Below are 144,179 nucleotides of genomic sequence, written 5' to 3'. Positions count from 1 at the left end.
GGGTCCCATTGCCCCAGACTCCCCCTCCTTCTCTGAAGGAGGATCAATGGTCAATGAGCCCAGCTGTGATGATCTTTTGCAGGCACAGATGATCCGGTGAAGGTAGCGGTAGCTTGGCTCATAGGATTTGTCTAGTACCCGTTTTTGATGCTTCAATGTTTTGGTGCCCCGAAAGGCATGGTATGAGCACAGAGAAGTAAAAGGTGTCCTGTCTCTACAGTACCATTCAGCTACACGTGTAACTGGTTTTCTGTCTGAAAAACAGGGTCTCCTCAGGTATTTGCTTTCCTCTCAGTTGATTGGCTTGCAGCAACATATGCAATGTTTATACCTGTTTTCATCATTCTGACATTTAACATATATGTACTCATACGTATTTTGAGACAGGGTTTCACCATAAAAAGCCAATTTTGCCTCAAATGCATGATCCTCTTTCCTCAGCCTGTTCTGATCCTCCTGTTCTGGAGTTGCACAGTCCCTTTCTTACCCTGTCCTATTTCAAACCACAGCACTTCTCACAGGAGCACCTGCCCATTCTCTCTCAGGTTTCTGTGGAGGAGGCTCTCTGCACCTGCCTCCAAGCCCCCCCCCCGTCCCACACCCCACCCGACCTGTGCCACCCTTTGGTAAACATGGGCTCTGCTAGGCTGTGGTCACCAAGGTTCTGGTTTCACTGTTACTGCGTCTCTAGTGCCAGCGTTAAGGGCAGTGAACTTTCAGAACGACCTTCCCTTTCTTCCAGGATGTGGTGGAAAGACAAAGCCTGAGCAGGAACCAGTCGAGTGGAAGGCAGCCAGGCCAAGTCAAACACCACCACACTGGATGTTCTAATGGTTTCAGTTCCCAGAGTTTCCTGAGAGGGGGTAGTCCATGGGGAAAGCTCTTGAGAGCACCTTGTGGAGGGCGCTGCTTCACAGAACAAGACACCACAAGGAAGGGAACGTGAAAAGGATGGGGGATCTCTTTTATGTAGCTGCCTCTGTCCACTGCCCACCCCAGATTTCAAAAAGAATCCCCAAGAGGCATTGTAATTGCTACAGTAATCCCAGTACTTGGGAGGCTGAGGCAGGAGGATTATACTTGAGCCCAGGAATTTGTGGCCAATTTAGGAATCACAGCAAGGTCTGTCCCCTTCTTATTCAAAGAAAGAAACGAGGGGGTTCTAAGAGCCAGGCCTTAGCATGGTCCTTTGTGCTGTGTGTGTGTGGTGGGGGGGCTACAGTGCCCCATGTGAAACTGGAGAACATTTGCTTGGGAGATAACACTAAATGTAAAACGCTTCATTGGACTCATGGGGAAACTGAGGCCCAGATAGCAGACAAAGCTTTGGCCAAGACAACCTGGGAAGCTGGTGACAGAACACAGGGTCCCCAAAGAAACAAAAACGAGTTCAGAGTCACCGTGTCTCTCTTAGCTTCCTCTCTACTCACACTTGCCCAGCGTGGTGAGGCCTCCCACGTTGGTTGTTGTTAGCTAACTCTAGCCAGCTGTTAGCTTTTGCTGTTTTTGTGTTGGGTTCTCATGTCGTCTAGGCTGACCTGGCACTTACTACGTAGCAGCCTTGAATTCCTGAACCTCCTACCTCTGCTTCCTGAGGGCCACCACGCTCCACCCAAAGTGTGACCTTGACCTCCTCCAAGTAGGAGCTCTCCTAGCTTTTCATGTTTCCATCCAAAGCCTTTATTACTTAGGAAGACTGGGGATCTAAGAGGCACGATAAATTATTCTCGGGGTGAGCGCTTATGTGTGGGTGCACATGAGTTAAGTGTCATAGTGATTTTGTCCCTGCCTCTGCCCTCTCTCCAGTCTGGGAGACAGCTAACATAGTGTTTGTGGGAGCTGTTGCCACATCACCATATGGCCCTCAGAAGTTGAAGGCTTCCTTGTATGTTATCTCATTCCATGCGGTTTGAATAATGTCTCCCAAGGTCCAAGCGTTAAAGGCCAGTATACAACAGGGAGTGGTAGAATCCTCTCGAGGTGAGGCCTAGAGGGAGGTCCACTAGTCACTCAAGGGGACACTGGGCCTCTTCCCGGAGATGAGTGGTTTGTACTGTCTGTGCTCCCCCTGTAGGGAGTTGCCACAAACCCAAAGCATTGGGGCCAATCGCTGCTGAACTGACACCTCTAAAATTGTGAAACAGAATGAAACTTTTCTATCTGTAAGTTATTGCAAGTGTTTTTATGGTGAAGGAAAGCTGAGAAACACATCTCATTCACCCCTCCGAAAGTTCGATAAGCCTTTCCCGCCCCTGTTATAAATAAAGAATGGGGGCACATAGTAGGTAAGTAATATATCTAAGATCACAAAGCAAGCACAAAGCTAACTTGAGATTTTAATTATATTAATTAATTAAGTGTGTGTGTGTGTATGTATGCATGCACACATGGGTGTGTGTGGCAATCAGATGATAACTCGTGGGAATCGAATCCCTCCTTCTGCGCGGTGCTGGTGGCACACACCTTTAATGCCAGCACTCCCAGAACTCCCCGAGGAGTGAGTGAGCTCTGATACTCCGCTTTCCATCACCACAAAAGCACTTGAGATAAGTCAACTCATGGATAGAAAAGGTTCATTTTGACTCACAATTTTGGAGGTGTCAGTTCAGTAGCAATTGGTCAGAGGCAGGTGGAGTTCTGTGAGTTCGAGACTAGCCTGGTCTACAGAATTAGTTCTAGGACAGCCTAGGCTACATAAAGAAACCATGACTCAAAAAACAAAACAAAACAAAAATCCTTTCTTTTTCCACCACCACAGGTGTGCTGCAGATGGCCTTCAGGCTTTAACAGCAAGCACCTTTACTGGTGAGCCATCTCATTGACCCCATAAGTGGGCTTATAAAATTTCTACATAGTATTATTGTGTCTCTCTGTGTCTAGTGGTCAGATGACAACTCTTTTCTTCCACCCTAACTGGATTCCAGAGATTGTACTCAGGGTGCCAGGCTGTGGAGAAGATCCCTTTACCCACTGACCAGGTTTGTTGCCAGCTCAGAATCAGGATTTGAAAATGTCAGTTGTGAGGTCAGTGAAAGATTAGACAGAGAAGGAAAGAAGCCACTCCACACAGTGCGGGGTCAATTCTGGAAAGAGCAGAGAAGAGGAGATCTAACTCAAGATCTAACTCAAGTGAGCTCAGAGTCGGCTTACAGACTGCCGTAGCCAGCACAGGAGAAGTGGGCAGGAAAGGGAATGAAAAGTATCCTTTTTCAGCCTAGGTTGACCTTTGCTAAGGTTAATGGGGGACTGTTGAGTTAGGAATGTCAGATGATTATTAAACATCTCGGGTGACTGGTCATTCCTGAGAGGGTGATAGGACAGGGAGGGCAAAATCTAGAAAAACACGTTACTTAAGTTTCAGAAACCAAATTGCCCTTCCTTCCTTCCTTCCTTCCTTCCTTCCTTCCTTCCTTCCTTCCTTCCTTCCTTCCTTCCTTCCTTCCTTTCCTTCCTTTCTTTCCTTGAGACAGGATTGTGAAGCTCTGGCTGTCCTGGTACTACTCTGTAGACCAGGCTGGCCTCAACTCAGAGATCTGCCTGTCTCTGCCTCCCGAGTGCTGGGATTAAAGGCGTGCGCCACCACCGCCCCAAACTACTTTCTTTCTGGGAATCAGCATCATTAACCCAGCTTGGAGGCCTTGAATGAGACGGCGGGTCCTGACTGACGCCAAGTTCCATGGCCGAGCTCTGACTTTCCCACAGATCTTTTCTCTGAAGCGCTCCATCACTGTGTCCTCTGCTTTGCTGGTCAGAGCTCAGATTCCTAGTTTGGCAGGAAGGACTGAATGTCATGGCTCTCTCTACCCTGCAGGTAAGTTAATTAACCTTGTGGTGTCTCGATTTCCTCATCTATTAGTCAAGAATGACAGTTAAAACTGCAGCCACTTCATGGGACTGTCTGGAGGAAGAGGAGGAGGAGGACTACAATGTTACCCAAGCCAAACTTGGCTCAGATCCCAGAGGGAATCAAGAGCAGATCTCTGTAAAATGTCACTTAGTTACCTTTGGACATTGCTCTTTGCAATTTCCTTGTAGGTCTCCTTTGACCAGGATGTTGCCACAGATAAACAACACTCATTGAGGAACTGAGGACACATTCCCTTCCTAGGACGTGCCCCACTCCCGAATGCCACCCTCTCCAGATGCCCCCCTTCTCCAAATATCCTTCATATCCTTCTTTGGTGGTTGTTACCCACAAACTTCATGCACTTATTCCCACCATATCTATTTCTTCATGTGTTTGTGTAACCCTTTGGGTTTTTTTTTTTTTGTGTTTGTTTTGCTTTGGCTTTTTAAGAAAAGCTATTTACCCTGCAGCCCGGGCTGGGCTAGAACTGCCTGGCAATCCTCCCTGCTCTGCCTGCTCAGGACTGGGTTTACAGGCATGTGCTACCAACCACACCTGGATGTTTGATCATTTGTTAAATATTTATCAAGAGCCTTCTCTCATAACAATGACTATGTTTGAACTTGTCCTTTACAAAGGGTGTTGTGACACCTCTGTAAATGCTCACAAAGCCTGGGGAAGGGGTCCCGTGTCCCCCTATTCTAGTCCTGCTAGAGTGTCAGTGCTGGATTATTCAGGGTGTATGGGTTGAAGTAGACAGCATCCCTGACTTCAGGATGCATATAACCTTATACGTTATATGCAAGATCTCTCTCTCTCTCCACTTGGGGACAATCCAAGGCAGGCTGAGTAGAAGCAGTAGCAGAGATGGTGCCCTTGGTTTATAGGCCCAAGGCTGTAAACTGAACGGACAGAGTTTCAGGCTGCAGGCATTGTGAGCAGCAAATGGGCCACCTTTGCTACTGGGAGATATTCAGACAAAAACTGCCGGTTCTGCTGAGCAGGCCCTCCAGATTGCCCACATCATCTGAAACAGAGCACAGTGCCAATCAGAGAGGGAATTGTTACCTCTCCAAGGAGAGGAGGGGTTCCCTCTGTCTTGGAGTGTCTCTTCCAATTGTAGGGCTGTCTCTTGGGCTGAAATCCAACTGCAATAAATTGCTTCCTATTTCCCACATGTGGTAGTTTAAATGTAATGGGCCCCCATTATCTCATTATCTCATAAGGAGTGGCACATAGGGAGGTGTGGCTTTGTTGAAGTGGGTATGGCCTTGTTGGAGGAAGTGTGTCACTGTTGGGGCCAGGCTTTGAGGTTTCCTATGCTCAGGATACCTAGTGTCTCAGTCAACTTCCTGTTGCCTGTAAGATGTAGAACTCTTGGCTACTCCTTCAGCACCACATCTGCTTGCATGCTGCCATCTTCTCCACCACGATGATAATAATTTAAACCTCTAAAACTGTAAGCGAGTCTCCTCAATTAAATGTTTTCCTTATAAGAGATGCCATGGTCAATAGAAACCCTAAGACACCACTCAACTGTAATTTAAGGGACTGAGTTCTGTTTTACTTACCTTTACCTGCAATCCACAAAAGACAGTGAGTCCCATGAGCCATACACTCAGGGTAGGACAAACTATCCTTAGGAGAGATTCTCTAATGCCAGCAGTGTCTAAAGAAACCACATGTCCAGGTAGATTCCTCTTATAGAGGCTGACGTCAACCCTTCTCAGCTTCTTGCTCCTGAACCCCTCGTTTTCTGCAGTATGTAATGTGCTATGTAGTACATTTATGTGATGTAATGTCGTATGTAAAATACATGGATGTAATTCATTATATAACAGAAAGTAACTTTCTTTCTTTCTTTCTTTCTTTCTTTCTTTCTTTCTTTCTTTCTTTTGGTTTTTAGAGACAGGGTTTCTCTGTAGCTATGGAGCCTGTCCTGGAACTAGCTCTTGTAGACCAGGCTCACAAACTCACAAAGATCCGACTGCCTCTGCCTCCGAGTGCTGGGAATAAAGGCATGTGCCACCACTGCCTGGCAGAAAGTAAGTTTCTTGGGAAATGTATGTGGCAATATTGAACAATGCATTTATATCTTCTTGGCCACACAGGGAGTTCAAAGCTAGGTTAGGACAGATGAGCCCCATCTCATACGTATATATCTCATTATTGTATATATTTGTACTGGTTGGTTTTGTATGTCAACTTGACACAAGTTAGAGTCATCAGAGAGGAAGGAGCCTAAGTTGAAGAAATGCCTTCATGAAATCCATTTTAAGTATTTTCTCATTTAGTGATCACTGAGGGAGGGCCCAGCCCATAGTGGGTGGTACCAGTCCTGGGTTCTATAAGAAGTTGGGCTGAGCAGGCTAGGGGAAGCAAGTCAGTAAGCATCTTCCCTCCATGGCCTCTGCATCAGCGCCTGCCTCTGGGATCCTGCCTTGTTTGAGTTCCTGTTCTGTGATGAACAGCAATGCTGAAGTGTAAGCCAAATAAACCCTGTCCTCCCCAACTTGCCTTTTTGGTCATGGTGTTTTGTCACAGCAATAGAAACCTTAAAACAGTATCAACACAACACACACATACACACACACGCACACCTATTAGTTTACAGAAAATAGCAATTCAAATGCTAACTTACAGGGAACATGATGACAATGCCAACAGATGCAACCACCAAAATTAAGAGCATGAGAAAGTCCATGAGATGAGCTACTCAGTTTCTTCACCAAATACATCACAAGGAGGAAGATCCTGCCAAGCAAAAGAGACTGACTTGTTCTCCTGAGATCTCTGTGAACGAAATGATATGACATGACTCCCTTACAGAATAATCCAGGGAGCGGTTAGTGCTAAAGATTGACAAAAAGAGCTGAGTGTAGTAGCTAGCCTGGTCTACAGAGTGAGTTCCAGGACAGCCAGGAAAGCACAGAAAAACCCCATCCCCCGAACACAAAACAAAAACAAAAAAGATTCACAAGAACACTGATTTTATTTTATAAAAAACAATTAGTTAGGCTGGGTGGTGGTGTCGCACGCCTTTAATCCCAGCACTTGGGAGGCAGAGGCAGGCGGATCTATGTGAGTTCGAGGCCAGCCTGGTCTACAGAGTGAATTCCAGGACAGCCAAGGCTATACAGAGAAACCCTGTCTCAAAAAAAAAAAAAAAAACAACAACAACAACAAAAGATTAATGGGGTCTGGAGAGATGGGTCATCCGTTAAGAGCACTGGCTGGCTTTCCACAGGACCATGGTTCAATTCCCAGCACCCACATGGCAGCTCACAACTGTCTGTAACTCCAGTTCCAGGGAATCTGACACTCTTACACCACTGCATGTTAAAAAGTTATTTAAAAAGAAAAGAAGATTAGCAGTGAGTTGCTGTTATTGTTATTTTATTGTTGTTGAGACAGGGTCTCAAGATGTAGCACTGGCTGCTCTGGAACTCTCTTACAGACCAGGTTATCCCTGAACTCACAGAGCTCTGTCTGCTTCTGCTGGGATTAAAGGTTTACACTTAAAAGTTTAATCCCACTGACACCCCATCTGGTCCATGTCGTTAATTACTGAAGCTGGTGCATTCGTTACTTTTCTCCTTGCTACAAGACATTACCTGACAAAAGCATTTTAAGAAAGGAAGGGTTTGGTGTGGTTCACAGTTTGAGTGGAAAGGTCCATCATAGCAGGGAATGCATGGCAACCGGAGTGTGGGGCAGCTGGTCACATCGTATCTACAGTCACTAACAGAGACGTGAAGGCTGGTGCTCAGCTCGCTTTCAAGTTTGTGTGTGTGTGTACATGTTTAGACAGGTGTGTGCATGAGTGCATATGTGTGGAGGCCACAGGTTGAAGGTAGATGTGTCTCCCTTTATCTCTTTAGACTTCATTCTTTGAGACAAGGTCTCTCACTACATCTGGACTTTGTAGAAGTGATGAGGTATGAGAGCCAGACTTCCATTTAGCTAGCTGGCCAATGAGCTTCAAGGATCCCCTTGTCTCCACCTGCATAGTGCTGGGATTACAAACACATGCTACTTACCAATCTCGGGGTGATGGGGAGCCAAACTCAGGTCCTTAAGTTTACTTTTCCTTTCCTTTCTTTTTGTTTGTTCATATTTTTTTTTCCAGGCCTGGTTTCTCTGTGTAGCTCTGGTTGTCCTGGAACTTGCTCTGTAGACCAGGCTGGCCTGGAACTCAGAGATCCAGCAGACTGCTGCCCAAATGCAAGGATTAAAGGCGTGCACCACCACACCCAGCTTGGTCCTGAAGTTTCCACAGCAGGCATTTTTACCAACTGAGCTGTTGTGGGGGATTCACCAGAGAAGGCTGCTCAGACCTGTGTTTAAGCCAATCGAAAGTCTTTATTAGTCAGCCAGTGTGTGGGTGTCCGGGATCTTGATGTATTAGAAATTTTCCACAGTAGCCAGGCATGGTGGTACATACTTGTGATCTGAGGCAGAAGAGTTACGTGACTCAGAGGCCAGCTTGGGCTACTACAAAGTGAGATCTTGGTTCAGAAAACAAAGAAAACCACAGAAACAAAAGAACAACAAAGAAAATGAAAGAACTGAAAAGAGAAAAAAATGATGTCAGGAAATAGCTGGACAGTAGCAAAAAATGATGTCAGGAAATAGCTGGGCAGTAGCAAAGTGGACGGCGTTTTCTAAGACAGCGTCCTGTGACATTGCCTCTGGTGTGTGACAGGACACAGGTTCTGTCTTCCACAACCACCCTTGTGGTTGGTTTTGGCTGAGAGGGATGCAAGCCTGTGCACGCACACACAGAGACACACACACACACAGACACACACACACACATACACACACACGCACATCATATGGGTACTGATCCGTCCCTGGAATCTGCCTAAAGATGGGTGAATGCACTCTAAAGGATGCTGGGACAGTTTTTCAAGGAGTTTGATCTTTTCTCTTTTTTCCATCTATTTACTGAACAAGTTTGAAATTTCTACAATGGATTGTGGATTTTCTTTTCTTTTTGTTCTTTTTTTTGTTGTTGTTGTTGTTGTTTTTTTTTTTTTAGCATACTGTACAAAATCACCAGGCATGCAAAGACACTATGTAGAACATAAAACAGAAGGAAAAGCTAAAGTCCGCATTCCCAACAGCTCTGGCTGTGTGGGTAGAGACAGGCTCAGAGACAGCCCCGCTCAGCTTTCTCAGCAAGGTGTTGGTAATTCTATTCACCAGCACCTGCTGGTGGTTGGCGTTAGAGATAACAGTTGACAGGGCTTGGTGGAGTTCTGGGCACATAGTGACCGCTTCTGTTTATCCCTGAAGGGGTGTGTGTGTGTACATACTTTGTCCTTTCTTGGGAACACCTGACACAGAGCCCAGGTGGTAAGACAGCTGGAGGCGGGTAGGGGGCCGGGAACTCGCTCTTCCTGTGTCAACAGGAATAAAAAGAGTCTCACCTGCCCTTCCTCCCACCTGCCTTTCATTTCTTTTCATTTATTTATTTACTTGTTACTTTTTAACACAGGCTCTTGCCTGGCCTGGAATCAGGGTAACCTTGCATTCACAGATCCTCTTAGGTCTGTCTACAGGGTACTGAGGTTAAAGGCTTGCGCCACCATGCCCGGCCCAGTCTCCTATTTTATTCTTCCCATTGGTACTATTCAAAAAATTCATAAATTCCCAATTGAAATTTATTTCATGCCTCCTCTCCCTTTCCTTCAATGACGTAGATGCGATAGGATTTTGTCCTAATTTCCCGTTGGCCTATGGACAGCACTTGTCTACTTGACAATAGGGACAGGGGTTCTCAAGCTAGGATGTACACATTTCAGTAGTCTGTGAACTGCTGAAGTTGGTTGAAGAACCGTAGATGGTGCTTGTGTGCATGTATTCTCAGATGAGATGCTGATCGTGACCTAAAGCAGGTGCTCATGGGTCCCTGACCTAATGGAGAAAAGCTAACTGCATTTGCTAGAAGAGATACAGAAATGAGAAATACTAAATGTTTGCTGAGAACACATTTAAAAGAAGCTGCAAGGAGCCAGGCAGTGGTGGGCACACTTTAATCCCAGCACTCAGGAGGCAGAGGCAGCTGGAGCTCGATGAGTTCAAGGCCTGCTGAGTCTCTCTGGTCCCTCATTTGTAGTTTTGGGACGGCTCCCAAATAGCCTAGGGCAGCCCTGAACTTGATATACAGCTGAAAATGCCCTAGAACTTTCGCTCCTCCTGCCCCCACTTCGCAAATGCTGGCAGTCCAGGTGTGTGCAACCACGCCGGTCCTTGATTGCCTTTACACAAGGCATATAAAAGATTTTCAAGGACACCATGCATGGTAGAAGTCGAGATAAAGTGAGTTTATGTAATCCTGAAAGAGAAGAACACTTTCTTATGGCATTAGCTTAAACTCTGCAGATTTGTTTGGACCTTTCGGTCAAGCTCTGGTTGCTTGCGAAACTCAGGTGTTTTCCAGACTTGCTTCTCTTTTGTTCCAGATTAACCTTCAGGCAGGTTCTCTTAAACACTTGTTGCGTGTTGAGTGAGGAAAGCAAAGTGACCCATTGTTCACAGAGGAGTGGAATTGGCTCTGTCGTGGCTTGAATGAGAGTCTCCTCTAGGTTCAGATATTTGGACACTTAGTCCCCAGCTGCTGGCATTGTTTGGGGGAGGTTTAGGAAGTAGGCCTTGCTGTGGGAAGTGTGTCACTGGGATGGGCTTTGGGCCCTACTGGCAGTTTGCTCTCTTTGTTCTGGAGACTGTGTGCTCTTAGCTGTGTGCTTCAGCCGCTTGCCTGCCCGACTGCCCCCGAACGCCTGCCTGCCTGCTGCAGTGCATTCCCAGCTTAATGGAGCCTTCCTTCTCTCTACGAAACCTCAAGTCAAAATACCCCCCTTCTTACATAGGTGCCTGGGTCACGGTATTGTAATCTCAGCAACACAAGAGTAACTAATACCGGTCCCTTCACATGTGGACTTTGTACACTTGCTGTGACCTAAATATGTCCCCCTAAAACTCACATGTTGGGAATTGAATTCCCAAAGTCACACTGTTGAGAGGAAGGGCTTAATGGAAGACTTGTAGGTTATGAGAACTCTGCCCTCGTGAGTGGAGTTAGGATGCTATTAAAATGGGTTGTGGGAGGGATGTAACCATTATTTTCTTATTGCTGTGAACAAAGTCACTACATAAGCAACTTAAGGAAGGAAGGGCTTATTAAGCTCACAGTTTGAGGTCACAGTCTGTCCTGGCTTGGAAAGTGAGGTGCCAGGAGCACAGAGCTGCCAGCTGGGTGGCATCACAGCAGGAGGCAGAGAGGGACGACGCTGTTGCTGGATCCCAAGACCCCACTCCATGGGATGCTGCCACCCACATTTAGCGTGTGCCTTCCCATCTGAATACCTTCTAGCGTTTCCGCCAGAGCATGCTAAGGCCTTTGTTTCCGTGGGGCTTCCAAATCCTGCCAATTTGACAAGCTTGATCACCACGAGGGGGATGCTCTCTGTTCTGCCTTTAAGGTGCGGGGTCCTTTCTTGCCCTTTGACAGTGTGAGGTCACAGCAAAAGGGAGACATTCTGTGACCAGAAACCAAACCTATCAGTGCTTTCCCTGCTTCCAGAACTTCAAAAACTAAGATTTTGGCCAGGTGGTGGTGGCACATGCCTTTAATTCCAGCACTTGGGAGGCAGAGGCAGGCAGATCACCGTGAGTTCAAGGCTACCCCCTTGAACTCTACAAAGTGAGTTCCAGGACAGCCAGGACTATTACACAGAGAAACCCTGTCTCAAAACAAAAGAAAACAAAACAAAACAAAACAAACAAACAAAAAAACCCTAAATTTTATTCATTACAAGATACCTAGTATCTTAGTCCATTTTGTGCTACCATTAACAGAATGTCTGAGATTGAATTGTTTGCTGTCTCTCTCCGTGTGTGTGTGTGTGTGTGTGTGTGTGTGTGTGTGTGTGTTGCTGGAGATCCCTACCTAGGACTTTACAAATGCTACGCAAACTCCTCCACTGAGCTACACACCCAGCTCACTTTCTTTTCATTGATTATATAATTACTGTGAGGTTTGAACTTCTCAGTGTGACCCACAGGTCCTACAGAATTGGCCTCCGCTATCCTCTTTGTTCCTGTCTTAGTCAGGGCTTCTACTGATGGGAAGAGACATCATGACCACAGCAACTCTTACAAAGAAAACATTTAATTGAGGTGGCTTATTTACCACTCAGAGGTTCAGTCCATTATCATCATGGTGGGGAGCATGACGGAGTACAGGCAGACATGGTGCTGGAGCTGAGAGACCTACATCTTTTAGGTGACAGGAAGTCAACTGTCTGTCACACTGAGCAAAGTTTGAGTAAAAGATACCTCAAAGCCTGCTCCCACAGTGACACACTTCCTCCAACAAGGACATACCTACTTCAGCAAGACCACACACTTCCTTTGGGGACCATTTTCTTTCAAACCACCACAGTCTCCATTTGCCTTCTTCCCTTTATATTTACAGCCTAACCACGCCCAGCAGGAAATACAAACAACCCAGCCATAGCATCTCAGACCGATTCCCTTTACCCGAACCTTCCAGTTTCTCCTTCCAGCCAGGTTAAATCTTAACCTTTGTTTTATTTTATTATTTGTTTGTTTGGTTGGTTTTTTTGAAACAGAGTTTCTCTGTGTAGCTCTGGCTGTCCTGGAACTCATTATGTAGGCCAGGCTAGCCTCGAGCTCACAGGGATCCACTTGCCTCTGCCTTGAGTGCTGGGACTCAAGGTACACGCTGCTACCACCCAGGAAATCTTAATCTTGGGATTTCAAGCCAAGCATTACTTGTTGATGAGGCGTCTTTCCCCTTGACTTCATTAGAAATGGTTAGTAATGTGTGGGCCAGCAAAGGGTGCGTGCGTGCGTGTGCCTGGGTGGCAGGTGGGTGTGAGAAACACCCATATCCATCCATTCGTGGGCCCTTTCTAACTTCGTTTCTAGTTGTCTCTGACTGCTCTCCCCTCTTCTGAAATCACACCTTGCTTCTACCTACCTGCCTCCTGCCTCTGTGCACTCTCCATTCCTCCAGGAATTCCATTTTCTTCATGCCCTTCCCCCACCTAGTAAACTGCTACTCATCTGTCAGCGCCCAAAGCAAAGCACCTATATAATGATAACAATAATAATGCCTTCTCCCCTGGAGGGCTAGTGTCGAACAGCGTGAGTTAACATATCTCCCTGGAATGCTCATGTTCCCGACAGCTTATTTTTACTGCTATCAATATATATATATATATATATATATATATATATATATATATATATAATTAATAAATATCAACACCATGTCTCATCATAAATGGAACAACACACACACACACACACACACACACACGGCATGCTATACTGGTACTCTACCCACCGAACCATACCCACAGCTCCACACATATAAGGATCTTGTAAATTTCACTATTTTATTCTGTTTCTAGTGGTGTTCGCATGCTTTTCTTCCACTATCCTCCGAGCTCCTTGTGGACCGAGTGATCATCAGATAACTAGGTTATTCATACAAGCCAGCAAAACATTAACAAGCAAAGTTGAAAGCTGCAGAAACTCTACAGAGAGCGGCGGAAAGAAAACACTGTCTGGATGAAAAGGCTTCAGGGGCGAGAACAAGTAAACAAGCTCACAGAGAACACTGGGGACCAACCCCAGGCCTCATCGCCAGAGGGGAGTCCAGTTGACGCGACCTAATTTTGTAGGGCAATTTGGTAGTTTGTTCTGAAATCTAAACACATGTAAATTTTGAAAGATCAAGCAAAAATCTGCTAGAATGGAGTCAACAAACCCTCCAGTACTCAAAGCTGTATGAAAAGGCTGAACATTACAATGTTAATGTCATGTTTAGTCTGAGACGGGGGTTGGTCTGAAACTTTTGGTCCTGCAGCCTCAGCTCCCTGAGTGTTGAGGTTATAGCTGAGCCCCACCCACACCTGGGGCCTGGAATGTTAGTTTTAAGAATTAAAAACAAAGGAAATAGGGGAACTTTTTATCAGAGGGGAACTACTGAGAAGTTGAGGGACCGTGGCAGGTCCAGGCAAGGAAACACAACGTAATTAGTAAAAAGGAGGTAGGGTTGCACATTCTGAAGCCAAAAGTTCAGAACATTCATTGGCTGAAAAGGCAAGTTGCAAAACAGCCTACGTTTATTAGGCCCATGTCTTGGCCAATTCAATGAGGTAGAATGTAAGGTCAAGAAGACTCACTGGCCGCTGGGTGTGTGGTGCAGGCCTGTGTTCCTAGCACCTGAGAGGCTGAGGTAGGAGGATCAGGAGTTCAGGGCCAGCTAGTGTGACCCTAAGTCACAAGACCATTCCATCATCACAGGCCACCCTTGTGCTGTTCTTTTCTGGTCACATTTACCTCCCTCTTCCCCTCCCCAGTCCCTTGTCAACACTAAGGTCTTCTTTATTTCTATGATTTTGTCATTTCAAGAATATTCTAGAGGGTAATATAGTTCTGTTGGTTGGGTGCTTGGCTAGCACTCACAAAGCCAGAGTTCTGTTCTAGCATCTTATAACCTGGTCCAGCCCTTGGAAGATGGAGGCAAGAGGACCAGAAGTTCAGGTCATTATCAGCTGCGTTTGAAATAGAAGGTTAGCCATGCCTAAGATCCTCTCCCCCCTCTCTCTCTCTCTCTCTCTCTCTCTCTCTCTGTGTGGTGTGTGTGTGTGTGTGTGAGAGAGAGAGAGAGAGAGAGAGAGAGAGAGAATGCTCAAAATATATCCTTTACTTGCATGAAAATAGTCTTATGCAACACTGTATAATGCATTTTTTTAGAATGAGTGCTACGCGAAGGAAACCAGGAAGCAGGCAATTAAAACCTGCTTTTGCTTAAAATGGTTGACTCATCGCTTGACCTCGTATGATGTTGATTTTGCCAACTTGAATGTATCAAGAAGCACCTCGGGCATTAATGAGGCACATCTTTGGGTGTGTCTGTCAGGGCTTTTCCAGAGAGGACTAATGGAGAAGAGAAATACCATTCAGAGGTGAGTGGCACCATCCCATAGCTATGTGGCCTTAGACTAACAAATGGAAGAAAGGAGACGTCAGAATATAATGTTGTGCACCTGTGATCCAAGCACTTGGAAGGCAGAGGCGGGAGAATCAGAGGAGTTCAAGGCCAGCTGCAGTTATTTAGTAGATTTGAGGCCAGCCGGAGTATACAAGGCCATACCTCAAGAGAGATATGGAGGGGACAGTGTTCAAGGAGGTGGCTCAGTGGGTAAAAGCAGCGGCCCTGCAAGCATCAGAACCTGACCTTGACTCTCCAGCATCCATGGAAAATGTTGAGCATGGCCGGGTGGTAGCAGTGTATATCAGGAGGCAGAGGCAGGCAGATCTCTGTGAGTTCGAGGCCAGCATGATCTACAAAGCTAGTTCCAGGGGCTACACAGAGAAAGCCTGTCTCAAGAAGAAAACACTAAAACATTTGATGTGTACGGGTGTTTGGCGTACATGTTGTCTTTGCACCAGGTGTGTGCCCTGTGCCTGCAGAGGGCAAAGAGGGCATCACATACCCTGGAACTGCAGTTTCAGCTGGTTGTGGACTACCTGGTAGGTGATGGAACGCTCACCTGGGCCCTACGGAAAAGCAGCCAGTGTTCTTATGGGCCGTCTCTCTAGCCCTGCCTCCACTCTCTGTCTAGTTTCTTTAAGTTTTGTTGTCAAGTGAGATCCACTGGACATAACAGTTACCTTCATCACAGCAGCCATGCCTTCTTGCAAAAGGCCCTTGAAATCCAGCACATTACCTGCTGACATTCCCTCATAGAAGGAGGAGATGAGGAGGATTATCCCCGATGCTCATCTGAGATTCCCGCAACTTCCTGCTGTACCTCCCAGCCAGGTGTGTGCAATTCTGCCCCAAGTGCATGATCTCATGCTATATAGTCTATAAGTATATAGAATATAGAGAGAGGATAGAAGGTTAACTAAGCATAATGACATCTTACTGATGTCATTATGGGGGAGGACTCTATCTGTGCTACAATGTGGAGGGAGGACTTCATTGATGCAGCTATTGGGGGAGATTTTATCACTGTAGCTATGGGGAGGACTCCGCCTGTGCTACTATGGGGAGGACTCCACCTGTGCTGCTATGGGGAGGACTCCTCCAGTGCTGCTATGGGGATGACTCCGCCTGTGCTGTTATGGGGGAGGACTCTGCCTGTGCTGATATGGGGGGAGGACTCCACCTGTGCTGCTATGGGGGAGGACTCCGCCTGTGCTGCTATGGGGGGAGGACTCCTGTGCTGCTATGGGGATGACTCCACCTGTGCTGCTATGGGGGAGGACCTCATCTACGTCACTGTGGAAAAGTTGTCATCCATGCTGTGGTGAGCCTTGTTGGTGATGCAGCTGTTTTAGGGGGTTATCCATGTTTCTGTAAGCTACCCCTTAGTCATACTCAGTGAGTAAGACTATTACACTCTTTGACTTCCCACGTTGGCCTTCAGTAGACTCGTGCTTTGGTCTGTCATTGGAGCCCTTACATATTTGTTTCCAGCTCTCTCAGGAAAGAGGTTACCTAACAGGCATCTTAATGGCAGCCTTTATGATGTCATAGTCTAGACCCCCCAAAGATACCTGAAGGTCTCCAGTCCTTCTCTCAACCTGCAATCACTCTGGATTTCAGGGACTAATCACTAACATCTTTGCCATAAGCCAGATATGGTAGTAAATCTGTTTCCCAAGCTTGTGGGCAGCTGAGGCGGATGATGACTGCAAACTTGACGTCAGCTTGGACTACACAGTGGACAGAAGGCCAGCCTGGGTTATGTGGGCAGTGGGCACAGCCATGTCAAGGACACCCTGCTGTGGACTCAGGAATGGCAAGGCCTTCCCCTGGTCTGAGTAAGAACGCTGACCAACAGTTGACCCTCAACTAGAAATAGCATGTGGAAACGTGTCAACCACAGCCGTCCCTGAGGACTGCCTGATCACCCCTCCCCCACCCCAACATGCTCCCCAACATCATGCATATCACGCACCCCAGTTACTCCCTCCCCAGTCCTCCCAAGACCATCCTCCCTACTCTTGTGATTCTCCCCTCCAAAAAAGGAACAAAAATACATATCCAATTTGTGTTGCCCAAACACTTACTGGAGCATGGCCAGACTCCCAGTGGCCAGCCCCTGAAAGAAAACTGACTCCTTCATCCACTGAAGGATGCACTGCTGACAGTCACACTTCAGCATCCTTATCATAATTTTAAAGAGTCTAGGCTGCTGCTTTTTGGCGTGGGGGTGGGGGTGGGGTCATCACAGAAGCCTTCTATGCACTTCTTTCTAAATGGTGTTTGTGATGTCACTGCAAAAGTCGCTTCCTCGCCCTTTACAGTCAGCAGGAGCACAGATCACGGACTTCCACATGACTTCTGATGGCAGCGTGGACAACTGACATCCACGTGGTCTCCAGTGTCAGCATGAGCCACAGACCTCAGCATGGTCTCCCGTGGCAGTACAGAACACAGACACCAACACCGCTCCCTGCCACAGAACAGGCCACGGACACCATCCCAACCCTCAGCAGCAGCATGGACCACACAGACATCTACAGGGCCCTTGGTGGTAAAACAGGCCATGGATATCCACACTCTCCCTGGCTGCAGTAAGAGGGACCATGGACCCAGACATGGCCCTGGATGGCAACGTGGCCTTAGGGGGCTGCATAGGCCACTCACATCAGTGTGGCCCCAGTGGCTACTCTGCTTTTTATCATACTGTATATAATAAATGTACTGAGTATCTGGGCTGCCTCCATCCAATTGCAAGACCACCTGATCCCATCTTTATTTTATTCCTGTCTGTCTTTCTGAATCTTCCAATCAGGTTTCTAAGACCATCCACCCAGGCTGTGGAAGAGCTACACAGCAAGTGCCTGCCTCAAACACTCTGTAAAGCAAAACACAACAATGATAAGGAACCAAGCCCCAAACCCCCAAATGGGTAGTTTACAATGGAGGGCAATCATTCATGATCATGATGTTGTATTCTGGAGTAGGAATAATCTTATTGGAGCCAGGTAGTCCTTCAAAGAAGACAGATATAACAGTATCTACCACCACCTGTGGAACCAGAACAGAGATAATGGTCAAACCACATCACACCTTCACCCAAACCTCTTGGTCCCTGCCCCATTCCTTTCTTAGCCGCATCTAGACTTAAAGCTTATGTCAGTTCCCTGAACATGGACTTGAGGTGCATTTTTCTTTGTTCCTCCCAGTGTGCCTCATCAACCGGATCTCTTTTCAAGGTGTTCACTCTAATTAGCATATTGAGGTAGGTGACGAAGTCTTATGAACACAGTCTGCCTCAAGTTCACAGATACATTATTGTCTTTCTACAGTGTTAGAATTTATTGACTAACATAAATCCACAAGCTGTATCGGTTCTCAGGCCAGAACTGAACAAATTACCCTGATCTCTATTGGTATTGTGGCTATTGGCAATGGCAGGTTCTTTCATATTTATCTTAATTGCTAGTACTAACTTGCATCATTACACCCAACATAAAGATATGTAGGTTACTGAATAGCTATGACGGAAGCCTCTCTGGAGGCCTAGGCAGGGAGCCAATGCAGTCATATACACTGCCAATGATAGGACAAACTCACTCTGTTGTAGGTGGATAGAGCTAGTTCAAGGCAAAGTCTAAGGTTGATTGGGGAATAGGCTCTGGTCTGACCAATGACAATGAGCAGGTCCTGTCAGTGTTGCAGCTCTGATAGAAAGGCATCCCAGCAGTTGGAAGCCAAGGCATACCACCAAGTCACTGCAAGTGTTGCAGTTTACTGCTCTGCTGCAGGGAAAGGCTTCCCCAGTGCAAGTGTAACAACCCTGCAGGGGGCGATTTCCCCACTGAAGTTGGCACAGCTCTACTGTGCATTTCCAGCGAAAGCGGGTACAGCTCTCCTCAGCTTCGGGCTCCGTTCTAGTGAAAGTGTCACACCTCACAACAAACCTCACTCAAGACATCTATTGGGAGGGGAAAAAATCCAGGAGAGTGGCCGACTCTGCTAGGGTGAAGAGAAGCAGCAAACTAAACAGAATACAGGATGTGTATAGGGTTTCTTGGGGGTGGGGTGGCCCTTTCTAGAGTGGAGACTTCCAGGTTGGGGGGATGGTGGGATTTCAAGTCTGAGCTTAGTGGGATTCTGGGGCCAGACTCTGGGACAATCTCAGGGACTGGTTGGAGTTTGGTGAGATTTCAAATCCTTGGCCCAGGTCTCGGGTCAAGTCAGGGGCAGGGTGTTCTTTCCTTGACCCTTTTTACCCTACAGGCCCCATCAAGCAGGGAGCCTCCGCAGAGTTGAAGCTCTGAGAATTCATTGCCTGTTGATCCTGTAACACCTGCACTGTGTGGCTGAATGACAGATGGCAGACCCATATGGCACACATGTGGTGCACAGACATACATGCAGACAAAAACACTCCCACGGATGCCAGAAGAGGGCATTAGGTCCCTCTGAAACTGGAGATACAGATGGTTATGAACTACCATGTGGGTGCTGGGACCCAAATCCTGGTCCTTTGCAAGAGCACCAAGTGCTCTTAACCACTGAAACATCTATGCAGCCCCTTATTTTATTTTCAAAGTGTGGTCTTACTATGCAGCCTCGGCTGACCCAGGAACTTAGTATGTAGCCCAGGCTGTCCTTGAACACACGGATGTCTGCTTGCCTCTTTCTACCAAGTGCTCGGATACAGGCATGCTCTACCACATCTGGCGGGACCTGACTTTCATAGGGCCTAGGTGAGGGGGTTTCGTTTTTTCATTGAGCTGATGTGTTAGATGAGTTCACAGGGAGCTCCTGACCTATTTCAATAGATTCCTAGGTGGTAATGTTTTTATGAGTGAGTTGCATACCAGTATGCACCTCATGGCTTGTAATAGACAGGTAGGAGTTATTTACTCACGGAGAGTAAAAGGCAGAACATTTCTGCCTCACCAGCTGCTCTACTGCAGAGCAAACTGCTGCCTTCCAAAACGGAATCGAATCATTCCTGGTGAGGCCCAACCCCCGAACTACCATTTTGTACCAGAAAGATAGCCTGACCCCCTCCCTGCCCCACCCACATCAACCCTAGTCTATTGGAATTCCAGGAACCAGGATTTTTGTTCTAAAATGTTAGTACCAATCATATGCTATGTAATTTGGAGAAATTAGCTTTACCACTCAGCGTAATTCCATGGAGATGGATTTGTATTTAAATTACATATCTCAATACTTTTGTCGCTCCACTTCCTTCCTGTATAAACTGAGGACCTGATGGCTCTAAGGTATGTTGCAGGAGGAGGGTTTTATTGTAGACACGAGGGAGAGTGTGGCCAGAGGGATCTGAAAGAATCCAGAGCAGAGAGAGAAAGAAGTACACTGAAAATGGCCAGCAGGCTGGGCCATGAGAGGAGAGATCCAGGGAAGAGGGGGAGAGAAAAGACAGAGTGGGCAAAGGAGAGGGGGCGAGAGAGAAGAGGCAATAGAGGAAGACAAAAGAGAGAGATGATAGCCAAAGTACCAGGATTTTAAGGCAATGAGAAACTGAGGCGGGATGCCTATGTGCTGGAGTCCTTTAGAGTAGAGGGCAGGGAGCCCCAGGTTCTTGTACTGAGAGAGCCTGAAGTCCAGCTTGCGCTTTGGTAAGCTAATAGGCACCACAGGTAACCCTTATTTGAGACCTATCTCCCTCTATCTCCCCCCCCCAGGTCTTGTGTAACCCAAGTTGACTCTGAACTTTCTGTGTAGTCATGGCAGGCCTTGGATTGCTGATCCTCATTCTTCTGTGTCCCAAGCTCTAGGGTCACAGGCATGTGCCGCCATGCCCAGGTTGGAAATCAGACTCAGGATGAGACTCTATTTCAAAAAGAAAAAAGGTGAAGAACAATTGAGGGAGATATATGGGGAGATAACTTGAGTCATTCACATGTACAGCACACATGTACACACACAAAACCATGCCCCCCCAGAGAGAGAGAGAGAGAGAGAGAGAGAGAGAGAGAGAGAGAGAGAGAGAGAGAGAGAGAGAGAGAGAGGCTGGACATGCCCCTTCTGTGGCCATCTAAATTCAGTTGGTGTTGCCAGAAGCCCTGCAGAGTGAAGGTACCTACTGGTAGGTAGGTCATTATAACACCTATGTACAGACATAAGATACTAGTAAGAAGCTGGGTCGTGGTGGCGCACACCTTTAATCCCAGCACTCGGGAGGCAGAGGCAGGCGGATCTCTGTGAGTTCAAGACCAGCCTGGTCTACAAGAGCTAGTTCCAGGACAGGCTCCAAAGCTACAGAGAAACCCTGTCTCGAAAAACCAAAAAAAAAAAAAAAAAAAAAGATACTAGTAAGAAATGTGACGGAGTAAAAAGCACAAGCCTGCATTATGCAAATTATGCAAATGAGTCCCAAAGCCTATGCCAATCCTTGTGTAGTTCTGCATTCTAAGTCAGGAAACTGGTTTCCTAGGCTCCAGCTGGGGGGGGGGGGAGGTGGGGGGGGCTCTGCCTACATGGTACTCTCTTAATAAACTGACCCCGCCTCTACTGCTAGCTGTGTCCCCGTCCGGTTCCTTGTTTCAGGACACGCGAACCTGGATCTGCTCTGAGGGTGCCTACCGAACCCTAACATCCCCCAACATCATTAGGGCCGAAAGGACTGCATCTGAGGTACTCCTACTGCAGGCTGAGGTGCATTTGTTTATACACCCACCCCTCCTACGCAGGAGCAGAGGAGTGTCACGCTCTCCTCAAACAGCTTCCTGTCTGTAAGGAGGGCTCAGTGTCCCAGTCACAAGGAACAGTCCTCGTGAGACTGATGCATTCCAGACACCACCCAAAACTATGGGGTTTTCCAGAACCAACCTCAGATTTGATTCTCTGCTGGAATGACCTACAGGACTTAGTGGAGAGCTGTTCTTACTGTTGTACTTTAATTATAGCAGAGGGATCTGGTTAGACCCACGCGGAAATAGACATAGAGCAAATCCTGGCCATGTGACAGTGAGCCAGAGAGCCTAAACAGTTAGACTTTGTCTAGGAAACCTCATGACGAGGGTGAGGACAGCCTGAAGCCCTGGCGTCAGAGGAAGAATCCCTGAAGGCACAAGCGCCAGAGGAGGAGCCATTTCCCGGGAAGAGGTCGTCCTCACCATTCTGATGATGTGCTCCACAGCTACAGCTACGCACGCATCTTTCTTGGCTTTTCTTTTTTCTTTTTTTTTTTTCGAGACAAGATTTTTCTGTAGCTTTGGTGCCTGTCCTGGAACTAGCTCTTGTAGACCACGCTGGCCTCAAACTCACAAAGATCCGCCTGCCTCTGTCTGCCTCCCGAGTGCTGGCATTGAAGGCATGTACCACCACCGCCCGGTTTATTTATTCTTTTCTAGAAACTGTGAGGCTGCTATAGTCAAGGTGGAGTCAAGCAGAAGTCTTTCTCTCCCCAGTTTTGGACAAAATTGTAAATAAGCTTCATTTCCTTTTATGTCTCCTGCTTGCTTTTGTTTTGTTTTGTTTTGTTTTGTTTTGTTTGTTTGTGTAAGGCTGGGAGCGTAGTAAAGACCTCAGATTCAAGCGGCAGGAGAGTTGCCAATGTGCCACTTCCGTTGCCTTCAGAAACGTGTCTTCCAGCCAATGTTAATATGGAAGACAGTCACAGAATACTGACCACCAGGAAAACCAAAGTTTTGGTGTCCAGGGATTTTATGGCGTATACATTTTTTTAAATACAGGCAAGGTTGATTGAATCATTTCCCCCATGAAGATGAAATCAATCTTCAGTCCCTCCTCCCAGGAATTTAGGCTGGTATTGATGAGAACAGAAACTAGTTAGGCAGTTTAGGGGCAGGGACCCAGGAAGTAAGTGGTTCTAGTTTTTGTTCTGCGCCAGAAACAGGAAATGTCCTTGGTTTTATCCTGGCCTGAAGCGAAGAATTCCAGAAAGGAGCTCCAATTTCTCCACCCTCCCTGTAGGTTAATGCATAGGACTGTGACTGCACCCCTAAACTACCACTCAGCCTCTTCTAGGGAGCAGCTCCGGAATGGGGGCTCTGGATTTGCAAGGTAGAAACAGGTTCTATACATCCACAGTTTCAGCCTGTCTCCTCCCTCTTTCTGGTAGCTGCCAAGATTGACAGCTTGCCTCACCTGTAATTTTCTCTCAAACACTATTAAAATCATTCTTAAGCCTCTTCCTGCATCCATGTTAAAGTTCTTTTACTAATGAGACTAAGAACCTACAAAAGGCAATCCCGATTTTTCTGGTGACACAGGGCACTCAATTTGCAGCACCCCAGTTTTTTGCTAAAATCTTTTTTTTTTTTTTTTTTTTTTTTTTTGGTTTTTCGAGACAGGGTTTCTCTGCAGCTTTTTTAGAGCCTGTCCTGGAACTAGCTCTTGGAGACCAGGCTGGCCTCGAACTCACAGAGATCCGCCTGCCTCTGCCTCCCGAGTGCTGGGATTAAAGGCGTGCGCCACCACCACCCGGCTGCTAAAATCTTGTGAACCCAAACCCCAACCTTCCCATCTCTTTTGGTCTTCATGCCACTGCCAGCCCCGACCCAGAGACATTTCATTAGTGCAAATTATCAGGTGTAGTTCCAGTGGTACAACATGAGCTACAAAGACAGCCCTTCAACCAGGAAATTACAAAGTGCTATGGTTTGGATATCTGATGGCTCCCACAGGGTCATATGTTTGAACTCTTAGTGCCCAGCAAGGTCTGTTTTAGGATGTTTTAAAACCAATAGGAGGTATTCTAAAAGGTTTCATAGTAGGGGCTCAAGAAGGGAACACTGTATAAAATTATCTTTTGGGTAAAAGACAGATTGAAAGAGTTATTAAGCCATGGACAGAGAGCATCATATGAAGAGTATTTGGGCCCATGATTCAAAGTAGTGGTCCCTTCTTTATAGGTCTCATAGGAAGGGGATGTTTCAAGCCATGAGTTGTTGGTAGTAGTTCATAACATAGCACGGCAGTCAGTGGTCACTGATTCCTGGGTGGTGGTAGCAGATCCTACATCTGCAGAAGGAATGTGTGGCTCCAAGGCTGTGGAGGAAGTAGGCAGGGTTGTGGGTGAGCATAGTTAAGGTGTACTCTTTGCATCAATAGCCCTCTGATGTCATGGAGTCTGTAAACTTCCTTACAGAATGAGAACAGTGCCTGCCAATCTCCTGAAATCTGGACCTTTGGGAAACCCATTATTGGGCTCAAGATTTGTGAACAGGCTGCATTTCCTTCACAGCAGATGTGAGAGAGCTTTGGCTGCAGCCCAGAAAAGGAACACGTGGTCTCCTGGTTTTGCGTGGTCTCCCCTGCTCTCTCCTCCTCACCATGCTTTCCTTGTGCCACCCCAGAGCGCTGCAGTAAACATGGACATCTTTTATTCGGTCTAATTTGGTCTGATTGGAATTTATTTGCATTGGCGGTGAGGCTCGTCTTAAGAAATATACCTAACACAAACAAAAAAAAATGCCTAGACCTTTTTTGGGAGGCCACTTTCCTCTCAACACAGCATCTTTCCAGAAAATAATTGTATAATTTGACTGGCTGGGTGTAGCAACTCGTGCCTATAATTGGTGGAGATGGTGGCTCACGCCTGTAATGCCAGCACCTGGGAGACTGAGGGGAGAAGGGCTGCCTTGAGTTTAAGGTCAGCTGGGCCATTGAGCAACTTTCACGTTAGCCTGGGCTAAAGTAAGACCTTTCTTTCTTTCTTTCTTTCTTTTCCTTCTTCCTTTCTTCCTTTCCTTCTTTCTTCCTTCCTTCCTTCCTTCCTTCCTTCCTTCCTTCCTTCCTTCCTTCCTTCCTTTCTTTGTTGGCTTTTTTTTTTTTAAAGATTTATTTATTATGTATACAACATTCTGCCTCTATGTATGACCACACGCCAGAGGAGGGCGCCAGATCTCAGTACAGATGGTTGTGAGCCACCATGTGGTTGCTGGGAATTGAACTCAGGACCTCCGGAAGTGCAGCGAGTGCTCTTAACCTCTGAGCCATCTCTCCAGCCCTTTTGTTGGCTTTTTGAGACAGGGCTTTCCTGTGTCGCTCTGGCTATCCTGGAACTCACTGTGTAGACCAGGCTAGCCTCAGACTCACAGAGATCCACCTACCTCTGTCTCCCAAGTGCTGGGATTAAAGAGATGCACCACCACCACCTGGCTTAAATCCTTGTTTTAATTAATTTTTTTTTGTTTTAGATTTATTTATTTACTTACTTATTTTGGGTTTTCGAGATAGGATTTCTTTGTGTAGCATTGGATATCCTGGAACTAGTTCTATAGACCAAGATGGTCTTGAATTTGCTGAGATCCGCCTGCCTCTGCTGGGGTTAAAGGTGTGCACCACCACCACCTGACCAGATTTATTTATTTTTATTTTGTATGTATGAATGAACTTTTTTTGGTTGGATCCCTTTTTTGTTGGATTTGCTGGAACTGTGGTTACAGACAGTTGTGAGCCACCATATGGGTTCTAGGAATCAATCCTGAGTCCTCTGCAAGTTGCTTCTAACCAAGCTGCCCCTCCATCCCAAAACCTTGTTTTAAAACAACGTATAAACAAATTGGTTTATACACAAAGAATTGGGCTAACTATCTGTTTCTAGACTTGCTGTTCTGTTCTTTTTGTTTATCATTTTGTTTTGAGACAGTAGGTGCTATGCAGTCCAGGCAGGACTTGAGTTCATGCCAATCCTCCAGCATCATTCTCCCAAGTGCTAGAGTGTTTTATTCTGTCCCATGAGCTACCAAATGGAATATTCTATCCATTTTCTGGTACTTCACCTTAAAATAATGTACATGTGATAGATATATTTGTGGTAAGAAAAACTGGTAATTAAAAAAAAGCGCCTGAAACTGAAAAGCTTCTGTAAAGCAAAGGACACGGTCAACAAGACAAAACGACAGCCTACAGAATGGAAAAAGATCTTCACCAACCCACAGCAGACAGAGGTCTGATCTCCAAAATATACAAAGAACTCAAGAAATTGGACACCAAAAGAACACATAATCCAATAATAAAAATGGAGTACAGACCTAAACAGAGAACTCTCAACAGAGGAATCTAAAATGGCTGAAAGACACTTAAGGAAATGTTCAACATCTTAGTCATCAGAGAAATGCAAATCAAAACAACTCTGAGATTCCATCTTACACCTGTAAGAATGGCCAAGATCAAAAACACTGATGAAGCCGGGCGGTGGTGGCGCACTTCTTTAATCCCAGCACTTGGGAGGCAGAGGCAGGTGGATCTCTGAGTTCGAGGCCAGCCTGGTCTACAAGAGCTAGTTCCAGGACAGGCTCTAGAAACTACAGGAAAACCCTGTCTCGAAAAACCAAACCAAACCAAACCAAAACAAACCAAAACAAACCAAAACAAACCAAAACAAAAATCACTGATGACAACTTATGCTGGAGAGGTTGTGGGGTAAAGGGAACACTTCTGCATTGCTGGTGGGAATACAAGCTGGTACAACCCCTTTGGATGTCAGTGTAGCGATTTCTCAGAAAATTAGGAAACAACCTTCCTCAAGACCCAGAAATACTACTTTTGGGTATATATCCAAAGGATGCTCAATTGTGCCACAAGAACATGTGCTCAACTATGTTCATAGCAGCTTTGTTTGTCATAGCCAGAACCTGGAAACAACCTAAATGTCCCTCAATTGAAATAACTGGATAAGAAAAATGTGGCACATTTATACAATGGAGTACTACACAGCAGAAAAAAACTGACATCTTGAATTTTGCAGGAAAATGGATAGAGCTAGAAAACATTATTTTGAGTGAGGTAACCCAGACACAGAAAGACAGTTATCACATGTATTCACTCATAGGTGGTTTTTAAACATAAAGCAAAGAAAGCCAGCCTACAAACCACAATCCCAGAGAACTTAGACAACAATGAGGACACTAAGAGAGACTTACATAGACCTAATCTACATGGGAAGTAGAAAATATAAAAAGACAAGATATCCTGAGTAAATTGGGAGCATGGGGACCTTGGGGGAGGTTTGAAGAGGGGAGGGGAGAGGTAGGGAGGGGAGCAGAGAAAAATGTAGAGCTCAATAAGTATCAATAAAATAAAATACAATTTAAAAAAGGCAGCGCAAGAGAGAAAGATGCAATGAGACAGAGCTCACGTGGAGAGGGAAGCTAAAAAGGGGGAGGGGAGACTGGCCTCTGGGGACAGGAACAGCCCTCTTAAAAGGGAAGGTAGTGAATATGCACAGAGGTGCTCTTAGTGTCTAGAGCTGAGGAGGTATCATGTCAGGACCCCAAGGGCAAGCCAGCACAGATGCCTGAATACTAACAGTATGTACATCTAGAAAGAAAATCTTCCTCCTAGACAGAAATAAAAACCTTGACACAATAATTAGACTACAACATCAGGACAATTTCCCAGAAAACACTGTAAGAAAAGACAAAAGACAAATAGAAGAGAACGACCAGGCAGGCAAGATGCCATGGCCCTGTAGCCACAGCCACACTGGAGGCTGAGTCAGAAATCCTTGAGGCTGTGGTTTTGAGGGTATCCTGGGCACCATTGGGAAACTTTTATAAGTGGGGGTGGGTGACCGGGCGATGACTCAGTGTTTAGGTAAAGGTGTTTACCACAAAGCCTGGCAACCAAATTCAATCCCTGAGACCCACGTGGCAGGAAGATAGAACTGATTCCTGCAATTTTTCTGCGTGTACATCACGGCATATGCACAAACACACAAAACCACATGTTCTCTCTGTCTCCTGTCTGTCTGTCTCTAACAATCTGTCTCTGACCCCCCCCACACACACACACAGAGGAAAATTTCCACAGATGGGGGACATCTCAGAAGAGATGGAAAGAATGTAAGAGTTGGAGTATGGGGGGGGAGCACTGTGAACCGCTGACGTGACAGGCTGTTGCGCTCATGAACTTCTTGCAGCTACAGTTACCCGCACAAGGCCAAGTCAGTAAGACCCATCAAAATCCCAGCAGGCAGCACTGGTTGGACCCGGAAGATTACAGACAAAAAAAGGGGGGGGGGGGCTTGAGGGTAGGAGATGTGGGGGGGACGTCCACGAAGAGAAGGAATGAGAAATTATCAAAATGCATTGTGTATATGTCTGAAAGTGTCTGGAGACCTTAAAATGTGCTGGGCAGAGGTGGTGCACACCTTTGATCGCAGCACTCAGGAGGGAGGGGCAAGTGATCTCTGAGTTTGAGGCCAGCCTGGTCTACAGAATGAGTTCCAGGGCTGCTCGGAGGAACCTTGTCTCAAAAACAAACAGACAACAAGACTTTTAAAAAGTAATAAATAATTCAAAGAGAGAATGGAAAAAAATTGGTCTAGTTTTACATTTGGATAGCAATGCTACCAGGAAAAGAAAGAAGTAAAGGAAAGACACAAAAATGCAAGGTGGAAATTTTCACTCGCTAGCATTAGCGGAGGGCATTTATTTCAAATAAGTCACAATTTCTGAAGCCGACTTCTCCTGGGAGCTGGGCATTGGCTCTGGAAACCTGGAAGAAGAAAATATAAAGCACCTCCCTCCCTCTGACTCCTCTGCTATAGAATATTCAGTGTCTGTGCAGACTGTGGTCAATCAATTGCTAGGCCACGGGCCTCATGGCTAAAGACACTGTTACCTGTGAAACTTAGTCCCTTGGCCATATCGTATGCCCCTTCCAAAAGTCCTGTTCTTACAGCGTTGACTTTTAGAACAAAAGGGTTGTCACTGGATGTGTTAGCTTTTGTCAAAATCGTAGTTTATCAGGACATCAGAAAAAAAATGTTTGCTGTTGTTCAGGCAGTGGCTCATTCTGTGGCCCAGGCTAGCCTCAAACTCACAGCAACCACAGCAGCGCTCCTATCTCCACCTTTCAGGCATGCCTAGCCTAAAGGGGTCTTCCTAAAGGGTCCTCTAATTTGAATGATCTTTAACCAGCTCTGTCTTACCTGTAGCTTTGCCCTCTGCATTCCTCAGAAGAACTCTTTGTTTTTTAATCAGACTCTCACAGCCAGGTGTGGAGGCACACACCTTTACTCTCAGCCCTCTGGAGATAAAAACAGGTGGACTGTTGTGAGTTCAAGGCCACCCTGGCCTACGTAGTGAGTCTCAGGACAGTCAGGGCTGTGTAGAGACCCTGTCTCAAAATAAATAAACAAACAAATTAATTAATTTAATTTAGGGTCTTGCTATGTAATCCAGGCTGGCCTTGAACCTGCAATCCCTCTTCTTCCCCGTGCTAGGATTATAGACATGCGTCACCATGGCTGTCCCAGATGAGATGTTTGAAAGCGTGGCAACGTGGCTACTGCACTCTGCTCCAGAAACTCGATTCAGCTTGTGCTCCTGGGAATCTCATTCACTGCTGAGATAGCACTCTTTTTACTGTCTTTGGGCATTGGTGGGTGACAGGCAGATGTTCCGTTATTCGTCTTTGTAAATATGACATGTTTCATCATTTTGGTAGTCAGGGAGCTTTCTAAAGGAAATGCCTCCTTTCATGGTTCTGAGCTGCAGACAGGGAGAGTATGTGCAGAGCCATTGTCAACAGCAAGTTAAACAGGAACGGAGACTGAATCTAACACACGAACAAACCTGTGCCTGGCCAGAAGGGACATAGGCATGGCAATCCTGCCTACTGACTGCAGGGAAAGGCTAAAGTCCAGCTGCCCTTATGGGCACTTCTGCACACGGCACCTTGCACTAGCCAAAAAGCGCTGTTAACAGTCTGGTCCTCACCAGGCAGGTGGTGGCGCACAGCAGTGTTCGGGAGGCAGAGGCAGGCGGATCTCTGTGAGTTCAAGGCCAATCTGGTCTACAAGAACTAGTTCCAGGACAGGCTCCAAGAGTCTGGTCCTCAAACTGCAATGCCCAGACACTTAGATTTAGTCTCTTCCCTGAGACTTCTTAAACTCAGAAAATTTCTCTCTCTCTCTCTCTCTCTCTCTCTCTCTCTCTCTCTCTCTCTCTCTCTCTCTCTCTCTCTCTCTCCATCTATCATCTAGTATTTATATATTATTTATCTATCTGTCATCTATCAATCATTTATCTGTCTATCTCCATCCACCTATCTTCAGGGTCTATGCCTTGAACTCAACATCCTCCTGCCTCAGTCTCAGGACTGCCACCACACCCAAATGAAATCATGTGAACTCCTTGATGGTAGGATTCTAGTTTTATCCCTCTCCAAATTCCCATATCCCAAGAAAGCACAGAAATAAAAACCTCAACACAATAGCTGGATTACAACATCAGGCTCATTTCCCAGGAAATGGAGCAAAAAGACAGACCAAGCCCAGATAACTCTTGAGTCATTTCACCAGGAAGAGCCATTCTGCAGATCCAAGTGCTAGCTGGCTGTGGGACAAGCAGGAGACTGCATCCTATGTTGAAGGATGTAGTGACATCATCCTCCCCCATGACCAAAGCTTGCTTCCTGCCATAGCAAGGAGGTGAGTCTTCTCATTGGCCTTCAGATAAGGCTCACAACTATGTAGCTCCCAAAATGCCTTATTAGCTCAGCTGGCCTGTTTAAAGGGTGACCATGATTACCCCTTCCTGGTCGTCCCCTCCCCTCTCACTCGGCATATTTATTTTATGTTTATGAGTGTTTTGTTTGCATGTATATATATATGTATATATATATGTATGTATGTATATATATATATATTTATGCGCACTACATATGTGCCTTGTATCCTCAGAGCTCCAAAGAGGATTCCCCATCTGGGAGCTGGAACAGGGTATTCTACCCAGGTCTTCTGCAAAAGCAACAAATATTCTTTACTGCTGAGTCATCTTTCCCTGCCTCTCTGTACCCCCCACCTGGTTCGTTCGTTCTTTCTTTCTTTCTTTCTTTCTTTCTTTCTTTCTTTCTTTCTTTCTTCCTTCCTTCCTTCCTTCCTTTCCTTCTTTCTTCCTTCCTTCCTCCCTCCCCCCCTTCCTCCCTCCATCCCTCCTCCCTCCCTCCCTTCCTCCCTCCCTCCTTCCTTCCTTTCTTTGTTTTTTTAAAAACAGGGCTTCTCTGTATAACAGTCCTAACTGTCCTTAACTGTCCTGGAACTAGCTCTTGTAAACGAGGATGGCCTCGAACTCCTAGATATTCGCCTGCCTTTGACACTCAAGTGTTGGGATTAAAGGCATGTGTGCCACCACCCGGCTCTGGGTTCTCTTTATAATTTGACAAGTTGTGGGGGGTAGGAATTCCAATTTGTCATCTATTCTGTTTATATATGTATAACGAGCTCTCAACCTTTTAGGAAACACTAGGAATTAATTAGAACCTGTAATAGCCAAACCTGGTTGTGTGGAATATTCTCACACCCACAATAAACAGTAAGGTTTGTTTTTTAGCAACTGGTGCCCCTGGAGGCCTTGAACCCTTTCCAGAACAAGGTGCTGTAGGCACAGCAGATGAATATGTTATCCATGTCCCACTTTAGGAATTGATGTCTTATTGCCAAGGGGATTGGCATCATGTCTCTGCCACTGATGTGCTTTGATACAGGGTTGAGGCGACAGGAAGGGAATCTTGGACATCCCTTTCAGAAGGAGTGAGACAGAGCGTGCTTTAGTCATTAAGATTGTCTGAGTCCCTTTCATGTGCAAGACTCTGAATGGGGGAGTGACAGAGCACTTGGAAGCCCGCCACTCTACACCTGGCTGCTGGCAGGTAGCAAGCACCCTGGCAGCCTCAACTCCTGGCTTTCCTTCAAAGGATTCCCACTAATTTGCTGTCTGACTTCAGGCAAACTGCTTCTCTTTTCTGGGCTTCAGTATCGTCACCTAGAACATCTGAATCCCCCGCCCCCTATGGCTCAGATCCCAAATCTTCTCACTCTTAACAAAAAGCTAGTTCTAATTTAGAAACCCTGATAGAATTGCCTCAGCCTTTAACTACGCCATCTGCATGCAGGCCTGTCCCAGTCCCATGAGTACCAGTTGGAATCTTCCTTTCTTAGGTACTCAAAATGGGACATGCTGGGGTGAAGCTCAGGGGGAGGGCACCGATAAGCAGTCATGAAATCCTAGGGTTCAGTGCCCAGAGCGGCTAGTGTAAGAAGCATTAAGTCTTCTTTATTTACATACCTATGTAATCTACTGCAATGCTTGTGTTGACAAGGGCATCAAATCTTTTTATTCCCCCATCTTGTAAGACTTATATATGAATGTTTTAATCCTCCTCATCCAATAAAACCTTTGTTTTAAAAAAAGTGCTATATTCACCAATTAAAGTGGCCAGCTTTTTCTCACTTTATTTTTCTTTGCCCTGATTCTTTTATTTATTTATTTTATTTTTTTGTTTGTCGAGACAGGGTTTCTCTGTAGCTTTGGAGCCTGTCCTGGAACTCACTTTGTAGACCTGGCTGGCTTTGAACTCATGGAGATCCGCCTATCTCTGCCTCCCAAGTGCTGGAATTATCACCACCTGGCTGCCCTGATTCTTTTAAAACTAGGTAATCTTTTGTTTGTTTTTCAAGACAGGCTGTCTCTGTATAGCCCTAATTGTCCAGGAACTCATTGGTAGACCAGGTTGGCTTCAAACTCATAGAGATCTGTCTGCCTCTGCCTCCCAATGTTGTTGGAATTAAAGGTATGCACCACTACCTCCCAGCTAAAACTAGCCAGTCTTTCACCAAAGACTGAACTCCAACCACAGTCACGATCTGCATTAGACAAAAGAGAAACAAACAAACAAACAAACAAACAAAACCCAGTGCACTGTTAATTCCCAACCCAAATTTTGAACAAATTAAAGCAAGCTTTATTCGTGTACAAGGGCTGTCTCCCTCTAAAATAGGGTTCGAGGAATCGGTCCTGGACATAGGGAAGAAAAGGTTTTTATAGCTCAGGAGTATGGGTTTCCAAATGAGGGGTTTGGCAGGTAAATAAGTGGGGTTAGAGAGCCAGAACATAGGCATAACAAGTCAGTCATAGCGACCTCCCAAAGCAAAGGCATGGCTGCCATTTCCTGGAATAGGCATTACAGAAACATTTGTAGTTAAGGTTACAGGTGGGACTTAGCTTCATCCTTGAAAAATAGAGATTTATGCTGGGCGGTGGTGGCCCACGCCTTTAATCCCAGCACCCTGGAGGCAGACGCAGGCGGATCTCTGTGAGTTCGAGGCCAGCTTGGTCTACAAGAGCTAGTTCCAGGACATGCTCGCTTCAAAGCTACAGAGAAACACTGTCTCGAAAAAGAACAAAAAAAGAGATTTAATCATAAACGCTGGGGGCTGTTCACGTGTTTTTGCTTCTATAAACAGACTTGGTTGCCCCCACTGCACAGGATGTACTTGAGTCCACGTCCTGCGTAGGCGGGAGGTGTGGCAGGACGTATGCTTGCCCCTGATTGGAAGAAGGTGGTAAGAATGTGGCCTTCTGGGCTTTGACTTTACATGTCTCTGACTAATGTAATTCGCAGCCATGCTCTGGCAATCCGGGTATGGACCTGACCAGTGCCCATAGTCCTGCCAGTATGTAATAAAAGCTTGCTTCAGATTTGGCTCCAAAGCTTTGGTAGTGGGCTTACTCTCACCCGGGAGGATTAACACCTTCCATTCTCCTGTGGGTGTGAGGGCAGGAAAGAGTCTAGAGGTCAGAGCACAATTTTCTGGAGTTCGTCCTCTTCTCTCCTGTTGAGGCCAGGTCTCCCCTGTTGTTTCTGCCTTGCTCAAGCCACATATTCAGGAGCTTCCGTGTCTGTGGGGGTGCTGGAATTACAGACGTGTACCCCACATTATGTGTGTGTCCAGATCTGCGATAGAGTCTTCCTGCCTGCACTTCTCAAAGGCCCGAACCTTGCGCTCTAGTCTTTCTGCCCTCCCCAGCCTCCCACCCGCCTCCCACCCCTCACTGCCTTGACAAGCACACAATAGCGTCCTGCTTCCAAAGGCCTTGAATGCCCGTCTTCCTCTCTTTCACTCCCTCACTGTCTTAGTTAGGGTTTCTATTGCTGTGAAGAGACACATGGCCATGGCAACTCTTTTTATTTATTTATTTATTTATTGGTTTTCGAGACAGAGTTTCTCTGTGGCTTTGGGAGCCTGTCCTGGAACTAGCTCTTGTAGACCAGGCTGGCCTCGAACTCACAGAGATCCGTCTGCCTCTGCCTCCCGAGTGCTGGGATTAAGGCGTGCGCCACCACCCGCCCGGCCCATGGCAACTCTTATAAAGAAAAACATTTAATTGGGGCTGGCTTAGTGTTTCAAGAGGTTTAGTCCATTATCATCAGGGTGGGAAGCATGGCAGTGTGCAGGCAGACATGGTGCTGGAGAGGTAGCTAACAGTTCTACATTGGGGATCAGCAGACAGTGGGAAGAGAAGAGAGGCTCTAGGACTGGCGTGAGTGTCTGAGTCCTCAAAACTCGCCCAAGTGACACACTTCCTCCAAGGCCACACCCACTCAAGCAAGTCCACACCCACCTCCAATAAGGCCACACCTACTTCGAAAAAGCCACACCTACTTAACAAGGCCACACCTCCTAATAGTGTCATTCAAAACCCCTGAGTGTAAGGGGACCGCTCTTATTCAAATCACCACACCCACCTTCAGTTATTCGTAGCCACCGCCAACCTGTCTCCTTCCTACCTTCCCTTTTTCTCACAAAAGCACTATAGCTAGGTTTGTTAAGGTCACCAAGGACTTCCGTGACCTCAGGGACACAGCACACACACCCTCCTTGTTTGCTTAAGCAGAGCACCAAGCTCAGCTGCCACTTCCCTTTCTTGTTTTGAAACCCTGTACTCTCAGTCTGCTCTTGGGCCATTATCAGCCCAGTCGTTTCTCTGTGTCTGATATTAAAAGTGGAAGACCAATAGACTCGGTCTTCACCTGTTTCTCTTCTGCTACATTTTCTCTGTGAGCACCCTTATTTATCTGAGTTTTGGGTGGAGGGCACAGCCATTGCTCAGCGTTTCATGGGTCTTTATTGAGCGGCTGTAATGAACAGGTGTGTGGCTAGTGTAAGGAAGTACCTGGCCTTTTCCAGATAGAGAATCTGTTTTTATTTGCATGTTAAAAAAGATCTATTCTCAGCCGGGCGGTGGTGGCGCACGCCTTTAATCCCAGCACTCGGGAGGCAGAGGCAGGGCGGATCTCTGTGAGTTCGAGGCCAAGGCCAGCCTGGTCTACAAGAGCCAGGGACAGGCTCTAAAAAAGCTGCAGAGAAACCCTGTCTCGAAAAACCAAAAAAAAAAAAAAAGATCTATTCTCATTTATGTGTATGTGCTGTCCTTACCGAATTGTAGTTACAATATAGGGCTTCTTACTCTGTATCCAGGACTATCATATCAGCTCTATAAATACCAAGTTATTGGGGATGGACAGATGGCTCAGTGGTTAAGAGCAATGACTGTTCTTCAAGAGGACCTGGGTTCAACTCCTAGCACAACCATCTTGCTATTCCAGGGAAACTGACACTGTCTTCTGGCCTCCATGGGCACCAAGCACATATATAGCACATGGACATAATGTAAACAAGTATAAGCACTCATATATGTAAAATAAAATTATTTCTTTGTTTGTTTTTCAAGACAGGATTTCTCTGTGTAACAGAGCCCTGGATGTTCTGGAAACTTGCTTTATAGAACAGGCTGACCTTGAACTCACAAAGATCTGCCTGTCTCTGGCCTCCCAAGGGCTGGACTAAAGGCATATGCCACCATGCCTGGCTTAAAATAATTTTTAAAGTATTATAAACCAATTTATTTTACTCTCATCTAAGATAAACACTTCTTATGTGCTATATTGTTTTAAAAATTTTGACGTGTGTGTATACATGTATATGCCATGGCATACACGTGGAGTCAGAGCACACTTTTCTGGAGTCTATTCTTTCCTTCCATGAGGACCAAACTTAAGTCATCTGGCTTATCAACAAGTCTTTACCATCTTGCTAGTCTGATTGTATTGTTTCCTAGGACAGGTTTTAGCTTTAAATTGAGTTAAAAGTACAAAGAGTTCCCGTGTGCTTCTTTCCGCCCGTCACAGCACCCCCCATTACACCTTCACATACCACAGTGATTTGGGGTTTACAATCTGTGAGGATGTAATGACATATCATGTCCTCTGAAGGCTTTCATTTGTATTAGGGGTCATCTTGATGTTAGATATTTTTATCCATTCTCAGCACTCTTAGTAAGTGACCTGGCTCCCAGCTTCACAAAGAAAATAGAAATCTCTGTATCATACACAGCAGTTTCACTTCCCTAGAACCCACGGGTGCCGCGCCTGTTCCCCCGCCCACCCCAGTAACTCCTGGAAACCACGGCTCTGTTTATTGTCCCACAGTTAAGACTTTTCTGAATGTCATAACGGACCATACAGGACAGACTGTGTGACTTGGTTTCTTCCTGCTAATAATGCGTATTTAAGTATTGTTGGTTTTTTTTTGTTTTGTTTTTTGGTTTTTTTTCTTTTGTTTTTCGAGACAGGGTTTCCCTGTGTAACAATCCTAGCTGTCCTGGAACTAGCACTTGTAGACCAGGCTGGCCTCAAACTCAGAGGGATTTACCTGCCTCTGCCTCCCGAGTGCTGGGATTAAAGGCGTGTGCCACCACGGCCCAGCCCATATTTAAGTTTTCTATATGTTTTCTCATGTCTTGCTAGCTCATTTCTTACTAGTGTAATTACCTTCTGAAGGGTATCTGTATCTCGATTCCTTCAAAGCTTCAGCTGGTTATGGATGAAATATCCATGCCTGCTTTAGCACAGGTGTACGTGCTTAGTTCACGTGAGCGGGTGCCCAGTAGCATGACTGCTGGATCAGACATGTATGAACCGACGGCTGTATTTTTCAAATTCACGTATTAAAAACATACCTGGTAGGGCTATATGTGGAGACTGACTCTCTAATGATGTGAAGGAAGGAAAGCTATTTCTCTATCCAGGACATTTCTCTCTCACACACACATGCACGCGCCCGCGCGCGCGCACACACACACACACACATGCACACACACACACACAACTTAGGTGACAAAAATTTATCTTGGCTGTAGTTCCAGGAGCAGGGGAGACAAGACAACAGGGATAGGAAGCTGGATTGTCACATTGCATTTGCACTCAGGAAACAGAAACAGAGAGTGGACAGAAGCAGGGTTATCACAAACCTGTGTGTTTGCTACCCCCAATAATCAATTTTTCAGACTCAATCTGGGTGACCATGGTTCGGTCCATTCCTAACTCTAACTACCCCTAGTTAGCATTAGATGGCCAGGTTACAGGGCTCAGTCCTATGAAAATGACTCGATTTAGAACCTAGTCACAAGCAACAGGATCCCAGAGACATGGAATTAAAGTCAGATTGACAATTTGGGTAATTTACTCAAATGACCCAGGAATTCAGGCAAATGCCTGGCATTTGTCAATTGATTATAAGGGTGTTGAAAGGACACTAACAATCTATCTGGGCCACTGTAACAAAGTAACATTAGTTGAGAGATGTGTAAGAAAGTGAATTTTATCTCGTGGTTCTGGAGGGTGGGAAATTGAAGATGGAGGTGTCGATTGAGATAGCGTTTGGTGAGGAGCTACATGACCACAAATGGCTGTCCCTCTCCAGAACCACCTATGAGGATGTAGAGATGAACAAATGCTTTGAAGTCTCTTTATAATCCCATTTTGAGAGTCTATCACCCAAGCTTATTCATTTCCTATAGGCCCCCACCTCATAATACCATCACCTTGAAGTAAGGATTTTACTGCATGAATTTTGAGATAATACAGACAGACATTCAGACCACAGGAGACACAAATGTCCAGGCAGATGGGAAGGTACACAGGATGTGTTGTTTGAATGTAATTGTCCCCATAATATTATGGAGAGTGGCACTATTGGGAGGTGTGGCCTTGTTGGAGGAGGTGTGTGTCACTGTGGGGGGCGGGCTTTGAGGGTTGCTATGCTCAGGATACTGCTCAGTGATCCAGTCTAGTTGCTGTTGCCTGCAAGCCCAAGATGTAGCCAGCACCATGTCTGCCTGCACCCCAGCAACCGCTCCCCGCCATGATGATAATGGACGGAACCTCTGAAGCTGTAGTCACCCCAATTAAATGTTTCCTTTATAAGAGCTGCCGTGGCCATGGTGTCTCCTCACAGCAATAGAAACCCTAACTAGGAGCCTGGGCAAGGTCCATAAGGGCCCCAAGCATGGGAGCTTCTATTCTCAGGGAAGTAAACTGCGTGAGCTTGTAGCTTTCACTAACTTTTCAAGCCCTGTAGTTTGGGGATTTTACAAGAGGCTTCAACACACAAGTAGGGTTAGTAACGCAATCGCCAGTCTTTAGGACAACTTGTTTATTTGAGAGAGGGTCTCATGCACCTAGGTAGCCCCACACTCCCTGTGCAGCCAAACTGAGCCTGAGTCTTTGACTCATTCTTCCAAGTGCTGGGACTAGAGGTTTGTGCCATGACATGCAGTCACCATGTCCTTAAACAGTCTCACTGCTCAGGAAATCCCCGGAGAATTTAGGGTCTCTGTGCAAGACCCTCCCATCACATCCACCTCTCAGGAACTTTTAGTTAGGGCTTAGGAGAGCTAAGCCAGGAGCTAAGGACACACTCAAAAGTACATTCTCACTGTGCCACAGGAAGTAATCAAGGTTGAATGGGCTGTAGGGTGTGGTCCTGATCCCTGGAATTACTGTCCTTGTACTGAAAGAAGCTTAACCACCAGTTTCTGGATGCTGCAAACAGCTGTCCTCCCCCATGTCTTTCTGCCATGGACATTTCTGCCTCCCTACAGTCCTTAAAGGCAACAAACCAGCCAACATAAATGAAAGGCTTCTCTGAAACTAGGAACCCAAATAAATCTGCCTCCTTTAAGCTGATTTCTCAAGTGTTTTGTCACTGTGATTTTTTAAAAAAAGTGACCCGTTTACTCATTGCACACACAAACATATCGAAGCCAGGCACGGTGGCCTGACCCAGCATCTGGAGATGGACCACAGGAGGACCAGGAATTCAAAGCCATTTTTGGCTACATAGCAAGTTTCAGGTCAGCCCTGGGATACATGAGACCCTGTCTCCAAAACAAAGCAGCACAGCACTCCAAAGGAATAAGTACAACCAAAGAAGAAAGGAACAGCACAAGTCTACTACTAACTGGCAACATTTTGACATATGCCCTTCCAGACTCTGTCCTTTGCCTATGTCTGTGGAAGGTGATTTTTGTTTGTTTGTTTGTTTCTTAACCTCACCATGTTGGAAAAATAGACACGGTTTGTCAGGATTTACACTAAATTCACAAATTGCAGCAGTTTCGTTAACAACAATATTCCAAATAGTCTCAGCTTCCCTTAATAGCTGGCTATTGCGGACACGGGTTTTTTTACTCCAGTTTCAATGGCTATTATTAACTCTCAGGTTACAGAGCAATTCTATCATCCATCTATCTGTCTGTCCATCCATCCACCCACCCACCACATATTACCTATGGGGTAACAGAATGGCTACAAGGGGTTAAGGAGTCCACAGCCAGCTCTCTTTACTGCAGGCTGTGGCAGGGGACTGAGAAAGGGGCTGTCTCCAATTCCAATCCCTGGAAGGTAAGAACTGAATCCTGCAAATCATCTGGTCACCGCATAAGCACTGTGACGTGTGCATGCCCTCATGCATGCTTGTATATTTGCATAAATCACACACAAGTGAAATAAAATGTATTAAGTTTGTGTGTGTGTGTGCGCGCGCGCGTGCTTGCAGTGGTGTTTGGCCTGCATGGCTCTGTGTGAGAGAATCAGATTCCCTGGAACTGGAGTTACAGACAGTTGTGAGCGGCCATGTGGGTGCTGAGAATTGAACCTGGGTCCTCTGGAAGAGGAGCCAGTGCTCTCAACCCCTGAGTGATCTCTCCAGCTCCATAAAATATAGTAAAATTTAAAATGCTTATTAGCAAAGCAAGTTTGGGAAACCACTGGAGGAGCTGAACCTAGCTGCAGGGACTAAAAGGATGAATTGAGCCTCTGTAACTTTTCAGGACTGGGTTTTTCTGATTTTGTTGTTGTTTGGTTTTGGTTTCCAAGACAGGGTTTCTCTGTGTAGCTCTGGCTGTCCTGGAACTCACTCTGTACACCAGACTGGCTTTGAACTCACAGAGATCCACATCCTTCTGCCTCCTGAGTGTTGGGATTAAAGACATGCACAACCATCGCCCTTTTCTGATATTTTTTAAGGATTATTTTTAACTATATATATGTGTGTGTATGTGTCTGAACGTGGGTTTTGTGCATTTAAATGTGGTGACACAGAGGCCGGAAGAAGGATCAAATCCCCTGGGGCTGGAGTTCCTGGGCACCATCCGACATGGGTACCAGGAACTGAACTTGGAGCCTCTACAAGAACAAGATGTCTCTCACCCCGGGGCTTCACCATCTCTCCAGCCCCTCTGGCAATGCTTTGATTCACACGTGTGTGTGTGTGTGTGTGTGGTGTGTGTGTGTGTGTGTGGTTTGCATCTACTTTAAGTTTGTAGGTGGAGGGTACCACTTTTACTTATAGAAGTAACTTACTGATCATTGGCCCCCATGAGTGGTGCTGGATGGCTGTTTATGGGTACAGAAAGGCACAAGAGTCACCCTGTGTTTGTATGGACGCTCAAAATGAAGTCAAAGGTTGCTTGCAAAATTGCATACTCAGGATACAGGCCAGCCTGAAAGGCAGTTTCCACATAATGTGAACTTAGCCTAGAACAGGCACAGCCTGATAGCAATGGCTTTTGGTACAAAGAATGGGAGGTGGTTCATCAGTTAAGAGTGCTGGCTGCCCTTCCAGAGGACCTGCATTTGACGCCCAGCGCCCACATGTTGGCTTACTGTTCCAGGAGATCTGACACCTTCTTTTGTTCTCTGTGGGGTACCAGGCATGCAAGTGGTGCTCAGACAAACATGTAGGCAAAACATTCATACACATAACAATTTTTAAAATTTGGGAATAAGTATAAACATATCATCTGAATTTTCTCACTCGACATTAAATCCTGAACATGTTTCCACGTTGATAAACATTAACAAACATTTTCCATGCTGATAAACATATCACCCTTAGAACATAATTTTTTATTGGCTAGAGTATACCCTCACACAGACATAACACAGGCTTTAGGTCTGTCCCTTCTGGTGGACATGTAATTTGTTTATAGTTTCCCTTTATGGTCAAACTTTTATCAGCACACTTAATTATTTCTTAGAATAAACTCCTAGCAGGGGAATTGGTGGGTCAAGGGGTGGGATTTTGTTTGTTTTTGTTGTTCTTAGCTTATTTCCCTCTGTAACTCAGGCTGGTTTGAAATCCAATACAGCTTCAGGCTGACTTTGAACTCACAGCAATCCTGCTAGCTCAGCCTCCCAGAGCAGTGATTATGAGGGTCCTTTTCTGAGTCAATGTTCAAAGGTCGTGTATATATCGGGCCCCCACCCTCTTAGAAGCACCCTGAAAGGGCATTCGGTATGTCGCAGGTCCCAGGTTATGTGGAACCTCTCTTACCTTCCCCTTTGTTTAGATTAATTCCTGTATGATACGTGTGGCTGTCTAGTGTGTGCATGAATGGAGGCCACAGAGGCTGGAAGAGAGTGCTGGACCCCCTGCCACTGGAATTACAGGGTGGTTGTGGTGCGAGCATGGATCTGGGGTCCTCCACAAGAGCGGTGCTCACTCCTAACCAAGGAGTCGTCTCTCCAGCTCTGCCCCTACACCTTGTTTGTTTTGAACACGTGAATTTTCACCGTTCTCTCAATCTTCATAGAGGAAATCAGAGAAGAGACCTCGGTGGATATGCTAGCTTGAGGGTCATTTTAATTTAGCAAAGGCAGTGACTGTAGGTAGCCACTTCTCCCCCGTCTCCCCACTTCTCTGCTTGCCTCTTTTCTGAGTCTCATGTAGCTCCCAGCTGGCCTCCAGTTCCCTTCATGGCTGGCCTCGAGTTCCTCATTTCTTTTCTTTCTACCTCCTAAATTATCTCCAAGTCCAGCTGGCAAAGGCTTCTCACATTTGATTCCGTGACGATACCTGACTCCCTGCCATGGACCCTCAGAGGAGCCCAGGTTGTCAAAGGCTGGTGGAAGATACTTAACCCAAGTGTGTGCATACACTTTCCTCTGAAAGTGCCCTGGCAGCTCTAAGCATAGTACAGTTCAGAGTTTAGATGGCTGCAAGGCACAGTGTTGGCTCTACGCTCTGTGGTGCTACGTCTGTAGCGCCCATGCCATTACAGGTAGGTAAGAGAACTGGGAACTGGGCCTGAAGACTTAAAAACACACGGCACAGAGACAGACAGAGAGAGACACGGATGCGGTCATCCTTGATACAAGAATTCCAACCTTATCTGTGCTCAGGGCAGGCTTATATATAGTGCTCTGGCCATGCCCCAGCTCTCCGGATCTTTCAGTTGCAGACTCATCAAAGCCCCCTCCACCATCAGGGTCTCGCGTTCAGAGCAGCTGCAGGCTGCTCAGAGCAGGGGAAAACAAGCTGTTTACAAGAAATTCAGGATCTGGGAATCCACGGCCCCCAACAGCTCCCAACAGATGGGTGATCTGAGAGACATGGAGGGAGCTGAAGAAACAATTAGAAATGTGGGAAGACTTGGGGGATCGCAACCTTGGGTCATGGCGCAGAAAGACTGTATGCGTGTCTGTGCGTGTGTAACCTTGTCTTTTCTTCCTGGCAATATTTAAGCTGATTTGGTTACTATTGTGGGAAGTCTAAATGGCGGGAGGTTTTGAGTGATGGGCCAGTAAGGTTAATCCCCATGCCATAACCAACCTTGGATATTACACAGCCTGAGCAGGGCAAGAGGAGGACCAAAGACAGGACAAGCCTATGAGTCAAGGGTGGGAGTGTATGCCTAGACTAGCACCTCAAATGTTGAGGCAGGAGGCTCACACATTGGAAACAGGTAGATTACATATCCAGGCATTGTCCCCAAAACAAAACAAAAACTGTCTAGTTCTCTGAGCAGTGGTGCACACCTTTAATCCCAGCACTCAGAAGGCAGAGGCAGGTGGATCTTTAATGAATTCAAGGCCAGCCTGGTCTACAGAGTGAGTTCCAGGACAGCTAGGGCTACACAGAGAAACCCTGTCTTGAAAACAAACAAACAACAAAAACAAAACAAAAAAAACAAACAACAACAACAACAAAACAAACAATCAAAAAAAAAACCCACGAAAAACTGTCCAGCTATCAGTTGCTTACGTTTCCTTTTCTCTCCCTTCCTCTTTCCCTCTGGCAGGATAAAGAGAGCAGAGCTGGGAAGGCAGACGCATTCTCAAGGCCCCCAAATGCTCATCAGATCTTTTACTTCTGCTTAATTCTAAACTCACCCAGCTCCACTTCTAAATTTGTTCAACCTGTCTGGCAGGGTAGTTGTTATACTGAGTTCAGGGCTCTAAGGAAAGGGTGGTGAAGAACGGGAGGGGCGAGGCTACAGGTCCACCAGTGCCCAAGGAGACGACAGTGTCAGAAGCAGCTATACCGAGTGGGACAGAAGGAAGGTTGGCAGTAGAGAGTAGTAACAGGGGTTGTTTAGGAGGTTTTCCTGGGGCACCCAAATTGCTAGTTCCTTTTGTAGCTGTTCCTAATATAGCAGCCTGCTGTTGTCCCCTCTCATCTCACTGTGGCTGCCACTACCTTCAACAAGGCTGGTGCCGCATCCAAACAGTGGGCATGGATTGCAGTGAAGGCCAGAACTGGCAAAAGGCATCTGGAGATGCCACCGTGATCTGCTAACATAACAGTTTAGAATCCATTTAAAAAGAAATAAGATTTTATTTATTTTTTTTATTGATCTCTACATTTTTCTCTGCTCCCCTCCCTACCTCTCACCTTCCCTCTTCAAACCTCCCCCAAGGTCCCCATGCTCCCAATTTACTCAGGAGATCTTGTCTTTCTCTACTTTCTACTTCCCATTTAGATTAAATCTATGTAAGTCTCTTTTAGTGTCCTCATTGTTGTCTAAGTTCTCTGGGATTGTGGTTTATAGGCTGGCTTTCTTTGCTTTATGTTTAAAAACCACTTATGAGTGAGTACATGTGATAATTGTCTTTCTGTGTCTGGGTTACCTCACTCAAAATGATGTTTTCTAGCTCCATCCATTTTCCTGCAAAATTCAAGATGTTATTTTTTTTCTGCTGTGTAAATTCCATTGCGTGTAAATGTACATTTCCCTTATCCATTCTTCGGTCAAGGGGCATTTAGGTTGTTTCCAGGTTCTGGCTATGATAAACAATGCTGTTATGAACATAGTTGAGCACATGTCCTTGTGGCACGATTGAGCATCCTTTGGATATATACCCAAAAGTGTTATTACTGGGTCTTGAGGATGGTTGTTTCCTAATTTTCTGAGAAATCACCATACTGACATCCAAAGGGGCTGTACCAGCTTGTATTCCCACCAGCAATGCAGAAGTGTTCCCTTTTCCCCACAACCTCTCCAGCATAAGCTGTCATCAGTGCTTTTGATCATGGCCATTCTGACAGGTGTAAGATGGAATCTCAGAGTTGTTTTGATTTGCATTTCTCTGATGACTAAGGATGTTGAACATTTCCTTAAGTGTCTTTCAGCCATTTTAGATTCCTCTGTTGAGAGTTCTCTGTTTAGGTCTGTACTCCATTTTTTTTATTGGATTATGTGATCTTTTGGTGTCCAATTTCTTGATTTCTTTGTATATTTTGGAGATCAGACCTCTGTCTGCTGTGGGTTAGTGAAGATCTTTTCCCATTCTGTAGGCTGTCATTTTTGTCTTGTTGACCATGTCCTTTGCTTTATAGAAGCTTTTCAGTTTCAGGAGGTCCCATTTATTAATTGTTTCTCTCAATGTCTATGCTGCTGGGGTTATATTTAGGAAGTGGTTCCCTGTGCCAATGCGTTCAAGTGTACTTCTTACTTTCTCTTCTATAAGGTTCAGTGTGGCTGGCTTTATGTTGAGGTTTTTGATACCATTTGGACTTGAGTTTTGTGCTTGGTGATAGATACGGGTCTATTTTCATTCTTCTACATGTTGATATCCAGTTATGCCAGCAACATTTGTTAAATATGCTTTCTTTTTTCCATTTGATATTTTTTGCTTCTTTGTCAAAAATCAGGTGTTCGAAGATGTGTGGATTGATGTCCAGGTCTTCTATTCAGTTCCATTTGTCCTCCTGTCTGTTTTTATGCCAATACTGGGCTGTTTTCAGGACTGTAGCTCTGTAGTAGAGTTTGAAGTCAGGGATTGTGATGCCTCCAGAAGTTCTTTTATTGTACAGGATTGTTTTGGCTATCCTGGGTGTTTTTGCTTTTCCATATGAAGTTGAGTACCATTCTTTCGAGGTCTTTGAAGAATTTTGCTGAGATTTTAATGGGCATTGTGTTGAATCTGTAAGAAATAAGTTTTAATAAGCCAAGGTTCTAATAAGTCAACTTGTTAACAGAATCTCAAAGCAAAAGTTCCGACTCCAGGAATCTCCATGTACTATGATATTAGGTTTAGTGAGCACCTTTGGAGGTGTTCCAGGTTCAGGGCGTAACCTCAACAGAGACTTGCAGTCACAGCAGAAGCAGGGATGACGTAAATAAGAGACAGTAGACTTTCAAGCGAAGAAGAGGCCAGAGTATAGAGAAAGACTAGCACTTCGGTGGCCCCAACCAAAAGGAGCTGGGATTGTTGTGCTACAGAGCTTGGACAAAACTCAGACTTTTGGGGTCATCTGAATGATATGGACATTTCTGCTCCTTGTCTGTTACATGTAGTTCTACATACAAGTTCATATGAAGAGTGCCGCTAGCATCTTAAATCCCCATCCAGAGGTGTACATTTTAGTATTATGAGCCATGGACCACCTTCCACCCTGAAGTGGCCCTGTGTTTTCTGGGGGTGGTAATGGTGAGTTTCCAACCTTCTTGATCAACTAGGTTTGTTTCATATGCAAATTTTGTACTGCTCTCCATAGGGTCTAATGTCCTGCCTCAGTCATTCATCCCAAGATCCAGCTAAAGAGAAGTGGAAAAGAGAGAGAGAGGGATCATCGGTAAGTACAGATAAAGGGTTCAGTGGCCTTCAAAGATGGCTTCAGGCACTGACATGAAGTTTGGGTTGAAATAAAGGACGATTTGAGGCAGGGGCAAAAGGAATGCATAATTACGAAGTCTTGTGCAAAGTGAAGTCTGATTAATCACGATCTCAGTTCTGTTGCACAAGCAAGTTTGAAGATGTCTTCCTGCTTTATAAGATATGAGGGGATAATGTATAGTGGTATATTACTTGTGTTTTAATAAATAAATTTGACTGAATATCAGTCACAGCAGCCAAACTAGTCAGCCATACAGGCCAGGAAGTGGTGGCAGTGGTGGCACATGCCTCTAATTCCAGCAGCCACGCTGGTTAGCCATAGAGGCCAGGCAATAGGGGTGCATGCCTTTAATCCCAGCACTAGAGAGGCATATACAACAGGAGGAGACAGGTCTCAGTCTCAGGATCACCCATTTTGGTCTGAGATAGAGGTCAGGGCCAGTGGCTGGCAGCTTTGCTTTTCTGACCTTCAACTTGAACCCCAATATCTGTCTCTGGGTTTTTATTGATTGTGCTACATCTGGTCAGTTGTATAACAACAACGAGAAGGGTGGTCCTGTTTGGGTAATCTCCTCATGGGACTATGTGTCTGTGCTTCTCTGCTGTTCCTAGATTCCTCAGTAACTGCAGATTTAGAGCAGACTGGAGATTTTTCAGGTGCTCGCTCTAATGACTAATCTTCATTGCCAACTTGACTAAGTTATAGTCACCATGGAAACACCTCTGGGTGTGTCCATGTGTCGTGTATCCAAAATGGTTTAAACTTGAGGAGGGAAGAACATTCTGAATGTGAATGATACCATCCCGTGGGGCAGGGATCTCAGAATGAAAGACAAGGAGAGCACAAAAGCTGGGCAGTGGTGGCACCCACCTTTAATACCCACCCTTGGGAGGCAGAGGGATCTTTGAGTTCAGGCAAGCCTGGTCTGTAGAGTGAGTTCCAAGACACCTAGGGCTCTGTAAAGAAACACTGTCTCCAGAAAAACAAACAAAGAATCTTTTTAAAATCTCCCCAACTCACTAGAATCTTTGTTTTCTGAAAGACCCTCTGCCCGCATTCTAGGAATTTGTGGCCTAGAGCGACGACCCTCCCTCCTTTGAATAGTGACCCTTTTCCGTTCCTTAATTTCTTAGCCCCAGTTTCTTTTCATTTTAGCCAATAAAACTGTGAGATTGGCCCCCCGTCACCCCCTGAATTAGAAAAAAACCAAATGCACTTCCTGTCTAGGTGTGTGTGTTCTTCCTGTCTAGGTGTGTGTGTTTTTCCTGTCTAGGTGTGTGTGTTCTTTCTGTCTAGGTGTGCGTGTTCTTCCTGTCTAGGTGTGCGTGTTTCTTTCTTGTCTAGGTGTGCGTGTTCTTCCTGTCTAGGTGTGCATGTTCTTACCTGTCTAGGTGTGTGTGTTCTTCCCGTGCATGCATTCCCTCTTGATCAAGAGTAGCCTGTCTGCCCAGACACTTAAGCTGAAATGGTGGTTTTGGTTTTTGCAAGCCCAAAGTTATTTCTGAAAGAACGCTTGAGCAGAATTTTATTAGCACTTAAGAGAAAAATGGATGGGCAGCAGGCAAGCGATAAGTCTTGGCAGCTGCCTGGAGGAGGGAGAGGGAGAAAGGGAAGAGAGAAAGCCATGGCCTTTTTTGAGCATCCACAGGCAGAGGGGAAATGCAGGCGGCAGTGATACAGTGCCAGAATAGGGGTCTTGACCGGATTCCTTTTCCCTGTCAGTTAAAGAACTAAAAGGCAGGAAAAAAAAATCCCCAGTGTGACAGGTGGCAGTGGAGAAATCTCAAATGCTGCAGACACCAACAGACAGAATCAATGGTTGAAAGGTGTTTATTGGGGTGAGCAAACACACATGCATCAGATATGCTGAGGAAAAGCCCCGCTGCTAAGCAGAGGGGGACTAATCTCTTCTCAAGGGCTGGGGATTTTAAAGACTTTTCTTCCCCTAATTTAGGGTTGGTCATTTTGAAGACAGATACTATGGTTGGTTGTCACGTGTCCTGAACTTGTTGAACCAGCCCATCAGTAGGGGCCTGCTTTAGCCAGAGAAAAAGCCCACAAGGCCTTTTCTTTAAGCTGTTGGGAATTTGTCTTGAGTCAGGAGGTGAGAAAGAACCCAGCCATGTTAGAAAAATGCCACCTTCATTACCTAGCCATGGCGCCTTTCCATTCATTTCTGTCTGCCTACCAGGGAGTCTGTCTGTCTCCTAGTCCGTCCACACCCTTGGTGAAAAGGAATGAGACAGGTAATGGTATCTAGGAAAGCATGCATAAACTTTGGTTAGTATTCAACAAGAAAGCAGACAAAGAAATTAAAGAGGAAGTTACACTTTTCTGAGCAGGTCACAGTGCTACCAAATGGGAGAACTGCAAACATTTGGCCCGAGGCAGAGGACTCTGGGAAGGACGGGTACATTATCCCTTTTCTCCTTAGCATGTCTTCAGGTGATTGCTGTGGCTGGGAGCTGGACTCCTGGCCAGGCGATTAGTATGCCCAGCTGGACTAACTATTATAAGGAGGACAGCAGCTGGGGCAGTGGTGGCAGAGGTAGGGCGGAGCTCTGTGAGTTCGAGGCCAGTCTGGTCTAGTTCCAGGTCAGCTAGGGCCGTTGCACAGAGAAACCCTGTCTCAAAAAACAAACAAACAAACAAAACAAAAAGAGGACAACTGTACGTGCTTTTATGGGCAGCAGAGAATGGCAGGCTTCCACACAAGACTGGAAGGAGAACTTGGATTGTCTTCTTTTGATGGTGAATTAGCAGCTTTGTCTTAAACTGGCCTGAACAAGTCCCAGATACTCACACCTTCTCTCTCTCTCCTCTTTTTTAAAAGATACATTATTATGTATACAGTGTTCTATATGCCTGCAGGCCAGAAGAGGACACCAGATCTCATCTTGGATGGTTGTGAGCCACCATGTGGTTGCTGGGAATTGAACTCAGGACCTTAGGAAGAGCAGCCAGTGCTCTTAACCTTTGAGCCATCTCTCCAGCCCCTCCTGCCTCTCATATGGTAATTTAAATCCTAAGGAATGGCAAAGCTGCTGTTGGCCTTTTTAGTGTCACTAGAAAGAGGGAGGTAAGGTCTAAGCCTTAGAAGTCCCTCATTGGTCCTAAGACGACTATAATAAGCTGACAGTGAGAAGCCTCTGCTACCTTCCCTCTCTGGGCCACAGTTTTTCTGACAGGGAATGAGATGGATGTGCTGTGCCAGTGTTTCAGGGTGGACACGAACAAGGGTTTATCCATTCCAGATAGGGGCATCGGTGATAGACAGCAGTACGATCCGCTATAGTCCACGCTAGTAACCAACGAGTGGACTGGGCTCACAACAACACAGAGATGAGATGTTATCTGACTGGAGTGTGGATATTCCCCAAACAGCATTATCACACAAAGCCCTCCTCACCATGGATGATGACCTCCTGGAGGCCCCTTTTCAGCTAACCTTCCACTTTTAAGTACTCTAGCATTTCCCAGTATCACTTGCAGCTGGGGAGGGCAGGAGACAAGAATGGCTGGACTCCCAGGTGAAGGCCTTGTGACCCCCCTCTTCCTTCTTTCTAGTAGGAAGTGTTTGAAGGGTCCCATTGCCATGACCATAGGCCCAGTTATCACTGTATTAATTCTGCTCAGTTTATTTGCCCGTTTCCTGGCCAAGTAGTCTCTACTCTAAGACAGTCATGGAGGAGCCATTCTATGCCCAGAGGGAAAAAAAAATCATACTACAACAATCGACCCCTTTTCCCAGCTCTTATTCTCTTCCCCTCCCTTGTAATGCTCTCTGAGACTTGGATGGAGTTGGTATGTTCTGTGGTTTTTGGGTCAAGCATTGGGCCTTCCCTCATTCTGTGAACTCAACAGTAAGTCGCTTGTTCTCATCAGTTGATTCAATGATGCGTCTCTAACTCAGCAACCCACGGGTGTGTGTAAGAAGTTCTACAACCAAGGCAGACAGTGACAGATCTACAGGCACAATAGTTAGATGGTTTGAGGCAGCAGAAGACACCAGAAAGAGTCTGGCCTTCAACTGCTGGGATTGTGCTTATTAGTGCACACAGTGAGGGGCGGCCTCTCCCCTGAGGGAAACTGAAGAGCCTGTGAGGGGGAAACTCACTGTGACTCTATCGGACAGGGTGTGGAGCCTACAAGTGGGGAAATGGTTTGCAGCCAGTCTCTCCTCTCAGAAACTGTCTGCTTAAGGCAAGACAGACTGTCTCGTGAGACAGGCTTGTCTCTGCAGGCATTTCTTCCTCTGCTAATCAATAAGGCTGAGGAGCTCACCGGTCATCCTCAGGAATTCTGCTGACCACCAAGTCCACTCTGGTCATATACGTACGGCCAGGCTGGCCTCAATCACACAGAGAATCCACCTGCCTCTGCCTCCGGCCATCCTGAGAGCTGGGATTAAAGGTGTGAGCCACCAAGCCAGGCCTTGGTTCAAGGTGTTTGTCACAACAATCAAAAGTGAACGAGAGCACCACTGTTTTACACAGTATGGTGTAACTCGGAGTGGGACACAGCGTGACCTCAATAGAGACACATTCTCTAACTTGTCGGTTTTCAAGAGTTAATTACTTTACTCTGTATATATACATGAGAGCCTGTGTGTGTGCCTGTCATCCTTGGAGACCAGAAGAGGGTGTTAGATACCTTGGAACTGGAGTTACAAACAGTTGAATGACCGACCGTGTGTGTGCTGGGAATCAAACCCAGGTCTAGAGCAATAAGTGCTCTTAGCTGCCATGCTATTTTGCCAATTCCCCATATTCCCTAACACGTTTAAGACATCTAAAGCCGGTGCTTAGAGACTGTGTTAGCAAAAGCTCCAACTCGTTGTTGTTAAGTCACAGACCCTCCAGCTTTTCCTGTCCTAATCATCAGGACATGTCACCCAGTGTCTCCCTAAGACAAAGGACCAGGGAGCCCCACAGAGCATGCAGGCTCTAATATGTTACTATATTTCTCTAAATGCTCCCCCACTTCAAGGCCCTACATACCTCCCATCCGTGGCCGTGGGACTCTTTCCTAAGAAACCCTGTTCTGAAGGATCCTTTCTTGAACCTGCCTCTCTAATTTACATTTCCTTCTCTAACACTCACTTGAGCCCACATGGTAACTAAAAGCAAAATAGAAGCCCGGCTTCTGTGTCTTCATTTTGTACTCAGGTCTTTCACTTTGTATCCGTCACCTGCTTAACTCTGCACTCCCTACAAAGGAGTCCAGATAGCTATTATCCCCCTGCTCCCATCCCCATGGCAGGGCTCCCCTGCTGCCATCCCCATTGGGAGGGCTCCCCTGCTGCCATTCCCACCGTCAGGGCTCCCCTGCTGCCATCCCTGGTGGCAGGACTCCTCTCTTAGGAATTGCTAGAGTATATATGAGGTACACCTGACATGACCAGAAGGAATTAGGTCACCCTGAAGAGACACTTATGACCCTCTCTTTGGCTATCAAACCATTGAAATAATGGACCCCAAGAAGTCAGAAATTCCAGCATGAGGGATGGCTCAGTAGTGAAGAGTATCCCAGTTTCTTGTACAGGACTTGGGTAGTTTAGTTCCCAGCATCCTCATTAGGTGGCTTCACTTCTCCAGTTCCAAGGGTCGGACGCACTCTGGCCGCTATGGCACCTGCATGCACACTGTGTGCACAAACTCACTCAGACACTCATAAATTTAAAAACAGAAATATATATATATATATATATATATATATATATATATATATATAGAGAGAGAGAGAGAGAGAGAGAGAGAGAGAGAGAGAGAGAGAGAGAAATGAAAAGAAATTAGACTTTTCTCAGGAATGTCCTGGGAGGAGAAAAGACCTGAAGTCTTGTGAGCCGCCAAAGGAGGAGCTTGTGTCCTGGAGAAAGCTTTGTGCATTTTTCAGACAACTCTGAAAGAGGCTGGACCTTGCAGAGACCAGAGCATCACAATGCTGGGAGAACCCAGAGTGATCTGCATGCCCCAGCTGGCAGAGGATAAAGAGGGATGGTCTTGTTGGAAGGTATGTCCTGGAGGGTAGGCTTTGAGGTTCCAAAACGCGCCATACCAACTTATCATGATGGAGGTACGCCTTTAATCCTAGCACTCTGGGGCAGGGGCATGTGGATCTCTGTGAGTTGAGGCCAGTCGGTCTACATAGTAAGTTCCAGGACAGCCTAGCTGTGTACAAACACCCAGAAAAAAAGCCTACACCAGGTTCAGTCTCCCTCCTCTGCTTTCTACCAATGGATTGTGATGTAAGCCCCTAACTTCTAGTTCCCATACCATGCCTGCCTGCCTGCTGTCATGCTCCCAGCCATGATGACTATGGACTAACCTTCTGAAACTGTAAGCAAGCCCCACATTTAATACTTCCTCTTGTAAGTTACCTTGGCCATGGTGCCTCTACACCAATGAAACAATAAGACAGGAACACAATTAAGTCAGAATTCTTGGGCACATTTTTTCTTGCTTTGATTTAAAACCTCACCTCAATAAATGTTTGTTCTCTTCTCTTCAAGCATAGTTAATGCAACAAACAGGCACCTGATCTTGGGATACAACAGAACAAAAGAGGAGTTTGGGTGGAGTAATTGCATGGCCCTTGCTTTGGATAGCAAGGCATGTAACTAAGGCTGAACCCTCCGAGGGTAGAGGATCTATAGGGACATTCCTGACATAGCCATCCCTACCCATGTGATGGCATAGGGACACCTGTAAACAGTTGAGAGCATGCACTGAAGTCCCTGGCAGCTGGACATGAGTCAAGATTGTGTAGCCACGGCTATGTATGACTAGACAGACAGCTGCCACCAAGATGGCTGTTGAGCAGAAACTAACTTGTGTATGGGAAGAAAAGAGACCTGTGAGGAGCGCCCGTTGTATTAGCCTCTGGTTTGGCATGAAAATTGGCTGAAAAGGGAGGAGACTGGGCACTGGGGAGAAACACACCCACTGAATCAGGAGTCTGTCAAAGCAGGAACTCGTTTAATGGTATCAAGCAGGGACTTACACAGGGTTGTGATGGGGGTGGAGAAGCTTGGGATGGGTTGAGGCAGGGTAAGGAACAAGGACCAATAATATTCTGCCATGCTAGAGGTGGCTGGGTGGAGGCAGACCTAGGTCGGGTAGCCAGAGACAGGTCTCCAAACTCGAGTTAGGCTCAGGAAGTTACACTAGGCCTCACCAAACTCAAGTTAGGCTTAAGAAGTTACACTGGGCCTCATGCCCAGGCCTCATGAGGCCCAACAGTAGATTACCAGTTGCTGAGAGCTCCATGAATATCATGGACTGAAAGACATTAGAAGAAGAACAGACATTATTGTCTTAGCTAACGTTCTGTTGCTGCAAAGAGACACCATGACTACAGAAACTCTCATAAAGGAAAGCATTTAACTAGCTTGCAGTTCAAAAGTTTAGTCCATTATCGAAACATGGCTGAATGTAGGAAGACATGATGCTGGAGAGGTAGCTGAGAATTCTACATATGGATCAGCAGCAGCAGGAAGAGGGAGAGAAAGACTGGGCCTGGTTGAGCATTCGAAACCCAAAGCTCATTCCCAGTGACATACTTCTCCAAGAAGACCACACCTCCTAATCCTTCTCAAGTGGTGCCACTCCTTAATAAGCATTAAAATGAGCCTATGGTGGGCATTTTTATTCAAACCACTACAGTGTGAGACAGATTATCTTTTTTTTCCTCTATTTTTCAGACAGGGTTTCTCTATGTAGCTTTGGTTGTCCTGGAACTCATTCTGTAGACCAGGTTGTCCTTGAACTCAGAGAACTGCCTTTGCCTCCTGAGTGTTGGGATTAAAGGTATGCACCACCATCCAGCAAGACAGGCTATCTTTGATGCCCAATTTGCTGGGCCAGATAGAATAGTGTTCTCTAGAAGTGAATTCGTCAGGCACCTTGAGACTTGGGGGTCTCTAAGGGGTTCTAATGGCTTGCTGAGCTCCTTGGTGGGAATGATATTTATGAGGTAGGAGAGGCTCTAGAAGACCTGATCCATTTAGGTCAGTATGCAAATCAAGCCTATGAAGTGGTAAAGCAGGATGGAGGAGGGAAGGGCAAAGCAGAGAAAAGGGGTCTTGTCGGGATCATTCAAAAGCAAATGTACTGAAATTTATGTTGAGCTGGAGTTCTTAATGAGGAGATTGACAGAAAGTCAAATTCTGTGCTAGTGAGGTTTGGGAAGGATTCAAAGCCTGAAGTCCAGTTGTTAGAAGATATAGATAATAAAACAGGTTAGATGAAAAAGAATAAGCTTGACCAAAGGGTTGACAGGTACACTTCACAGAGAAGCTATGGACCTTTCATTTTTGTAATAAGTATACTGGGGAGCTGGAGAGATGGCTCAGTGGTTAAGAGCACTGGCTGCTCTTCCAGAGGACCTGGATTAGGTTCTCATCACCCATAGGGCAGTTTACAAGCATCTGAAACTATAGTCCTAGGGGAAACAATGCCCTCTTCTGGCATCTGGAGGCATATGGTGCACAGTACTGCAGGTATAAAAACCATCCATATTGCACAAAATAATAAAAATAGCTATTTTAAGTGCGACAGTAGTGGCACACACCTTTAATTCCAGCACTTGAGGGAGAGGGAGGAGGATCTCTGAGTTTGAGGCCAGCCTGGTCTACAGGGTGAGTTCCAGGACAGCCAGGGTTACACAGAGAAACCCCATTTTGAAAAACAAAACAAGTTATTTTAAAAAGTACACTGGGAGTAGAGACTGATAAACTAGGTCGGGACTCTCTCAGCAACCAGGTAAGCAGGCGTAGCTGAAGGAAGATAAGCATCAGCAGCTCCAGCCTCAGGACCGGCCCTGACTCAGTCGCTAGGGAGACACCTCGAACCGTGGGCAAAGCAGGGAGCATCTCACTCTCCCTTGGCCCTGGGCCAGGCAGAGCACTTGAAAGGCTCCATTGAAAGGCTCCACTGAGCCTACTGTGGGTGGGAAGGTATATTACAGCTCCATGGCAGCGTCCCAGGAGAAATAATGGAACATGATTGTAAATTATAGAAAAGCAGATAAAAAGAATGCCTTCACTGGTTGCCATCGCCTTCAACGTAGCTCTTTTGAGGAAACGCTTGACAGAGCGATGGGATCTTTTCGTTCTTTACCAGACCTAGTTAACGTTTCGTTTCGTTTTGTTTTGTGTTTTTCTTTAGTAGTCCTTCAGTGGCTGATTCCCCAGGTCAACTGATATTTGCCTGCAGTGGATGACGGTAGGCTTTCAGAGATCCTGACTTCTCCATGACAGAGCTCAGAAGAAGGCAGGCCTTCTGCGTAGGAGGGAAAAGACACCCTCCAAAGACAGTTCAGGTAAGGATGATCCCCGTGAAGGGAGTGGGCTACCTCCTTAGGACTTTTTAGCTAGCAAGGCCAAAATGATAAAAGCCAATCAGGCACTCAGGAGGCAGAGGCAGGCGGATCTCTGTGAGTTTGCCTACATAGTGAGTTCCAGGACAGCTAGGGCTACACAGAGAAACCTTGTCTCAAAAAAAAGGAAAGAAAGGAAAAATGACTACATATTGGTGTACATGTGAACGGTACCATCTGTCTGGTACCACCCGTGTGGCACAGACTGACAAATGACTTATTCCTGGGAGCAGAAAGAGTGCCACCTATAAACTTATTGTGGTAAATTAGTAGTGTAAGATCACATGGACACACTAAAACCACATCAGGAAGAACAGACCGGATAACTGTCCTCTGACCATGTGTATGTGTGTGTGTGTGTGCGCGCACACACACACACACACACACACACACACACACACACACACGTGAAGGAGCTGGTAGACAGAGAACTCCTACCTGTCCCAAGGGCCTAGCTCTGTGCATGTGCAGTGTCTACTGTTGAGCTGACTTACTTGAATTGCCATTTGCCCATTTTCCTGTTTGTACATCTGAACCAACATCCGTCTGCCTGCCCGGGCACGGCCCTACCCTGTGGCCTCCATGGCACCTCCCTCATTCCAGCTGTTTGACTCTGACCTACAGTTTAACCCTACAATGAGGGCAGCAACCACAGCCTTCAGTTGACCTACCTTATCTCCAGAGATTTGCTATTTGCACCTTTAACAGCTTCCCTGCCTCTGAAGCCTTTTGAATTCTGCTGTGGTACACAGCACACACGCACACACCCACACACGCATGCGTGCATTTAACGTGCAGTCTGAGAATTAACGTTAGTAACTAAGATTGAGATAAAAGAACTTGTGCTTTCCTTGGCAAAGGGCTCCCAAGGAAAGCAAGACCACTTGGCAATTGGCTGCCAATGAAACCACAGCACCTTGCAGATTTATTATGATTCAATAAACACTGACATTGTGGAAAGACACAGGTGTGTTTGTTTATGATTCTGAGAACATGGTTTTGGAGTTTGAAGCCAGAGGAAGTCCTGGAAAGGCATCAAACCAAGGCTAGTCTCTGTCACCTTCACAGAATGAAAGAGGTCCCCGGGGGAGCCGAGGACTTGGCACCGTACCCAGGCTTCAGCAAACAGATGCCACGGATCACAGCACCGTCGATGAAATCCAGCGTGAGTGCTCCCCAGGGAGCACGGCGCTGCCTGGGAGCCCTGGGGATCAATTTCTTCCAGCCTGAACATGTTAGGCAAAGCAACAATGCTTTAATTTCCTCATGTTTTTCACAACAAGAAATAACCCCAAGTCAATCAGTATCTATTTCCATTTAACCTAACAGCATCCCTAGATGTAGCATCAAAGGAGATGCTGCTAAGCAAGATATACACTTGGCACTGATAAGCCATTCCAATCATTTCAAAGCAAGCTCCATCTATTGTTTTGATTTTCCTTTGCTCATCCAGCAACATCTGAAAAGGGTAATAGTTAAATAATACTTGTAGAGTCTCTCTCATTCGCTGGACCTCTATTCATTGGAGATCCCTAGAGGACAGACTTAGGGCTTCTTCCAATCTTTCATTCTCTAAAATATAAACATGGGAAAATGAGAAACATGGTGGGTACATGGGAAGATAAAGGGAGCCCTTTAGCTTGGAATCCAAGTGACTAAGCACCACATATTCCAGCCCAGTTAGCATTTGCTAAGAGTTAGGGATGCTGATTATAGTGGCAATATTTTTTTATATGAAAGATATTAGAAAATGTTAAAATAACAATAATCTAATGTTTAGGCATAAGTGTGTATGGCCTTTTTTTTCTTCCTCTGATGTAAATCCACAATTTTCTAGAAATCAGAAACCCTCTTTACAGTAGTGGTATTTGAGCGTGTGTGTGCGTGTGTATATGCATGCGTGCATGTGTGTATGTATGAGTATGGGGTGAGTGTGTCTCTCTATGTGTGTCTGTATGTGCATGTGTGCAAGCACATGCATGTGCATGGGCTATAGCTCGCACATAAGAGATCACAGGACAGCCTTAAGTGTCAGCCTTCAGTGGACCATCTTTTCTTGAGCCGGGATTTCTTGGTTATTCACACTGTATACAAGAGGCTAGCTAACCCAGGAGCTGCTGACCAGTCCTCTCTGCTTCCCATTGTGTGGTTGAATGTGGCTGCTGCATCTGATTTACCTGGGTACTGGGGATCTGAACACTCATCCTCATGCTTGTGCTGCAAGCTATCCCTCCAGCCCCAAGAAGACATGTCTTGACCCACTGTGCTACACGTGTGTGTGTGTGTGTATTTAAAAAACAATCTCGTAGCATTTATTATCACCTATAATATATATAAAGGTCACACAAAAGAATATGAAAATGTTTCAGAATGATACTCTTAGAATAAGACAGTTTTTAAAAGCACATTCTATATTGTCTTCTCAACTCTCACTTCCTTGACCATTCTTTGCTGGAAACGCTTTGTGACAGAGTGACGTTTTCTCCTCTTAGCGCGTGAACCAACCCAGTTGTTTTCTTTTTCTTTTCTTTTAGTTCTATTAGACAGAGTCACATGTCTTAATAGATAGCCCTTGGCTGGTCTCTACATGTGAGTACATGGCATGGTATGTGTGTGGAGATCAGAGGAACATTCGCAGGGCTTGGTTCTTTCTCTCTCTTTCTCCATCATAGGGGTCTTGGTGATTGATCTCAGGTCATCAGGCTTGGTGGCGAGAGCCTTTGCCCTGCTGAACCATCTTGCTGGCCAAGGTCTTTATTTTATTTTCTGAGGAGCCCCTAGTGCTTGGCAATCGGTGCACGGGCACTCGATACAATACACAAAACAGGGGAATGAAAAGGCTCTTAGGGATCGTCAATGGCGATGTGTCCTTCACATATGAGGATATCAAGTCTGGAGAGGACAACTGTCTAAAGAAGGCCACCTCAAAGATTAATAGCCATGGTGGGACGGGTGTCAAGCACCGTGAGTTCCAGCCAGCTCTAGAACACTGGGATCCAGGGTGATGAGTATGTCTTGAATCCAGTCCTTAGCTTGTATTCATGCCTGTGCAATTCAGCACCAAACCCTGGTGCTTGTATTTGATTCTATGTTGTCATTTTTTAAAATTCTGACAATGTTCTTAAATTAGTATCATGAATTAATGAACTGAAACCCATAGTTTGGAAATAATATACCATAGAATGAAAAATAAAGCTCTCTGTATATTTATTGGTTTCTTGTTTGTTTGTTTCTTTACAAATTTCATGTGGCCTAGCTGGCCTTGAACTTGCTATGTAGCCGGGGCTGGCCTTGAACTCCTAGATTATCCTATTTCTAGCTCTTAAGTGATTACAGGCTTTGCCACTGTGTTCATCTTTCTCTCATCCCCCTTTTTAAAAAAGTACTAAAAAGAACAGCCAATGCACATGTGTTTAAGCACCTTTCAAAGTGCCAGAGTAAAGCAATCTATTGAGAACAATTTTATATCGAGCTCAAGTGTGCAGCTAAATAAAAGAAAATCTAAGGTCTGATTTCTGGGCCTTCGACACTCATGTTTATTAATCTTGAAATGCCATTTCATTTCTGATCCAGTCTCTCCCCTGTTTGCAGTTCTTGAATTTCATGCTCTGCCATGTCATATTCATTTTCTGGGATTTTGTGTCTTGTTTTCTGCACCAGCTCATGCTTATCAATTGCTGCTTTGTGCCTGCAGCCAGAGCAGGGCATTCCAGAAGGAGGCAGGAGGAATGGCTAGGGTTTTCACATAACTGACTTTGTTTTGACAGTGATGGTATCTGGCAGAGTGGGAACTGATTACAGTGCCATTGTGCACACAAACTATTCATAGCTGGTGGGGGAGGGGGACACATACAAACGTGAGTTGAAGGGCTGAGGAGCTGGTCAAACCAAGGACAGAGAATATGTGGCTATGTAAGGATGGAGTTTGAAGGTCATGCTAAAAATCAAGTATTTAAAATATTGGCTGAGGCACAACAACTCTGTGGTCTAATTTTATCCCATTCTTTCAACTCTTCCAGGACAGAGAGAAGCTAGAGTTACCACTCAGGGCAGGAAGCAGGCCAGGCTCCAAATCTGTACATGCAAGATGCAGAGAAGTTGGCTTTTTCCCTTCATATGCCACTGAGGTACCAAATATTGTCATAGTTGCAGAAATCTAAGATGATACCACCATCTTTATCACGGCAGAAATCAACCCGATTGGGACTTTCACTGCGGGCTCACACAATTAGGTCCAAGCCATTCATACTCCCCGTCACACAGATGGGGAGGGAGACGCGTGGGATGCAGGCTCATGTGCTGCTTTCTGCAGGGCCTCCCCATCCATTTCTTCTCCTGTGTCTTCTGTGCTTCCCATCATGGCACCACCAGGATCTCTGCTCCCCTGATTCTTGTGGGGTTCAGTGATGGAGGAGTGCCTATGTGTTAATTTCATTGGCTAATAAAGAAACTGCCTCAGTCCTTTAATAGGATAAAAAATTAGGTAGGCGGAGTAGACAGAACAGAATTGTGGGAAGAAGGAGTTGGGGAGACGCTTCAGGCAGTCGCCATAAGCAGTCGTCATGCTTCTCCTCTCTGAGATGGACGCAGGTTAAGATCTCTCCTGGTAAGCCACACCTCGTGGTGCTACACGGATTACTAAATATGGGTTAAAGGAAGATGTGAGAATTAACCAATAAGAGGCTACAGATAATGGGCCAGGCAGTGTTTAAAAGAATACAGTTTCCGTGTAATTATTTGGGGTAAAGTTAGCCAGGTGGCGGGACACAGCCCCGCAGCTCCTTCTACAGTTCAGCTAATGGGAGGAAAGAGATTGAGGGTTGACATGTTTCTTCTCCCCGGGCTCCCCACTCCACACATCCCTGTTTGCTGACCTTACATTCTCTGTGGCGCTGACTTCTGTCCGGAGACCCTTCTCCCGTGACTCCTGTCCTCTGAGGCTCCCTTCACACCTCTTCCTCGCTCTTTCCCAGTTGATTCCTGGGTCGGGACCCACATCTTTGCAAACAGTCTCTTCCTCTGGATTTGGCCTTCTAGCTCCCAGACACTTGTGAGCCTGCATCTGGGATGGTTAATCTTCGTTGTCAAGGTGACCGGAAGTAAAGTTAGGAGATTGAGGTACTAGTGAGGGTGTATCTAGGAAGGACTAACTGACAGGGAAAGGCCCTCCTTGACTGTGCGCAGACCATCTTATTGGCTGGTGACCCAGAAAGAATAAAAAAGGAAAAAGGAAAAATTCAGCTGAGCCACAGCGTCCTATTTTCTGCTTCTTGGCGCGGGGTAACATGAGCTACTCCATTTGGCCCCACCTCCCCTTCCAGGAAAGAGTTGAATCCTCTAAAACTGTAAGGCAAAATAGATTCCTTCATCTGTTGTAGCTATTGTTTGAACTGGGTCTCATGTAGATTAGCCTAGCCTCGAATTCACCCTGTAGCCAAGGGTGATATGCAGTTGCTTGTGTTTTATTCTTGACTCTTTTGGTGGCCGCCACCTAGCTCCCAAATAAACCACACAGAGGCTTATTCTTTCATATAAATGCCTGGCCATGGCTTGGTTTATTTCTTGCCAGCTTTTAAAAATTATCCCATCTACCTTTTGCCTCTGGATTTTTACCTTTCTTTGTTTCTGTATATCTTTTCTTCTTATCTGTGTCTGGCTGTGCAGCTGGGTGGTTGGCCCCTTCTTTTTTCAATCCTTTCATACTCCTCCCAGATTTCTCCTCCTATTTATTCTCTCTGCCTACCAGCACCCATTCCTTTCTCCTGCCTTGCTATTGCCATTCAGCTCTTTATTAGACCAATCAGATGTTTTAGACAGGCACAGTAACACAGCTTCACAGAGTTAAACAAATGCAACATAAAAGAATGCAACACATCTTTGCCTCATTAAAAAAAGTTCCATAACATAAACAAATGTAACACACCTTCAGCTAACATTCCGCAACAGTGACCTCCCTAGGTCCACCTTCTGCTTGCTTGATTACAAGTACACAATACTATTCTGAGTTTCAGTTGTTTTTCTCAGCTGTCACACAATGACAAAGGTAACTAACACACACACACACACACACAAACTGGCACTAGAAATTGAAGCATGATTAATTAAAAACTCAGAGTTAGATATTGGGGGTTCAACCTGGAGGTCAGAAAAGCAAAACAGCCAACCACTGGCTCTTACCTCTACCTCAGTCCAAAATGGCGGTCCTGCCTCCAGGAATCTCAGAATGAGACTGTGTCTGAGAGCTGTCTCCTCCCATTTTATAATCCGCTCTAGGGCTGAGATTAAAAGGCATGCACCACTGGGATTAAAGGCATGCACCACCGGGATTAAAGGTATGCACTGCCCAGTTTCTATGGCAAGCTAGTGTAGCTACTGGGATTAAAGGTGTGTGTCATTGCTGCCTGTAAGGCTGGCCAGTGTGGCTGTTTTAATTTTCTGATCCTCAGACAAGCTTTATTTGTTAAAATACAAATGAAATGCTCTATAAGAAGTTGATACTCTTGGAAGTGTCCAAATTGTGATTTAACCTAACCACGTTGTTCTTAGGCCTTTGAGCGTAAGTAGTTTATGGGAAGAATTTGGAAGAGTCTGGAGTTTGGGTTAGAATGTTCTAGAATTATATCAGCAAAACTCGGGGATATTCTGGTGGGAACTCAGAAGTTGAGAATCATTATAGAAATGTGGACATTTTTGTTCTGCAGGGTCCCCCATCCTCCCGCCCACTCCCTCCCTTTTCTCCCCACGTGTCATCTGACTCCTGAAATAGCAGGTTTCTTCCTTTGCAAGTGCCCACCCATTGTGCTAGACCATTTCTTTAAAGCATGCTCTGACCATCTTCATCTCTCAGAAGTCAGAGTCTAACCCTGGCCCCAGCCCTGGCCCTGCAATGGCTGGGATCCCAACGCCAGTGCTCAGGGCTTTCTTGGAGCCAAGCTCCTGCTGAGCAATGATATTTTCCTTGGATTTGCAATGTCCAAAGAAGTCTGTTATCACCTTTATTGTTCTGGAGGGACAATAATTTAAGAGCACTATTTACATGTTTTTGATAACAACAACAGTAATAGCAAGGTCGGCGATGATAACCCAACCTTTTTTCCATTGTAGAAGCTTCCAGTCATTCACCCTCCCGACCCTGAAAATAGTCTTTGCTCTGAACTATTCTCTTCTGGGACATGACCTGGGTTTCTGTGTCTAATACCCAAGCTCCTGGGATGGTACATCACATAGACTTTTTTCCCCTAATTATTTCAGGTTATGGGAGATTTTTTCTGCCAAGACAATGACATTCACGTTCTTTCCCACCCTCCAGGAGGAAGAACATGCCAGGGGCCACCACACCTAAACATCCTGGGTGTGTGCAGAGAAACCTCAGCATTGACGAGAGACAGAGGGGGAAATGACTAGAGCTGAGCCCTGGATTCCTCAAGGCAGGGTTTGAGATAAGAGTGGCCTGTGTGGACTTGGTCTCGCTCTCCTGGAGTGTGAAGTCACTAATGAGACGGATGCTGCCGTGGATGCTGCCGTGGATGCTGCCGTGGATGCTGCCGTGGATGGTGCACTAGCGAGGAGCGACTGGCTGAATGTTGGTGTGATGGATGGAAGCCATGGCTATTACAGTCTATGGTCCTCATCACCATGGAAGATAATGTTTGTGCAATGGGAAAATCAGCTCTCCAGAGCGAGCACAGGGGAGCCTCTCTGATGCTCGATCTTCACTGTGAATTTGAACTGCCTAGGAGTCACTACGGAATAAGCAGCTTATTTGCCACTCAACAGCAGACTCCCTATAGCAATGCAAGACGTTCAGAACCTTCAACTTTTTCTGTGCATGGTGTTTTATTTCTGTAGTTGTCAATATTGAGATATCCATTTTGCATAATAGGTAGTGCCCATTAGCAAAAGTATGTTTAGGTCACTATAGAAAGTTCTAGAAACTCTGCCCTGTTCCCTAGCCGGAAATTTTTTAAATCATCTTTGTTTAAGACCTCAAGTCACTGAGCCAAATAGCGATATTTATGACTTGTTTGTTTAAAGACTGTTTCTCTATGTAGCCAGGCTGTATTGGAGTTTGCTATGTAAATCAACCCAGCCTCCAACTCACAGAAATCCACCTGCCTGTGCTTTTGGAGCACCAGGATTAAGCAAGAGAGTTCCATACCCAGCACTCAACTACCAAGTTTTAAAATCAGACATTCTAACACAACAAAACCCCCCCAAGATGCCCTGACTTCATGCTTAGATATTGAGTTTCTTGTTCTAACTAGGTCTCGACTGCTGTAATAAACACCATGACCAAAGCGACTCCGGAAGAGTCTGTTTCAATTTATAGCTGGCAATCGATCATAAAGAGAGGTCTGAGCAGACACTTAAGGCAATAATTGAGTAGCAGGTATTGAGGGAAGCCACAGAGCAGCTCTGCTTACTAGCTGGCTTCTTGTGTCTGCTCAGTCTTTCTTATACAATGCAGGACCAACTGACCAGGGGTGGCACGTCCCACAGTGAGCTAGGTCCTCCCATATCAATCATTAATCAAGAGAATAACCACACAGACTTGTCTGCGGGTCAGTCTAATGGGAACAATTCCTTGGTTGAGGTTTCCCCTTCCCAAATAACCCTAGCTTGTATCAAGTTGACCAACTAACCAGCACAGATTTTCATCATAATTAAACCATGGATATTTCACAACGGACAGAAAACTGTGCCCAGTTAAAACACTGTGTTTCAAAACACACACGTCTCAGACCTGAGCTGAGAGCTCAGGCAGTGTCTGTTGGTGTATAGTGGCACCGGTGCCATTGGTGGCAATGTAGTGCAAAGTGTGTTGCTGGTGTGCTCAGAACCAGAGCCATGGTAACTGTGGGCTAGATGTTCACCTCAGCCATGAGGCAGGCTCTATTCTTCTAGTTCACTTGTCTTTTCTTTGCCGCCACCGTCACCTGAGAGGCATAGCTCCCCCGATAAGGGGGACCAGCTCATCATCATCTTTCCGATCACCAAGTTAACGCCCCTTGCTTGAGTCTAGGGCCACCATTGCCTCCTGATGGTCATGTGGCTTCCTTCCATGGCCTCCTATTTCAGTCTCCTCTGCCTGCATCAGCTTTCAGAGCTCTGTTAACCTTGAGGCACTCACAGGATCAAATGTCTGAGCCTTTGACGCTGGGCTCTGGACCTGGGTGCTTTGACATTAAGCGGCTGTGCAAGCGACCGCTCTCGGAGCCGAGAAGCTGGTCCTTTCCAGGCAGCTCAGTGTCTCTTCAAGCATTGACATTCCTCTAGACACAAAAATGTCACTCACAGGAGATCGCTGAACAAATGCGTAAGTTCATGTGTACAAAGGCACTCACCCCAGTCGTTTGTATCTTCTCCCCCTTTTCACCCGGAGGCCATGGCAGTGGTAATTTTACCTCACAGGCTGTCCCCGGAATTTGGGTGAATTCCAGAGCCTCTCTAGCTCCAGTTCAGGCAGCACCGATGGAAACCAAATCTCTTACTAGAACTGTAAAGGGGAGGGTTGGTGATGGGATCCCAGTTGCTTCGGTAATCTGCCAAGCACAGATGTGAGTGACGCGGTGGCTTTAGGCAGTGACCAAATAATTAGATAGCCATGCTGGGGGCACAGGTGGGTGCCTGGGTGCAGAATAGCAGGCTGCCTGGGTGACTCAGCCCTGGATCTGGAAGCTGGTTCTGTTCTGCCTTGCTTTTGCTGGGGGTAGAACCATAAAGGCAAGCTTGCAAACAGACTTGGAAATCACATGAGGTTAGGAGAGGAGCCACACACGGGCACACGCTCGCAGCCTTACCCTGGTATGGCAGCTACACGATACTCCATTTGTTCCCCTCTTCTAGAGGGAAGATGGACCTTCCCACTACCCGTTCACTCTTCAGGGTATCCCAGCAACACAATCACCTCCTGAACTACCCTGGAGGAGGCAAGGAGAACTCCTCCTGCCAGGAACCATCAAGGTGACATTCCTGGTAATGAAGGAGAAAACAGGAACAACCTGGTCCATTCGGCACAGCCCAACTGAAATTAAGGGTCAGTCAGACAATGGGACAATATGCCTCCATTAGACTGGAAAGTCTAAGCGGTACAAAGAGTTTAGTTAAAAGGGCACACGGAAACCCCATTTTTATTCTTGCCCCAGTTTTGTCAAATTATAGATGTGAGACTATAGACTATAAGTGTGGAGAAATGATTGAGTGAGATTCACCCAAATGCTAACAACAGTTATCCCTGGGTGGAGGATCTCTGAGGAGCCCTTTCGTGTCCCACGGCATGACCCAAAGTGTTGCCATGAGCACGTGTGTTTTCAGTCACTTGAAAAAGCTGCCTTCATCTTGCAGTAATAAACTCCCTTTGAACAAATGAAACGCTGGAGCGGTGGCCAGTTCAGGGTCCCGGGGAAACACAGCTGAGAACGAGACTGCCCTGCCTGAGATTAGCAGGGTCAGTGTACCCTGGGTCAGATGACTTCCATGGTGGCTCTTCCTATTTCGAGAGTCGATTCTTAAGACGCCAAACGCTATCTCCGTATCGAAACTATTTATAAGAATCATTTCCTCCGTGATGAGCTGGAGCTTCTACTAAGCACTCGCGTGTTTAGATGACATCATCCCTGAGATTTATGTGAAATGACTCCTTCCCTTGATCTTATCAGGGGTTTCAGTACTTGAGTTCCTTACGGCGCTTTGTGTTTAAATCATATCTGAAGAAGCAGCCATTCGTCAAAGTTTAATTGTTTCCATTATCCGTCCCCCCACCCCCGGGGAACTTTCCAGATAGCACCAGGCAGGTTTGTTAATGAATCAAGCAAAGAACATGAAGCATATCTGCAAGCTGCACGTTCGAGGCTGGCTCCTGCACGTTAGCTGTGTTACTTTGAGCGGGTGTGTGTGTACATGTTTGTGTGCATGTGTGGGTGCGTGTGCAAGTGCATTTATGTGTGCATCATGTGTGTGCATGTATATGTGTGCATGCGTGTGTGCGTGTGTGTGTGTTCATAAGATTTAATTTCTCTATAACTGTTAGGGAATTTACTGAGTCAGACCCTCAGGTGGGGACTTTCTTCTTTAGGGAAATCTCTCCTCTGCTCGTAAGACCCCTAACTGAGTCAGTGATCTTCCAGAGAGGAACTTTATTCCAACAGATAAAGTATCTTCAGAGCAACTTAGATTCCTGTTGGACTAAATAGCTGGTGAACGTAGCTCAGCCAAGCGCAGGGAATGTCATCTCCCCCTCAGATGCCTTGGAAATGTGATCGTGCATCCTGACATAGATGCTCTTGTTTTCTATGTCTTCTAAAGGCTGGTGGACAGTGTGCCGTTCTATACCAGGTATCTTCAGGAATGTCCACATTCTGCATCCAGAACAGAACCCCAGCTATCTGGAGACAGAGAAGGCCATTGGAGACATAGCCCATCCATAAAACACAGACAGACACCTCAGGAGAGACCAGCCTTGCTGCCACTTTGATCTTGTGTATGCCTGCTTCTAAAACTGTGAGAAGATAGCTTTCTGGTGGTTAAGTAACACAAACAGAAGGAAGGGAGGGGAGGGGAGGGAAGGGGAGGGAAGGGGAGGGGGAAGGGAGGTGAGGAGAGGAGAAGGGAAGGGAAGGAAGAAGGTTATGCTCACTCAGAAGACAGTGTGTATAGCAGAGACGGGGAGGTGAGGAGGAGGTGTGAGGAAGCGCACGGCCTTACTGATGGACTGGGAAGCTGTAACACCATGGACAGGTCCCCGCAGTGCTATGCTCTGCACGTTCTGGTCACAGTTCGTCTGTTGAATCCCTAACCTCCAGCTGGGTTTGATGGTTCAGGCCTGTCACCTCAGCACTTGGGAATCTGAGGCAGAAGCATAACTGTGAATTCTAGGGATGAGATCCTGACTCAAAAGTGAAGAAGGAAGAGGAGGAAGAAGGAGAAGAAAGGGAAGGGGTGGGGTTGGGAACGGCAATTCACTTTGTAACCTCAGGAAAGGCTGGTGCAAGTTTCAGGTCAGGCAAGGCTGCACAGTGAAACCCAATTTCAAAAACCAACAAAAATTACTTTATATTTCTGTGCGTCTGTTTGTCTGCTGTGTATGTGTACATTATAAGTGCTGCCCATGAGGCCAGAAGAGGACATTGGGTCCCTGAACCTGGACTTACATATGGTTGTGAGTCACCTGATTTGGGGCTGGGAACTGAGCCCAGGTCCTCTGCAAGTGTACCAAGTACTTTTGGTGGGGGGCGGGGTTGGAGACAGGGTTTCTCTGTAGCTTTGGTGCCTGTCCTGCCTGTCCTGGAACTAGTTCTTGTAGACCGGGCTGGCCTTGAACTCACAGAGATCCACCTGCCTCTGTCTCCTGAGTGCTGGGATTAAAGGTGTGCGCCACCACCGCCCAACTGTACCAAGTCCTCTTAACCACTGAATCATCTATAATAATAATCTTTTTAAAAGTCAGACATAAATAAATAATAGAGGTAACAGGCTATAGGAAGCTGAGTGGGAAGTTAAGGCAGAGACTTAGGGGTAAACCACAACACAAGGATGCTAGGACGTAGAAAGTTGCCAAAAGACGGGGGCGAGGCTGGGACAAGATCTCTCTGTATAGCCCTGGGTGGCCTTGAACTCACTACGTAAGTCTGGCTGGTTTAGAGCTCCCAGAGATCCATCAGCCTCTGCCTTCTGACTGCTGGGATTAAAGGTGTGGGCCACCATGCTCACAGTGAGCCAGCGTCCCCAGGTGGAGAGTCCTTTCCCCTAGGAAGCTACTTACCGTCGCATCTGAGCGTTAGAAGCTGGAGCTGCTGGCCATAGTCAGACTGAAACGAAGACATCTGTGGAAGTTGAGTCAGCTTCATTATGCTGCTGTCACGAATTCCTCCAAACCTAGCAGCAGAAACAAGTCATTCTCATTACCTTATATAGCTCTCAACCCACAAGCTCAGTCAGTCTCCCTGGGCCTAGATCAAAAGGGCAACGGTGTATGTAGAGACCAGGCTCGGGAGCATAGACCGTTCCTTGCCTCTTCCCGCTCTGGTGGCTGCCAGAATTCCTTGGCTTGTGACCACACCATATCCATTGATTTTTTTATGATTTATTTATGCATTATGTAGACAGCATGTTTGCCTGCATGTCAGAAAAAGGCATCGGTCTCATTATAGATGGTTGTGAGCCACCATGTGGTTGCTGGGGATTCAAGTCCGGATCTCTGGAAGAGCAGTCAATGCTCTTAACCTTGGGGGTCCCTCTCCAGCCCCACCATATCCGTTGTTAAGGCCAGCACACTTGAATCTGTTTACCCCGTGTTGCCTTCTCTCCGTAGACCAAATCACTTTTTGTCTCCCTTCTAGGGATGGGTGTGATTGCATTTAAGGCCTCCTTGCACAACGCAGGATAAAATGTGGTCATGCTAGGAGTAAAGGCTCACACCTGTGATGACAGTACCTGGAAGGCATAGGGAGGGGATTGCTGTAAGTCTGGGGCCAGCCTGGTCTATTTCAGGTTCCAGGTGTATTGATTACTTTTCTATTGTCATGACAAAATACCAGGACCAAGGACACTTACAAAAGAATGCATTTAATTTGGGGGTTCACGATTCCAGGGCTTTAAAGTCTATGACCATTATTATTACAGCAGGAAGCGTGGCAGCAGGCAGGCAAGCAGGTCACTGGGCAGTAACTGAGAGTTTACATCTGATCCACAAGCATGAAGCAGAGAGAGACAGAGAGACAGAGAGACAGAGAGAGAGAGACTGGGAATGGAGTGGGTTTTTGAAATTTCAAAATCCATTCCCAATAACACACTTTCTCTAACAAGGCCACACCTAATCTTTCCCAAACAACTACATCATTTGGGGACCAAACATTCAAATATATAACCCCTTTGGAGGCCATTTTCATTCAAACCATCACATCAGGACTATATAATGAGACCCTGTCTCAAATAGATAAATAAATAAATAAAATAATAAGATATCTTTAATTATACCTGCATATTTTCCTCCCTAAAGAAAACATGCCCAAACTTTGACCCATGGGCCATATGCAGTCAAGGAAAGACATAATGTTGCTCAAATATAAATTATAAGCTTACTTTAAAATTATGATCTGTTTTTTTTTTAATGTGGGATTTTTTTCGTCTGTGACTTCTCGACAGGGCTCCAATGTGACTCCATAGTGCATGGGCGGCAGTCAGAGGCCAAATTTGGGAGTCGGTTCTTTCCTACTGCCGTGGGTTCCAGTAATTGAACTCTGGTCGCTGGTACACAGCAAGGGCTTTTGCCCTCTGAGCTCTCTCGCCAGCCTGTTAACGTCCCCTTTGTAAACAGAAAGGCCGAAGCGAACCTGTGTGGTGACCCAGCCAGTCCCGGGAGCAGCAGGACTTTCCACTGTGACTCGCCGGCTCCCAGCTGGAACACCTCTGCAGCTATTCCGCTCACCCACGGGACAAATGGAAGCCAAACATTTTTCCTTCTCATCACCTCCTCCACTCCCTGCCGGGAGCTTTCCTGCTGTTCCTGCATTCCGGATGGAATGGTGTAGCCGGGACACTAGCGATAGCTGAAGGACATAAAAAGCTGGGCAAGCCAATGAGCAAGATGTGAAAGAGCTTGGTAAACACATGTGGGAGCCTGGGGTGGATACACAAGTCCAGACCTGCCTCGCGAGGCAGGAAATGTTGCCTAAAGCGTCCGCTCTTCCGCAGGTAGCGAGAGGGCAGGAGCCACCTTAGGCAGCTGTGACCCTGTGCTAAACGGAACCCTGCAGCTGAGACAGGCCACGTCAGGACATTTAAGTCACTGCAGAAAGGAAGGGACTTTTAGTTCGGGAGAACAAGGGCCTTGGTTTCCAGGGCGCAGCTTCTGCTCTTTTTGAGCCTGGACAAGCCTTGACCTTCTTACCCATAGCTGCCGTGTCAGTCGGCAGCAGCGGCATTAGCTGAGCAGAGAGCTCCGGGATGCCGCCCTCAGTAGACTGCAGAGTTACTGTCAGAGATCTCTGTGCTGAGGGAGCCAGGACTTTTGACTTCACCGTAGAAAATAGCCTTAGGAAGAGGCACTATGAAGCAGAATAGAATATTAAGAATAAATATTTTTAAAAAATTGTGTGTTCATGCTAAGCATGTGTATGTATGTGTGTTGTATTTACATGCTCGTGTTGTGGTAAGTATATGCTTGTGTGTGTATGTGGTATGTATATACTGTGTGTGTGGTATGTACATGCTCGTGAGTGTGTATGTATATAAAGTTGGGGTTATATAAACTGAGGACCTGGCTGTGCTATGGTATGGTCAAAAAGAAGGTTTTTATTGAAGATATGAGGGAGAGGAGAGCCAGAGGCATCTGGAAGAGTCCACAGCAGGGAGAGAAAGTAGTAGACTAAACATGGCTAGCAGACTAAATGGGGCCATGAGACGGGGTGAGGGGAGTGAGGAAGAAAAAGAAGGCAGGGAAAGGAGAGGGGGGGGGAGGGAGGGAGGGAGGGAAAGAGAGAAATAGAGAAAGAGAGAGAAATAGAGAGAGAAAGAGAGAGAGAAATAGAGAGAAAGAGAGAGAGAAAGATAGAGAGACAGAGAGAGAGACAGAGAGAGAAATAAAGAGAAAGAGAGAGAAATAGAGAGAGATAGAAATAGAGAGAGAAAGAGAAATAGAGAGAGAAAGAGAGAAAGAGAGAGAGTGAGAGAGAGAGAGAGAGAGAGAGAGAGAGAGCCAAGAGGGTGCATGGCTGAAATGGCAGGGTTATGCAGAAATGAGAACCTGGGGACAGGGAAGCCCACGGGCTGGAGAAGGTTTAGCGTAGGGGCAGGTAAAAAGAGCTAAGAGGAGCCTCAGGTACAGAGCGAGCCTTGGTATGGTAATAGGGACAATAGCTGGCCATCTGCCCTGAGTTCCTTTTGGATCTGACAATATGTACGTGTGCGTGTGTGTGTGTGTGTGTGCATGCAGGTGAATGCCAAAAGTCAATGTTAGGGGTTTCCCTTAATTGGGAACAAGGTCTCTCCCTGAACCTGGAGCTCATCACTTCAACAAGGTTAGTTAGCCTTGCTGTAGCCAACAAACTCTTTACAGACTTACTCGTCTGTGCACCCTGCCAGTGCTGGAGTTACAGGGTGTGCCTCTGTGCCGGGCTTTGCCCTGGTCTGAGGATCTGAATTCAGGTCCTTCATGTACTTGTGGCAAGCACTGATTGATTGAGTCAGCTTCCCAGCCCTGGAGAGGATTTTTTGGTTTGTTTTATTTTGAGGGTTTTTTTTTTTTTTTTTTTTTTTTTGAGGCAGATTTTATCTGTATGGCCCTGGCTGTCCTGGAACTTGCTCTGTAGACCAGGCTGGCCCAGAACTCGGTGATCTGCCTGCCTCTGCCTCTCTAGCGCTAGGATTAAAGGTACACTACCACAGCTGGCCAGAAAGAGAATTTACAAAACTTTCCTTAAGTAAGGTTAATAGACAGGCACCCAGAGAAAGAGGGCGGTATCCCCAAGAGCTATGGACTTCCCAGCACCATCACAACTCACTTTCTTTACAATAGTCACATATACAAATTTGGTGGCTCCCAAAATCGTGCCTTTAAAGTCTGCTAGGGGCTGGAGAGGTGGCTCAGCAGCATTTGCTGCTCTCGCAGAGGATCCGGGTTTGATTCCCAGGCCCCGCGCCAGGCAGCTCACAACCACCTGTAACTCCAGTTCCAGGGTTTGCGATGCCCTCTGACATCCATGGGCACCAGCATGCACGCGGTCAGCATCAGCTCACTCAGCCTTACGCACATAGACATAACTTTAAAAGGAATTTGGACCAGACATGGTGGAGCACACCTTTAAATCCTAGCACTTGCAGGGCAGAGCAGGCAAATCTCTGTAAGTTCAAAGCCAGACAGGTCTATATATACTGAGCGCCTTGCCAGTCAAGGCTACATGGTGAGACCCTGTCCACCACCTCCCAAAAAAAAGAGGAAAAAAAAGAATTTGCACTGAGCATGGTGGGCATACGTCTATAATCCCAGGAATCAGGGGGCAGAGGCAGATAGTGCTCTGTGAGTTCAAAGTCAGCCTGGTCTATGCAGTGAGTGAGACTATTGTGAGACAAAAATAAATAAATAAATAAATAAATAAAAACAAGATTGCTAAGAATTTCAAAAAAATAATTGTCAGTCCCTCAAAGGAGCAGGGCATCAGAACATTCTTATTTCCTGAGAATTACCATTAAAAAAATTGGGGGGGGGATGGCATCTTACTTTGTAGCTCTGGCTGTGCTGGAACTCACTAGGTAGGCCAGGCTAACTTGCCTCTGCCTCCTGAGTGCGGATTAAAGGTGTGTGCCACTCATGCCCCTCGACACTCACCCCCTCTTGGGTGGTCTAATAATCAGGGAAGGAAATGTCAAGTGAGACAGAGAGTTGGGGTCTGTGGTTTCTGTTGGTTTTGTTTTGTTTTTCTTTTTGAGACAGGATCTTATGTAGTTCTGGCTGTCCTGGACTCACTTTGTAGATCAGGCTGGCCTCGAACTCACATTGATTCCCCCTGCCTCTGCCTCCCAAGTGCTGGAATTAGAGGCATGCGCCACCATCGCTGGGCCAGAGAGTTCTTAACTCTCAACTAAATACACCTTTGCTGAAAACCCAGGAACAACTGACAGGAAATGGGCAACAAAGGTCACCTCTACTAAGAAACTCTGCTCCCCACAGAGAGAACAAAGCGTCCTGGGAGAGCATGGTCTGAGCAGACACGGTGAGCATGTCTGAATGAGTCACACTTGTCCCTGCTTCCTGAGTGCAGGAAGCCTGCAGACGCACCCTTGTCTTAGTTGCTCCTTATTGTCCGTGTTGTTCTTCCCATTCCTATAGAGCAGGGAAAATGGAATGGAGACCAGCTATAACACATTTTGCTAATGTAGCACAGACTTCTAAAAAATATTTATTTATCTATATTATTATTATTATTATTATTATTATTATTATTTTGTTTTTTCGAGACAGGGTATCTCTGTGTAGCCCTGGCTATTGGAACTTACTCTGATCTGCCTGCTTCTGCCTCCCAAGCAGTGGGACAAAAGAAGTGAGCTACCACTGCCCAACTTACTTTACTCTTAATCGTGTGTGTGTGTGTGTGTGTGTGAGAGAGAGAGAGAGAGAGAGAGAGAGAGAGAGAGAGAGAGAGAGAGAGAGAGAGAGAGAGAGAGAGAGAGAGAGAGAGAGAGAGTAGGTATTGTGCAGGTGGCCTCAGAGACTGGAGGAATCAGATTCCGTGAAGCTGGAGTTACAGGTGGTTATGAGTGGCCAGATGTGGGTGCTGGGAATTGAATTCAGGTCCTCCAGAAGAACAATGTATGTGGTCAGTGGCTGAGCTCTCTCACAGAGGTTTTTGAGCAAGGAGGAAAATGGCTTTGGTGTTGTGCTATGAGACCCCTCGGGTGGCAATGGGAGTGGGCTGGAGTTGACCTGAAGGACTGGAGGTCAGTTAGGAGGCCGTGGCTATGGCATAGGCTCAGGGGGAGCAAATTACCATTTGCCTCCCAGCTTTGCTACACAAATGTGGTCTGCAGAACAGCAGCCTGGGTGTCACCCTGAGCTCAGGCAGAAGTGCGAGCCTCGCCCAGACTAATGCCAAAGGAACGGGAGGCTCTCCAGACTGTGAGCTACCCTAAAATCTAACCAGCAATGACAGAGTTCACTGGGATTTCCGTTTGTTTTTAACCACAGATCCCTCTAAGAATCAGAGGTAAGTCAAATGTGGTAGGGGGAACAAAGAGTGTATCTGTGTACCAGCACAGTAACACCTAGAGAGGATCCACAGAAGGGCATGGGGCCACAGCTGGTTCTCAAGGAATCCCCCAGCTCTTGGCTCAGTTTAGGTGGGGAGTGGGGGATGGTAAGCGTCAGCAGGAGTTCCAGGAGTTCCAGAAATACAGGTGTCTGCACAGAGACCGTGAGGATGATCATGGTAATTGCTGCAAGGAAGAGACTCAGTTCCCATCTTCCCCTCCTCCCCCACCAGTATTGTTACCCCAAACCTCTGGTGATCTGAGCAGAGACCCTGGAGAGACAAAACAGGGCCCACCCTGGCTTCCTGGGGCAGGACAGGGCCTGCCTGTGTGTTTTTCTTTAGTCTCAGAAAAGCCAAAATTAGCCTCTCTGTTGTTTCTTCTCTCAGGAGCCTCTAAATTGTATCTCAGGAAAAGATTATTGTGCTCTGGGGACCATATCTTATCATGGGGTGTGGCGGTGGTGGTGGGGGGGGCGGTGAAGGAAAATGGTCTTTGACAAATTGGTTCAACTCGGACAATCACATGACTTCCCACCACATAACTGCCCACCCCAGCTTCAGTAAAGCTATTGTGTCAATTCCCAAATATTTAGCCAAGCAGGAGGCCTGAGAGAGGGGAGCAGCACTGAGGTTTGAAGCCCGATCTATGGATGACCCCTATGCACTTTCTCTCTCTGTGTCTGTGGTGACACCAGGGAGCCTCTGGCTCCAGGACTTAGTTGTTGATCCACCAGTGAAGGACTGGAAGCAGACTGTTAGGGGCCCTCACCACCTTTTCATCTGAGGTGTGAACTCCAGAGACTGGAGCACTGGAGTCAAAGTATGTTTCAGCTTGTCTCTTTCTCAACATCAGTTCGGGTCCCTTGCTGACCTCTCTGAAGAGAAATGAAACTATCCTTGTGGCCAAAACGGCTCAGAAGACAAAATCATGTGTATTGAGCCAGGGAACAAAATGTGACCTGCGTTGTCAGAGCTGGAAGTCCACACAAAGGATTCAAGGCATGACCAGGCATTTGCCCTTACGCAATCCTCAAACGCTCCTGGGTCTGCTGAGAGGGAGCATGAGTTCCCACTGACCTCACTGAGCCTTGCTCAGCATGCAGTCAGGGGACAAGGCTGGGGGTGGGCAGCCACACGTGAGAACGAGCGTTATCGATGGGGACCGTTTTCCCCTGTGCTCATGCGGTCATCTGTCTGATATGCCCGTGGGTGGAGGTGGGCAGGAGGGAAGGGAGTGTCTAGAAAAGAGCAATGAGGTCATCGGAGCACCAGGCTTTCCCCGCTGACCACTGGTCACAATTGTCTTCCTGCTTGGGTTCCCAGGGGCTTTACCTCGGCTCCCACGGATGCTTTGAATACACACATTTTCTTCCATCTCAAACGCTGACCTGACAGTCAGATAGGCAATATATTATTTGTCAAGAGATTTGAGATTTATCTGGAAGCTGCAACTTGTTCCCAGCCTTGCCGATAGCCCTGCTGTATTGGACTCTTATCTGCGTGTGATGCTCTTCCTGCCGCAGAAGCCCCTCACAGGACGTGACCCCATGGGCAGCCCTTGGCCTTGCCTGAGCCCTCTCTGCCTCTCCGTGACTTCTTACTAGGATGTGGGGTTCCTCCTCACTCCTCTGCACCTCCCCCCACATGTCACTGAATCAGTGTTATTGGTGAGAAGTCTAGACCCGAGAATCCACAGAGACTCTGCAGCTCGGGGGTGTAGCAGGAGGTCTGAGGACTGACTTAGCACAGTCTTTGACTTTGTTCCACTGTGGAGCACCCTGCAGACATCTGCAGCCTCAGACGAACAAGCTCATGACCTCCCCTCCTCTCCAGGGGACCTTCAATAACCAATACAGCTAAAGCTTCCTGACCCACCTGTCCTTTCTCTTGACTTCATAGAGGTTTTTGCTGGGTTTTGAACAATTCACACATATGGTTTCCAACCTGAGATTAGGCTTGTGGGATATTTTTCTCCTTCCTTAAAGAAGCAAACACCTGCCTTGGAATCCCAGGTGTTGGCTTCACTGGGAGTACAGGCGTCAGTAGTCTTGAACAGCGTGCCCTTTAGAGCAGGGGTTGCAACCCCATTGTGTGTAGGGGGCACCATTTCACAGGGGTCACCTAAGGCCATTGGAAAACACAGATATTTATGTTACGTTTCACAATAGTGGCAAAATTACAGTTATGAAGTAGCAATGAACATAATGTTATGGTTGGGGTGTCACAAGCTGTGAGGAGCTGTATTAAAGGGCCACAGCATTAGGAAGGTTGAGAACCACTCTAGAAGATAATAGGAGCCACTAAGTACAGCCTTCTGAATAGCGGGCAGAAAGGACTGGTCATTTTCCTTAAAAGGACAATCTCACTATCTGAGAAAATAGACGTATTCCCATCCTAAGGCTCCAAGGTAATCACAGAAAAGCCCTTCAGATGGACTTCTGCGGAGGAGAGGGGAAGTGCAGGAGGGATGGAGAGGGGAGGTGCGGCTCAGGGAGCAGGATAGGGCTCAGACCAGGTCTGGCCTGATTTAAGGAATGGGGAGGAGCCTCTGCAGGTGAACCGTTGTACCACTGGAAGTGACCCAAGGTCAGCAAAGGTGAAAGCTGCCCTGACAGCTTGCCTGCTATGAAAAGCCTTTGGTGGAGTCAGCTGCAGACACAGTAGGACCAGTGTCCGACAGTGACACCAGGAGGCAGTAAGCCGTCACAGCAGGGGTAACGGCTAGGGTCTCTTGGTTTTACTTACTCAGCACTGGTCTCTTCTATACTATACTATACTTACTATAAAGTTCTTAATAATGCTTACTCTGTGCCTTTTGGTTGTTGGATTTATTTATTGCTGCATTGTATTCGGAGGAATACACGTACTCGTCAACAGATATATTTTTTATGACATATATTCATCTACTAGAACTATTTGTGCGGAGGGGGGCTTGCTCTATGGCCATCTGGCCTTGAGCCCCCAACCCTCCTGTTTCCATCTACTGAGTGCTGGGATTATAGGCAAGCACCGCCACACTGGCCCGTGTTCAACCTCTAGTGTGGAACCAGAAAAACAAGTACCACACAGTGTTTCTGCCCTCACAATTTGCAAATGTTGAATGCAATTATGGGGCCCCAAGCCCAGTCACTAAATCAGGGTACATGAAAGGTGGGGCCAGGAAATGCGGATGAAATCCGAACCTCGAAGAAACCACAGGTAATTCTGGAGCACAGGCAGGGCGGGGGATTGCTGCCTTGCATTTAGTCATGGTCACAACCCAAAAAGAACAGGCAGTCCTGTTTCCGGGAACTGTCTAGCTTTGAAATCCTCTTGCTCAGAGAGGAGTTGCATGGCCGAAGCTGCCTTTCTGTCATAAAGGGACAGGTAACCGTACTCATACATGGGCCATCAGGTGTGCACCATGTGGTCCGGGCTCTTGACCTTCCTCCACCCAGAAGGCCATGATCGGCTTCCAAGCCAGACCCAAAGGTCACATCCTTGATAAATGTCTCCCTGCTCTGGCATTAGAAAAAGCTCTAGCAGTAGAAATACCTCCCAACCTCCCCCACCCCTGGGGGGTCACTCTGTTCTCCTCTCCGGTCAACACAGGCCAAGACTGGGTGTTTTTTTTTTGTTGTTTTTTTTTTTTTTTTTTTTTTTTTTTACTCTTCCCAGGCCCAGCAGCGTGACCTGCAAACACTAACCCCTCAGAAGGCATTAGCTGAATGGATACAAAGAAGGGGAGACCAAAGAAGATGGAGGGGCAGGGAAGGCAGGGGAGGGCTGCAGAAATGTGGCCCCATTCATAGGCTAGCTAGTGGAGCCTGATTTAATGCTGGCCCCTTGCGAGAATGTGACCTTTGTTCGGTACCATGAGAGTTGGAGCACTGGCCTATCTCCCAGGACCTGAGTACAGAGAGAGGTAAAACTACCGTTGTACCAAGAAATACTCATAGTCTCACAACTCTGTGTAAGAAGAAGATATTAATTATCTCATTTCACAGCCGAGGAAAGTAAGGAAGGTCATACACAGAGCTGGGGTGCAGCTCGGGGGTAGGACACTCGCCGAGCATTCACGAGGCGTCGGGTCTCTTTCTGTTCAGTGGGGTCTGCTTGCCTCTCTGATGCAGCCATTAAGACCAACATCTCAGACCAGGGACTAGGCTTCATTGGCAGCTTGACTGGATTTAGAATTGCTGTGGCAACACACCTCAGGGAGAGTCTGGGAGGGTGTTTTCTAGAAGAGTCTAGCTGAGTAGGGAAGACCTATCCGGAATATGGTTGGCTCCAATCCCTGTGGGCTGGAGTCTTGGACTAAACAAAAAGGAGAAACTGAGCTGAGCTGAACCCAGCATTTATGTCTCTGGGCTCCCTGACAGTGGCTGTAATGTGAACAGCAACCACATACTCCTGCTCCTGAGTCTTCCCATCTTCTTCCTTCAGCTTGCTTCTTGCTGGTTATTTGGCCATAGTGACAAGAAAAGTCACTGATCCAGTCCAGACCTAGATCCTGCCTTCCATCTTCTCTGGCAGCTATCAGCCCTGGCTCTTCTAGGATACTGACTCACTGGGGACAATAGGTGAGTCACTAGATTGCCTACGGGGATCTATTTCCTGCCTAAGGCTCTATAGACAGGGTGGCATACTCTGCTGCTGCACTCATGTATTTCAGTCTCCTGATCACGAATTTAATTGCACGCACAGCCGGATAATAAAAATGTGCCCAGGCATTGAAAGACAGCTAGGTGAGTTTTAAGAAGAAGTGGATCTGCTCCTGAAAATGGAAAACCTATACAAACAAAACCCTCGCGCCATCAGACAACTGATCTTTCTGCTTGACATGTTGGGGTTTAGAGAGCTCTCTAATGGCTTCTTAGGAACCGTTGCATTTCCTAGCAGGCTGAAGAGGTGGACAGATATGTGAGATTAATAACAATGACAGCCCAGTGGTTCACACCTATAATCCCGGTAATGGGAAGACTGAGATGGGAGGATCAAGAGTTCAAAACCAGCGTAGTCTACATAGTAAGTTTGAAGCCAATCTGGACTACACAGTAAGACTCTTCCTCAAAATAAATAAATAAATAAATAAAAATACAAAAAAAGGAAATCGGAATCCCACATCTGATGAGTGGTAGGAGTAGGAACATGCTTTCTGGGTATAACATCAATGACTCTGTTTTATGTGTAGCTGGCCAGAGCCAGCAGGAGACCCTCACGACTATCACTCGCCCCAGCCAGGCCTGCCTGAGTGCTGGCTGCTCTGCCAGGCTTGGAGGCAGCCCTTTGTAGCCCAGTGTTTTATTGTATATTATCTTATCTCAATAGGAAAAGGCAATTCAGCCAGAGAATTTCCTTGTCTGGACGCTCCAGGCTTTCCGCTTGTCCTGCCTTCCTAGGCCAGTGCATCCCCATTACTCCAGCCCCAGAGACACCTTATCAGTCTCGCATCAGGCACCTCATCTAAGTCATAGGTCCTGTTATTTTTCTCTGGGCCAGATCAACTGGAATCCGTCTACCCATCCTGGCCTGACAGTATTGCTTTTCTTGGCACCCAGCCACACACGGGAAGTCACTAAAAAGTGGTCTCTGCCATCTATTCCTTTCATGGAGCCTGAGGACTTTAGCCTGGCAAGTGTGATTGATGTCCCGGAGAGTTTTCTCAGATGGGACCAACACCGAGGGCCTTTCTTCAACTCTTTACTTTCTCCTACAGCTTCCTTGGAAAAAAATAGTTATTCTATAGGAAGAGCCAGGTGTGGTTGTGTGTGCCTTCAATCCCAGCACTCGGGAGGTAGAAGAAGGTGGGGGGTCCCTTTGTGAGTTTGAGGCCAGCCTGGTCACTGCAGTGAGATTAGGACAGCAAGGGCTATGTAGAGAGACCCTGTCTGAAAAAGCAAAACAAAGAAACACAAAAAAGACAATAGAATGTTTCTCTTTCTTTCCTTTTTTTCCCTCTATTGTTTCTCTCCCTCCAGCCCTGCTTTTAACTAGCAATTTGACTGTGATTTCCCAGGGGCTCTCTCTGGCAGGTTTTCTCCAGTTTGGGAATAGTTTTTATCTGATCTTCTATTATCTTTCTTGAGTCTTGGGAGATTTGATGGGCAAGAAGCTGAACTACTGCATCTGCTTGAGCCCAGGGGCTTCTCTTAAAATGTAATGGAAGATATTTATGCTATAAGCTTTGAAGAACAAGGAATTTCCCTGGGAGATATTTTGTGGCAAGGGTAGGTGGAATCCAGGGCAGCACACAGGCTAAGGCAATCCCTGAGTTACACCCACAGCCTGGGGAGCTATATTTGTAATCACGATGTATTTAGGTGCTCCCACAGCCTAGAAACCACAGCTACGAGAATCCATGCTCGTAATTGCTAGTGATGCTGCATGCTCTCTCGTGTTCGACTTCTGTCACTTGGCATCGTATTGAACAGTTTTTGCTTTTGTTTTCTTATTTTATTTTTTTGAAAAGGCTTATTTACTTTTATTTTATGTGTGTGAGTGTTTTGTTTGCCTGTAGTTGGAGAGGGCTCAAATCCACATGACTTGAGAACTCAAAAGCCAGCTCCTAGCTAGGGATAACCAGCAGGTCTCGGAAGGAAGCTTCCACATTACTTGGATGTGTAGTCAGGTGTTTCCAGTTCTCAGTCTGCCAGTGTCCCTGTCTAGCTGGTGCTCACTGGGAGCTGGAGGTGATCTAGGTAAGAAAGTTACAGTCTTGGCACTTGCAGCTGGAAAGCAGTTGGAGTTTGCGGATGGAGCTAAGTGGCAGTGGGCTTGCATACAAGGCACAAGAGTGGAGATCATACTGTGCCTTGCTCCAGTGTGAGAAACAGCAGCTTTCAGGCTGTGCCTTGGGTAACTCCAGTTTTCAAGCGACCTTTGGCTCCATTGTGTAAGTACGTGTGCAGAGGAGGGAGACTCTGTACCTTGTTGTACATGAGGACACCATATAGAGTCCGGTAACACCCATGAGTTACAGACTTATGCCTAAAAGTCAAAATGCATCACTTCTACATTTTTCAAAGTAAGTTAGGAATATAAGAGCACATGGGTGTAATTAAGTCTTATCAGTAAAACCAGGCCCAATAACTTATCAAACTCACTAGACCAGCAAAACCGTCGCCTAGACCACATAAAAAAGGACACCTAAAAGTTCCATGTCCATGATCCCACCCACTTTTCTACCGTCCCAGGGTTTCAGTTTAGCTGAGTCTCCACTACTGGAGTTGCCCTTGTCTATCTATATGTCCAAATCAGGTCCTGTACCTTGTCTCCATAGTTCTGAGCCTCTGTAGTGAGGCTCGACCCTCATGACCCTGTGACTTGGTTCTCTGCCTTTAGCACAATGTTCAGACTGTGTTTGTTGCTCTCTCTCTCCCTCCCTCCCTCCCTCCCTCCCTCCCTCCCTCTCTCCTTCCCTCCTTTCATCTGCCATAACGCTGCATTGGTACCAGCTGTCCGCCTCTGCCTCCAGCCAAGCCCCTGACTCTGCCGTCCTTGTAGCTATTCTGTATCTCACACATACAGCAGATATACAATTACATGGTGGATAGGCAGTGTGTGATCTGAGAGTTAGTATTAGCAATTAAGGTCAAAACAAAACAAACAAACTTGTGTTTACCAGGTGTCTGCTACCAAGGGAAATCTAGACTTCCAAGTAGGTTTTGAATTTACTTTTACTGAATACATTTTGACATTGTGCAAAGACATGAGTGTCTGTTTCTGGCGACAAAACAAAACACCCAAATGGAAGATGAAAGTGGGGCTGTTGGGAGTGGGCAGAGCGCTGTTGTTTTCTTAATAAACTTTGGCACGATCTGATTTTCTTTTGTTAAATCATGCACCTGCGCTTTTTTTTTTAAGTTGAATGTACTTAGGTAGAATGATTTGCAGTACAGCTTTAGGCTATTGGTCAGTCGCAAATGCACGACAAAATAGCCTTTAAAAAGCCTAGTGTGAGACGCCACAGACACCCAGGGAGAGTACTCGAGCCCGCGTGGCTCCTAGAGGCGGTGGCTGCAGGGTATGCGCATGCGCCAGCCTTCCGGGTTTCCTTTCTTCCCGGAAGTGCCCCACGGTGGAGCAAATGGCCTCAAACTGTAGTTGTTTCGATTCTATTCTGCTCACTGTGGCCCTGCTGCCAGAGGACACTGCTGCGAGGGCCTCGAGAGTGATCCTTGCAGACCCCGGGGAATACGAAGAAACGGGCGGGCCTCCGCCACCAACACTGGCCACGACCGGCTGGGTTCCGGTGCGACTGGAGCAGGAACCCAGGAGTTCAACGACCTACCCCGCTCGGAAGCAGCAGTTCCCATGCATGGGCCTTTTAACTTCAGAAAGGATGAGAGCGTGGAAGAATATAGATTAATGTCTGCTCAAGTTGCAGAACGTGAAAGAGCAGGAAGGAATCGGAGAGAACTTTGAAAGTATTGAGAAGGTTTTGACTTTTTTGATGCTAGAAATTGAACTCAGGGTCTTGTGCATGCCATGCATCCTCCCCGCCCCCCTTTTGGTTTTTCGAGACAAGAGTTTCTCTGTGTAGCCCTGACTGACCTGGAACTAGCATTGTAGACCATGCTGGCTTCAAACTCACTGATATCCGCCTGCCTTGCCTCCTAAGTGTTGGGATTAAAGGCGAGCGCCCACCCCCAACCCCCGTGTGCCAAGCACTTATTATCCCAGTCAGCTATATCTTAGCTTTAGTATTTATCTTAAATGGGTAGTGAAATATAAGCAGGGGGTGGGGTATAGCTGGTAAAGCTGCTTGCTGCTAAAACTGAGACCTAATTCGATTCCCAGAACCCATATGGTGGAGAGAGGACTGGCACCTGCAGGTTGTCACTCTACCTCTATACATGCTCCTTGGTGCAGGTGCGACATACACAAAAAAATAATAAATTGAAGCAAAAGTATATACTATATAGTGATACCTATTTTCAAGGTGTATATGAAATCTCCATATAACATCTCTTTCTCGGTGTTTATAAAGGGTCAGTCTTATGTATGACATGCTAACTGGCATATTCATGAAAGGAAAATGGAAGGGGATGAAACCTAATGGCCCATGCATGCTAGGCAAGTACTCCACCGTTGAGCTGTATTCGTGTCCCTAGGTCTGTGGTGGTTGGTTGGTTGGTTTCAGGTAGGGTCTCACTATATTGCCTTGGCCCGTCAGGGAACTGGATGTCTGGACCAAGCTGGCCTCGGACTCACAAAGAGTCTCCTGCCTCTGTCCCCTGGATACTGGGATTAAAGGCTTGTGCCACCACATTCCGTCTGGTTTGTTGTCTTTTGAGACCTGGTCTTGATAGCCAGGCTGACCTTGAACTTGTGGAAGTCCTCCTGTCCCAGCTTCCCAAGTGTGAGCCACCATGCTTGGCCTTTCATGTTATAGGTGGGGAAACTGTGACCCAGAAAGAGGGTTGACAGCATTACTGACGCAGCCCTGGGAATGGGAGACTGGTCATGCTCTTGGGCCCAGAGCCTCCTTAAACGAGTAACTCACTTCTCATGGAAGCAAATGTACATACATCATCAGATGATCCTCGTCCTCATTAAACCTCTCTCTGCAGGGACTATTGGATGGGATGAAAGTGATTAGTTCTTCAAGATCTATACTATTATATTTTCTCTTCCTCTCTTGACAGGGTCTCAGACATCCCATGCTGACCTTTGCTGTGTAGCTAAAGATTGATGACCTTGAACTTCTTCTAATCCTGCTGCTTCCGCCTACCAATTCCAGGTGTGCATCATACCTCCTTCATGCTGTACTGAAGACAGAAGCCAGGGCCTCGTGCATGTTAGGAAAACCTTCACCCAACTGAGCCCCAGGCCCCCGGGCAAGCTTTTAGAGAATGTAGTAATCAGAGCACTCCCTAAATCATACAGACATCAGGACAGATAGCATGCCCCAGACTCCAGGAGTTCAAGCAAGGCCTGCACTGTCATTATTATGGCCACTTCTACCTGTGGGTGGATGCTCTGGTTACTGTTTCTAAGCATGGTTCCTCGTCTATAAAGTGACTCAGGCCTGGAATCCCAGCACTCGGAAAGCAGGGGCAGGAGGAGGGTCATGATCTGGAGATTATCTTGGCCTCTTACAGTTCCCCTCTTCTTTTTTAGGAATATACTTTAAGCATATGTCTCATGTTTACTCTGCACCCATGATTACATTTCTGCTTTATGAAAATTCAAGGATGAGAAACTCACTAACTGTAGCCTACTTGAGCAAGTCAGTCACCTTCCTCTTTTGGTTTCTTGCATGGGTACAGCGTTCGGTACTAACACCCTAGTGTCCATAACTTGGTTCCTTCCCAGCTCTCTCTTTTAAAAATGATATGGTCCCACCCATCATGGTCATGCCAGGCTTCTTCCTTGACTCTGTCACAGCCTTCACTGCCTCTGGTTTGCTATGATCTGGGCTGGAATGTTCCATTTCACCCTGTGCCCCAGTGGTCCTCTTTCCTCAAAGTAGCTTCAGTACTGAAGACTACAAAGCAACACTGACTTCGGCAAGCTCCCTCACAAGAAAACCAAGGGCTCAAAGCAGATAAAGTAGCTTTGAATTCTGGCTTAGAGGTCACAGGGCATAGGCACTATGCAGAAACCTGCACAATCAACCCCTTCCACCAGCACCCCGTTCTTCACACTGTGGGGATTTGCACCGCCCCTTAGGAGACACTGGGCAGCTGCAGCTGAGTCACAGGCAGTCACGGGCCAGCTGCAAGCAGAGCTGTGTTTCTTGGCATTTCTCCCAGTTTCCCTCGTGGCAGACTTCTGTGCTAGAATTCAGACTTATTCCTGTACTCCACCTTGAGATATTTTAATCCACTTAACCCAGTGTTCACTCCCGCCTGGCCCTATTCCCTTCATTCTTCCCCTCATGGTCATGGTATCAAGACCACCCTTAGATGGCCTTGCCATACTTGGAACTGCTCTTTGCTTTGTGTCCATAAGACCCCATACTGTGCGAACCCAGCCCATACTTTGCCAAGCTGGAGGGGATCCTGTTCCCAAGATTACAGAGCAGTTGCCCCTGCCCTGCCATGATCTTTCAAATACTCGGTTGACCAGGCAGTCCTATATAACGTGTGGTGGTAGCTACATAAGGGACTGGACAGCAGAAGCCAGTCCCTGTGTATGTGCCCAGGTCTCTCATCAGAGCTTAGTTGAATCTCGAATGCATTCTTTTGAGGTCCAAACAGTAGCACTTGGCGAGTCCGTTATTTTGTTATTAAGCAAACAGTATTTACGCTTGACTCTCATGGCAATAGACCCCATGTCCTTTGAGAGGAAGCCTATCTTTACAAACAGGATTCATCTGAGAACTTCTCGTCATCAGAGTAATAGTGGCCTGTGCAGCTTTGTCTACTGGCCCCACAGCCTTATTAGCTCCATTCTGAGCCATGGGGTAGACTTGAGCCATGAGCCAAGTGACAACTTGGGGGGGGGGGGGTCCTCACTCCTTGGAAAGCTTCTGCAGCAGCTTCCACTTCTGCCAGGAGTGGCACTGTAGGTTGTCCCACTGGAAGATGCCTGACCTTGAGTTCTGAGCTGGTGAACTGGCTCTGGAGAGGTCAGTCGTCAGAGGTCAAGTCCACCCGAGTCAAAGAACCCCTGTGCATCTGTGAGCTAACGAACTCCACATTGTCCTTGTTCCTTTCAAGGTTGACATCCTCAGGGTCCCACTGCAGAGAAGAGACAGAAAAGGTATCTTGGTGTGACAGATCCTTTCCAACTATTCCAGCCCGGCCACCCCCAGATGACAGCCCAACCCTGGGTCTCATGACCCAAGCAAAGACAAGGGGAAGTCAGTAAGCACAAGCTAGTCTAGCCTGTGTTCTACAATTAGAGAGAGTATAGCTTTACTAGTTTTGGTGGTCTTAAGAGATGGAACTCAGGGCCTTGAGCATGCCAGGCAAGTGTTCTACCACTGTTATGTCTCCTGTCCTCACACTGGCATTACGGCCCCCACACAGTGTAGCATTAAATCAAGGAATGAAAGAACAGCCACCCTCACCCTGGGCAGACTAGCCCCACATCCTTTGCCATCTCCCCCTTTACTTCCCTCACCAAGCCTTGCCCCCAAGTGCCCTTGGAACACTCCTGGAAGAGAGCAGAGAGACTCAACTCCCTTTCCAGCCCATGGAAGCAGCTCCTCCACAGCAAGTGCTACTCTCTGAAGCTATGGGGAGCTCTCAGCCCTCACTGGGTATCCCTCCACCACTCATTCGTATCTGCTCATGGGCAGCTCTAGTCTTTCCTTGAACATCTGCCTGGCTCCGCTGGAGATGCTTAGTTCCTGAGGAGCCAAGCAGAGCTACGCCTTTGCCCCCATGAAGTCTTTCCTCTCGGCTTGAGGCTGAGCGGACATGTCTAAACTTTTCTTCTTTCAAGACAGGGTTTCTCTGTGTAGCTTTGGAGCCTGTCCTGGAACTCATTTTGTAGACCTGGCTGGCCTCAAACTGCCTCTGCCTCCCGAGTGCTGGGATTAAAAGCTATAGTCGCCTCTTAAAGGTCAGCTCTGGGCCGGAGATGGCTTAGCGGTAAGAGTTCTTGCTGCTCTTCCAGAGGACTCAGGTTCCATTTCTAGCACCTACATTGCTACTCACAACCATCTGTAACTCTAATTACAGAGGATCCCATCCCCCTTTCTGGCTCTTTTGGCACTGCATACACGTGGAACACAGACATACATGCAGGCAAAAATTTTCCACACACATAATTTCTTTTTTTTTGTTTTCGAGACAGAGTTTCACTGTGTTATAGTCCTAGTTATCCTGGAATGCACTCTGTAGATCAGGTTGGCTTCGAACTCACAGAGTTCTGCCTCACGAGTGCTGGGATTAAAGGTGTGCGTCACCACCACCCAGCAAAATACACACACACACACACACACACACACACACACACACACCATGTTAAAAAGACTCCTGCAGCCCAGCGACCCCGCAGAGACTCCTGCAGCCCAGTGACCCCGCAGATCTGGTACTGAGATAACTCGGTTCCTGCAGCTCAGTGCTCAGTACCCATCTAGGCTTGTGCAAACTTCTTGTGTAGTTGTGACTGCAGACGTGGCACCTCTAACCAAACCCTTTCCAGAAACCAAATATTCTACATAAAATAACTCAGTGGCTCTTAGCCTCAGAGCCATGTACTCAGCAGCAGGAGCAGGGGCCTGTTCTGTCCTCTAAGGATGGCCAGGGCACTTTCGATGAACACAGTGGGCAAGCACAGACCTCGGTCCTAGATCTGACGTCTCAGAACACGCTCTGGACTGACAATGCTCCAGGAGTCATTGAATGGATGCAGTGGGCTCTGCAGCCACGGTTGGGGGCTGAGATTTACGAGTTAACATCTGAACAAGTTACTGCAGTGCATACTGGATGTTTGAACGCCGCCGTTCCAACTCTGAATACTGCTTAAGTTGTTCTTGCTAACCTTGATGGACTCACCTGCCCGTGAACAGAACGTCTGGTGCTCTGAGGTGAGCCATTTAATGTAGATTACATCTTAGAAGGCATTTAGAGTCTGCCTTCTGTAGGACAATGTGTTGAGCTGCTTTGAGCAATAAAAAAAAAATTAGGAAGAAGGCAAAAAGCCGGGGTGGTGGTGGCGCACGCCTTTAATCCTAGCACTCAGGAGGCAGAGACAGGTGGATCTCTGTGAGTTCGAGGCCAGCTTGGTCTACAAAGTGAGTTCCAGGACAGCCAGGACTGCAGAAAGAAAACCTGTCTCAAAAAAAAAATAAAACAAAAGACAAAAAAAAAGGAAAATTAAAAAAAGGCAGACCATGAATTTGTGTCACAGTCTGTGGCGATGACAGGCACAGGTAGCTGTCACCAAATATGCTTTTCTGTTATTGCAAGCGAGGAGAATGCCAGCTGCATGCGGTCTCAGAAAGACAACGGCCAACATGTGGCGTGAGGCTGTTTCTCATAACTGCTGCAGCCACACCCCAAATACCACATGTGACCTGCAGCTAGCTACTCCACAGTTCACAGACCCCAATAGACTGGGTTATACTGAATTCTTCCCAAGTTGAGACAATTGGTTCTGAATACGTCCCAGTGCAGAAAAGACCTTGTAAAGAGAGTCCCCGAGCCCCACGGGTCGCCAGACTTTCCTCCTGAGCTTTCTTATTACGTACTCACTTTGCAGTGCTGGGAGTAGGCTGTACCGGGCAAGTCCTCTTCTGAACCACATCTCCAACCCCCCCCTCTTTTTTTCAAACTAAAAAAAACCTATCACGTCCTCCATATAAGAGGGAGTCCCTCCCGAAGGAGACCAAGTGCTTGTCCATACCTGCTCCGAGTTTAGGGCTTCCCAATACTTCTGCTGTAGGATAAAAAGAGAGACAGAGTGTTGAACAGATCCCATCCTGGGCCACAGAGCAGAGCCCAGAGTCAGCCCCTGTGCTCAGAGCCTGGAGTCAGAGCCTTGGGTGACTGCAGGGTGGGGGTGGGGGAAAGACAAGGTTCCAGCAAGCAGGAAGGCAGTCACTATTAGCAGAGTAATTAATTTAGTAAGTTAGTTAAATGATCAAATAAAATAAGCCCACCATGGTTATGCAGGGCTGGGGTTCTGGAAGAAACGACTCCCAGACACTTCACAATTACTATAATTAGAAATTATGGGTGGTAGTGGTGGCGGTTCTAATAATAGTAATAATAACAGTAAATCTTCTATTTATTAACCACATAGCAGAGATGATCCAATGCAAACTCATAAACCTCTTAAGAAAGAGGCGCAAATAAAACCTCCACCTATGGGCTTTGCCAAGCAGCTTACACACTCCTTTACTTGGCATCTGCTGCATGGCTGGTTCCACTCCAAGCCTCAAATATGCCTGACTCAGGATCCTGGAGGAGCAAGTGCTGACTGTCTGCCTCGCTCCTCAGCTCTCCATTCGGTTCCCAAACGCCTGAGTTTCTGACCCCCAGTGCTCGGAATCTATGCTGACAGGCTCTCCGTGGGTGTCTGGTAGACAAAGCCGCAGGCGAAGGACTGAAGAAACAGAGCTTCTTCTGTGCAGTCATTTGTTTTGGTTTGTTTTTTGTTTGTTTTTTGTTTTTTTTTTTTTTTTGAGACAGGGTCTCCTGTAGGTGAGGCTGGCTTCAAACTCGCTGTAGAGCTGAGGCTAGCCTCCATCCTCCTCCCTTCACCTCCCAAATGCTGGGGCACCAGCATGCGATGACAGACCTGGCTTGTCCAACGCTTCACACTTTAAATGCTTTAATGATAGGGCTTTTAGCCATACACAAAAGCAAAAGACTAATGAACGGAACAGCCTGCTCCCTTATCTTCTAATCTGATATCTGAAAGTAAATCATTTTTATTTGCAAATAACTTAGAATGCTTCCATAGATAAATCCTAATTCTAACGTCGCGACTAAACCTAATACAGTCTCCACGTAGCCCCAGCTAACCTCTGCAGAATCCTTAGCAATCACCTTATTTTGTAGAGAGGGGGTACCTATCCTGAAACACAGTGCCTCACGCATGCTAAACCTGAGTTTTCCTTTCTTTCCTCCTCCTCCTCCTCCTCCTCCTCCTCCTCCTCCTCCTCTTCCTCCTCTTCTTCTTCTTCCTCCCCCCCCCCCCCTCCCCCCCCTCCTCCTCCTCCCCCCCCCCCCCCTTCCCCTTCTTCCTCTTCCCCCTCCCCCCCTCTTCCTCTTCTTCCTCTTCCTCCTCCCCCTCCTCTTCCTCTTCTTCCTCCTCCTCTTCTTCCTCTTCCTCCTCCCCCTCCTCTTCCTCTTCTTCCTCCTCCTCCTCTTCCTCCTCCCCCCTCCTCCTCCTCCTCTTCCCCTCCTCTTCCTCCTCTTCCTCCTCCTCCTCCTCTTCCTCCTCCTCCTCCTCTTCTTCCTCCTCCTCCTCCTCTTCCTCCTCCTTCTTCTCTTCTTCCTCCTCCTCCTCCTCTTCTTCTTCCTCCTCCTCCTCCTTTTCCTCCTCCTCTTCCTCCTCCTCCTCCTCCTCTTCCTCCTCCTCCTCTTCCTCCTCCTCCCTCCTCCTCCTTTTAGTGAGATAAGGTCTCACATTACAGCTCGGGCTGGCCTTGAACACGTGGCAGCCTCAAGAGCTGGGATGTTAGGTGACACACCCAACCTGGCCTAAGCATTAACTCTCCCAGAGCTGCACCCCCCTAGCTGCCATTCGTCTTTTTATTTTCAATCAATTAGTCAGTTTTGTGTAAGTGGCTCTCAGGGTGTAGCAGAGGCTGGCATGAAACATGTCATCCTCCTGCCTCAACCTCCCCAGTGTTGGGATTATGGGCTTGTATCACTATGATTGGCTGACATTCACCTTCCTCTCTAAACTGGAATACATATATATCATTGTTGCTCATCCTTGTCCCTTCCTATCCTCCCTGCCTCCTCCCTGCCAACGGTCACTTTTTTCTCTCCCTAAGTGGAGAGGAAATATTCAGAAACAAATCAATGACACAGACACGCGGGAGGCCGAGGCGTCTGGGACGAGGGCACTCAGCTCCACCCATCTTTAAATGACATTCTTCTCAGGGAAACAAGTGGAAAGCGTGCATTGGAAGAGGTACAAATTACAAAGCTGATATAAAGCAGGCACCGAGAAAGCTCCATAACTTGAAGGTATGGTGGGAATGAGAAGAGAAGTCAAATTCAAAAACACTTTGCTTTTCCTTACAAAAATACAGACGTCCCCACAAAATGTAAACGGCCGTTTGCAGTGTTACAGTTAACGTGCACTCGGTTCTTTAAGGAATGTCTCAGAGTGCTGTGTGCTGTCCTGAACCAAATCCAGCGGGTGGGAAACTGCCGAGACCCAAGCAGAGCCTGGACTCCAGCTGGTAGAGACGTACCGAACTCGTTTCTTAGCTTTGCTAAATGTAGCGTGTTGTGTAAGATGCTAACAGAGGCAGCTGGGGGTAAAAGGGCACACGGGAAATTTGTGCTAATTTTGAAAAAAAAATTCTGTACATCCAAAATTATTCCAGAATAAAAAGTTTATTTAAAGCCAAGCAAACCAATAAGTAGGCTTGGGTCTCCCAGCTGGGTGGAAATGAAACTTTGAAAGTCATTCCAAGCGGCCAACACCTGGGACAGCATGAGATTTAAGAAGAGCGCCCTCTGCTGGAAGGAGTAGTTAGTGGGTTTTTTTGTTTTGTTTTTAAGTCAGGGTAATGAAGCTCAAACTAACCTCACAAGGGCACCCCTCACGCCTCTGCCTATAGGGATGGGATTACAAGCATGCAACACCACACCTGGCTTATAAGGCATCATTCTAAGTCAATGGTGACATCGTAAGTCCAGCTAACTCAAATCTTTGTAACAGAAGTCTCTTCTCCCAAAAGACTAACAATAAAAAAATGTTTTAGGCCTTTCCCCTATTTCAAGAATAGCAACAAAAGAAAATAAAAAGATGCTTTTTTTCTCACAGAAAACAATAAAACAAGACAAAACATCCCAGCTGGCACTGGGAGGTGAAGTGGGAGGTTCTGAAGTCTTCAAGCCCACCCTCAGTTACGTACTGGTTTGACGTTAGCCTAGGCTACATAAGATTCAAGAAAAAAAAAACTCCTCAGAATATATACACACCAGGGACTGGAAAGATGGCTCAGCAGTTAAGAGTAACAACACCTCTTCTAGAAGACCCAGGTTTGATTCCCAACACCAACATGGTGCTTCACTTAACTCCAGGGGATACAGTGCCCTCTACTGGCCTCTTCAGGCACTGCATGCATGTGGTACAAAGACACATGCCGGAAAATGTTCATACACATAAAAATAGAAATAAATGTTTAAAAGTACACACACACACACACACACACACACACAGAGAGAGAGAGAGAGAGAGAGAGAGAGAGAGAGAGAGAGAGAGAGAGAGAGAGAGAGAGAGAGAGAGAGAGCCATGTGTGCACGCAAGCGTGGTCTATATTCTATCCTTGGGAGATTTTCTCTCTGAACAGTTATTGAATAACCTTCTGAGAACAATTATCACAGTCACGCTGTACATATAATGATGCCATATGTGTATTCTGTGTACACTGCAATAAGATCAAATTGTGAGAAATCTTTCCCTTTTGTACACAATAAGCATGTCCACAGTCTTCATCCTTTGGGACGGGACCTTGACATGTCACTCAACCAGCGTCCGACTCCCAAGGACTAGACCTCCAGGTGTGGCCACCATACCTGGCTCCATGAATTCCCGGCTAATTTTCAGGGCCATGATCCTGTGACCATAGCACACAGTGTTTCAGTTCACAAGCTTCCTAAACCATGCTTTCTCGTGTTTCTGAAACCGAGAAGCCTGTGCTAGCTCTCGTCTGCACAGCAGGTGGCATCATTTCTTCTATTCCTGAGGATGAAGGAGGTGCTAAAAGTGTTGAGGAAATAAGGCCACCTTCTAGGTCTAAGGTACAGACTGTGGGAGCTGTGGTTCACCCTTGGAGACCATCTGTCCAACTTCCTCCTCCTGTATTTGGCCAGGGATGTAAGATGGCACCAGACTTGGCAGGGTTCACGTTTTCACATTGGCCAGAGAGAGACAAATAGGTATGATTCTCCTAGATTGCATTAAATGGGATTGAACCGAAGCCTGGGTGATCATTGACAGATTCAAGCCAGGGAGATGGGGGAAAGACACTCAGTAGCATTCAGAGACGAGGGGCAGAGCAGGGGCAGAGGCTTCCCAAGAGGGAAGAGAGCTGCCCTGGATGTCCGAGGTGCATGCTATCGAGTATGTGAATGATACCATCTTAGGGATGAGAGAGGTGAGACCTGACTCTGACCCCCGCTTCCATCTGGGGCATGTGCAGAGGGTCTGAGTCACTGTGGCCAAGAGGCACTGCAGTTGCCTGCCTGTGGGCAGGTTCAGGCCGGTCTCTCTGGTCTCATGTATTTTTCCTTCAAATGCCCACGCTCAGAATGACTGACTAGAAGCCTAGGTGAACTGTATGGGTACATCATGTGCTAACAGACACCTTTCTGATCTCACTTAGTAGCCAACAAACCAAGTTCTTCAAGGAACATGACTCCCCAAACCAATGGCATGGAGGAGGTGACCGTTGGTTAGTGAGTCAGGCGCTTGATTTTAATTTTCTTCTTTACTCTCTTTATGCTCTCCAAATTTTCTGCCCCCAAATGTATATTACATGGCATCTCATCACACAGACAGGCTGGCATGGTTCTAGAGCAGTAGCTGAGAGCCCACATCTTGAGGCACAAGCTTGCGGCAGAGGGAGACACAAGCCCACACGAGCGACACGCCTCCTCCACCTAGGCCATACTGCTAGCCCTTCCCAAATAGTGCCACCAACTGGGACCCAAGCATTTAAATCTGTGAACCTATGGGGGTCAAGCTCATTCGGAGCAGCATAGTCATGAGTACTGAGTGAGTTTTTAAAACACACAGGTCTGATAATGGCTCAACAGCAGAGCACTCCTGTAGGCTGCTCTGTTCTGTGGGTTCAGTCCCCAGCAATAAACAAAGCAATGGGGAAATAGAAAGGTTGAGAATTTTGTTTGTTGTTTGTTTTTTCGAGAGACAGGGTTTCTCTGCCTAAGTCCTGGTTGTCCTGAAACTCACTCTGTAGACCAGGCTGGCCTGGAACTCACAGAGATCCACCTGCTTCTGCCCCCTGAGTGCTGGGATTAAAGGTGCTCACCACTACCACCTGATTTACAAATTAATCATTTAATGTGGGCAGACACAGCCAGAGCCACTTGCTTAGTGTGGACTCTTAAGAATTAACATATATTTCACTTCCTGTTTTGTGTTGAGTCAGGGTCTCCCTAGGTAGTCAGGCTCGTCTCGAACCTTCAGTGATCCTCCAGCTTTAGTTGCCTGAGTGCTGGGATTACGGGCATGAGACACCAGCACAGCAAGGATGTGCCTGCTTTTAAACAATGGACTTCTAAAGACTGTGAGACTGTAAATGAGGGGAAGAAGGAGCAGAGAAATGGTGTGGACCAGCAACAAGGGCAGGCTCCAGCAATGTCCAAGACAGATGATAAGTGCTTTTGCCAGCTGAGGAGAGATGCCCGCATTTCCACAGAGTATTTTCCTACTCCCCTATGGGCCCTCCTGTCCCTGCTCTGCCCTGGGCTCACTCTGCAGTTCCTTCTGCCGCAGGCCTCTGTGGAGACTGCCAGCACTAGGCTTCTTGGGATCACAACCATTACCAGACTCAATGGGTGCACAACCCAGCTCTCAGCCCTCAGCTGTTCTAGGAGTGAGGGACCGAGTGACACCCACACTCATCAGGCTGTGGTCACCTTGGACGTGGGCAGGAAAATGGGCTCTGGGCAGCCGGTGGAGGGAGCCACTGGTCCTGGGGTAACAGTTCACAGAAGCAGACTGCTGGGTAGAATTCTGACCCATGGAAATGGGGGGAACCCAGGAAGAACGGTACAGAGGCCTGGGACAGGGAACAGAGTGGCCAGGACAGAACGCTAATTATGACCAGAGACAGCATTGTGCACAGGATAGAAACAACTGGAATATCACACCAAGGAAGCTGGTTTACACCACAGTCAGAAGTTTTGGGTTGCAGGGTACAGCATAAGTCTGACTAATTTTCAGATTCTGAGCAAATTATGATTATTTTGCCAAACAAGGGCATTAAAAAATCAAACCAAACCCAAACCACGACTCAGCATGGTTACTGCTGACTGCCATCACCCCACAAAGGGGCATCCAACACCCAAAAGACTAGGACGCAAAATTCAGTCATTCCTCCACCAAAAATGCCAGACGGCAACCCTCTTCAACATACACGTGACCCTTACGCCGTCCTTGCTCTCCTCTAGCCTCAGACGAATGGAACCCCCTTGTTGAATGTGGTTGGGATTTACAGAACCAGAATCCAGGGTGACAGGACATGTGGGAGCCACACCTGTCTGCATCCCTGGTGTGACATGCATCCCGTTCAGACCCAAAGTGAAATGGAGGCTAGGCATGCCGCTTCCTATAGGTCCTGCCCGTGTGGGTCAGTCACGGTATCTGGGTTCCCGTTCCTTTGGGGTAAAGAAGCTCTTCTATGGCCAGATGGGCGGGGAAACACTGGTACCAACCTTCTTGCCTTCCTTTCTCTTTCCCTCTTTCCTTTCCTTCTAACAGGTTCATATGTAGCCCAGGCTGGATTTGAACTCATGATCCTCATGCCTCAGCTGCCTGAGCGCTGGGGTTACAGCCTAAGCCAGCCATCCTAAACCATGGAGGCTTTAAAGAGATTACCCTTGCTTTTTTTTTTCCCTGTAGGAAGGACCTGTATATACGTCTATGAGAAATGGATCCCAACATTCAGTATTCTCTTGACCAGCCCAACCATGGAGTAGCCAGTTTGAGAAGCTTCTCCACAGACCGTGGGAGCCATGCAGAGCTTCATTCGTGATTAGCAGCTTTGAGGTTAAGAAGGCAGGGTTAGAAAGCATGTCAATCTCAAGGAGGCCCAGCAAGGGGGGGTTGATAGATGACACACCCGCGAACCCACCCACCCTGCAGGCCCTGTACCTCCAGGTCGGAGTTGATGGAGGAGACCTCAGAGGAGCTGCCGGAAGACACTCTGGCCTGGATGACCTGAATGGGAGGGTATGCGGGGGGCTCCTGCAAGGTGGCATCTCCAGTCACCGTCTGTCTGTCACCGGGTAGTCTGGTGGCACCACAGCCAGCCTGCAAGGAGTGAAGGAAAGGGTGGGTGGGGACACTTGACTTACTTCACCTTTCAGGGTTCAAAGCAAGCATACACTCCGGGGTTCGCAAGGCGGGAATGTGTGCCGCAGGGTCCCCGGATCCTCATCCCACAGACAGGAGTTGTTGGGGGAAGCACACCAGTGGGGTGACCGTTTTGATACTTTAGATTCCGCCACTGATAGTTCTCTCTGCTTCGTGTCTGCAGTTCCAGGGATGAGCTGAGCTCCCGTTTTGGGTGGCCAGCTACAGCTGCTGTGGCTGCAGCCCTCACCATTCTGGACGCCTTCTCTCTAGAACTGGAAGCTCAAATATACACCCTTTATTCTATAAGTTGCCTTGGTCACGGTGTTTCCTCGAAGCAATAGAAAAATAACAAACACAAGCAGACATTTAAGATTTCCGGGGACTCAGAGAATCGCTAGAAATTTCAGGATGAAAGGGGGTGTCCGTTTGTAACCCGGACAGCTAAAACACATTCCACTGAGGCTTTCTCAGCTCACACCAGAGCAGCATGTGAAGAGTGGTGGGAGAATTGGGATCTATCTGTCATCTATCTTTAGCCTCCACAGAGCTCCGGGCCTTTGGAAGTCAGTCTCCTTAGCGAGCAGAAAAGCTCCCCCTGCAGGACGTTCAGAGCCGTGCAAAATTCCGCGTTTCGGCCAGGGTATGGCGTGTGTCCTTAATCCCAGCACATAGGAGGGAGGCAAGAGCCCAGGAGTTTCAGGCAATACTCAGTTGCATGGCGAGTTCCAGGACAGACTGGCTCACCATGGACTCTTCGAACAACAGTAACGAAAAGGAGAGGGTGTGTGGTGGCCCAGCTGGTAGGATCTACTGAAGAGGAAGTGGCGGGAGGATTATTGAGTTCAAGGCTACTTTGGGCTATACATTGGTCTGGCGATGAGACTCAGCAGTCAAAGGTGCTGGCCACCAAGCCTGGTGACCTGAGCTTGATCCCCCAGAACCTACATGGTGGAAAGGGCAGAACTGACTCCTGTATGCTGTGTGCGTGACCATGGCACAACCGCACGGCTGCACGCGTAGCCTCCACCAGAGCTTTCTGAAAGGCTGTGTCACCTCCAGAGGAAATCTGTCCTCTTTGGGTCTGGTTTCCCAGCCAGTAGACGAGGGTGGTGATCTCAGCCATGACAAAGGGGCCCGATGGAAATGCTCTGGCCCCGATAATGAGGGCTCAGTCCTAGGAGGACTGCACGCACCCCTGCCTGTGAGCCAATGCGACAGGTGGACAGGTGGAGAGAGTCGGCACGAGACCGACGGCCCTGCGCTGTACGCGGCCCTGCTCTGAACATAGGTAGGGCTCCACCCTGATGCCCTCGGAAGACGGGAGCTGAAATAGAAACCTGTGGGTGGAGCGGGGAAGCGGCTGGCTCCTAGGCAACAGAATAATTCCTATAATCTCCTGGCGGGGGCAAATGTACGCCCAAATCAACAGATGAACGAGGGTTTCAAACTTCCCTGTTGACGGTGGAGCTGTTGGTCCGCATGGCCTCGGCCCTTCTCGCCCTCTGGTGGACACAGGTGGAAGAGGCTGGGTAAAGCGCCCTGGTGGTGGGGCTTCAGTGTGGGAGAATGAGGGAGGTGCTCGCCCCACCCCTCGTGCGTGGGTAGGGATGGGGGACACGGGGTAGTAAGGACGGCAGTTCCCATACGACACCGAGGCGTGAGGTGGCTAAAGGAGAACACAATTTCACACTATTCTCTTTTCTACAGTGCTGGCAATGGAACTCAGGGCTTCTAGGTGCAAGTCACAGCCCAGGTCACCCCAGAAAAGCTTCTGACGCTTTTTTTCTAAGAGCTGTGATTTAAAAAATGAGGCCAGGCGGCGGTGACGCACGCCTATGATCCCAGCACTTGGGAGGCAGAGGCAGGCAGATCTCTGTGAGTTCGAGGCCAGCTTGGCCTACAAGAGCTCGTTCCAGGACAGGCTCCAAAGCTACAGAGAAACCCTGCCTCGAAAAACCTAAACAAACAAACAAACAAACAAACAAACAATCATTCCTGAGTCCTTCCCCTCACCCACTCTTCTCTCCCTCTGGTCAAAAGAATGCTTTCATGGCTGAAGCGGGCTCTTCACTATAAATTCCTGCTTTGATTCTCTCTGAACTTCACCAGGGCAGAGGGAGTCACAAATAAGTAACCCGGCAAAGGGTCAAGCCTAGCTGTCCTCTGGGCCCCAGTGCCCACCACTGAGCTGCATGCTCAGAATGCACCTGTACTGAGTGAAGAACTTGTACTGCAAGTTCTAGGCTCCGGGAGAAAATCAGGCGGGAGAGGGCCAGTGCAGAAAAGTAAAAAAAAAAAAAAAGTGATCAAGGCTTTGCTGAGAACCCGTAGAGCTAAAACGATCAAGGGAGAAGGCAAAAAAGTGAGGCTGACCTCTCCCTGGGGGTTGGGGAGGCCTGGGAGGTGATACCCAGGTTGCAGTCTGAGAGAGAAGCAGAGGAGTGAGAAGAGGCCAGCGCAGCGGGGGAGGAGGGAAGGAGGCTGGAGGCCAGGAGCAGCTAGCAGGAGCTGAGTGGGGGCTCAGCCAGGGAAGGAATGGGCCAGGACCTAGGAGGCCCGTAGTCCCTGGAAGGAGGTTAGATTATACTCTGTGTGGAAGAGAAAGCCAGAGAGAAGTATTTTAAAGCAAGGCAGGTTAAGATGTCAGTTATGGGGCTGGAGAGAGGGCTCCGTGGTTTCGAGCACTTACTGCTCTTGCGGGGGACTCAAGTTCCGATCCCACCGCCTACATGGGGCTCACCACTACCCCATAACTCCAGCTCCAGGGCATCTGACACTCTCTTCTGACCTCATGGGCTCCTGCACACATGTGATGCATGCGCGCGCACACACACACACACACACACAGAAAGAGAGAGACAGACAGATATACACAGAGAGAGACAGACAGATAGATACACACACACACACACACAGAGAGAGAGAGAAAGAGAGAGACAGACAGATATACACAGAGAGAGAGAGACAGACAGATAGATACACACACACACACACAGAGAGAGAGAGAGAGAGAGAGAGAGAGATACACAGAGAGAGAGACAGACAGATAGATACACACACACATACACAGAGAGAGAGAGAGAGAGAGAGAGAGAGAGAGAGAAAGAGAGAGACAGACAGATATACACACACAGAGAGAGACAGATATACACACAGAGAGAGAGAGAGACAGACAGATAGATACACACACACACACACACACACACACACAGAGAGAGAGAGAGAGAGAGAGAGAGAGAGAGAGAGAGAGAGAGAGAGAGAGAGAGAGAGAGAGAGAGAGAGAGAGAGAATAAGCACTGACAAAGACACAGACATAGGGACCCTTCCATACTTACTGGTGGCAATATAAACTAGCCGAGCTTTTGGGAAGTCAGTATGGCAAAGTCTCACAAAACTAAACACAGATCCAGCACAGGGCCCAGCTAGCACTCCTGGGTATGAGCCTGGAGGACTTCTAGTTGAGGTATCACAGAGACACCCACGCATCGGTGCTTACTGTGACACTATGGGCAGTACCTAAGCTGTGGGACCAACCCAGGTATCCAACCGAAGAATAAAGACAGGGTAGCTTACATACATAACGGAGTGGGCTTAAAGAAACACACTTCCAGGTCATTTGCAGGAAAATAGATTCGACTCCAGAGAGTCACACTAAGAGAATTAAATCAGTCTCAGGAAGGTAACTGCATGCTTTCTCTCATGTGTGGTTCCTTATTTTATATCAGACATGGTTATATAAGTGTCTACGACACGGGCACAGAAGTAAAACTGACTGTGGTGGTTTGATAGGCATGGCCCTCAGAGACTCATGTGCTTGAATGCTTGGCCCACAGGGAGTGGCACTATTAGGAGGTGTGGCCTTGTGGAATAGAGGTAGTGTTGTTGGAGGAAGTGTGTCACTGTGGAAGTGGGCTTTGAGATCTTATAAAGTCCTTTGGACCAAGATGTAGAACTCTCAACTCCTTCTCTGGCCCCATGTCTGCCTACACACAGCCATGTCCCACTGTAAGACTTTAAGACAATTCTGAAGCCATTTCTGACAATTCTGAATCCTCTCAGCCTCTGTGCCATAGTGCTTCCCCTCATCCCCTGGGAACCAAGTACCTAACAGCTACACATGCACGTCCTCAGTTCCTGAACAATTATCCATATAAGTATGTTTTGATTCAGTCCCCTGGGAAATGAGGTCAAAATGACCTCTTACCTCATCTGATCTGGTAACAGCTCTCCAGCCAATTATTGGTAATAGCCCTTTCGAATAAGCCAATCACAACCCTCCTTGCTTCTATGGCCTTCTTTAAAAGTAGCCTGTACCAGCTAGTTGGAGTCTCTCGGCTTCCTGAATGCTGAGGGACCCTGTCATGACAGAATTAATAAAATCCTCATGCTTTTGCATCGGCTGTGGTGTGAGAGGTGGTCTCTGGGGGCGACTCCTCCTCGATGTTTGGCTGCTAGAGTCCAACACCACCATTGTGATAATGGAATGAACCTTGGAACTATAAGCCACCCAGTTAAATATTTTCATTTGTAAGAGTTGCCATGGTCATGGTGTCTCTTCACAGCAACAGAAACCCTAACTAAGACACTGCCCAAGAAAACAGAGAGGACTAAAGGGAAGGGGGAGAAGGGAGGAGGCAGAAAGAAGAGTCCGGAAGCAGGGGGTGGCGTGATGGCTAATATTGTCAGCTTGACAGGACCTAGAGCCACCTGGATACCAGCCCCTTGGTGAGCACGTGGAGAGCAAGTCAGTTAGTGGGAAGATTCATCCTAGGAGCAGACAGCATTAGTCCCGGGACTGGGTCCTGAAGCTGCACACAGCATCCATCCCTTCCTGCTTCCTGCCTGCGGATGCCAGGTGACCAGTCGCCTCAATTGCCCCATGATGGTGGAACTGTGAGCCCAAGTCACTCCCATCTCCCTGAAGTTGTCTTTGTCTCAGCAATGTATCAAGTACTAATGCACGAGGTGGGGACATGCATACATATAACATGCATCAGCATGCATACAGTGTGCACTGGTGTGAAAATATCTTTGGGTAATAAGGAGCCATCTGTGATGGATAGATACAATGAAAAACCATTTAAGTAAATAAAAACTGCAATCTTCAGAAGAGGCCGGCTGTACATTTTCCTTCCTGTATAGCCATTCATGTTTGTAAAGGAAACACCTGTTCCCGCTCCCCACCCCCAGGTAAGCTACTTCCAGGCACAGCTGCCGTCTGCCACCTGAGACTCTCACCACACAAGAAGACAGCCCCAAGTTCCACACTCCCCTCCCTCTCCTTTCCTAACTCGCCTGATGACCCCACAACTCTAGGCCCTGGGCCTTTTTCCTGAGCTTGAGACGGTTAGAAGCCTCAGCCACCTGGAGACTTCCTTGAGCCACATTTTCCTTTGTAAACACCCGTGTAGAGGTAACGAATAGGTTTGTTTCTCTTTCATCTGTTCGATTTCCAGTCCTCAGCCGTGGTGCCCGAGAGAGAAGAGGGAAAATGACTTTTCCTCCCGTGGGCTCCCCTCCTCTGCAACTCTGGAGAACTCTAGATGCATCCCTGCAGCTGAAGTGCCCCTCCCCCAGGAAGCCCTCCAGGGCTGCTCTCTCCGCTCCACCTGGATACTCAGCACCACTCACCTGCTGCACAGGCTCAATGGTCAGCTCCATGTAGCGACTGATGGCTGTCATTGTCCCCAGTGGCTTGCAGTGTGACAGGCTGGTGAGAGGCACCCAATCTGAGTTCTTGGAAACAGAAACAGAGAGGTAACAAAGAGAAACTGTAAAGCCAGGAGGCACTTTCTAAAATGATGCTCTCATTTTATTCAAAAGGGCCAGACTCGGTGGTGCAAGCCTTTGATTCTGAACTCAGGAGGCAGGGGTAGGTGAATCTCTGTGAGTTCGAGGCCAGCCTGATCCACATAGCAGGTTCTAGGCCAGCATATGCACAGTGAAAACCTGTCTCAGAAAAAAAAAAAAAAAAAAAAGCGGCTTCCTGGAGATTTTTGTGTGGTGAGAATCTAGGAGCTACCACAGCAGGTACTGAGTTCAGTCTGATTCAAAGCAGTGGTTCTGACTTGATGTGACCTTGGGAAAGCTTGCTAGAGGGCACCTTGGGTTTAGAGTAGGGACATCTGGTCCAGAGCCCACACTTTGAGAACTTTTACTATCAGCAGGTGTGCTCGCCAGCCACACAGCTATGAATGAATGAATGTAGTTCGACTCAAGATCATGGCCTTACTTTAAACATTGTTAGATTTATTTTTGCTTTTTTTTTTTTTTGTAACTTGATTGTGTGATTCTCAGACGTGAATTTTTTTTCTTGTTTTTTTGAAACAGGAACTAGCTCTTGTAGACCAGGCTGGCCTCGAACTCACAGAGATCTGCTTATCTCTGCCTCCCAAGTGCTGGGATTAAAGGCGTGTGCCCCCACCGCCCGGCTGTCAGGCGTGAACTCTGTGAATGACAACAATGGGTGACAATGTCCAAACATTGAATATACCTACAAGGACCATGGTAGATGCCCAAGGTTTCTCCATGTCTGCTCGGAGTCACAGACCTCTGTACTGTGAGCTCCCTGGAGAGGGACAACTTTAGCACAGTTGCCAGAGTGAAGGAAATAAGTGCCCCTGGGCTCTCCTGCAAACTCAGAGCCCAAACACCCCCTTGCTCTTTGTTATATGCATACCAGCCCCTTCTATTTTGTCAGCTCACGCTACACTGTTGAGTCTAGAATGTTCAGGGGAGCAGTTTTTAAATTTTTCGCTCACCCCCTCTTTCCCCATTTCCTAGTCCTTTTGGTAAAGGAATCCCAGCCTCCTTCATGTCTGTGATCTGTAAAAGGGACCCAAAGTGCTAAGGAGCCTGGCAGCAGGTGAGACTGATGTAGGATGCCCTTCTGCATGCTGTGAATATGTCTTATTACCATTGGTTAATAAAGAAGCTGATTTTGACCAATAGCCAGGCAGAATAGAGCCAGGCAGGAAATCTAAGCAGAGATATAGGAAAAAAGAAGGTGGGGTTAGGGAGAAGTCCTGGAGTTGCCCAAGGAACAACATGTCAGAGCATCACCGGTAAGCTATGGGGCATGTGGTGATACACAGATCAATAGAAATGGGTTAAATGTAAGAGTTATCTAGTAATAAGCCTGAGCTAAAAAAGGCCAGTTTGTAAGCCTCTGAGTGGTTATTCAGGAATTGGTGGGTGGGAGAGAAACCTCCATTTACATGACACCACTTTAGTCCCCCCAAATTAGTAAAGGGGAGCTGCTTATCTTCACACAAGCTTCCACAATGGGTCTTTTGATGAGGACAGATTGCCTCAGTTAGAGTCACCAGACTGAATCAAGCAGAAAGAGACAGGAGGCTGGGGTGCAGTGCAGAGTCTGTGTAACGGGCAGAAGGCCCTGGTCAGCCTCAACACCGTAACACTAAGGAGACAAACACGTGCCTCAGACATATCGATTCTCACTCGTGGTAGATTAGAGCTATAAATGTTGGGCATCATCACAAGCAACACCTCCACAGATGAGCATTTAGCAAAACCAGCCTCCAAGCAGGGACAGTTAAACTGCAGTGGCCTCAAATACAAATGAGTCCTTGTGTCCTGGACCAGTTTTCCAGAAACAGCACCACACAGATGTGCAAAGGTGGGAACAAACATTCGCCATGCTCCAGGATTGTCAGGAGGTGACGATGACGTCAAAGACACATGGGAAAGTGGGAAGGCGATTTTATGGGGGAAGAGTGGGAAAGCCCACCCTGTTATAAAATCAAGACACTGACTTAGGCAGTATGTGGAATAACGCAAGTGACTATTTGATTATCCAGCTACACAGTTGCAAGAATGCCTTGTGGAACAAAAACAAAGCAGAAAAAGAACCTAAAAGAATCTTGGACCTGGGAAAATGAAGGATCCCATTGAATTCAGGATCGTGTGAGCTTTGAACATAAAAAGTAGCTTTTTAAAAGACCTAGTATGGAGCTGGGCGGTGGTGGCGCATGCCTTTAATCCCAGCACTCAGGAGGCAGAGGCAGGCAGATCTCTGTGAGTTTGAAGCCAGCCTGGTCTACAAGAGCTAGTTCCAGGACTGGTGGATGGTCCCTGCTCCCAGGTTCCCAGTACTTCTCGTCTCTGTGCACCCAGCCAGCAAACCATTTCTACCCAGAGAGACCTTGTCTTCGATCCCGGCCTCCTGATTTTCTTCCTTCTCTGCGCACGTCAAAAGGGCTTGTGTGTCGGGGCCCTCTCTGGCTTCAGCAGCAAACCCGAAGGCTCGCCTCATCTTGCTCTTGATCACACAGGACAGAAAGATGATCTGAGATGCGGAAGTTAAGGTAGACTGAAGTGGAAGTGGAGAATGTCACACCCTGCTGCCCCCAGCAGCCTGCCCTGGTCCCTCCCCGAAACCATCCTGTCCCAGGCAGTCAGAGCACATCTTGAAGTCAGAGCCTGATCAGTTTTTCTCTTTTAGTTCCCTGCTGAAGGCTTGTGACACAGAAACATTCGGAAAACATCTTTCCTTGGGGCATGCCTTACAGTGATAGCACACGTGGTGGGGGAAGACACATGCGGTCTACATGAAAACATAGGCTTATTTAAGGGGAGAGCCAAAGTGGGCTTACAAAGATGCCTGGAGTCCTTAGAAGGGAAGACATGCCGGGTGTTGGTGGAGCACTCCTTTAATCCTAGCTCTTGGGAGGCAGAGGCAGGCGGATCTCTGTGAGTTCGAGACCAGCCTGGTCTACAAGAGCTAGCTCCAGGACAGGCTCCAAAGCTACAGAGAAACCCTGTCTCGAAAAAAAAAAAAGGAGGGAAGACATGCAGAGATACGGGAAATAAGGCAGACCGTAGACAGCAGCTGAAGACAAACAGCTGCTGAAAACAGACAGGCAGCCGCTGGAGGCAATGCCAGATGTGGCGACACCTGCCTGTCGCAGCACTTCCAAGGCTGAAGCAGGAGAATCTGAATTCAAGGCTAGCCTTAGCTACGAACCAAGAACTTGTCTCATAAAGGAAAAACAATATAAAGCTGCAGCTAAAGAATTCTGGAGGTCACTAGTCAGAAGGGACAAGGGCTGTTTAGGAGTGGCCTGCTTTGATCTTGGACTTCTGAATAATTTACACTCTCCCACTGCCACCACAGTAGGATCCCATTCAGAAGCTGTCAGCACCTCCAACGGCCTCCTTCAGCCACCAACTCAGCTTCCCTTGCCCTTGAAAACACTCACGCAAGGTCACCTGGGTGACAGCACATCAAGCAGCGCCCCTGGGGCCCCAGGAGCTGATTTGGCTCAGCAGCCACCAACCGAAGGTGGCATTTGTCACCTCTGATATCTGCAGTCGCAGAAGAGAAAGGCACAGAAAGCAGAATGAGCCCGTGCAGCAGGCCAGTCCACAGGACCCCTCAGAAGGGCCTGACAGAAGAGGAGAAACAGTCTCCTTCTCCGAGAGGGCAGGATCCCTGGAGAGATGCTGGGGAAGAAGCAGAACTGAGCCTGGAGCTGTGGCCTTTGACCTCCAAGACTCAGAGCTTTCCTGCTTCCCGTGCTATTTTGGAGGGCTCTGGGCAAGAGAGGATTGTCCTTGAACTGGGAGAGCTCTTGAATGTCAAGGTCACTGCAGTGGTGTCTGCCTGTTTCAGGTAACAAATCACTCACTGGACTGCTAAGCCAGCATGCTACCCAGCAAGACCGAAAGAGGGCATGGCAGGTGGGAGGTAGGACAAGGCCGCTGGCGGCAGGCAATCCAGCCTCCATAGCCATGAGCCTGGGTGGATACAGCAAGGTCCAGCGCAGCTCGGCCCAGGGAAATCAGGAACCAGGGTGTGGCCTGGAGGAGGTACTCAGGGTGCCGGTCATGGGCCACGATGGCCGAGGCGTAGAGGAGGCCAGCCAGAGCTGACAGGAACCGAGTCCACAGGTGAATGTAGGAGAATGACTTCCCCCGACACTGCAGAGAGAAGAGGGACTGTGCAGGAGGACACTGGATCCTGAGACCCCAGCTCTTGACGGCAGATGGCGAGCCCTCTATGAGCGGCCGCTCACAAAGGGCGCTCCACCTGTTAGCATCTAGCTACTCTGCAAGGTGCTGCCTTTGCCTGACAAACTCCTACCCATTCCTCAGAATCTGGCTTCATCTTAACCCTGGAAACCTTCCTTACTGTTTCCACCCTATGGGGCACTGGTTCTCTTCTGGACCGCGTCACACCAGGCAAGTCCCTCAGACATGGAGGGATGCAAGACTTTATACATTCGGAGTGCTCCTGGGGGCAGACCAGCGACCCTCCCATTTCACCGCTTAGCTCCTGCCAGTGGGAGGGAACGTGGGAAGGCTGCTGGCTGAGGAAAATGAGGGAGCCCGAGTTATAACAGAGCCACGGCCCAGCTTGTCCCCTGGGGAACCACACCAAACAGGGGGATCAAGGGAATGAGAGATGACATCCTGAAAGTTGTGAAGCCAAGGGGACATTCTGAGAGAACAAACATTGGAGATATTGGCTCACAAAAAAAGAGACATATGCGGCATTTATGGAAGGAGTCTCTGTAGGTATACAGTTGCTTTAGAGCCAGTGGCTCAGCAGGTAAAGACACCTGCTGCTGACAACTTAGGTTGAATCCCTGGAACCCACATTGTAGGAAGAAAAAAGTGACTCCAGCAAGCTGTTCTGTGCTCATGACACCTAAGCCATGGTACACACGTGCCAAACCTCCAACCCCCGGATAAATAAACACTTAAAAAGTCACTTTACATATAAATTTATACATGCATGCAAAAAACTACATACTAAACCACACATATATTAAAGTTTATATCTATGTTGATTTCCTTGTTAGGTGGCGGTATTTAGAACTATTTAGGTGTTGGCTAAGGAATGGAACAAACTTCAGGAGAAAGGTGTATTTTGGCTGACTTTTCTCTCATTTTTGTTTTAAATCCCCCAAAGAATGCTCAGATGAGCTGGGATGTAGCTCAGTGGTAGAGTGATTGCCTAGAACATGTGAGGTCCTGGGTCAAAAGCTCAGCACCGCACAGACAAACAGAAACTTCCAGGAGGGCACACGGGCTGTATCTCAGCCAGTTCTCTTCCCAGCTTCTCTTCTGGCTGCCATCTGCGGAAGGCCAGTAATAGAGAGGCCCAGCCAAGCACCCATCTGTGGAGTCCCCGGGTGTGAGGGTGGGCCTGGTCTCTGGCCCCACAGCCTAAGGGTAATGACGCCCTTTTGTATGGTTCCTTCCCACAACACCCTGGGTGTTTCTCAGAGCCCTTAAGGGTTTGTGAGGTCCCCAGCCTGACCCGCTCCCCCCCACCCCCCGCTGTGGGTCCTAGGGAACTAGAACAGCTAGTCATGATACTGCCCTTGTTCCCTGGAAGGTCTCCCTACCGTGTGATGGCCCACCCCCTTCCTGGAGACTCTCCCACAGGTGACTGTGGTCAGTCTGGGAAGCTCTGTAGCCAGAACTCCCGGATTCCAAGGCCTCGAAGCACAGCTGGACTCTTTATGCACACAGTTCCAATCCGCCTGCCTCCCACACCCTGCTCTTCTTGACTAAAGCATGGCACTCCCGGCAAAGTGGCTCTTGTCAGGCCAAACGACAGGACCGTTTCACTTTCGGGTGTCAGGGCCCACGCTGGTCCTGCCACGGAGGCAGGAACACGATAGCAGGATCTTCCACAGAGAAAACCTGGCAGGGTGCCTTCTATACCATTCCCAAAGCTCACTCAGGCACTGCCCTGTGTGGCGGCTTTTCCGTGCCCTCTGCCATGGACAGACAGCCGTTTTTCAGTGTCTGCCTCCGCCGGCCCCCCCTTGCCTTTGCGAACCACTAAACTGTAATGGTTTCTACCCGCACTCAGTCAGCACAGGGGCCTTCGCCTGTTCCCCAAACCAAACTGTTTCCTCTATTTGGAGAGCAGGGAGACCCCTCACTGTCCCATCTGAGACTCCACAGGACTGAGAGCTCCCCAAAGACAAATCCCATTTGACCTCCACAGGCCTGGCCTGTAAATCTTCCCACAGATGTTTGGAATGCTGTGTTGAACTTACATGCCTTCCTTGTGCTCTTGTGATATTCTAATCTGTCCCACCCCGAGACCTTTTCCTGCTCTACTTTCCTTAGCTACAGGAAGTAGGGAGAAGCAACTCAGACTTCTTGGAAGGTTTCTATAGGTCCCAGGATGCCACTGTTCAGCCATGGCCCTTCAGACACACACCTATGCACATGGACACATGTGCACAAGCGCACGCGCGCACACACACACACACACACACACACACACACACACACACACCACTGCCGTCATACTCTACTTCCTCAGAAAAACATAAACACAAGTGTGCCCCACATAGGGAATCACACCCCCCAGGATCTCCCAATGCCCCGAGACTGGTCACATGACCCAGAAACCCAGACTCACGATATTGGAGAATGGTGGGATCCGGGATGCCCAGGAGCCAAAGGCAGCGATGCCTCCCAACAGGTAGCCAAAGACTTCCGGGTTTTCCTGCAAGAATGGATGTGTAGAGACTGTATTTATGCCCCAAGTAGTAACAAACCTAATATGATATCTTCTGCTTTTAGAAGGTCCCTCCTTCCAATGGCAAGAGCCCTCACCCTCTCCTGGGGCACCAAGTAGATGCACAAGGAGGGAAGTGACCTGTACCACCCCATCTTCCTATGCTCAGCCTTACCTGTAGCAGGCTTCCCAGCAGCCTCCGCTGTGGCCCTCGGACTAGGGCTGAAGCTTTGGGCACAGCAGCCCAGATGGCCCAGCCTGGACCCAGGCACAGAGGCAGAGCCAGGGCAAACACACTGGCTCTCAGATGCCTTCTTCTCTTCCTCTCTCTGCTGCTCCGACCTGCAGGAAGCACCAGAACCCTGTCACCCATCATGATGCTCCTGGACCATAGAATTCACCAGATGGCTGGTGTGGGAGGAGCTGGGGTAGACTCTGCCTCTGCTCCTGTGTCTTGCTATGGCAGATCGTGACCCTCTTCAAAGCTCTGGGGTCAAGTTCTCTGCCAGAAACTGCCTCCACCCACAGTGCCTACTGCTTGTCTTCCTCAGAAGGAATCTTTGAATGCTGGTATCCATGCAGACAGTTGCACATCTCCTAGAACAGCATCCCAGTGACCACGTCCCAACCACTCTGTCACTGACACAGGTCAGTAAGAGACTGTGTGTCAAGCCACCTCCTCCAATGAGAGGACATCCATGGAACATGCAACACACACTCTTCTGGGCTTTTTAAAGAACATTTTTCTTCTGAGCTACATGGGCTTGGTTGACCCACCAATGTAACCATCCTGCCTTTGTACAAGAGTCTAAGATCACTACTCTCTTCTCAGAAACCTCAGTCCTACACACTCAGGGCTGTTCACCACATCTAGGTAGGTCCCTCCAGCCCTGCTCTAGCTGAAGAGATCCATGCCTGTTTCTGCCATCTATTTCCAGAACTGTGTGGCTTGGCTTGGTCAGCCATGTGTGAACACCATCCCCTGAAACCACCATCACTGCTCCTGGCCTTGGCCCATTGTGGTCTGCTTGCCTGTGCCTGTCACCAGTCCTGGTGTCACCTGCTTTCCCATGAGTCTGTGCCCTAGGCGCCAGCTACAGAGACTGTTTAGGGTCCCATCTTTCTCACTTGGCTGAGGTCAGGGGCCTCATTCCTCTGTCTGGCTCAGGGTGTGGTAAGGAACAGGTACTGAGCGAATGGACAAACAGAAGAATGTAGGCAGATGGGATGGCTGTGTGTGCACACTCACCAGACTTCGACTTGGATTTGGATCCACAGACTGGGAAGAGGATGGACATAAAGTTCCCGAAGTCGACAACTGCTAGGTAGGCTCCCGTGAACACCTGGAAGCAAATGGAGATGGAGTCTGGGCAATCCAGAGTCATCCTGCAGACACCATAGCACGACCACCCTGGGATCCCCTCCACCACGTGGGTTACACTGCGGCATGTCTGTGGCATGGGTAGCTTTTGCTGTGAAGCTATATACCAGACATGGAAACTTTCTGAGGCTCAGTTTCCCCGTCTGTAAAATCGGTGTACAACCAGGCCTCCCTCAGTGACCTCCACGTAGATTTCTGGAGACAATTCATGGCAAGTATTTGGACCGGGACTTAGAGAAAGTCAACAGTACCAGAGACAAGAGCATCACCAGTGGATAAAGTGTACATTGTGGCTTTGGAATCCTGCCCTGGTATGCATTAAAGGGTGGCAGTACAGAAGCTTCTCTGTGCCTCAGTTTCCACATCTGTAGCAGATGAGTGATTTCAGGAACCATATCATTGGGCAGTTTCAGGACTATATGAATTAACACACAAGGGAAACTTAGCACCAAGATGCAGTTAAATATTTAACAAACTCCAGCCATCCATCCCCTTTGGACATAAGCAGAACCTCATTCTATCCCACAAGCCAATGGGAAAGGGAATCTGGTCCAAAGCTTGCATGGCACTGTCCTCAGCAGCTCAAACCTCGAAGCAAGTGTCTTGACCACTAGGTTACCCTTCTTTATCCCTCCCTGGGTGGCCACAAAGATCAAATCCTGAGTTCCTTGCAGTGGGGCTCAAAAAAATATTCCTTGGGATATATGTTTAGGGCTAGAAGCCTTTATCCGAGGTCCTACACTTTGGGGAAACTAGAAACTGCTTTTCCCTGTGCCAAATCCTACATCACTGCCTGGGGAAGGACTCGGCTGCCGTTGCCGGGTCTCAGCCCTGCCAAGAGTAGTGGTAATGACAATTGGTTGAGCATCTGCTGTGTACAGTGACAATACAGCAGTGAGCAAGTCCCTGTTCTAGTGACTGTAGCTCATTGTGTTGGCTGGAATGAGAGTGACCTCCACAGACTCCTGTCTTCGGATCCCTGGTCCCCAGTTGGTGGAACTGTTTGGGAAGGATTAGGAGGTGTGGCCTTGTTAGAGGAGGTGTGTCATGTGTGTCACGGGGGGGGGGGGCGGTTTCAAAGACTGATGATCTTCCCAGTGTCTCTGTCTTCTACTTGAAGATCAAGATGTGAGCTCTCAGCTGTTCCTGCCACCATGCCTCTGCAGTGCTATCGTGAAACCCTACAGCCTCTAAAACCATAAGCCCCATTAAGTGCTTTCTTTCATATATGGCCTGGGTCATGGCCTTTTGTTGCAGCAACTGGAAGCTAACTAAGACATGCAAGTTGAGAAGGCACAAAAGGAGAAGGGAGTTCGGAGCACTTGTGGGAGAGATGTGCCGCAATTTTAAACAGGGGAGGGCTTCTTTGACTTTATGTTTTATGTGTGTGTGTGTGCGTGTATGTGTGCATTCCACATGTATACAGGCACACTAGGAGCCATGGGATCCCCTGGAGCTGGAGCTCACAAGGGTATAAATTACCTGGGACAGGTACTGGGGACCAAACTCCAGTCCTCTGGAAGAGCATTGTGTGTTCTTATTCACGGAGACATCGCTGCAGCCCCAGGAAGCTTTGCTTTAGAAGGTGATTTTGAACAAATGCTTGAGGTGCTTGAGGGAGGTGATGATGAGCTGTGTGGATACACACACGCATGCACATGTGTGTGCGACCCCGCTACCCACACAGAGAAAGAAAGAGAAGGGGGGCTTGAGAAAACAGAAGACAAGGCACGGGTTCTGAGAGGAAACTGCTCTGTAGGCTGAGGGGAAAGACAGAGGCCTGTATGGCTGTGACAGAGAAACAGAAGCCACGCTTGCGCTGGACGTACCTGGATCGTGAGCTGTCTGGCCAGAATGGCCCCCACCGTGTCACACAGACTGGTCAGGAGGCAGAAGGCAGCACACAGTGTTGACTGGTCCCGGCCACATTTTTTTGTGCATCTCAGGTAGAGAATCCTGGGAGAGAGGGGTGTGAACAGAACACGGGGGTTATGATTTGAAGGCGAGACCAGAGAGGACATAGAAAAGTCAGCTATGACCTCTGTTCTATAAAGCACCAGCTCCCCCCATGCCCCGGGGTATCACATGTTTGGATTCAGTCTACAGGTGGGGAAGAAAAGACCAGAAGGAGAACCACGAGGCCATGCCGGGAAACTGGAGCTCTCATGGTAGAGATGCTGTCCTCTTCTACAAAAGCGGGAGACCAGCTGGGCAAGGGGCATGTAGCTCAGATTCTTTCAAGCCTCAGGACCTGTGGTCCTGGCACTTGGGAAGCAGAGGCAGGGGGTTTCGAGCTTGAGGCCAGCTTGTACTACACAGTAGGTCTTATCTTTAAGAAAAGATATGGGACTCCTCCAAATCAGGCTGGGTCAACAGACTGGACCCCCCCCCCCCCCACAAGCTAGCTGTTGGGTTTTATTTCCTGAAAGGGAAACAGATTCTAAAAGTCACCCCCCAATACACACACACACACACACACACACACACACACACACACGTCACAGCTAACTGTAACGACAATTGCCTAAATTTAAAAGGCAATTTGCTTATTTGAAGTTCGAGTGAAATCTATTTAGTCCATCTGTGCAGTGGGTGGCAGGCTCTGCCAGCTGAGCAATTTGTGCATATTCATAAGGCTGGGCAAACAAAACGGAGTGGCAGCACGGTGCTCTGGGCCCCTCGCCCTAGCTCTCCAAATGGCTGGCTTTTCTCCCTTTAGCCCTCCCCCCACCTTCCTCACACCTGGGCCATACAGAGGGCACGGCAGACTAGCAGAGGCCAAAACTTCTCTGGCAAGATCATCAATGCCATCTCCACCACACGGAGGTTCAGATGTCTCCCTGCTGGTTTTTATTTTGTTTATATTTATTTATTTATTTAATAGAGAAATGGACTGGGAGCAGCTCTGGCTTCATTCACTCAGACAGGGTGGTTGGTGTTTACTAAATTGATTAGGGTCTGGGCATTGGTCCCAAGGAACATAGTTACAGAAGGAAGGCTGTTACCCAAACCTCTAAACATTTCTGGGTCTTCAGCCCCAAGCCTGAAGCTCAGAGTGTTATTACGAGCTATATATCCAAGCTCTGAGCTATTAACACCAACCCACGACCTAGGAGTGAAGAGTCAAGTAAGAGGTTTAGACTCAAATTAGCAACACTTTATTTCAACCTTTGCATTGGACAGAGGAGAAGGTGTAGCCTAGGGCGCTGATGTGAACAGACGGCAGGCCTCTGGCTTCATACTAGGGCCTTTGCCCTGCTCTCAGGCATGCCCGCCAAGCTCTCAGGGGTCAGGACGCCTACACTGACCTTAACCTAGCCCACACACCACACCACCGAAGACCCTTTCTCTGCAGACAGACAGATGGAGAGGGGTTCAGGAGTGGCAGACTCCTGAGAACAGAGGGCCGTGTCTAGCCAAAGCAAGGTGAAAGTTAGAAGATTGTTCTCAAGCTAGTACAGTCAGGCATTCTCGGCACATTGCTTAACCTCTGGAAGCCCTGATTCCAGGGGCAAGCTTGCCTAACCGAGTCAGCGGCACAGGGTGGCTGAGGAACAAAGGAGACAGTGTCATGACAAAGGAGATGGTACCTGCAGCATCCTCTTGCTTTGCGCTCTCTGACTCAGCAAGCTCAATCTCTGAAGCCTGCCTGTGTGACAGGCAGGACTATTGTCCCCTCAGTAAGCAGGCTCTTCATCCTAAAGGGCGCTAACAGAACCTGCCTTAGGGACTGGGGCAGACAGAGTGAAGAAATGCATTCAAACCCGGAGTGTCTTTCCTGGACTCCAACCACTAGGTGGTGGGGCTGCAGACTCCATGAACCACCATGGAAAGTCTGAGCGGTAGTCACCTGAGCGCTAAGGTGAGCTGGTGACAGAAGTGGGGATAGAAGGATGACACACCCTCTCCCTTCTGCCTGGGTATACTTGGGTGGCACCATCCTGGAAACTACCTCTGGATTTCCGTGCAAGAGGCAGGCTGGCTTCACTCTCAGAACCCAAGGGACAGGGACTACCTGGCCAAACCACTTCAAGGCAGACAAAAGCAAAAACTGTGGACGGAGTCAGATGGCCACGCCTCTTTCCAGCTTTGGGTAAATTAAAACTAGAAAACATCGAGAGGCTTACTAGAGTCCCTAGGGTGGGCTGCAGATTCAGAGCGGTAATGGAGTTTAATGAGCACTTACTAAGTCCTTCGCCTACCGTACCTCATTTAATACTCGCATCCATTCTATGAGGCATATCCTCATTATTCACAGGAGGTCTAAAGGCTCACACCTTGCCCTCGCCCCCCGCCGGCCATCAGGGAAAAGCTGACAACAGAAGCCAATCCAAGCCGCAGCCACTGCACCACCCAGCCTCCTGCCGCCGGCTCACAGCCCAGCTTCCCCGTGCTCGGAATTCAGAAGGCACCGCACTTCAGTCTATAGAACAATGTCAGATCTGACCCCGGACTTGAGCTGCCTCCTGAACAGCCCCCTTCGCGCCCCTGCTCCTAGGTGTCCTAGAGGAGCCGAGGCGAGTGGCGCCCAATCTCCCCCGCGGGTGGCCCGCCACCCCTCGCGCGGGTCCCAGCCCCATTACAGCGCGTGGGCGGCGATCCAGCAGCAGGCGGCGCAGATCCACAGGCTGAAGGAGATGCAGACACGGCGGTGGGCGAAGCAGCGGTCCAGGTAGTCCCAGTTCCAGAGCGGGGACGCGGCACCAGCCCCCTCCTCCATGGCCCGTCTGAACGTCCCGCCGACCCCGGGAAAGTTCCGGGACCGCGCGGCTCCCCAGCCTAGCCTATTGTCGGGGTCTGCGGGGCGCAGGCCGCCCCCTAGCGGTGGAGCCGCGCGCAGCCGCCGCACAAAGGAGAACACCGCCAGCACCCGGTCCCTTAGCGCGGTCACCCCGGTTGACAAGCCCGACAATACTCTGGCGCTGCCAAGCGCTCGTGGTGGTGGTGGTGGTGGGGGAACTCCGAGACGCGAGGTCACTGGTTCAAAAGGTGCAATACCGAAAGGTGGGTAGGGGACCGAGGGGTCCCAGATCGCCTCCTCTTCCTCCTCTCTCTGCTGAAGCTGCCAAGAGCAAGCTTTGCGCCACCCAGCCTCCCTAGACCAGCCAGGGAGGGGTTAATTTGGGAACGTGCCGCTCCCATCCAGCCGCAGTGCCACACAATTAGGTAAACGAATGTTTTTCTTTTTAAAGCAAACCATTAGAATATTTTCAAAGTGTCTTTTCTGGCTTCGGTAAGTTCGTTTAAAGCACAGCACGATTGCCACCTCACTGTTGAATTCCTTTTGAGGCAGGATTTTGCCTAGTGACTCAGACTAGCCTGGAGCTCACTGTGTAGCCTCCATGTGGGCCTCCAACTCAAATACCTCCTGCTTCAGCCTCCCCGGATGCTGGAATTACAACATATCCACAGTGATGACCACTGTTAAGACGAAATGAGATGTCCCTAGGGTCTCCGTGTCTCCTCCAGTTCCGTATTTTGACACTTAATCACAAAGCACTTGAGTGGTGGTGGTGGCAGCGCAGACCTTTTGTTTTTGGTTTTTTTTTTTGTTGTTGTTGTTTTTGTTTTTTTTTTTTTGTTTGTTTTTTGAGACAGGGTTTCCCTGTAGTTTCTAGAGCCTGTCCTGGAACTAGCTCTTGTAGACCAGGCTGGCCTCGAACTCAGAGATCCGCCTGCCTCTGCCTCCTGAGTGCTGGGATTAAAGGTGTGCGCCACCACCGCCCGGCATGGCAGCGCAGACCTTTAATCCCAGCACTCAGGATGCAAAGGCAGGAGGATCTCTGAATTCGAGGCCAGCCTGGTTTTAGGACAGCCAGGGCTACACAGAGTAACCTTGTCTGGTGCTGGCCGGTGGGGGCTCCATCCTTAACTCTGTGGGGAAGCCAGAGACCCCCATTCGGGCTGTCCTAAAGTGGGAAACATCCTCATGTCGCAATCACATCAGCATCAAGGCAGGGACGCCTGATGCTACCGGCTCCGTATCCTCACACAACACTATCGTTTCTGTTTCTGCTATGTTGACAGGATCATATGCAGCACAGGTTAGCTTCTGCTTGTTAAATAGTCGAAAACTTTTGCTCTGTCTCCATCTCCCAAGTGCTGGGGTTACAGGCCTGCCTGCGACACCACATCTACCTCCACGTCTGTTTTTTTACAGCTTTCCCCCGGGCTTAGCATGCCTTCCCGAGGCTGGACCAAATTAAAAAAAAATAATTTAGTTATTGTCCATGTGCGTACATAGATCTAAGTAGGAGAGTCACCCTGAGATGTGTGGTTGCACAGAGCTGTGATCCTGGCACCCAGAAGGCTGAGGCAGGAGAAGCAAAGACCCGGTCAGTGTGGGCTATATAGCGAAACTCTGTCAGAGGAGGGTGGGAGGGGAAAGGAGAGGGAACTATGAATCATTCTGCCTGTATACCAGGCCAGTGAGATAGGTCACTGGTTGAAAGAGTTTGCTGCCAAGCCTGAAGACCTGAGCTCAATCCCCGCCCCCCATCGGATGGAAGGGACGAAATGGCTGTGATAGTTTGCTAGGAACGGCCCCCATAGACTCATGGTCCATAGAGAGGGGCACTATGGTGTGACCTTGCTGGAGTAGGTGTGGCCTTGTTGGAGGAAATGTGTCACTGTGGTGGCAGGTTTTGAAGTCTCATATGCTCAAGCTACACCCAGTGTGGCACACAGTCTCCTTCTGCTGCCTGTATATCAAAACGGTGAACTGTCAGCTCCTCCTCCAACATGCCTGCCTGCATGTCACCATGCTTCCTGCCATGACAACGATGGACTAAACCTCTGAGCTGTAAGCCAGCGCCAATTAAATGTTTTCCTTTATGAGAGCTGCTGTGGTCATGGTGTCTCTTTATAGAAGCAGAAACTGTAACTAAGACACTGACCCTGCAAGCTGTCTTCTAAGTTCCATATTTGAATGTGCTTGCATGCACATGCATGTGAATGCGCACACACACACACACACACACACGATCAGCACATGGTTGTGGACCTGACATCTTAGACCGGAATTTACCCTCTGCTCCCTACAGCCAGACTTGGAACAGAGGTTGCACTTGTATGGGTTTCGACTTAAAAGTGAGGTGTAATCCCAGCACTCAGGAGACAAAGGCAGGATTGCTGAGTTTGAGGCCAGCCTGGTCTACAAGAGCTAGTTCCACCAGGACAGCCAGGGCTGTGACACAGAGAAACCCTGTCTTGAAAAACAAAAAAAATCAGAAAACCAAAGTGAGGCGGTAGCACCTGCCTTAGTGTTCCCATCACACTAGAGTCCTGCCGTCCAATGGGGGGGGGGGGGAGCGGGAAGAATCACGTATTGTCATCCAAAGGATGCTGGGCTCAAAGACAGTGAAGAAATGTCCGCTAACAGCAGGGAGACCCTGGCTCAGCTCTTGGTTCCTTTCTCTTCCCTGTTACCCCTGTTCCTGCATCTCTTACATGTTCATCTCTTGTCAAACCTCCGTACCAAGCCCAATTTTTATTATTTATGTTTTTTGAGCCAGGGCCTCACTAAGTAGGTTGGGCTAACCTGGAACTTGCTATATAGATCAGGCTAGCCTTGAGCTCACAGAGCTCTGTCTCTTCAATGCTGGGATTTAAGATGTGCACCTGTCTCTGCCTCCTCAATGCTAGAGTTTAAGATATGCGCCCAAACTGACTTTTTGCTTGTTTTGGGGACAAGGTCTCACTATGTAGCCCAGGCTGGCCAGCAACTCCACTAGGACTGTAGGTGTGGGTACCACACTGGGCTCTTCCATGTGTTGGGACTCCACTGTGCTCTTCTCTGTGAGTGGCTTTGTAATTTACCCATCTCCTTGCTGCACAGGCTTTCTGTTTCTTCCTGACTCAACCTTAGCAGGTTGCAATTGTGTAGTGTGTTTCTTTCCTCTGGGTTATTGACATCTCTCTCTCATTCTTTAGATTCACAGGCTCAGCTCTCTACTCGCTACTTTCAGTTGGGTCTAATTGAACAGTCATAGCCAAACTCTTGGTTTTTCCTCCCGAAGTTCCAGCACTTGGTGTCCACTGAGGTAAAAACACCACAGTGGTAGAACACAGGCCGACCATCTCATGCTTTTGGCCCAGGGTCCCAGCACCAGCCCTGTAAAGGCCCCTTAGAAACAAGAAGAGAATGGCTTCCTGAGAAAGACAAACAGTGGAGGCTGAGGGGCTCCAGGGGACAAGACAGTGACAGGGAACAGACAGGAGAGGGTTGTGCCTGAGGGGAACACCTCCCGCTGTTGAGACCCATTTTAACCTCATCCCTCCCTGGAAGCTCCTCCCAAGCTTCCTGTTTCCTTTACCAGGCCACTCAGAGTCCCAGCTGCCCGGGAGTTTAGGCCTTGTTTTGGGGCCACGGTTCAGACTATGCTGAAAGGAAAACCTAAGCGCCTGCCTGGACCTCTTGTCCTCTGGGCAGTGGGCCACCTCGCTTCTCCCAGGCATTTCCTGCTGGCAGTGGCGGTGCAGCCGCAGGCATTGTCCTGCGAAGAAGGAAGGGCTGAGCCTGGGTCTCCTGCAGCAGCTTTCCTTTCGGTGAGGGCCCAGGGCCGAGGCATGGGGTTTCCTGACCACCTCATACGGAAGAGCAGCCTGAAGAGGAAGGGCTGTGGTTGCGAGCAGCCTTCTGTGACCAGGCAGGGTCCAAACACCCCCTCCACACACACAGCCAACCCGTATGTCTCGTCCCTGCTAGAGAGTCACCGACAGGCCTTCTGAAGCAATAGCTCCGATCCTTCTTTTCATGACGTCATTTTCTAGAGTCAGGGACTTGAGCTTGACGTCTTCCTGCCTCAGCCTCCTAAGTGCTGGGATTTCAGATGTGCGGCCACCACACCAGCCCTTCTGGTGTAATCACATCCGCTTTTGAAGATGTTTCCTGAGTTCTTCTAGTGGTTTATATATCCTTTTACATTCTCTTTCTTGCTCTTTTTGGAAAAGTTCTGATCTCTAGGAAAGGTAAAAGAACGCCAGCTAGCATCGCCAGTAGTTAATACTGTGCCACATTTGCTCAGCTCTCTCATTCTAACCTACTTGAATTTTCAGATATCAGGACACTTCACCTCAGGTTTTGGTGTCTCCAAGGACACACCCTCTCTCTCTAAGAGAAGAACCGATGCTCTGATGAGCTCGAGCAGGCTCTCGTCTCATATCTAGTCTCTCTTCGCTCTATCTCTATCTCTCTCTTCTCTCTCTCTCTTCTCTTCTCTCTCTCTCTCTCTCTCTCTCTCCCTACTCCCTCTGCCCCCCCTCTCCCCCCCCCACCGCTCTCTCCAGGGCTTCTCCTGGACCTTGCTCTGTAGACCAGGCTGAACTCACAGAGATCCATCTGCCTCTGCCTCCCAAGTGCTGGTATCAAAGGTGTGCGCCACCACCTCCTGGCTAAGACTCTTTGTAAAGTTCACTGCGAACCAACGCCTGTAGTTCAAGCATGTGGGAGACTGAGACAAGACGACCACAAGTCTGAGGCCATCCTGGGATACACGAAGTGTTCTAGCCACTTCCATTCCACACATATGGGACTGACACCAAATACGTGCTCCGCACGAAAACTTGCTCACTTATTTTAATAATGCATGGTTTTCCTAGCACAAGAAAAGTTGTATGTCCTTTAGTCCAGGTCTCTTGTATTGTGTCCAAGGTTGGACGGTAAAATGGTTTCCTCGTGGGCCTGGTGAGGCCAGACAGGTTTGTGAAGAGAGACCCTGTCGCATGTATCTGCCACTTTCCCTGGTATCAACGTCAATCTCTTGTTTTAGGTGACATCAGCCATCTCTCCACCACAAGTGTGATTTGTTCACTAAGTGAATGGTTTAAAACCCCATGAGGTCCAGTGAGATGGCTCAGTGGAGAAAGGCACCTGACACCAATTCTGACAATCTGAGTTCAATCCCCAGGTCCCACGCGGTGGAAGGTGATAACTGGCTGCCCCAAGTTGTCCTCTGACCTCCACATGCTCACCATGGTATGGGTGTTACCCACTCTGATACACATGCTGAATAAATGTGTGTGTGTGTGTGTGTGTGTGTGTATGTGAGAGAGAGAGAGAGAGAGAGAGAGAGAGAGAGAGAGAGAGAGAGAGAGAGAGAGAGAGATAATACAATCCCCGACTCCAGTTCCCCAGAAATCTTTAGTTTCAGCATCCACGGACAAATTGGCCTTGGATCTCTGCTTTGCTGGTGATTGTGTCAATTTCAGTGTCTTAGTTGGGGTTTTATTGCTGTAAATAGAAGCCATGACCACCACAATGCTTATAAAAGAAAGAAAGCTTTTACTTGGGGCTGGCTTACAGTTCAGAGGTTTAGCCCACTGTTACTATGGTGAGGAGCATGGTGGCATGCAGGCAGATGTGGTGCTGGAGAGCTGTTGAGAGTTCTACATCTGGATCTGCAGGTAGCAGGAAGAGAGAAAGAGAGACACTGGGCGTGGCTTGAGCTTCTGAAACCTCAAAGCCCACCCCCAGTGACACACTTCCTCTACAGGAGGAAATTGATACCTGGTACCATAAACCATGGCAGAGGAGGTCATTGAAACAGCATCGGACTGCCTTTTAAATGTTTATCTGAGCCTTAACTAGAAAAGTCTCCAGCGAAAGGTAGTGCATGAGGAGCCTCATGGCTGCACTAGGTGCTTCTCATAAGTGAGAGAGTAAGTAGCTCATGTAGGTTTGAACTGGTCTGAACCAGTTTGATCCGGCCTGAACCGGCCTGAACCATTATGAACTGGTCTAATCCGGTTTGGACCAGTCTGAACCAGTCTAATCTGATCTGAACCGGTTTGAACCGGTTTATTGCGGTCTTAACCGTTTTCGACCTGTCTGTACTGGTTTAATCTGGTTAGAACTGGTCTAAACCTGTTTGATCCGGTCTGAACCGGTCTAATCTGGTTTGAACCTGTCTGAACTAGTTTAATCTGGTTCGGACCAGTCTGAACTGATTTAATCTGGTTTGAGCCAGTCTGAACCGGTCTAATTCGGTCTGAGCCGGTTTGAACCAGTTTATTGCAGTGTGAACTGGTCTCAACCGGTCCGAACCGGTTTAATCCACAAAGAATTCCTCCATGTCCTAGGTTTCCCACATGTGCCAAGGCTTCATTGTGGCTTACCTTTTTCATTGCCTTCGGTCTCTCCCATGTTCACATTCCAGGGCTCTTTGCTTTGTTCAAGACAGATGATCAGGTCTGGTTTTGGCATTGAAAGACCTACAAATTAGAAGAGATATATGGCCATAAATTTGGATAATAGTTAAACCCATGGATGTCTAAAAAAACACTAACTATATAAGATGTCATATAATATAAAATTAAAAATATTATATCCTAATTTCTGTCTCCCAAAATTTAAAACATTCAAAAGCAATTTTGATAATATTGTATATCTTGATTTCCTTTGTAAATTACTATTGAATGCAACTATGTTGTGAATCATCATGTTGCAAATCAATATATAATCTAGAATGTGTCTGAAAAGTAAAATGTATTATACAAGTTTGAGTCATGAATGTCATTCCCAGGATTCAGGACTATATTGACAAGATAAAGTTACACAAAATATTGGGTTCTATATGATGAGTGCCAAGATTTTTATTAAATTGACATGTAAAAGTAAGGCTGACAATTCAGACAGACGTAATACATACTTGTAGGAAAAAATCATAATAAAGAAGGAAATATGAAAAAAGTCTCACCCACAGAGACCATATTACTGTAGTTCTCCAACATGACTTCCCTATACAAAGTCCTCTGTTCAACGTTGAGGCAGTACCACTCATCTGGAGAGAAGTCAATCGCAACATCCTGGAAGGTCAAGATTCCCCCGTCATGAAGAAAACAGATTATGAGGTGCCCAGGTACAAATTTCTTTACTTAGACAAAGAACACAAGAGTTCATCACAAATCATGATGTGTTCATGATTAGCATTCTTAGAAAAACATACTCCAAAATACAGTCTATAAATAAAAACCTGTGTGCCTGAAATATTAAGCCATGTAGTACACAATTAAGCTGTAGCTGTACAGGCTGAAATGGGGTATGTGAATGGGAGCCAGATTATCATCATGTGAAGTTCCAGAGTTCACCAATTAAGGGCCTCTATTCTCAAGGCAAATTGTTTCTTTAGGAACCACAAGTTGAAGAGACATGAGCTGTAAAGATGAAATCATGCATGCATTCACAGCTGTCAAATGAAAATGAGTCAAAAGTAAGATGTGTAGAAAGGGGCAGAATTGCCATATCCAAGAATGAAGCACAAATCTTACTGTAAATTATTCCAAAGACATTACTGGGAAAGACCATGGAAGGGCTGACACCTGTGTGTGGTGAGGTCAAAAGAGGCTGACTTCTAACTGAATAAATAGTAGGAACACGGTGGGCAGATTTATAAAGGACATGTTAGGTGGTAGATTGTGTAGCTGATCAATGGCTTAAATCAGCTGACATCCTAAGCTGACTCGCCCCTGAAGCTCTAAGGGATCCACCACTGCTTCAAGAACACAAGATGAATATGAGAACTGAATTACAATAAGTTACTTGCCATGCACCTCGCCCCCGTGTCTGCACTCGGTGCGCTATTACCCAGTTACGGAGCTTTGGGCAGGGGGCTGGAGGTTAAAATACACACAGACTGAGAGACAGTGACACGGGTCAAACTTGAATTCCCCAAGAATGCCCCCTTTATTGTGTTCAGGGGCAGATTATTTAGAGATAGCCATGCCCCAGCCAAACCCACCAGAAACCACTCTCCTGCCATCAGGAACTCCTGAAGGTCTTGTGCTCAGAGCAGCTGAAGGCACTCAGATCAGGGGATTACAAGAAATTCAGGATCTGGGGTCTCACTGCTCCCAACACCTTCCCCCTAAATTTTTTTATAAAAAAGAAGACCCTCCTGAGCACACAGCCTTTTGGTCACTTTGATTGAACCTGTACTCAGGAGAGTGACAGCATCTCCTCAGGAGAATACTGGCTTTTAGGGAACACAGGAGAGCGACTTAAGCCTGTAAGACAGGTAGATTCAAGTATCCCAGAGACTGTTGGTTCCTCATACTATTTCCCACACACCCTCTTCCCCTCAAGTGAACAGAGGTGTGTGACCATATCAGACTCGGGACTTTTAGGAGTGGCTTTGCCATGACCCCCAGGAGCAGTCAGAAACCACTGCTCCTTTAGAAGTCCCCTAAATAACATACCCCAGCTGCCAAACTCCTGTGGCACATTCATTCTTGTCAGCGGAGTGCATGGAAGACAGCTTCTTGCTCGAGCACCTCTCTGGCTGCCTAGCAGCCCAGCTTATCCTGCTTCTGCTAAGTGACCATATGCTGCATTCTCATGGGTTGTCTGATCTTACACAGGATTTAAAGATGAATGCCCATGGCAACAGGCGTTAAGATTGCCAGCAATACGGCTCCCAATCACCACTGGACCCAGCCTCCCATTTGGGCTATGGTATTCAACCATCCCTTTGGCTAAACAGTTACAATCTGGTGTGCCAATTTTAACATTTCAAGGGCTATTCATGTAACCATTGAATTGTTTCAACACGTAAGAGGCATTAGCAATATTAACAGACGTCATACAAATGGAATGATAAGTGTGAACAAGACATTTTTTGTACTTGCAGGGAGCCGATTTGCCGGCCACCATCACAAGATGGCGCTGAGCCCCTGCAGGGCCAAGTAAACAACTCCATATTAGGCAAGGCTCTAGACAGAACCTCCCTCAGGCATGACCCGTGTCCACTCTCCCTATATAAGCAGCTGCCGTTTAGTGCTCGGGGCCCCTCGTTTCCAGCTCTCCCTTAACCAAGAGGCTCCAATAAAGCGTGATTTGAGAAGAATCCTCAACTCGGTGGTCGTTCTTCCCTGCTGGCCAGGGGTGTTCGCCGCAACTGGTGCCGGAACCCCGGGACGCCGGGACATCTTTCGGTCACCGGGCGAGGGGCCAGAGGATCCAGAACTCAACACGCGGGGCGGGACGCGTCGGTAAGCAAGTCTCCAAAAAAAATGATGATTGCTGGAGTTGATCCTGGAGTGTTCTGCCTAGCTTTTGTGGTAATTGTGATCTGTGTGTTCCTGTGTTGTTTTTGATTGAGCTGCCAGAAGCCTGGTCAAGAGAGTGCCTTTGTTATTGCGACAGCGCCTAGTCAAAATCGAAAGTAAGTCCGTTGTAGATAAAACGGCTTTTCTCTAAGAAGACTGCCATAAATTAAGCGGCTCCCCGGTAGGGCACCCGTGCATAAGTGCACATTAAGGAAGATTGATAACGGTCGTAAAGGACATTGACCAGAACGCACCGTGGTTCGCGGTCTCTGGGGATTTCACCTTGCCTTCATGGGAAAAATTAGGACAGGACTTGGAAAGAGCTAAATATGAGGAAAGAATAGGCAACTGCTTACGGGAGGGCGATAATGCAGATCTTGTTAGAAAAGGTAGAGAGGCATTAATGACACACCAGGACAACTTATCAGAATCGGAATCAAAAGGGGGAGACTTGGATAGGCCTAAAAGAAAAAAAAGAAAAGGAAAAAGAAAAAGAAAAGGAAAAAGAAAAAGGATCCAAAAGTTAAGTCCAGGAAAATGGGCCAAAGAGAGCCCTTGGACAGAGAAAAATAAAATATAATAAAATATAATAAAATAAAATATAAAATATAATATAATATAATAAAATAAAATATAAAATAAAATAATATAATATAATAAAATATATAAAATATAAATATAATATATATAATATAAAAAATATAATCCCCAAGGCCAGGGGATTATTAAAAGGGCTAACAGAAGCCTCAAAGATATTCTAACAAAACAAAAAGGGGGAATAGCAGAAACAGCATCCCCCAGGGACAGAATTGCCTTGGCATTTTTTACATTTAATTTTTTAATTTTTGATGGTCAAGGCCGAACAGCGGCTGATAGACATGCTAACATGACCCCCGAAGATAAGGGAGTATCTGTTATGTGGAAAGATGTGTTGGATTATAAATGGTATGGACCGGATCCAGTCATTGCGGGATCCGGGGGAGCTGTTTGTGTTTTCCCACAGAGTCAAGAAGTCCCTCATTGGGTACTGACACGGCTGACAAGGAGCCTGAGACCAACAGCTGAAGATGCGGGCTGCAACAACATGGATGCTGATCCTGGCAATGGAGACAGCCCTGCTGAACACGAGTCCAATGACATTATGGGTGGTAACGAAGGCCTGGCCCATGCCAATGCCTGTTCATGCTAATTCCTCCATATTGCCCATACTGTTTTCCACCTCCTGCGATCTGGAGGCATCCTGTCTGCCTAACTCAGACGCTAAACAGGAGTTGTTTAATGCTACAAAGATAGCCCTAAATGGGACTATGTGCTTCTCCCTTGAGGGGAAGGGATCCTGCATAAGGTTTTAACGCAAGAACTTGACCAATTGGATGGATCCCCTGATGCAGAGTAAAGTTAGGATAGGGTCCCTGGGCGCAGCATTAGCCCAGGTGACTCAGGGTGCCACCTCAGGGTGAGGAGGGCCCAGTAATGCTACCACCTTGGCCATGAGAGTGGAGTCCATGGTACCGTTGGGAGGTGCATCCACCCCTAAAAATGCCACTCGTTTTAGGGCATCACCAATACCTTTTTAATCAGTCTAATCAAAATTCTACTATTGGATCAGGATGGTCCTGGTATCAATGGTTGCTCTCTAATGAAGTAGGAGCCACGGTGGACATCTCAGCCCTGGCGATGCTACAGTTAACTAAGACTTGGCTCCTTAATGTTTCTGGTAGCATATCAGAGTCACGGGGCTGGAGGGATGGCTCAGCCGTTAAAGGCTAGGCTCACAACCAAAAATATAAGAGTTCATAGCCATGGCTAATCAGGTACAAACGGCGACCACAATTAACGACGTGGTTTCAAGAACAGCTGATGCATTAGAAACCCAGAATAAAATCAACAATCGTATCCTTTCTGGCATAATAGCTGCCAATCAGAGGATAGATTATGTGCAGACTCAGGTGGATAAATTGACCCGTCTGGTCCAGATCGAATGTGTCTCCTATCAGAAACATGTGTGCATTACTTCTCTTGTCTTTAACAATTCCAGGAATGAGTCACGAAGAATTGGGGAACTGGTCGCGGGAAGCGGAGCTGTTTCTCCAGAATCAATTGTTCCAGATCACTATCCTAAATAATACTCGTGTCCAGCCCATCACCCTTAAACTGATTGGCTATATTTCCGCTTTCTCCTTTTTTAAGGAATGGGTGGTGGTTGGGATATTTCTGGCATGCTGTCTGGGAGGATGCATGGTCTGCTTGTGGCTGATTTGTCGTCATCGAGCCCAAACGAATAGAGATAAGGTTGCTGTCCTACAGGCCTTAGCTGCTTTGGAGTGTGGTGACTCTCCCCAAATATGGTTATCGGTTCTTAAGAACCAGTAGGCATTTGTCCTGCATAGCCTTTGCACCCCTGTAGGGCTTGTTCCCATTGCACCAGGGAAGGTATGCTGAGACAATGCTTGAGGTACTGCCTTTGCACCTCCTAGGGGTTTGTCCCATTGCACAGGAGAAGGAGTACCACGAGCCTGGGCCTCCCTTGATCGGCCCCCACATCATGAGGTGGGAGCCAGAACGGGAATAAGACCCCTTGTTGCCTACTTTGCTATAAAAACTAAAAGGGGGAACTGCAGGGAGCCGATTTGCCGGCCACCATCACAAGATGGCGCTGAGCCCCTGCAGGGCCAAGTAAACAACTCCATATTAGGCAAGGCTCTAGACAGAACCTCCCTCAGGCATGACCCGTGTCCACTCTCCCTATATAAGCAGCTGCCGTTTAGTGCTCGGGGCCCCTCGTTTCCAGCTCTCCCTTAACCAAGAGGCTCCAATAAAGCGTGATTTGAGAAGAATCCTCAACTCGGTGGTCGTTCTTCCCTGCTGGCCAGGGGTGTTCGCCGCATGTACTAGCCATAAGTCCACCTGCTCCTACAATAGGGCAGTCTGTTGATTTAAATTCATTCTGCCAGAGTCTTCGGCGTGCAGAGCCTAGAACTGCCACTGCCTTTTCCTTGCCCCGCTGCTGCGTTCTTGGGCAGCCCAGTGGGGTCTGTGCTCCAGCTTGTCTCAGCTCCAGCACTTGTTGCGTTTGCTGATAATCCTGGCACTGCTGTGGCATCCGCCAGGCTAGGCACCGACTGGGCTGAGGCAATGTGCCTTCCACCACAGTCACCTAGCAAAGCTCTGCTCCAGCTGCCTTCTAGCCCCAGCTGCATTCGTTCTGGGTCCAAACTGGTGCATGAAGTGGAGCAGAACTCAGGGAAGCAGGCTTGCTGCTCTGCAACCACTGAAGGGGCCCCACTTAGGGAATTTGGATATTGTCAATCTGTCTGGCTACTTCCTGCTGAGCGGGGACGCTGCATTCTTAGGGATATTTACTGCAATTCACTGCCATTTTCCAGTTGCGCTCAGAGGTGGGTCGTGGCCTTGCTGTTCTTCTGCGCCCTGAGGCTCATGCTGGAAGCGGGCCTAGAGTTCTTGCCTTGTTGGTCCTCAAGGCAGGTCCCGGGGTTTGCATGCATCGCAGCCACTCAGCGCCCATCGCCTGGAGCCGCCGCAACTCACACTCCACTGCAACATTTCAAGAGGTCTCGGGGATTCAAATCACATGAATATCGAATAAATCCTTAGGCTCTCATCGTCTGTGGAGACAAAAACAGAACCTCCTTTCCAAAACATCAAATTCTTAAGCCAATATTTTAAAGTCAAGATACCTTTCTTAGCAGTTCCTAGAATCAAATGTCTTTCTCCAGTTCAGAACACAAAAGACAACACAATCAACATATCATACATCTGTACACATTTATCTTTTTAAGCTATATACTTTCTTTCTATCTTTTCCCAATACGTAAGTCTCCTCCAGCCGGGGACAACCCTGTTCTCTTACCCCTCTTTCTCGGTTGGACTTCCTGGAACCAAAACCAAGCAAAGGACATCAGGATTAACACATATACCCCAATCCACCCTCACCTTCTGAGGGCGAACTCTCAGCATTCCCTAGTTCCCGATATCTCGGCTGGGATCTCCAATTGCTGAAATCTCGGTGGAGACCTCCAATTGCCGCACACCGTGCCCCCGTGTCTGTGTTTGATGCGCTTTTACCCAGTTCACGAGATTCGGGCAAAGGGGCTGAAGGTTAAAATACACAGACACACACAGACCGAGAGACAGCGACACGGGTCAAACTTGAATTCCCCATTAATGCCCCCTTTATTGTGTTCAGGGGCAGATTATATAGATATAGCCACGCCCCAGCCAAACCCACCAGAAACCACTCTCCAGCCATCAGGAAATCCTGAAGGTCTCCTGCTCAGAGAAGCTGTAGGCACTCAGATCAGGGGATTACAAGAAATTCAGGATCTGGGGTCTCACTGCTTCCAACAGTTACTCTTCAAAATTACTAAGGAACCAATAAAAGCACCAACAAAAATGTTGATTAAACAACTCTGTAAACAGCAAGCATGCCATACAGCTGATTTTATAGATTAGAGTTAATATTACAAACAGCACCTTGCCCTTCATCAAATTTTTCTCCATGATTCACTGTGGGTCAGGTAGAAAGAAAAGGGCAAACCATTAAATATATACCCTGATCGACAGTGTAGTTATATTACTCATTGTACATTTCCTTGTTGTCTTTCTCCTATTATAATTCTTTAACATATTCATTCTCACTTCACTACATCTTAATTATTTTCTTTTATGTTTTTTGCTGTTTTATTGTTTAACTGGGATTTAATTTTTGCATGTTTCTGTAGTACACAGTTTTCTTCCATTGTAGCAGTCAAAATCCTTGTAATTTCTTCTCATCGCTTAGCTAGTTTTTTGCCTCCTTCTAACCTCCTTCTCTGTCATGACAATTGTAGATTTCCATAGTTTGACTGATGTTTAAACACTGTTGGTACTATAATACAGCTATAGTTTTCATCAGTGTATATTTTATTCCTGATTCATCATTAGTTGGTTTAATACTGAGTTCTATTCTCAACTAAATTATATTAGCTTCTAATATTAGAAGTAAATATCATAAGACATGATCTAATGTCATTTTTGATTAATTCACAGTATCAGAAACTACAATTTTCATTGTAAAGAGTCACTAGTCTGGCTCAAAGTCCTTGGGTTCTAAAACACTATGGATGCTAAGCACTAACGGTGACTCTTCTTGTCTATTCTGTTGTTGCTATGTGTTGTAGAGATCTCGCTTTAAATGGATACATAGATATTTTTACAGCATTTGCGGTTGTTTTATAACTTATTAAACCACACTTACATTATCTAGAAAAAAACATGTCATAGAGTAAGCGTTTTTTGAAAGAGATTTGGAAAGCTTCTTTATTATTTATATTTATTCACAGACACTGAGAGCAATGATTTAAAAAAAGGAAACTTCTGAAACTGAGAAGCTTCTGCAAAGCAAAGGACACAGTCAATGAGACCAAATATCAATGTACTGAATGGGAAAAGACCTTCACCAACCCCACATTAGACAAATGACTGATCTCCCAAATATATAATAACTCAAGAAATTAGACATCAAAATTCTAAAAATCCCAATTTCAAACAGGGTAAAGAATTAAATAGAGAATTCTCAACCGAAGAATCTTAAATGGCCAAAAGACACTTAAGGAAATGTTCAACATCCTTAGCATTCAGTGAAATGCATATCAATACCACCCTAAGATACTATCTTGTACTTGTCATAATGGTTAAGATCAAAAAAACCAATGATAGCATATGCTGGAAAGGTTGTAGAGTAAGGGGAACACTCATTCACTGCTGGTGGGAATATAAACTCATATAACCACTTTGGAAATCAGTATGTTGGTTTCTCAGATAATTGGGAATCAACCTACCTCAAGATCCTGTACTACCACTTTTGGACATATACCCAAAAGATGCTCAATCATACTACAAAGGCATTTGTTCAACTATGTTTATAGTATCATTTTTTACAATAACCAGAACATGGAAACAACCTAGATACCCCTCAATTGAAGAATGGATTAAAAAAAATGTGACACATTAAAATAAAGAGATTGGTTGAAAAAGACCAAGAACCTCTAAGTTGGACTGGAGATGTATGAGGCAACTCTGATCAAGAGAGAACTCTGAGCCCATAAATTCTAATGAGTCATCTTTGACAGTGGAACTCGTCTCCTCACCAGACTGAGAGAGCAGTCAACTTACCCCTGGTCATTTTATCTTTCCTATCCCTCTATAAGGTGATTAATCTGGACTTGCCTGAGGAAATTATGATGACCTCTGTGGCAGTTGCTAAGAATAAAATATTGATTTTCATCAAAAATGTGGCACATTTACACAGTAGAGTACTACTCAGTGACTAAAAAACAATGACACCTTGAATTTTGCATGCAAATGGATAGAACTAGAAAACACTATCCTGAGTGAGGTAACATTTACCTCAAAGGATGAATATGGTATGTACTCACTCATAAGTGGATACTAGGTATAAACAAAAGGTATTGTGCTTATACTCCATGATCCTAGAGTAGTTAAGTAATAAGGTGAAACCTAAGAAAAACATATATAGATTCACCTGGAAAGTCAAATAGGCAAGATCAAATCACAAAATTGGTAGCATGGTGTTGGGGGGAGAAGGGAAGTTGGAAGAGGAAGAGGAGGAGAGAAGGGGGGTGAGGAGAACTTGAAGGAATGGGATAGTGGAGGTTAAGGCAGGACAGAGATGAGAGCAAGAAAATAGATATCTTAATTGAGGAAGCCATTATGGGGTCAGCAAGAAACATGACTCTAGAGAATTTCCCGGGAATCCACAAGGATGACACCAGCTAAGACCCTAAGCAATAGAGAGGGAACCTGAACTTGCCTTGCCCTATAGTCAGACTGATGAATATCTTAAATATCATCATAGACCCTTCATCCAGAAACTGATGGAAAGAGAGGCAGAGACCTGCATTAGAGCATTGGATTGAGCTCATAAAGTCCAATTGAAGAGTAGATGGAATGAGAATATGAGCAAAGAAGTCATGACCATGATGGATACACGCACTGATATAGTCTACCTGAGCTAATGGGAGCTCACCAACACCAGCCAGACTGGGAAGAGACAAGCATAGGACCAAACTAGCCATTCTGAATGTGATTTACTGTTGCATGGCTGGGACAGACTGAGGGGCCACTAGCAGTAGCACCAGAATTTATCCCTACTGCTTGTACTGGCTTTTTGGGAACCTATTCTCTCTGGATGGATACCTTGATCAGCCTACATATAGGAGGAAGGGCCTTGTACCTTCCCCAAAGAAATGTGCCTTAATCTCTCTGCAGAGAAGATAAGGGTGGGGTGGGATATATGTGGAGGGTATGGGAGGAGAGAAGAGGGTGGAAACTTGGATTGATATGTATAATAAAACAAGATAATTTGTTTTCTTTAAAAAATAAAAAATTAAGGAAACAGAAACACAAAGTATACTGTAGTATGTCAGAAGCACAAAGAGAACTGAAATTCTTTTTCTTGGTCAGGACATAATTGATAAACATTCATTTTCAGCAGGAGTTGTTGCCTAAAGAAGGATTATATGAGAATATTTATGTCAAAATTCCAATGTGAGTGAGAAGGTACCTCCTGAGGTACCCCTCATTAGCTAAGTAGGTACTGGACTGCTGATTGTCGCAGGGAGAATGTGTTACAATTTGGAGGGTAATATGGTCCGTACCATCTTTTTCATGTCACAGTGGACAGAAGCATAAAGCTTATCCATGTATATATAGTACTACCTAGACTCACTTGGCTAATACAAACCATTAAAATAATAATAAGCAGGACCTGAAGTAGAGAAAGAAGGAAATGAGGGATCTTAGGATTAATTTATGAAAATAAGAGCAGAGTAGATAATACTGAAATACATTGGATAAAGATATGGCAATTTCAAAGACTGAATACAATCAGTTTAAAAAGATCTGAAATCTTGATTTCACATCAAACCTATCTACACAGCCAATTCTCCAACATTTTTCTCTATACTCTAGCCCACGGAGTCTGCCTGAAACTCCCCACCACTTAACCTTCCCAGCTCTCAAGATCAGCTTTGGTCCTGCATCCATGACTCTGGCCCACTCTAACCACACAGGCATGTATCCCAATCAAACTCTAGACCTCATCCAGGGTATCCCCTACCCAAATCTGAAACTCAGACCTTGACTCTAAAATTCCAAACTCTCTACCCAGCCACCTATACCCTAAATTGGACAAGAACACAAATCCTACACAGCATTCCAGTCCCCTCAATCTACCTTACTTCGTTATATTAAGTCATTTCCGTTCTCTAGGCCTCACATGCCCACATATCAGTATATATGAGTCCATAAGAATATATCATAACATGCTGTGATAATATGTTAATGCTTAATGCACAATGTCTAGTGTTGATGCCTTTGGAATTCTACGGCTTCCATTAAAAGAATCCAAGAATAGTTGTAGTTCCCTCCGAATTTCAGTCGTGAATAACTGCATGTTGACCTGAAATTGCTTTCAGTTGTGCTTCATTCCATTCCACAGCTTACATTCATTAATCTAAGTAGCAACCCCATCTCTGTGAACCTGGCCAGTAGAAACAAAGTGAAGTTCATGATTAACTTTATAGGATTCGGATGTACATTTGAGTTTAGCTTTCCTTTCCCCATTTCTGCTTAGTCTCAGTTGAGTACAACATGCCAGTACAGTACAAGCTCTGACTGTATAACTTCACTTTTGTGCAGAAACTTGAACTCAGCAAGGGAGAAACGCATCATTTTAATGGCTCCTGTTTTCATGAGTATCTGTGAAACCACACCATGAGTGAATACTCACTTGATTTCTGAGGTTCTACAGATGGTGAGTGTGCTAGCAGCAGGTGAATGGTGTTTGATAATACTCTTTTTTATTTAGCAAATTCCTCAAGAGAGAATTCAGGAGCTAAAGCGGCTTATGGTTTTCCCTGAGACAGAAGAGATGGCTGATTCTACAGTAAGTATGTCTTTGCTCAGAAACTATGCTCAATTTCTTCTGCAAAGCTTATATATTTATGTTGCAATCTTTACTTCTCTGTTTCTCGTAGCCTAGATTACAGTTTATTTCAACTGTTATTTGCTTGCCTGTACTTCTTTTTTTTTCTTCTTCTCTTTTTTTCTTTTTTCTTTTTTTGGTTTTTCGAGACAGGGTTTCTCTGCAGCTTTTTTAGATCCTGTCCTGGAACTAGCTCTTGTAGACCAGGCTGGCCTCGAATTTACAGAGATCCGTCTGCCTCTGCCTCCTGAGTGCTGGGATTAAAGGCGTGCGCCACCACTGCCCGGCTTGCCTGTACTTCTTAAGAGTGTTATTATTGAGTCTTTAGTTATATATTGTTTATATGCAGTGTGGATTTACCTCCTTTTTGTTCTTGCCTGCTCATTTTTTCAGGATATATATTCTCAGTGAACTGATGATGTTCATCACTGGGAATTCCATTGTGACAGAAGAATATTATAACTTGCTGATGCCCATTTTCTCCATAGACCAACTCATATCCTCATACAAAGAGAGGAAATGCAATTGTATGGCATGGTTTCCATCTGAGCACTCTGTTTCTTTACTGACTTATAAAAATTCAACTACAATCACCTGGAATGTGTTGCCTAGCATAGCTCTTTCAGTTGTGAGACAGTAGAATTAGAAATGTCATATTTTATGGAAAATAAAATAAATATGTAGGATTCACTTGAGAATCTAGAATGCGGCAGATACATGTAGCTTATACTCAGCCTAAAACCGATGCTGTTTCGTTCACACTACACTTTCCATGCCTTCTTTCTTGGACAATCACTATCAGTACAATAACGATGTGACTATGTTTGAAAACCTGTTTATCTTGGTTTATTTTAATGTCTTGATGTTGACTTTATTCAGAGATCATGAGTTTAGATTTTGTGTTTCTGGTGCTGTATATAGTGTTTCATTCTGCAGCCAGGATGCATTAAATTCACATTATCAGCAATAATTATATTGAAGTATTGCCAGTTGATGTGAACATAAACTATCAAATTTTATGCAGAAACTGAACTTTTCCATAATTATTTTGATTTGTTCCCTTGCATCAGAGGCTCCCTTGCATGGGACCTCCCCACATTTCCCCATGAACACAGTTTTGTAATTCAATGTTTCAGAAAAATAGATATGTATTTAGAGGCTTATTATTTTTAATTTTCCTTCTATTGAAAATAGTTATTTTCATCATTATGGTTTTCTCTATTTCAACTACTCCCCATTAATCTTCACACTTTTTTTTATCCAGATCCTTCTCCCCCTTTCTGATGCTCAGTAGAAAACAAACTGGTTTCTAAGGGAGAAAAAGGAAACAAAATATAACATGATATAATAAGATAAAACAAATTAATACAGAATAATAGGAAAAACAAACAATCAGATGAAAATTAGCCCAAGAAAAGTTTCAAGAGACATATAGGAATGCAGAGATCCTTTATTTTTTAAGGTCATGAATTTCCTAAAAGACCAAACTGAAACTGTAATATATATGACATGTAGTGGAAAATGTGATAAAATTTATATATAAAAAATTATAAGAAAATGAAAGAACATTTCACAGCATGCCAGAGCAGCACAGTTTTCAATCTGACATTATAGGGCTTTGGGTAACATGTCATCATGTTCATACAGTATTTATGATTGACATGATGAAGAAATTAAAAGCACTCACTATTATGCAAGGCATAAATGTGAATGGTTGAAAGAGAAGACCTGAAGATACTTCAGTTGTGAGGAATATCCACCTTCCATAGATGCTTTGATTCTTTTCCAAGTAAGCCAAAACCTGCTCTTAATTTGCAGGCTTCTGAAAACTCTCCCATACCCCTATTCCTAAGAGTAAGCTAAAAAGTCATAAATTAACCTGTGTAATTACTCGCACTGATCATATCTGTTTACATTTTTATGTAGTCATTTATTTATTTAGAGAATGTGTATGCATGCATTAATTGGGCTTGTGTGCATGTGTGTATCGTCATGGTGCATGTGTGGAGGTCAGAGGATAACAAGAGAAAGTTAGTTCTCACCTACCAGCATGTGGGTCCTGGGGTATGAATTTAGGCCAGCAGACTTGGTGGCGAGAGCCCTTACCCACTGAGCCATCCCGAAGGCACTATTGTTTCCTTAAAGTCATTTTCCATCACTATATCTCAAATGATTGTTATTTTTAATTATAATTCTTATGTTCCAATATCCACACACCCGTACAGTCCTTATTATTGAAATAACAGCTCTAAAACATATAAGAGAATGATTTAACAAATAAAAGTTGTTTAACTTTTATATGGTAACTGTATGTAGTGAACCTCTATTGAGTTTTTAATAACATGATTTATATTTTTGTGCTGAGTGTGGTGGCACATAACTATATTCCCAGACCTTGGGAGGTAGAGGATGGTGGTTCAGTATTAGAATACCAGACTCAAATACATATCAAGTTTGATACCACACTGTCAAAATGTATAATAATATTTGCATGATATATAATTTTCTGCTTTAAATAAATTTTTAAAATTCATTTTAAAAACTATCTTTTCTCAATTTACATGCCAAATCCATCCTCCACTCCCTTCCGTCCTCCTCCTTCCTTTACCTTCCACCTCTACTACCTTCTCATCCCACACCTTATCCACCCCTCACAGATGGTAAGGATTCCCATGGGTAGGTAGTCAACAAAGACAAGCACATTGCTTTGAAAAAGGACCACGGAAGTCCCCACTATATCTAGACTGAGCAAAGTATCTCTCTATGGAGGATAGGTTCCAAAAAATCAGAACAAGCAGTAGTGATCAGTTCTGTTCTCACTGTTACTGGCCCCACAGTCTGCTCCAGCCATACAACTATCACCCACATTCAGAGGGTCTAGTTTGGTTCTATGCTGGTTCCTTTGCTATCAGGCCAGAGTTGGAAGGCTTCCATTAGATCAGGGAAGCTGTTTCAGTGGGTATTTCCATCAGGGTCTTGACGAATTTGCTCATATTCACACTCTTTCCTCTCTTCAACTGGACTTTGGGAGATCAGCCCAATGCTACACGATAGTTCTTTGCAACTGCTTCCATCAGTTGTTGCGTGCAGATTCTATGATGACATTTAAGATAGTCATCAATTTGATCCACATAATGGATCCCTCACTCAAGATATCTTTTATGCTTACGCTGTGCTTCCCCCATACTGAACATCCAGTTCTCTCAGGTCTTCTACTCACCTTCTCCCCCCTCCTCCACTTTTTCCTTCCTTTATTCCCCCATCCCCATGATCCTAGCTTTCTCAGGAGATCTTGTCTATTTTCCCTTCCAGGGGGATATTTGCATGTTTCTGTAAGTGTTCTCCCTTTTACTTAGTTTCTCTGGGATTGTGGACTATACTGTACACTCCTTTTCCTTTGCTTTTCAACTAGTATTCTCCTATGAGTGAGTACATACCATGATCATGATCATTTTCTGCGTCTGAATTAACTCCTTCAGGATGGTTTTTCCTGGTTCCAACCATTTGCATGTCACATTCAAGATGTCATTGTTTTTTTTCTACTGAGTAGTACTATAATGTGTAAATGTGCCATATTTTCTTTATCTATTCTTCAGTTGAGAGACATCTAGGTTGTTTCCAGGCTATAGCTATTAAAAATAACACTGGTATGAACATAATTGAACAAATGCTTTTGAGGTGTGATTGAGCATCTTTTCAGTATATGCCCCAAAGTGGTATTATTGTGTCCTCAGGGAGATTGATTCTCAATGATCTGAGAAACCACCATACTGAATTCCAAAGTGGTTTTACAAGTTTTCATTCCCACCAGCCATGGATAAGTGTTTCCCTTCCACTGCATCCTCTCCAGCACAAATGATTATTGGTGTTTTTGAAATTAGCCATTCTGTCATGTGTAAGATGGTTTTGATTTTCATTTCCCTCATGGCTAAGGATGTTGAAAATTTCATTTAGTGTCTTTCAGACATTTAAAATACTACTGTTGAAAGTTCTCTACTTAGTTCTGTATGCAATTTTTCAATCAGATTATTTGATATTTTGATGTTGAATTTCTTGTGTTCTTTATATACTTTGAAGATCAGTCCTCTGTCTGATTTGGGGTTAGTGGAGATCTTTTCCCATTCAGTATGCTGCCTTTTATCTTATTGACTGTGCCCTTTGCTTTACAGATGCTTCTCAGATTGAGTAGGTCCCAGTTATTTATTGTTGTACTCAGCGTCTGTGCTACTGATGTTATATTTATATTTGGGAAGTGGTCTCATATGCCCATGCATTGAATGCTAATTCCAACTTTTTCTTCTATCAAGTTTATTTGATCAGGTTTATATTGAGGTCTTTAATCCATTTGGACTCGAGTTTTGTGTGTGGCAGTATTTATGGATCTATTTGTATTCTTTTACATGCTTCAATCATTTGTTGAAGATGATTTCTTTTTTCCATTGTATAATTTTAGTTCTTTAACTAAATCAGGTGATCATAGGTATGTGGATTAATATCCATGATATTGATTTGATTCCCTTAGTCAACTTGTCTGTTTTTATGCTAATACTAAGCTGCTTTAATTATTGTAGGTCTATAGTAGAGCTTTGTGCCAGGGAAGGTGTTGCCCCAGAAAGTTCCGTCATTATACATGATTGTTTTGGCTATCCTGAATTTTTAGTTTTTCCATATGAACTTGAAAATTGTTCTTGTCTGCTCTGTGACTAATTGTGTTGGGATTTTGATGGGGATTTCAATGAAGCTCTAGATTGCTTTTGGTAAGATTGCCTTTTTATGTTGATCCTACTTATCCAAGAGCATGAAGATCTTTCATCTTCTTATATCTTAAACCTTTTCTTCAAAGTCATGAAGTTCTTGTTGATCAGGTCTATCACTTGTTTGGCTAGAGTTATCCCAAGACATTTTATGTTATCTGTGCCTATTGTGAATGGTGGTGTTGCTTCTCTGATTACTTCCTCAGCTTCTTTATCATTTGTACATAGGACAAATGTTTTTCTTGAGTTGCTCTTTTATACTGCCACATTACTGTTTATTGGCTGTAAGAGTTCCCTGGTAGAATTCTTGGGTTCTTATATATACTAGCATATCATCTGTGAATGTGAAGATTTGATTTTTCTTTTTCAATTGTATCCCCTTGATTTCCTTTTGTTTTCTTATTGCTGTAGCTAGAAATTCAAGAACTGTGTTGAATAAACATGGAGAGAGTGTACAACCTTGTGTTGTTCCTGATTTTAGTGTGATCACTTTGAATTTCTCTCTATTTAAATAGGTGTTGACTGTCAGCTTGCTGCATATTGCTTTTATTATGTTTAGAAGTGTTTTTTGTATTCCTGATATCTCCAAGACCTTTATGATAAAGGGATGCTGGGTTTTGTCAAATGATTTTGAGCATCTACTGAGATGATCATATGGATTTTTATTTTAGTTTATTTATATAATGGATTATATTGAGAGATTTTCATATGTTAAACAATCCCTGCTTCTCTGGAATGAAGCTGACTTGATCTTAGTGAATGATTTTTTTGTTGTATTCTTTGATTTGATTTTATTGAGCATTTATGCATCAATATTCATGAGGGAGATTGGTCTGTAATTCTTTTTCTTGGTTGAGTCTTTATGTGGTTTTGGTATCAGGGTAACTTTAGCCTCATAGAAGTGTTTAGCAATGTTCTTTCCTGTTTCTATTATGTAGAAGAATTTGAGGAGTATAGGTATTAGGTTTTCTTTGAAGTTCTGACTAAAATCAGTGCTAAAATTGTTGGACCTTGGGCATTTTTTTTTCATTTGGGAGGCTTTTGATGGCAGCTTCTTTTTTATTTGTAGGTTATAGGTCTATTTAAATTGCTCACCTGGTCATGATTATATTTTGGTATGTGATACTTATCCAGAAAATTGTCCATTTGTTTTACATTTTCTAATCTTGTGGAGTACAGGTTTTTGTACTAGGACCTAAAGATTCTCTGTGCCTGTTTTTATGTCCCCCTTTTCGTTTCTGATTTTGCTAATTTAAATATTCTCTCTCTGCTTTTTCATTATGTGGATAATGGTTTGTCTATCTTGTTGATTTTCACAAAGAACCAGCTCCTTGATTCACTGATTATTTGTGTTGTTTACTCTGTCCTGAAATTATTTATTTCTTGGGTGAGTATGCTTCTTTTTTTTCTAGAGTGTTCAGGTGTGATGTTAAGTTGCAAGTGTGGGATTTTTCCACTTTCCTTATGTAAGCACCTAGTGCTCTGAAATGTCCTCTTAGCACTGCTTTCATAATGTCACATAGTTTTGGGTACGTTGTGCCTTCATTTCTGTTGTATTAGGAAGTATTTAATGTCTTTCTTATTTCTTCCTTGAGCCAGAATTGGTTCTACTGAGCACTGTTCAGTTTCCATGAGCTTGCAGGGTCTGCAACTAGTGTTGTTGTTAAATTCTAACATTAAACCATAGTGATCCGATAAGAAACAGTAGTTATTACTATTTTTTTGTATTTGTTGAGGTTTGCTTTGTTACCAAGCATGTGGTCAATTTTAGAGAAGATTTCTTGAGCTACTGAGAAGTTATATTCTTTTGTGTTTTGGTGGAATATTTGGTAGATGTCTGTTAAGTACATTTGAGTCATGACATCTGTTACTTCTCTTATTTTTCTGGTCACTTTCTGTCTGTTTGGCCTGTCCATTGGGGAGAGTGGAGTGTTGAAGTCTCTTTCTATCAGAGTGTGGGGTTTGATGTGGAGTTTAAGCTTTAGTAATATTTCTTTTATATATGTGAGTGTGCTTGTATTTGGGACAAGATGAGACTTCATCTTGATGGATTGTTCTTGTTATGAGTATAAAGTGTCCTACTCCATCTCTTCTGATTGACTTTAGTTTAGAATGTTTTTGTTAGAGATTAGGATAGATTCTTCTCTTAGGTTCATTTGATTGGAAAAATTTTTCCCAACCCTTTACCCTGAGGTAATATCTATCTTTGAGGTTGAGGTATACTTCTTATATACAGGAGAAGAATGGTTCCTCCTTTCATATCCATTCTCTTAGCCAGTATCTTTATAGGTGAATTGAGTCCATTGATATTAAGAGATACTAATGACCAGGGATTGTTAATTTGGTTTATTTTTCTGTGGAGTTTTTGTGGTTTTCCATTCTTTGAAGTTTGCTGGTGTGAGGTTATCTGTTGCCTGTGTTTTTTTAGGTTCAGTTCGCTTCCTTAGGTTGGAGTTTCTTTCAATTACTTGCTGTAGGACTGGATTTGTGGATAAGTATTGCTTAAATCTCGTTCAGTCTTGGAATACCTTGTTTTCTACATCAATGGTCATTTAAAGCTTTGCCTGGATATAGTTGTAGGTGCTTACATCCATGGTCTCTTAGTGTCTGCAGAATATCTGTATAGGACCTTCTGGCTTTCATGATTTCATTCAGAAGTTGGGTGTAATTCCGGTAGGTCTGCCTTTATATGTCACTTGTCCTTTTACCATTATAACTTTTAATATTTTCTATTTTTGTATTTTGATTATTATATGGCAATGGGACATTTTGTTTCTGATCCAGTCTATTTGGTGTTCTATAAGCTTCTTGTAGGTTCATAGTGATATATTTCTTCTTTTTGGGAAAGTTTTCTTCTATGATATTATTGAATACATTTTCTGTGACTTTGAGCTGGAGTTCTCCTTCTTACCATATTATTCTAAAATTTTGCCATAATTTGGTGTTCCATACTTCCTGGATGTTTTGTGTTAATAATTTATTGGATTTAAGATTTTTTGACCAATGAATCTATTTCCTCTATTGTATCTTCAACACCTAAGATTCTCTCTTTCATCTCTTGTATTATGTTGGTTAAGCTTTACTCTGTAATTTTCCTTTTTTTTTTTTACCAAGATTTTCCTTATCCTGGATTCCCTTGGTTTTTGGTTTCTTTAATGCCTCATCAATATTGAACTGCTCGAAATGTTTGCTTCACCTGTTTGACTGTTTGAATGTGTTTTCTTGGGTTCCTTTAAGAGATTTCTTGATTTATTCCAGTTTTTGTTTGTCTTTTTGCCATTTCTGTGAGGGAATTTTTCACATCCTCTTTAAAGGTCTTCATCATCCTCATAAAGTTACATTTAAATCAATTTCTTCTGCTTCTCCTCTATTAGGATATTTAAATTTTCCTGTTGTATGACCACTGGGTTCTGGTGTTACCATATTGCTTTTTAGCTTGTTGAAATCTTTGAAGTGGATGTATTTTTGGGGAATTGTTCTTGGTCTGCTTTGTACTGTCACTGTCTGTGTCTCAAGGAGCCACTGAGGTTTCTCTTGGCCTGCTCTCTTGGTCTTCTCTCTTGGCCTGCTCTCTTGGTCTTCTCTCTTGCCCTGCTCTCTTGCCCTGCTTTCTTGGCCTGCTTTCTTTGTTTGCAATCCTCGGTCACTCTGTATCAAGTGTACTTCAGAGTGTCTCTCTTGTTCTTCTCTTGGTCCTCCATGTGTATTTTCAGTTTCAGTTTCAGAGTTTCTCTGAGGTTTTCAGGGGAATAGGAGGTATTGGGGTGGATTGAGACTTGTAGCTTTCAGGGTCAAATCAATGAGGTTGGGGTGTTGAGGCAGTGTGCCTGTAGGAAGCTTGCCTTCTGGTTGACTAGAGAAGTTGTGACAAGTCGGGAAGGGCCTTGCCTGGTATGGAGGGCATGAAGAATGCGTTGTCCACCCAGGTTGATGATCACTAACCTCTTTGTCCTCTCTGTTTATTTGCAGCCTGTGTTTCAGAGATTGTCTGAGGGTAGGGGATAGGAAGGTTGGGGACAGAATCAAGAACTTTTCTTAAACTATCACCACATTCATAGATTTTTCTCTCTTACCCTAATGCTGACCAGTGGCTGGCCTGCCTCTACAGAAACATTTTTCAGTTTCAGGAGGTGACATTTATTGTCTACGTTACTTTCTTAATGGTATACCATTTAGAAAACGGTCTCAAGTGCCAATGTTTTAAAGGCTGTTCACTAATTTCTCTTCTAACAGGTTCAGTGTATCTGGTTCTACGATTATGTCTTGATGACTTGGGCTTGCAATTGTACCAAGTGATAAATATGGACCTATTTACTTAACTCTACAAGCAGATATCTGTTTATACCATAACCATTTTTTGAAGATGTTCTTTTTCTTCATAGCAAATTTATTGTTTCTTTATCAAATATCAGGTATCTATATGTGTGCAGCTATGTGCTTGTGTCTTTGATTCAGTTCTGCTCACCAACATGTTTATTTTTACAAATACTGTGTAGTTTTGATTACTATCTATTTGTAGTACAGGTTGAAATCTGAGATAATTTTATCTTCATTTTTTATTGTTCAGAATTTAGATATTCTGTTTTTTTATTTTTCATATTGTATTCAATCATATCTTCTCAATGTATTTAAATCATATGTAAAGAAATGTGTTGGCATTTTGATGGGTATTAAGTTGAATCTGTACATTTCTTTTGCTATGATTTCAATTTTTACTTTGTTAATTATGCTGATTCATGAGCATAAGAGACCTTTCAATCGTCTGATATCTTTAATTTCTTTCTTCAACATATAGAAATTGTGGTCATACATGTCTTTCACATGCCTTCTTAGGGAACTCCAGGTTATTGGATGTTTTGTGACTATTATAAGTGTTGTTTTCTACCAAATTCTTTCTCAGTCCATTTTTCATTAATATTTAAAAAGTCTACTGACTTTTTATAGTTAATCTATGGTTCAGTCATATCGCTGATGGTGTTTATCAGCTGTGGATAGTACTTCCTAGGCAGATTATTTTTGCAAATAATTTATCATTTTTTCTCCTTTTCCAATTTGTGTTCCCTTGATCTCTTTCAGTTTTCTTTTACTTTAGCTAACATTTCAAGTATTGTAATGCCTAGGTGTAGAAAACTTGACAGGCTTGCCTTCTTCCTATCTTTATTGGAATGTCGTTAAGATTCCCTCTATTTAATTTGATGTTTCTAGAGGCTTTCGGTAAATGTTATTTATTATGTTAGGTATGACACTATCAATATTCTCTCCAATAATTTTATCATGAATGGGTGGAGGTTGGGTTTTTTCAAAGGTATACTTAAGAAAATCAACAATATAGAAAAACCTTTGTCTTACTAACTAAAATACAGAGAGAATATCCAAATTAAAAAGAATAAGAAATGAAAAGTGAGACAGTAGAAAATAATGATGAGCAGCTCAATACCTGTACTTCACCTAAAAAATCTAAAATTAATGAATTTTTTCAATGATGCCTTTAAAAATTGCTCAATCAAGATCATATAAACAACTTAAGTAGAATTATGGACAATATAAAAGTAAAATGTGTCATTAAAATCATCTCCCAACCAAAAAAAGAACAAAATCCAGGGTCAGATGATGTTAGGACATAATTCTTTGATATTTAAAGCAGACATTATGGTCTTCAAATTGTTCAACCAAATGAAATAGAACAAATAGTAAAACAAATTCTTTTTGTAAGAACACATTAACCCTGATATCCAAACCACACAAAGATTCAATAAAGAAGCTTTCCAAATCTCTTTCATAAAACACTTACTCCATGACATGTTTTTTTAGATAATGTAAGTGTGTTTTAATAAGTTATAAAACAACTGCAAATGCTAAATGCAAGGAAAATTGTAGTTTCTGATACTGTGAATTAATAAAAAATGTTATTAGATCATGTCTGATGAAATTTAGTTATAATATTAGAAGTTAATATAATTTAGTTGAGAATAGAACTCAGTATTAAACCAACTAATGATGAATCAAGGATAAAATATACACTGATGAAAACTATAGCTGTATTATAGTACCAGCAGTGTTTAAACATCAGTCAAACTATGGAAATCTATGATTGTCATGACAGAGAAGGAGGTTAGAAGGAGGCAAAAAACTAGCTAAGCGATGAGAGGAAATTACAAGGATTTTGACTGTGTACTATAGGAACATGCAAAAATTAAATCCCAGTTAAACAAGAACACAGTATAAAACATAAAAGAAAAGAATTAAGATGTAGTGAAGTGAGAATGAATATGTTAAAGAATTATAATAGGAGAAAGACAACAAGGAAATGTACAATGAGTAATATAACTTGTTTGCCCTTTTCTTTCTACCTGCGCCATGGAGAATAATTTGATGACAGGCAAGATACTGTTTATACTATTAACTCTAATCTATAAAATCAGCTGTATGGCATATTTCTGTTCACAGAGTTCTTTAATCAACATTTTTGTTGGTGCTTTTATTGGTTCCTTAGTATTTTTGATGAGCAACTTATTGTAATTTAGTTCTCATATTCATCTTGTATTCTTGAAGCAGTGGTGGATCCCTTGGAGCTTCAGGGGCGAGTCAGCTTAGGATGTCAGCTGATTTAAGCCATTGATCACCTACACAATCGACCACCTAACATGTCCTTTATAAATCTGCCCACAGTGTTCCTACTATTTATTCAGTTAGAAGTCAGCCTCTTTTGACCTCACCACACACAGGTGTCAGCCCTTCCATGGTCTTTCCCAGTAATGTCTTTGGAATAATTTACAGTAAGATTTGTGCTTCA

At 46.2% G+C, this 144,179-nt stretch overlaps 1 protein-coding gene across 3 annotated transcripts; it reads right to left on the bottom strand.

Moving 5' to 3' along the window:
• Positions 1 to 84,844: 84,844 nt before the first annotated feature.
• Positions 84,845 to 114,302, bottom strand: Tmem44 (transmembrane protein 44). Of its 3 annotated transcripts, none has more exons than XM_038345937.1 (11): positions 114,166 to 114,302; positions 111,412 to 111,538; positions 109,451 to 109,544; positions 108,377 to 108,543; positions 108,103 to 108,189; positions 105,465 to 105,635; positions 103,858 to 104,001; positions 101,325 to 101,429; positions 95,490 to 95,648; positions 88,305 to 88,337; positions 84,845 to 85,687 (listed from the first exon to the last, which is right to left on the bottom strand). In XM_038345937.1, exons 1-11 carry the CDS (start codon positions 114,300 to 114,302, stop codon positions 85,577 to 85,579), a joined length of 1,335 nt encoding a protein of 444 aa, XP_038201865.1. In that variant the 3' UTR covers positions 84,845 to 85,576. The 3 variants fall into 3 exon arrangements, with proteins under 3 accessions (XP_038201865.1, XP_038201866.1, XP_038201864.1); XM_038345936.1 differs by lacking the exon at positions 84,845 to 85,687 and adding an exon at positions 87,158 to 87,204 and having other exon boundaries at positions 88,301 to 88,337; XM_038345938.1 differs by lacking the exon at positions 88,305 to 88,337.
• Positions 114,303 to 144,179: the final 29,877 nt, after the last annotated feature.

Source organism: Arvicola amphibius, chromosome 10 (assembly GCF_903992535.2).
Source record: "Arvicola amphibius chromosome 10, mArvAmp1.2, whole genome shotgun sequence".
Lineage (NCBI taxonomy): Eukaryota > Metazoa > Chordata > Mammalia > Rodentia > Cricetidae > Arvicola > Arvicola amphibius.
This window is presented reverse-complemented; position numbering and strand designations above follow the sequence as displayed.

What these genes read in the sequence shown, in the direction of transcription:
- Tmem44 (XM_038345937.1), bottom strand. Translation starts at nt 114,302, where the DNA reads ATGGAGGAGGGGGCTGGTGCCGCGTCCCCGCTCTGGAACTGGGACTAC. An exon ending in CAAATCCAAGTCGAAGTCTG is followed by an intron (nt 108,544 to 109,450) that starts GTGAGTGTGCAC and finishes TGCTTCCTGCAG; the next exon opens with GTCGGAGCAGCAGAGAGAGG. An exon ending in CCATCAACTCCGACCTGGAG is followed by an intron (nt 88,338 to 95,489) that starts GTACAGGGCCTG and finishes TTTATCCTACAG; the next exon opens with CAGAAGTATTGGGAAGCCCT.